This window comes from Ylistrum balloti, unplaced genomic scaffold (genome assembly GCF_031769215.1).
Source record: "Ylistrum balloti isolate Yb309-2 unplaced genomic scaffold, AGI_CSIRO_Ybal_v1 Utg369830, whole genome shotgun sequence".
Taxonomy (NCBI): domain Eukaryota; kingdom Metazoa; phylum Mollusca; class Bivalvia; order Pectinida; family Pectinidae; genus Ylistrum; species Ylistrum balloti.
The window spans coordinates 2,365,365-2,504,635 of record NW_026781993.1 but is presented as its reverse complement, the minus strand read 5'-3'; the positions used below and the strand labels follow the sequence as shown (position 1 = coordinate 2,504,635).

At 37.4% G+C, this 139,271-nt stretch overlaps 7 protein-coding genes across 8 annotated transcripts; all 7 read right to left on the bottom strand.

Annotated features, from left to right (window-relative positions):
- Positions 1 to 10: 10 nt before the first annotated feature.
- Positions 11 to 2,332, bottom strand: LOC132545211 (carboxylesterase 3-like; the record flags this gene model as incomplete). Its single annotated transcript, XM_060208886.1, is given in 3 exon segments — positions 11 to 165; positions 803 to 1,180; positions 1,182 to 2,332. Coding segments are annotated over 3 exon segments (1,684 nt in total), but the record flags the coding sequence as incomplete, so codon positions are not given.
- Positions 2,333 to 4,171: 1,839 nt separating this feature from the next.
- LOC132545210 (carboxylesterase 3-like) lies at positions 4,172 to 7,001 on the bottom strand. The gene is made up of 2 exons (XM_060208884.1): positions 5,470 to 7,001; positions 4,172 to 4,832 (listed from the first exon to the last, which is right to left on the bottom strand). The coding sequence occupies exons 1-2, from the start codon at positions 6,999 to 7,001 to the stop codon at positions 4,658 to 4,660; spliced, it is 1,707 nt and encodes a 568-aa protein (XP_060064867.1). The 3' UTR covers positions 4,172 to 4,657.
- A 1,957-nt stretch (positions 7,002 to 8,958) lies between these two features.
- LOC132545157 (carboxylesterase 3-like) lies at positions 8,959 to 13,980 on the bottom strand. Its single transcript, XM_060208833.1, has 3 exons — positions 13,862 to 13,980; positions 10,324 to 11,863; positions 8,959 to 9,677 (listed from the first exon to the last, which is right to left on the bottom strand). Exons 2-3 carry the CDS (start codon positions 11,853 to 11,855, stop codon positions 9,503 to 9,505), a joined length of 1,707 nt encoding a protein of 568 aa, XP_060064816.1. The 5' UTR covers positions 11,856 to 11,863; positions 13,862 to 13,980; the 3' UTR covers positions 8,959 to 9,502.
- A 4,161-nt stretch (positions 13,981 to 18,141) lies between these two features.
- Positions 18,142 to 52,901, bottom strand: LOC132545168 (la-related protein 1B-like). Its single transcript, XM_060208844.1, has 20 exons — positions 51,920 to 52,901; positions 43,715 to 43,791; positions 42,630 to 42,683; positions 42,218 to 42,398; positions 41,860 to 42,018; positions 34,704 to 34,877; positions 34,288 to 34,438; positions 33,750 to 33,894; positions 32,794 to 32,989; positions 29,561 to 29,763; positions 28,921 to 29,036; positions 27,916 to 28,120; positions 27,271 to 27,400; positions 26,457 to 26,641; positions 26,050 to 26,171; positions 25,313 to 25,464; positions 24,807 to 24,951; positions 24,095 to 24,204; positions 23,141 to 23,265; positions 18,142 to 22,522 (listed from the first exon to the last, which is right to left on the bottom strand). The coding sequence occupies exons 1-20, from the start codon at positions 52,308 to 52,310 to the stop codon at positions 22,235 to 22,237; spliced, it is 3,309 nt and encodes a 1,102-aa protein (XP_060064827.1). The 5' UTR covers positions 52,311 to 52,901; the 3' UTR covers positions 18,142 to 22,234.
- Positions 52,902 to 59,410: 6,509 nt separating this feature from the next.
- LOC132545132 (protein ABHD18-like) lies at positions 59,411 to 75,274 on the bottom strand. The gene is made up of 12 exons (XM_060208806.1): positions 75,190 to 75,274; positions 71,657 to 71,900; positions 70,999 to 71,086; positions 70,611 to 70,711; positions 70,241 to 70,322; positions 69,668 to 69,749; positions 69,400 to 69,427; positions 68,524 to 68,662; positions 67,433 to 67,522; positions 66,894 to 66,995; positions 65,696 to 66,216; positions 59,411 to 63,946 (listed from the first exon to the last, which is right to left on the bottom strand). Exons 2-12 carry the CDS (start codon positions 71,749 to 71,751, stop codon positions 63,895 to 63,897), a joined length of 1,380 nt encoding a protein of 459 aa, XP_060064789.1. The 5' UTR covers positions 71,752 to 71,900; positions 75,190 to 75,274; the 3' UTR covers positions 59,411 to 63,894.
- Positions 75,275 to 80,714: 5,440 nt separating this feature from the next.
- On the bottom strand, positions 80,715 to 137,274 carry LOC132545177 (fibrillin-1-like). The gene is made up of 24 exons (XM_060208852.1): positions 137,223 to 137,274; positions 135,250 to 135,423; positions 134,429 to 134,593; positions 133,923 to 134,258; positions 133,646 to 133,777; positions 132,196 to 132,312; positions 105,984 to 106,112; positions 105,606 to 105,734; positions 102,840 to 102,968; positions 102,521 to 102,646; positions 99,777 to 99,902; positions 98,345 to 98,509; positions 97,977 to 98,093; positions 95,828 to 95,953; positions 94,180 to 94,305; positions 92,967 to 93,095; positions 90,993 to 91,118; positions 90,111 to 90,233; positions 86,205 to 86,360; positions 84,620 to 84,751; positions 83,399 to 83,521; positions 82,931 to 83,056; positions 82,511 to 82,741; positions 80,715 to 81,817 (listed from the first exon to the last, which is right to left on the bottom strand). The coding sequence occupies exons 1-24, from the start codon at positions 137,242 to 137,244 to the stop codon at positions 81,300 to 81,302; spliced, it is 3,783 nt and encodes a 1,260-aa protein (XP_060064835.1). The 5' UTR covers positions 137,245 to 137,274; the 3' UTR covers positions 80,715 to 81,299.
- Positions 112,533 to 126,253, bottom strand: LOC132545178 (gastrula zinc finger protein xFG20-1-like). Of its 2 annotated transcripts, none has more exons than XM_060208853.1 (2): positions 126,102 to 126,253; positions 112,533 to 117,269 (listed from the first exon to the last, which is right to left on the bottom strand). In XM_060208853.1, exon 2 carries the CDS (start codon positions 117,260 to 117,262, stop codon positions 114,617 to 114,619), a length of 2,646 nt encoding a protein of 881 aa, XP_060064836.1. In that variant the 5' UTR covers positions 117,263 to 117,269; positions 126,102 to 126,253; the 3' UTR covers positions 112,533 to 114,616. The 2 variants fall into 2 exon arrangements, with proteins under 2 accessions (XP_060064836.1, XP_060064838.1); XM_060208855.1 differs by lacking the exon at positions 126,102 to 126,253 and adding an exon at positions 122,130 to 122,209.
- Positions 137,275 to 139,271: the final 1,997 nt, after the last annotated feature.

Genomic DNA, 139,271 nt, shown 5'->3' with positions numbered 1-139,271 from the left:
GTCTTGTGACTTTGTCGGATTCTATTTGGAATGTCTTCCCGTAGAAACTTGATGCGTTCTTGGTAAAGATCTTGACCTAGTTCTGGATCGACCTTCAAATCCATGTAGTAGCGCCCTCTATTACTGAATGTCTTCCACGGAATCAAACTGGGACCATTTGGGTTTCTGTAAATAATAACAATGAGTTAATAGGCATAATCTTGAAAAATCCGCTGCATTCAAGAACTTCGATAACTTCAATGAATGCAAATAAACACATGATGATATATCAAAGAGATGTGTAAACCATCTACGGGTAAAAGCATTACGTCAATAACATCTTAGTATCATAGTATTTGTCTCTACTGTAACTAAAGTGTTTTAACTTGTGTTCTCTGTGTAATTCATTGTAGTGTGTCACACCTGATAGTGTAACTGTAAACGTAAGTGTACCTAATTTTGTGCTGTCAAATTTTAGCGCTTTAGAATTTATCGGCAATTCGCAATGATAAATCCTATCAATAACCTAACCGCAATAATCGTTAAATGACTACAAATGAAATTTGTTCTTAAAATCAGATTACAGCCTAAATGTGTTCTTCACATTACATAAATATTGCATGTGATGATGTTTCTTTCTCGCGTGCAATCGTGATATTATTTGATTTTTATATATTTGAATGGGAAATTTGAAACATTAAAACTTTAATTTAATTTCCCTTGAAACTGATTATCTCTTTGGGAGGATTGTAATTTTCCCTCCACATGGATGGAGTTTTAAGGTTTTTACCAAACCTTCTTTCTTGACCGTAATAAAACTTACCCTGTTTTGGCGAAGTTAGTCCAATAGGATACGACCGTGTCTCTTAGTGATATCGCTGCCGTACTTTGTAAGGATTCGTCATCACTAATCCCTGATGGACCGAACATGAACAGACAATCCACGGCATGATCTGCACCCTTAGACCAGGGGAAACTTGGCGTAAGAAAGGAAAAGTGGATTTCTTGTGTGAACAAGTAATGGTAGGTGTTGGAATCCGTTTTCCCTTCTGAATGAAAGTCAAGAAGAGACACTGTTGGAGCGACAAATTGTAAGTCACCGTACAAAGCCGCGAGACTTCTAGACTGGTCCACTAAATTGTCCTCCTTATATCTTTCACATATCATGTCGGACACGACAGTATTGTCTTCATACTTGTCTGGCTATCGCTGGTGCGAATAGGTCACACAACACAGAGGTAGGTATACCTTCAGACAGTTGGAAGTTCATGGGCTCCTGCAAGTGGAAAAGTATAAACGGAAGCAGCGAAGCTTCATTGTCTGTAGTTCCTGCTATCAAATCCACAGATTGAAAGCGTTGGAATTCCTTGGAACTGGGATCTTTTAAGCTTTCCATAGGTCTCCTTACAATTAGATCATCATCTACGACTGGCCAGAGATGAACGGACATAGAGAAACCACCGGAGTGCAAAGTCGCGGGGTCTAATTGCGCTATGAGCAAATCTTCAGCAGATTTTGTCTTCAGACAACTTACAAGAGCCTCGTTGTCAATGGATGAGTTGGTGATACATCCAACATGACTACCAACTTTCTCCGTAATTTTCATTGGGTTCTCGCTTAAAAATAAAGGACCTGCTGTGCTTCCGCTCTGAGCGATAGCCCTCTGGAATAACCCTTCAGTCAATGGAATAAGAGACAAGAAAGAAACAGCAAAGCCTCCTGCCGACTCCCCAAAAATGGTAACCATGTTCGGATCACCTCCAAAGGATGCTATGCTTTTGTTCACCCATCTTAACGCTTCGATCATGTCCCAGAGTCCGTAGTTGCCTGGAAGTTTGGAATCTCCTGAACTTAAGAATCCAAACAGCCCAACACGGTACTGAATGGTCACTACTACTACATCTTTCAGAACAAAGTACGAAGAATCGTACAGAGCAGCAGAACCACCAACAAAAGCCCCGAAGTGAATCCAGACCATTACCGGTTTCTTAACTTTGGGCGAAGCAGATTCTGGAACATATACATTTAAATGTAAACAATCTTCTGATGTTTCCTTATTTTCTAGCTTATCCCACATCTCTGGCAAAACGTTGGTATCCTGGATACAGGACGGTCCAAATTTAGTGCCGTCTAGAGTGTCTGTCCACGGTTCTACGGGAACAGGCTTCTCAAATCGGAGTTTACCTACGGGAGGTTTGGCATACGGGATGTTACGGAATTGTAGGACGTCCTGTCCGAGGACCGGTACAACCACGCCTCTGACGGGACCTAAGGGAGTGTTGACTATTGGGACAGACTGGCCCATAGACGCCACAACAATGAAGGCCAACAACAATGTTAACATCGGGATCATGGTGGTTTCTGGAAAAAATATATACATACTTTTATCGCTAAACAGTCTTTACCCAAGTCAATGAGGTTATCTTTAGATATCAGTGACAGGGTGTTATTACATGTTATATCACAAGAGGCCTATAAAGATAGGTTGATACGTTAGGTTCAGGGACTAGGATATTCGGGTATGTATTTATTGGAAATTTGGATTGCTATGTCTAGGACTATATGCAATTATATTCAGTATACAATTAGCTGTGATGGTGCAAATCAGAATTTTATATGATTGTCATTCGCAATAGTTTCACTCTATTCTGGTTTGTTTCTGGTACGACTCAATGTTATACTGTAGATCGGCACTACAAAGTACGGTGTTTTCTCTATGATTTTCATTCTTTTTCCTTGTACAGAGTTTCAACTGTGTATATTAACATACTTTATTGATACAAATATTAAACGACCAATTCTGGTAGTACTCTTTGTTAAGCATACTATTGTGACGTATGTGTATACTGTGATAATGACGCAATAGTATTATCACATATTTATGTATAACGTCTGTAATACCGACTGCAATAATGGATGAAAAAAATACCAGAAATATTGTAGAAATATTGTCCTCGATACAATTGTGAAAAATCTCCAACACGTAGTACTGTCATGACAGTATAATGTTACTAGCTCGATACATCGGGAATGTTTCACTCACCACGTGCTTCCGAAGCTGGCAATCGACGCCGTATTTGTGTATGCCTGATGTATACCTTTCACGACGAACTCTCAGTGTGCCTGTGCGTGTTGTTGAGGCATCCTGTTGTAAATACACTGTATTCTAAATTTGATTGTTTGTATTTATCATACTTGTGTCTTTTAATCTTGTTCATACCGCTGTATCATTTCCGTGTTCGCGTAAGCGTTCGTGAACTTTCATTATGTCGCGTATACATGTACGTTATGTTTAGTTGGCCCTAAATGATTTAGTGTTGTTCTAAATGGCAGTTTACAACAGAGGATGTACCGTCCTTCTGTTCGGATGTCCTGAGAGTTTATAATAAAAAAATCTACCGTCCTGCGGTTTGGATGTCCTGAGTGACAGTTTATAACAGAAGATGTACAGTCATACTTTCTTAATGTCCTGACTAATGGTTTATAACAGAATATCCAATGTTCTCCTGTTTCGATGTCTTGACTAACAGTTCATAACAGAACATGTACTGTCGTCCTGTTTGGATGCCCTGACTGATGGTTAATAGTAAAAGATAAACCGTCCTCCTATTTGGATGTCCTGATTGACAGTTTATAGCAGAAGATGTAACGTCCTCTGGTTTGGATGTCCTTGCTTAGATGTTTTAAATTCATATCATAAATATCTTATTAAAAGAAATACGAAAGCTTGTAGTTGTTCATGTTGCTTTAATTATAGTATCTACTATCTAAAACAAAGTTTGTTTTTTTTTTAATTTTTCTATTTTCATACCAATCATCAAATTCATGTTTACATGACGAATGATAAAAAGAAATGATTCTGATGTAAAATCTATCCACTAACGATGACCAATATTGGTCGAAGCACCGAAAAGTGAATGGAAGGGCTCGTTGGATTTTTTCCCTTAAGGTAATACCACATGAGAAGCATTTATATCAGACTTTGCCTGAAAGACAACACCTATATCTTATCCCGGTCTGGCTTACGCACATCATGTCTCTGGTACCTAAATGATCACATTAGATGTCTAAGGGATGATCAGAATGCAAAAGTGTTTCTTTTCCAGCACCCAGCATCATTCAGTGATCCAAATTCACTGTTCAATTGACTTGTGGTACTACTTCCCGATTTTTTATCTGTTCCACATATTTTACTTGAACCCAGTATCATAACTTGTGGTTCAATCCTAATCACCTCCTGTAAACCTTTATCACATAACTCTTAGTGTTTAAACCCTGTGGTCCTTTCCCCTAACTGCGACACTATGTCACATGAATATAAGCTTTGTAGCCTGGTCGCTGGCTGGGACATTTTATTAATCAACTCCCAAATATTCCTGATCACTGATTCGGATCCTTTATCACAAGAACCCCAGCCTTGTAACTCTACGGTCCTAGTCCCTGATATTTGATTGGAACTCCATATCACATGACTTCCTGCCTTGTGACCCTACGGTCCTTGTCCCTGATAATTGATTGGGACCCTATATCACATAAATCTCAGTCTTGTGACCCTATGGTCCTAGTTCCTGATTACTGATTACAAAATAGTCTCCAAGATCTGCAATGCATACAGTCTAATAGATTACAAAATCATGTCTAACACTAGAATCACACCTCACTCAAACACCTTTGTGTACTACAATTCAGTTTTGTGACTTTGTCGGATTCTATTTGGAATGTCTTCCCGTAGAAACTTGATGCGCTCTTGGTATAGATCTTGACCTAGTTCTGGATCGACCTTCAAATCCATGTAGTAGCGCCCTCTATTACTGAATGTCTTCCATGGAATCAAACCGGGACCATTTGGGTTTCTGTAAATAATAACAATGAGTTAATAGGCATAATCTTGAAAAATCCGCTGCATTCAAGAACTTCGATAACTTCAATGAATGCAAATAAACACATGATGATATATCAAAGAGATGTGTAAACCATCTACGGGTAAAAGCATTACGTCAATAACATCTTAGTATCATAGTATTTGTCTCTACTGTAACTAAAGTGTTTTAACTTGTGTTCTCTGTGTAATTCATTGTAGTGTGTCACACCTGATAGTGTAACTGTAAACGTAAGTGTACCTAATTTTGTGCTGTCAAATTTTAGCGCTTTAGAATTTATCGGCAATTCGCAATGATAAATCCTATCAATAACCTAACCGCAATAATCGTTAAATGACTACAAATGAAATTTGTTCTTAAAATCAGATTACAGCCTAAATGTGCTCTTCACATTACATAAATATTGCATGTGATGATGTTTCTTTCTCGCGTGCAATCGTGATATTATTTGATTTTTATATATTTGTATGGGAAATTTAAAACATTAAAACTTAAATTTAATTTCTCTTGAGACTGATTACCTCTTTGGGGGGATTGTAATTTTCCCTCCACATCGATGGAGTTTTAAGGTTTTTACCAAACCTTCTTTCTTGACCGTAATAAAACTTACCCTGTTTTGGCGAAGTTAGTCCAGTAGGATACGACCGTGTCTCTTAGTGATATCGCTGCCGTACTTTGTAAGGATTCGTCATCACTAATCCCTGATGGACCGAACATGAACAGACAGTCTACGGCATGACCTGCACCCTTAGACCAGGGGAAACTTGGCGTAAGAAAGGAAAAGTGGATTTCTTGTGTGAACAAGTAATGGTAGGTGTTGGAATCCGTTTTCCCTTCTGAATGAAAGTCAAGAAGAGACACTGTTGGAGCGACAAATTGTAAGTCACCGTACAAAGCCGCGAGACTTCTAGACTGGTCCACTAAATTGTCCTCCTTATATCTTTCACATATCATGTCGGACACGACAGTATTGTCTTCATACTTGTCTCTGGCTATCGCTGGTGCGAATAGGTCACACAACACAGAGGTAGGTATACCTTCAGACAGTTGGAAGTTCATGGGCTCCTGCAAGTGGAAAAGTATAAACGGAAGCAGCGAAGCTTCATTGTCTGTAGTTCCTGCTATCAAATCCACAGACTGAAAGCGTTGGAATTCCTTGGAACTGGGATCTTTTAAGCTTTCCATAGGTCTCCTTACAATTAGATCATCATCAACGACTGGCCAGAGATGAACGGACATAGAGAAACCACTGGAGTGCAAAGTCGCGGGGTCTAATTGCGCTATAAGCAAATCTTCAGCAGATTTTGTCTTCAGACAACTTACCAGAGCCTCGTTGTCAATGGATGAGTTGGTGATACATCCAACATGACTACCAACTTTCTCCGTAATTTTCATTGGGTTCTCGCTTAAAAATAAAGGACCTGCTGTGCTTCCGCTCTGAGCGATAGCCCTCTGGAATAACCCTTCAGTCAATGGAATAAGAGACAAGAAAGAAACAGCAAAGCCTCCTGCCGACTCCCCAAAAATGGTAACCATGTTCGGATCACCTCCAAAGGATGCTATGCTTTTGTTCACCCATCTTAACGCTTCGATCATGTCCCAGAGTCCGTAGTTGCCTGGAAGTTTGGAATCTCCTGAACTTAAGAATCCAAACAGCCCAACACGGTACTGAATGGTCACTACTACTACATCTTTCAGAACAAAGTACGAAGAATCGAACAGAGCAGCAGAGCCACCAACAAAAGCCCCGAAGTGAATCCAGACCATCACCGGTTTCTTAACTTTGGGCGAAGCAGATTCTGGAACATATACATTTAAACGTAAACAATCTTCTGATGTTTCCTTATTTTCTAGCTTATCCCACATCTCTGGCAAAACGTTGGTATCCTGGATACAGGACGGTCCAAATTTAGTGCCGTCTAGAGTGTCTGTCCACGGTTCTACGGGAACAGGCTTCTCAAATCGGAGTTTACCTACGGGAGGTTTGGCATACGGGATGTTACGGAATTGTAGGACGTCCTGTCCGAGGACCGGTACAACCACGCCTCTGACGGGACCTAAGGGAGTGTTGACTATTGGGACAGATTGGCCCATAGACGCCACAACAACGAAGGCCAACCACAATGTTAACATCGGGATCATGGTGGTTTCTGGAAAAAATATATACATACTTTTATCGCTAAACAGTCTTTACCCAAGTCAATGAGGTTATCTTTAGATATCAGTGACAGGGTGTTATTACATGTTATATCACAAGAGGCCTATAAAGATAGGTTGATACGTTAGGTTCAGGGACTAGGATATTCGGGTATGTATTTATTGGAAATTTGGATTGCTATGTCTAGGACTATATGCAATCATATTCAGTATACAATTAGCTGTGATGGTGCAAATCAGAATTTTATATGATTGTCATTCGCAATAGTTTCACTCTATTCTGGTTTGTTTCTGGTACGACTCAATGTTATACTGTAGATCGGCACTACAAAGTACGGTGTTTTCTCTATGATTTTCATTCTTTTTCCTTGTACAGAGTTTCAACTGTGTATATTAACATACTTTATTGATACAAATATTAAACGACCAATTCTGGTAGTACTCTTTGTTAAGCATACTATTGTGACGTATGTGTATACTGTGATAATGACGCAATAGTATTATCACATATTTATGTATAACGTCTGTAATACCGACTGCAATAATGGATGAAAAAAATACCAGAAATATTGTAGAAATATTGTCCTCGATACAATTGTGAAAAATCTCCAACACGTAGTACTGTCATGACAGTATAATGTTACTAGCTCGATACATCGGGAATGTTTCACTCACCACGTGCTTCCGAAGCTGGCAATCGACGCCGTATTTGTGTATGCCTGATGTATACCTTTCACGACGAACTCTCAGTGTGCCTGTGCGTGTTGTTGAGGCATCCTGTTGTAAATACACTGTATTCTAAATTTGATTGTTTGTATTTATCATACTTGTGTCTTTTAATCTTGTTCATACCGCTGTATCATTTCCGTGTTCGCGTAAGCGTTCGTGAACTTTCATTATGTCGCGTATACATGTACGTTATGTTTAGTTGGCCCTAAATGGCAGTTTATAACAGAGGATGTACCGTCCTTCTGTTCAGATGTCCTGAGAGTTTATAATAAAAAAATCTACCGTCCTGCGGTTTGGATGTCCTGAGTGACAGTTTATAACAGAAGATGTACAGTCATACTTTCTTAATGTCCTGACTAATGGTTTATAACAGAATATCCAATGTTCTCCTGTTTCGATGTCTTGACTAACAGTTCATAACAGAAGATGTACTGTCGTCCTGTTTGGATGCCCTGACTGATGGTTAATAGTAAAAGATAAACCGTCCTCCTATTTGGATGTCCTGATTGACAGTTTATAGCAGAAGATGTAACGTCCTCTGGTTTGGATGTCCTTGCTTAGATGTTTTAAATTCATATCATAAATATCTTATTAAAAGAAATACGAAAGCTTGTAGTTGTTCATGTTACTTTAATTATAGTATCTACTATCTAAAACAAAGTTAATTTTTCTATTTTCATACCAATCATCAAATCCATGTTTACATGACGAATGATAAAAAGAAATGATTCTGATGTAAAATCTATCCATTAACGATGACCAATATTGGTCGAAGCACCGAAAAGTGAATGGAAGGGCTCGTTGGATTTTTTACCCTTAAGGTAATACCACATGAGAAGCATTTATATCAGACTTTGCCTGAAAGACAACACCTATATCTTATCCCGGTCTGGCATACGTACATCATGTCTCTGGTATCTAAATGATCACATTAGATGTCTGAGGGATGATCAGAATGCAAAAGTGTTTCTTTTCCAGCACCCAGCATCATTCAGTGATCCAAATTCACTGTTCAATTGACTTGTGGTACTACTTCCCGATTTTTTATCTGGTCCATATATTTTACTTGAACCCAGTATCATAACTTGTGGTTCAATCCTAATCATTTCCTGTAAACCTTTATCACATAACTCTTAGTATTTAAACCCTGTGGCCCTTTCCCCTAACTGCGACAATATAAGCTTTGTAGCCTATGTCACATGAATATAAGCTTTGTAGCCTGGTCGCTGGCTGGGACTTTTTATTACTCAACTCCCAAATATTCCTGATCACTGATTCGGATCCTTTATCACAAGAATCCCAGCCTTGTGACTCTACGGTCCTAGTCCCTGATATTTGATTGGGACCCTATATCACATGACTTCCTGCCTTGTGACCCTACGGTCCTTGTCCCTGATAATTGATTGGGACCCTATATCACGTAAATCTCAGTCTTGTGACCCTATGGTCCTAATTCCTGATCACTGATTCGGATCCTTTATCACAAGAACCCCTGCCTTGTAACTCTACGGTCCTAGTCCCTGATATTTGCTTGGACCCTATATCACATACCTCCCAGCCTTGTGACCCTACGGTCCTAGTCCCTGATATTTGATTGGAACCCTATATCACATGACTCCCTGCCTTGTGACCCTATGGTCCTTGTTCCTGATTACTGATTACACACTAGTCTCCAAGATCTGCAATGCATACAGTCTAATAGATTACAAAATCATGTCTATCACTAGAATCACACCTCACTGAAACACCTTTGTGTACTACAATTCAGTCTTGTGACTTTGTCGGATTCTATTTGGAATGTCTTCCCGTAGAAACTTGATGCGCTCTTGGTATAGATCTTGACCTAGTTCTGGATCGACCTTCAAATCCATGTAGTAGCGCCCTCTATTACTGAATGTCTTCCATGGAATCAAACCGGGACCATTTGGGTTTCTGTAAATAATAACAATGAGTTAATAGGCATAATCTTGAACAATTCGCTGCATTCAAGAACTTCGATAACTTCAATAACTTCAATGAATGCAAATAAACACGTGATGATATATCAAAGAGATGTGTAAACCATCTACGGGTAAAAGCATTACGTCAATAACATCTTAGTATCATAGTATTTGTCTCTACTGTAACTAAAGTGTTTTAACTTGTGTTCTCTGTGTAATTCATTGTAGTGTGTCACACCTGATAGTGTAACTGTAAACGTAAGTGTACCTAATTTTGTGCTGTCAAATTTTAGCGCTTTGGAATTTATCGGGAATTCGCAATGATAAATCCTATCAATAACCTAACCGCAATAATCGTTAAATGACTACAAATGAAATTTGTTCTTAAAATCAGATTACAGCCTAAATGTGCTCTTCACATTACATAAATATTGCATGTGATGATGTTTCTTTCTCGCGTGCAGTCGTGATATCATTTGATTTTTATATATTAGTATGGGAAATTTAAAACATTAAAACTTAAATTTAATTTCTCTTGAGACTGATTACCTCTTTGGGGGGATTGTAATTTTCCCTGCACATCGATGGAGTTTCAAGGTTTTTACCAAACCTTCTTTCTTGACCGTAATAAAACTTACCCTGTTTTGGCGAAGTTAGTCCAGTAGGATACGACCGTGTCTCTTAGTGATATCGCTGCCGTACTTTGTAAGGATTCGTCATCACTAATCCCTGATGGACCGAACATGAACAGACAGTCTACGGCATGACCTGCACCCTTAGACCAATGGAAACTTGGCGTAAGAAAGGAAAAGTGGATTTCTTGTGTGAACAAGTAATGGTAGGTGTTGGAATCCGTTTTCCCTTCTGAATGAAAGTCAAGAAGAGACACTGTTGGAGCGACAAATTGTAAGTCACCGTACAAAGCCGCGAGACTTCTAGACTGGTCCACTAAATTGTCCTCCTTATATCTTTCACATATCATGTCGGACACGACAGTATTGTCTTCATACTTGTCTCTGGCTATCGCTGGTGCGAATAGGTCACACAACACAGAGGTAGGTATACCTTCAGACAGTTGGAAGTTCATGGGCTCCTGCAAGTGGAAAAGTATAAACGGAAGCAGCGAAGCTTCATTGTCTGTAGTTCCTGCTATCAAATCCACAGATTGAAAGCGTTGGAATTCCTTGGAACTGGGATCTTTTAAGCTTTCCATAGGTCTCCTTACAATTAGATCATCATCTACGACTGGCCAGAGATGAACGGACATAGAGAAACCACCGGAGTGCAAAGTCGCGGGGTCTAATTGCGCTATGAGCAAATCTTCAGCAGATTTTGTCTTCAGACAACTTACCAGAGCCTCGTTGTCAATGGATGAGTTGGTGATACATCCAACATGACTACCAACTTTCTCCGTAATTTTCATTGGGTTCTCGCTTAAAAATAAAGGACCTGCTGTGCTTCCGCTCTGAGCGATAGCCCTCTGGAATAACCCTTCAGTCAATGGAATAAGAGACAAGAAAGAAACAGCAAAGCCTCCTGCCGACTCCCCAAAAATGGTAACCATGTTCGGATCACCTCCAAAGGATGCTATGCTTTTGTTCACCCATCTTAACGCTTCGATCATGTCCCAGAGTCCGTAGTTGCCTGGAAGTTTGGAATCTCCTGAACTTAAGAATCCAAACAGCCCAACACGGTACTGAATGGTCACTACTACTACATCTTTCAGAACAAAGTACGAAGAATCGTACAGAGCAGCAGAACCACCAACAAAAGCCCCGCCGTGAATCCAGACCATCACCGGTTTCTTAACTTTGAGCGAAGTAGATTCTGGAACATATACATTTAAATGTAAACAATCTTCTGATGTTTCCTTATTTTCTAGCTTATCCCACATCTCTGGCAAAAAGTTGGTATCCTGGATACAGGACGGTCCAAATTTAGTGCCGTCTAGAGTGTCTGTCCACGGTTCTACGGGAACAGGCTTTTCAAATCGGAGTTTACCTACGGGAGGTTTGGCATACGGGATGTTACGGAATTGTAGGACGTCCTGTCCGAGCACCGGAACAACCACGCCTCTGACGGGACCCAAGGGAGTGTTGACTTTTGGGACATACTGGCCCGTAGACGCCACAACAACGAAGGCCAACCACAATGTTATCATCGGAATCATGATGGTTTCTGGAAAAAATATATACATACTTTTATCGCTGTACAGTCTTTACCCAAGTCACTGAGGTTATCTTTACATATCAGTGACAAGGTATTATTACTTGTGTATTATCACACCAGGCCTATAAAAATGAGGCCATAAACCAGATGAAATATATAATCGTGGAAACTGCACACGCCAGCATATATTTCCGTCCACAGATATTTGCAATGGGTAAAACCTTATTGGAAAGGACCTGTTATTCGTAGTATTAATGAGGAAATAGATGTGACCCGGCCTCTACATCTAATAATGGATACAGAGAGAAAAAATAAAGAAAAATCTATTTTTCTAAAAACTTTAGTATGGGATAAATCACCTGTGCATTTTTCACTGCTCCGGTACTTTGATATTTTCTCAGAAAATAGAAGTAGGGGAGGTAACACGTCAAAATCACGCGTTAGTCATAGGGTTAGCTATGTGAAATTTTGGCATTTGTTTATAAACTTATTAAAGATGTTTTTAAATGTAAAAAAAGGTTTGTACTAAAAAAATATTATACTAAATAATTTTTGGCATAGGTCTAATAACAAATGGAGCTGTTTCTGTTTGAACTTGTTCTCGCATAAAAATGAAGTGTTTTCTGTAGTCGTTGCCTTCAAAGTGGTCAGCATCCTTGCTCAATTTTATTCTTTATTTGCTGCTATTTATGGGTAAATGAGAAAAGGTATTTTCAATGTCGTTAAGTTGTGAGAAATTAATCATATCTGATAAATAAATCATATCTGAAGAAAAACCGCTGTGGGCCAACCTAAAATACGTCGGAGCCTCAGGATACCTGCCTCATGATATCCGAACACTGTGGTAGTCTACTCGGAAATATCCGCATCATGAAATTTTACTTCTAGATGCCTTGTATACATGCTTACGTAAGGTTTTAATACATTTCTTAAGTGAATTTATTTGTTACAATGTATGTGACTTCTTCTCAAATTAAAATGTCAACGAGTATTCTTTACTACCCCGGTGCCGGTGATGAAACATCGTGAAATCGTGTCCTATGATCAGGGGCGTAGCTACTATAGAAAGAAAAAGCCCGGGCTTACACATAAAACATCCGTGCATAGAGTATGTCGGACAAAATTACAAAACTAAGGTTGAAAATAAATATCTAATATTTTTTGATGAATAAAAAGAATATAAACAGAAAACTGTTGAATAACTAGGCCTAGTGCATTGCTTTCCGGAACGTTATATACGTCATGCTATTCTACTTTTTACTATCATTTCAACGTTTCCGATTATAATGTTGTTAAAGTGCAAATTTTCAAAATGAAGAAGGCTTCTGGATTACAGACGTCGATCGACTAGTTTTTCAAACAAAATAGATCGACTAGTTTTTCAAACAAAATAAAGTCGAATTGAGTGACCACACTAAAAGTGACATATCAAAGACCGAAGGTACATATAATCAAGATACGGAAATTGTCATTGACATTTTCGCGAATCAAAAGAACAGAAAGTAAGCTTTTATTTAGTCGCGGGGGGGGCGGGTGTTGCTTCGCCCCCTGATCCCCCCACCAGGGCCCTGCTCTGGACCCCTAGGCAGGCCCCAGACCCCTCGCCTGGGCTTAAACATTTCTGCTGGGCTAGCTACACGCCCCTCATGATATACCGCTTACCACATTGCTTGTGAAAAAATGCTGATAATGCGAACGTAAAATTGCAGGTTAATCAATGAATGGTCGTGATATCGCATGCATAAGCACATGACTGTAAATATGGAAAACACGGTACCAGTTGTACAGTTTTACGTTAACAAAGCGCCTAGTCCTTGTAAAAAAATCAAAATGCAAAGGGAATATAGGCATCCACCAAGCTAAATGGTAATAATACCCCAAGCCTTAAAAAACTCACAAAAAATCAATTTCCTAATTTCTCGGCCACCAACAATACCCCAAGCCCGACATGTATCATTCCTCAAAAGTCTGCCCTTGAGGTAGATAGGGTACACCGACTAGTCTTACCTGTAGATATATTTCAGGAACATATGTCGAATGCGTTAGCAGGGATATTGATCATCTCTTTTCAGAGTCAATGTACTCTAACACGACGATAGATCTGTGTCTGATAGCTATTTTCAATGAATATGATGCGTTTGCTTTCGATGACCTAGATATTTTGTAACCCCGTGATTAAGGTTATCTCCCCTTAAGTTCACGTTTGTAACTCACTAGCCATGTTCGACGTTCACCAGGGACAGAAATTACATGGATTTTTTTTTTAATTTTTTCATTAGATATTGTTTTCATACCAAGGTGTGCACAAAAACTAGTTTCATTCCAGAGCTATTATTTTCTCTTGGTAAGCCACGCCATTTTATTAAAAACTGGAGACCAATAACTCTATTGAACATTGTATATAAAATAGCTTCAGGGGTAATTGCAAAAAGGATAAAATCCGTACTTGATAAACTCATAAATAAGGATCAGACGGGGTTTTTAGCGGGTCGATACATTGGTGAAAACACTAGGCTACTATATGATGTTATGAAATTCACAGAAGATAATGACATTCCTGGTATGATTCTTATGGTAGATTTTGAAAAGGCATTTGACTCGGTGTCCTGGAAATTCATAGAAAAGGTATTGATTTATTTTGGCTTTGGAAATAGTATACGTAACTGGATAAAACTTTTTCATAGAAATGTAGGGGCTTCAGTAAATCAAGGGGGTAATCTGTCATCATTCTTTTCTATTAAAAGAGGCTGTCGTCAGGGCGATCCGGTAGCACCATACATCTTTATTCTCTGTGCAGAAATTCTTGCAATTAGATTCAGAAACAATAAAAATATACATGGCATCCAAGTTGATGATACAGACATTCTAGTTTCTCAGTATGCAGATGATACTTATTTGACTTTAGATGGTACGGAACACTCCCTAAGAGAATCAATAAGTGAATTACAAACATTTGCAGATATCTCAGGCTTAAAAATGAATACCGATAAAACAGAAGTCATTTGGATCGGTAGCAAGAAACACAGTCAAGATAAATTTTTACCAGAATTAGACTTACAATGGGGAAAAGAAACATTTTGTTTATTGGGTATTGATTTCAGTGTTAATCTCCATGAAATGGTCAGAATGAACTTTGATAAGAAAATAGTAAAACTAAAAAGCCTTATAAATACTTGGAGTAGACGCAATTTAACTCCCATAGGAAAAATCCACTTAATTAAATCTTTGATGATTTCACAGTTTAATCATTTATTTATTTCCCTGCCCAATCCAGATGGTAAAACAATCCAGACAATTAACTCTATATTATTTGAATTTCTATGGCACAGTAAAGTTGATAAAGTTAAAAGAGAAACTATAGTTCAGGATTATACAGTTGGTGGGTTAAAAATGCTGCATGTTGCTAATTTTATCGATTCATTGAAATTGAGTTGGATCAAACGGTTATATCAGTCTTCTGGAAAATGGAAATGTATTCTGATAAAATCCGTAAACATTAATAGGCTTTTAGATATTGGAGGCACTTTTATTCAGGTAAGTACAGATATATGTGATAATTTGTTTTGGAAAGATGTATTAAAAGCTTGGGGGAGATTAGAAAATTCAGAAAATATGAAAACAATCAAAGGGAAATCACTCTTGTTAACACCTGTATGGTATAATTGTAATATTACCATTGGAGGTAAAACAATCTTCTACCCACACTGGTATGAAAAAGGTGTTTATCTAATTGGTGATTTTGTTAAGGATTTTAGTAATAACACTTTGTTTTCATATGAGGAATTTATTCAGAAATTTAACATAAACACTGATTTTTTGAAATATTATGCAATAATTTCAGCAATAAGGAAAAGCTTGCAGAATTATAATATTGTTGAGTATAAATTTATACGTCCTACTCTACCAGTCCACATATCTATTTTTTTAGATATCAATAAAGGTTCAAAGAGATTTTATGGAATACTTAACAATATTAAATCACTTGTGTCCAAGGGAAGGGAAAAGTGGGGGGAACATTTTGATTTCACAAATGATGACTGGCTAGCTATATATACATTACCTTTTCAAGTCACTAAAAGTTCCAAATTTCAATGGCTACAGTTTAGAATTTCCCACAACATCTTAACTACAAACTCATTTCTTTTTAAAGTAAGGATATTAGATAGTCCTTTATGTACTCTCTGTAATGCTGAGACAGAAACAATTGTACACCTGTTTTGGGAATGTGATGAAGTCCAGAATCTTTTGCAAAGTCTAGATAGATTACTAGATGCTTTATATATTCCTTTTACTGTTAACAAACAAACAATACTTTTTGGCAAGATAGATAATGGGACCAACCTAATATATAGTGTTGATAACCAAATTATTTTACTCATAAAACAATATATTTACAGAACTAGATGTTTACATAAGTCCCTCAGCATTAATGCTCTAACCTGTGCCATCCATGATTATTATAAGGTTCAAAAATATATCACGTATACTAAAGGGGAAAGGGTTAAAGACAAATTTGCACTAGGGTGGAAAAAATGTGAGAAATTTATATAAATCATGAACGACTAATATTACTACCACTCTGATACTATATCGATATATGATTTTTTTACTCAAACATAATTAAGATACTCAATACTTAATTTTGAATATGAATCAATAAACCTGATATGGTTACCAGTCCCTGACAATGGCCATCATCTGTACCAACAAATTTTCAGTTTGGTAAATTATTTAAAATCACCATCTGCTTTATATAGTTTTATTTAAGTCTTGAATTCCTTCCTGTTTCCTTCCCTATCTGCTTTCTTTCTCTCTTCCTCTCTCTAGCCATCTGCCTTCTTTCTCTCCTCTATCTAACCATTTTCTATCATAATCTGTCTCTTCTCTCCTTTTTTCTTATATGTATGTATGTATGTATGTAAGGGTGTGTGTGTGTGAACTTCTTTGTGTACATACAATGAAAAAATGCAAAAAATAAAATAAATATAAAAAAAGTTGATTATTTATGCTGTACATTAGATATATGATGAACACTCACAATTTGACAAATCCGTAGATGATGATGATGATAATGATGATGATGCATGTTAGTGATGATGTGTATGATGATGCATGCTAATGATGATATATATGTGTATTAGGATGATGCGTATGATAATACATGTTTAATGATGATGTGTATGAGGATGATGTGTATAATAATACATACATGTTTAATGATGATGTATATGATTACATATGCATGTTTAATGATGATGTGTATGAGGATGATATGTATGATGATACATGTTAATTGTGATGTGTATGGTGATGATGTGTATAATAATACATGCATGTTTAATGATGATGTGTACGGTGATGATGTGTATAATAATACATGCATGTTTAATGATGATGTGTATGATAATACATGTTTAATGATGATGTGTATGATAATACATGTTTAATGATGATGTGTATGAGGATGATGTGTATGATGATACATGTTAATGGTGATGTGTTGTATGATGATGATATGTATGATGATACACGTTAATTGTGATGTGTATGGTGATGATGTGTATGATAATACATGTTTAATGATGATGTGTATGATGATACATGTGTATGATGATGATGTGTATGAGAATATATGTTTAATGATGATGTGTATGATGATGATGTGTATGATGATACATGTTTAATGATGATGTGTGTGATGATAATGTGTATGATGATACATGTTGGACATATGTATGTATGTATGTAAGGGCGTGTGTGTGTGAACTTCTTTGTGTACATACAATGAAAAAATGCAAAAAATAAAATAAATATAAAAAAAATTTTCTCCTGTCCACGTTTTTATCGTCAGTGGCCTACACCAATACAGAGTTTAATAGTTGATAAATTATTTGGAAACCAAAGGTGTAGGATCTCCAAATACAATATGTGATTCGGGGTAGATAAATGGGTTTGCAATCAAACCTCAAAAATTAGTACCGTCTGGGGCTGGAGAAACTCAAACTCCGACAGGATAAGAGCAATCCTTGACTGTAGCAATCCAAATGTGTTGTATCCTTCCCCTGACCTTGTGTGTCCAGACTTACAGTTGATGACAAAAGATGCACTGTCCTTCTTTTAGGTCATCCTAAATGACAGTTTATCACAGAAGATGTTCCGTCCTCCTGTTTGAACATCCTAATTGACAGTTTATAAGAGAAGATGTATCGTCCTCCTGTTTGGCTCTCCTTGATAAGATGTTTTAAATCCATAAATATCTGATTGAAAGTCAAAACAAAAGCTTGTAATTGTTTATGTACAATTGTTTAATTATAGTATCTACTATCTAGAAATTAAAGTAATAACAAAGCATTTTTTTTCTATTTTCATACAACCCAATAAATCCATGTTAACATGACGAAAGATTAAAAGAAGTGATTTTGAGAAAGATAAATCTATGTCCGTTAACGATGACCAATACTGGTCGAAGCACCATGAGAATTGAGTGATGGCCTCCCCCCAAAAAGTGAATGTAAAGGGCCTAGTTGGATTCTAGACCCTTAAGGTCATACCACATGAGAAGCATTTATATATAAGAATTTGCCTATATCTTATTCCTGTCTGGCTTACCTACATCATGTCACTGGTTAAGGAATAACCACATTAGGAGTCCTAGTAGGAAATGAGAACAGGAGCAGAATTTCAAACTGCATCTTTACCCTGTACCGAGTTCTTTCAGTGATCCAAAACTACTGTTAAACTAAATAACTAGAGGTTCTACTTTCTGATTACTGATTGGATCCCTATGTTATGTCACTCTAAGATTTAATGCTGGCACTATGTCCCTTATCATTGATGGGATCCCTGTATCATGTGATTCTCAACGGAACTGGTGGTCCTCTGTCCCTTATCATTGACTGAATGCCTATATTATGTCACTCTCAGCTTTACTGATGGGTCTCTGTCTTTGATCACCCACTTGGACCCTATATCACATGACTCTAGTCTCTTGACCCCATTTTCCTAGTCCCTCATCACAGATTTCATTACTTCACTGTATATCATGTCACATCCACCACTGATTAGGACCCTATATCACACCACTCCAAGCCTTGTGACCATTGTCCTAGTACCTATCACAAATTGGGACACTGTGTTATCACATGACTCCCAGAATATTGACCCTTCAGTCCTATTCCCTGATCACTGATTGGGACCCTATATCACATGACTCCAAGAATAGTGACCCTTCGATCATAGTTTCTGTTCTCGGATTGGGACAGTGTATCATATGACTCCTTGTGGTTTGACTGGCTGTTGGCAACACAGACAGTATGAGATATAGAGCATGATGAATTATAAATTACACAAATCATCAAACTATATACATAATGTTTTCACTGATCATGTTTTTTCCTGAATAATTAGTGATAACACAATCACAAGGTTCCACAACAGTACATATACATTATTTGTAGCTAATAAAGATCCACAGTCTTATGTTGGTGTAGATAGCACACTCAGTAAATAACATTATAAACATTATAAATGTACAAATACGTTTTTTAAACAGTCTTTGTTTTTTTTACGTTTTAAATCCTTTTATTATTTTTTTTTTTCAATACTTTTGAAATCAATTTTATATCAGAATCAAGCACATTAAAATGTCTTCTTCATATAACACATGTTTCTGTTAAAAATAAAGAGTAAATTAGTGTTGTGAAGGAGAAGAATTTAAATGTGAAAACCATCAAATTTTATAAAGACAAAATATTCTATGATATATAAAATTTCAACTCATATACAAAAATAGTGGTGAGATCAAACGTATGACAAAACAACTGATAATTTTGAACGGTTTCAGTTATGGAAGGGATACTTTCAGAATAGAGCAAACAAAAGCAGAAGTTTGGTATATAGTTGGATGGTATTTATAAGGTAGGTTCAAACGTCAATCAAGAAGGTTCAAATGTTAGGCTGACATGATTGCTAGGTAAGGGTCAAAGGTCAGACATACATGGAAACTGGTAAGTAAAAAGGGTGCAACTAACAGTATCATGTGAATAACAGGTGCATAAAAGTATTTAACATGTGTAAAAATGTCCAAAATAACAGACAGTACTATAGATATGATTGGTTTTAACAGGTCTTTGTTAACTTTTGGTCAAAGAAATGAAAGTCTGTCCTTTTATCAAGGAAAAGCAATGACTTCGAGTGACTTCAACCTGTAGTATCTAATATCTCATCTGTTCACAAGTTAGTGATTTCTACATTTGTCTTGATAACATGGCTACCAAATGACTTGTAATTTGTAAAGATCACATGACTGCAAGGTGAATAATGATACTACAGGTCAATCACATGACTATCAGCTGACTCATGATACAATAGGTTAGACTGTCAAGTGACTTGATAACTAACAGGTTAGATGGTCACATGACTATCATATGACATGTGGTTTCTACAGGTCAATCACATGACTTCAAGGTAACTTGTGATGACTACCCTTATCATAATTTGATATGAACACAAGTTATGGTATATCAATAGTAACGTGATAAAAAACAAGCACTGGTTAATCTATTCCAAATCATGTGAATTGAGTTTTTGGACTGTCTTCTTACTTGCATTTTTTTTCTTCATTATCCTAGTGTGAAGTTATGACGGCTTTCAACCAGCTGTGCAGACTGTTCACCAACATAAATTGGTACATATCATATGACTAGTTTTTACACAAGCTGGCTTACAAGCCTCGGCTAGAAGACCAACAGATAAATGCAATTTCAAACTTGAACATAGATATGATATCTGTAGACCCTAGAGCATTGTTCTGTACTCAGGACTGCTATCCTCATAATGCTGGGTATGATAATAGTTATTGTACAACTGAGATAAATTTACCAATCAGATATGTAACATGACTATAATGTCATTGTAGAGACTTGTTAGCCATAATTCAGCAGCACTATTTTGAGACGTGGTCGTCTACAATTCCTTGGCACAGTCTTTTAAGTCAGTGTCTCCACAAATGAAATTCATTTCAAAATTTGGGCACAAAGACATGTGAAAATTTGTAAGAAAAAAAATCAGTAATCAATGGTAACAATAAATAAATAAATGTATACAAGGAATTCAGGGAAAACTGTTAGCTGGAACCGAATGCACTTGATTGTAAAAACATAAAAACTCTATTTACTGAAACAAGTGTATGATTAGCACTTGAATGCCCTAGAAACTGCGCATTTAGAATGTTGTTTCGGATTATGTAAAATATCAACAATTTCCTTCATTAACAAAGAAAACTTCAATAATTGGTAGGAAAAACAGAAATTTCATGAACTGTTAAAACAATAAAATCGGTATTGGTCTTTAAGATTCCACAGTTATATCAATAAAACGACTCTTGAAGGAACACCTATGTAAACCAATTAATATTTTTTCTCATCAATGAAATACAGATATTCCATTACATCTGAATTAATTAGGAAATTTAAGTATTAATTTAAACCTATATAAGTTCATGTGTTTGGTTAAAAGACCCAATCTAGCCAATATTTTTTTTCCCAGTTTTCCTCTAATTTGTATACTCTGAGTTGCTAAAAGATCTGGACTAATGATATTCCTTGGCCGATAAAACCAGTATGATTTTTTACACATGCTAACTATGACTACTAGGTATGATGTATGTGTATATATATTTATATAAGACTTTATACAAAACTTAATGGATACATCTTTACGCCAAATACCCAATGAATTAATGAGATAATCACAGATTGTTTGTTGGGAAACCATGTCACCACGTGATCATAAACATTTATTGTATGTCTGTGCCATCAAACACCAAATAAACGGCCTAAAACACCGGAAGATCTGCATCAGTCACCAGTTATCTAAGGTGATGTGTATCCTTGTAGAGGAAAAAGCTGGGTGAGGTTCAATGGGGGGTCAGCCGGATGATGCATGCAATCTCCAAAAATGTTGAGCATGACTCGACACTAATAGCATTAATAACAGCATCAGTTTTTCCCATTTAATCCAGCTATGTCTGCTTTGCTGCAATCAACTAAATATGCTGATGTAAGGACACGTTAAACACACTGATACTGTTTTGTGAGCCGACAGTAGTGCAATCACTGCCTTTTAAATCCAAAGTATGCCCTTGGGACACAATTGGATTAAGTCCATCAGATAATCCATCAAGGCAATTATCTTTTTGTTGTTTATGGTTATGAATATAACCTAAAGAGTTTTTCTTTACCCAGAAAATATCCAGATTTAAATAATTTTCTTTGAAGATAATGGATTCCAAATATTTCAAAGTTTCAATACCAGGCTTTCTCTGGTAATGTTATTCACTAAAAACGTGTCTGAAAGTCATATTGTCCAATTTTGTAGGTTTCATGCTTTCCCAGTTGACACAGCCTCTTTCACAATGCTATCAACTTTTTGTGTCACTTGTTGTGATTGGCTGTTATCTGATGAACTATGCTTTGATGTCTGTGATTGGCTATTTGAGTCTGTTTTCGCACTATGTGAATGGCTGGATTCGCGAGAAGTTTGTCGTGTGAGGCCATGCTTGCCACTGTGAGATTGGCCTTTGGACCCTTTGGAGCCTGATAAATGCCTTTCCCGAGGACCTGAAACGTGTCTCTGGCGTCCTCGAGCTCCTTTCTGCTCCTCAACATTCTGTAAATTAGAAACGCTAATGATAACAAATATCCTAAGTAAATAGATCAGGAACAGTAGCCAAAGGACCTAGACATGTGACCAAGAGTTAACCATCTCAGTACTTACCATTATAAATGCATGTGGGATTTCCCTATGACCTTGACCTTAGGTTAAAGTAATTGTAATTGAGGTTTCTGATAAGTCTTCCATTCATATTTCATAGTGACTTAATTGTTGGTCTTCCTTGATGTAGGAGTTAATCCTTGTAATGACAAACAACCCATTTAAAGTAAGTCAGGGCTCTCACACCCCATTTAAGGACTGGGGCCTGGGGCCCTTAGAATTGGGAAAAATAGTGGCATTTTCCTTAGAATTGGGAAAACTTGGAGTCTAAATTGGGAAAAAAAGATACTATTTTGCATGGGGAATTCGGCCCCAAATCTGGCAGATCGAGAGCCCTGTAAGTGAATGGTATTTCAGAGCAACTTTAAGGCTAGTTTGGCCTTTTTGTAAGGGTAAATCAGATCTTGAAATGGCATACAACCCATCTGAGACTAGCTACATCTGATAATATATTGAGCACTGTGGTAAATCAGACCTTGTAATCGGATATACTTTGCCTACATGACAACTTACATCTACTTTGAAATCCTCGAGGCGTTTGTACTTGGACAACCAGCCACGCAATTTGGGATCCACATCTACATGTTTGCGGGTATATTTCAGGTAGGCCCAGAATTTCTCAAGTCCATACAGCTGACCTACAATGGATCAAAGTTTAAATACCAGATTGAGCTGTGTTGTCATTGCTTTTACAGTGGTATGAACACAATGGAATACATATTCCATGTAGCTTGTTTAAATACTGATAAAATCGTCTTCTCAAAACCACATTGTACATTAGACTGTCTAAACCTTGTCAGATCTGGATCTGAACCAGCCATATAGAATTCCTGAACAGAAATTATGTGCTATTCAGTTTCGAGTCCAATGTATTAAGGATGTACTCCTCTGAGAACTCAAAAAAAAAATCCAGTAAATTTTTTTTCTGATGTTTTTTTTTGAAAGGTTTGATTTTATAAATAAGATTAAAAGCAAAAAAATCAATATGTTGCTGCACTACATTTCCAGTACAGACGTCAGAATATGTATAACAGGAAATAATTTATTTTCATATATTGTTCTTATTTTTATCTTGAATAACAGATGTTCGCCATTATTGTCAAGGCAACCATTTTTTAAAACCATTTTTTGTCTTCATTTACAAATTTTGTGGTGATAATTCATGCAAAATTACGTTGAAATCTACTGAAGAGTTATACTCAGGAGAAGTACCTTAGTATCTCAAAAACCTTCAAAATTTTTAGGCTATTAGTTGTCAAAAACATCTGAAAAATCAACGTTTTTAAGTTTGCAAGTACAACTCTAGATATCAAAGCGAAGTCCAAGATATCATGATGGAATTCATTTTATATTGAATTATGTCTTACTTCCGGTCAAAACATCAAAGGAATATATCCTTAAATTTGATTATAAATGATGGTCTTGCTATCATCAAATGATGATGGTCCAATGTCTTGCTATGCTCACCGCTTTCATAATCCCTTATTGTTTCCTCTTGGAAATCCTGGAAAAGGTCAGGTTTGAACCGCTTCTCTAACCCATAGCTGAAGAATCGGAACAAACACTCCAGCCCATACCTGCAACACATATTGTATAAATCATAAAATCCATTGTTGTTTTACTGGTATCATAAACGAATTTCCAAATGACCTGTGTGACAAAAAAAAAATTAGGAAACAGTCTCATTGCTTCACCTTACTTATATAATCACATCTTATCAATTTTTTATAATAATAATAAACTTGATTTATTTTACAACAATTGTGAAACAAGTTATTTCAACTTATACTAATCACTCTTGTTGGCCCAGATGTAAGTGCGTGAGGGGTCTCATTGTTGGAGGAAACCCCTTCAAATGCAAACTCTTTAACCATTTTTAATTACAGTACTATTTCATCTTATCCTGTTTATTTGTTAGTAACAGTATTACACTAGTATGAGAAAATTTTTACCGAGATTCAGACCAGATCAATGTGGCAACAGTGTTATAGTGCACCAGGGATTTAACCTGTAATCAGACTTGACCGATGACTAGATCACCATGGTAACAGTATTACACTGCACCTGAGATTTTACCTGTAGTTAGACTTTGCTTACAACTAAATCACCATGGTAGCAGTATTATGTTGCACCAGAATTTTACCCATAGTCAAATTTGGCCGACAACCATGGATTTTACCTGTAGTCAGACTTGGCATCCTCTACTGCCAGAGCTTTAAATTCCTGGTACATTTTCTTGTTAAAATGCTGTCGCAAGAAGAAAGACCAGAATCGAAACAAAGTGTTCATCTCTTGTGAAAGGCCAATACCAACTTTCTTGCGTTCTGAAATATAGAAATTATCATATTCTATGAAAATTTCAATACTTAAAAATTGAGCATTGTAGCCTAAAGAACACAGCAAAACTTGTTATAATATAAATCAGTTGTCTGTCATTGTGATACTGGAATTCTACAAGCAAAACTTACAAACAAACAAAAATTCAAATAAAGTTCTAACTTCTAAGATAATTTTTCAGTCACATGACACCTACCCTTAAGTCACTTGACACATACCCTCAAGTCACTTGACACATACTGTTCAGTCACATGACACCTACCCTTAAGTCACTTGACACATAACGTTCAGTCACATGACACCTATCATTGAGTAACAACACCTACCCTTTGGTCACACAACACCTACCCTTCAGACACTTTGCGTGGTATTTATGGTAGACATGCCAGACAAAGTTGTTCTCTTTCAGCAGTTCATGTGATGGATGCTGGAAATTGGGGAATGCATGAGTAGTTGAACTGTAGCTGCCATAACTTGTTGACAGTGCACTGTCTGTTGGACTGTTAAAAGAAAACAACAACAATGTCAACAATGAATCGGATGAAACTATCATAAAGTCATGTTTCTTGTTACTAATACTGTAACTCTAAACTGTAAGAACAATGTGTAAACAAGGAACAAAGCAGATGAAGCTATCATAAAGTCATGTTTCTTGTTACTATTACTGTAACTCTAAACTGTAAGAACAATGTGTAAACTAAGCTCTCACACACTAAATTGTGTAATGCTAACAATTCCACCAAGGATATTTAGATAGTAAGGTTCTGTGTTGTCAGATTTAGACTGTGAGGTTCTTTGTTTTGAAAATTAGACTGTGAGGGTCTGTGTTATGAAAATTAAACTGTGAGGGTCTGTGTTGTCAGATTTAGACTTTGAGGTTCTTTGTTTTGAAAATTAGACTGTGAGGGTCTGTGTTATGAAAATTAAACTGTGAGGGTCTGCGTTATGAAAATTAGACTGTGAAGTTCTGTGTTGTGAGCTTTGAACTATGAGGTGAAGTTCGGTGTTGTGAGCTTTGAACTATGAGGTTCTGTGTTTGGAGATTTAGATTTAGACTGCAAGGTTCTGTTTTGTTTGGAACATACCTCTGAGACATTGAATTGTTGTGTGATCGTGGTGGTCTGTGCTCGGTGGCATCCATGACCCAGCCAACATGGCTTTCCACCGGGGGATTACTAGAGTGTTTCGTCTTCCATTTACGTGGCGTCTGTTAATCAAAGACAGGAAAATGTTTACAAAATTCATTATAAATGTAGATTTACATTCAGAATTATTGTCCAGACAAAGCCCTTTAAGAGAGAGAGACCAGTCAACTAAGAATTTGAGAAACCTGGCCCCATCTCCATTATACCTCCAAACCATAAATTGTTGTTTTTACAAAGTTCTATGTGGTATAGATACATATCATGTTCTTATTTCTTGACTTTGTCAACATAATATAATTACTTAACCAGCCCATATGTCCATTTATGTAAGTGACCTGTCATCATACCTGAGGATCTGGTGGTCTTGTGGAGTCCTTCATCACTGGGTAGAAACGTGGTGCTGTGTCCTCTTTCCGACTACGAGGTGTACGACTACCGGCGCCTGGTGTGTTGGGGACATATGCAGGCAGTGAGCGGGCAATGTCAGGATGACTAGGTTGAGAGACTGGTGGTTGTGGCACTTTTTTATGTTCTGTAAAACATTGATTTTCATCCAAATAAAAATTATATATTTGCCAACAAGAATTTCATACAATTATGTCTCAGCAAGCAACTTTGACATCAAATCTAAATTTTTGTTATTTCTTCATTAAACTGCTTAGAATATGACTAAATCCATTTGTCAGGGCAATTTCACTGTACTTTGTAACACTGGTACTCGAAACTTTACGATGCTGCCAACACGAAGGTTTTGGCACAAAGCCCAACTGCAGGAAAATCAATTCTTGCATTTATATATGAAGGTGTGCTCTAGGAACCTGCAGGCAAATACTTTTTATCCCATATTTTATTTCTAACAGAGAAAGCCTGCAATATCTACCCTTTGTTTAGTTAGTGGCTGAGGTATAAATGGACGGAAATTGTTTCACTGGTACCTTCATTGAAACATTTCAGGTATAACTTGGGAAAGAATAGCAAATATTAATACAAGCCTCAAAAGAGTAAGTCAGGGCCTGACAGAAAACAAGATCATCCTTATTTCATGAACAAAATCTTGGTCCAGATAGTCCAATTGATAAACACAAACGGCCCAGATATCAGCAACTAATGCATCTCTTCCATGATGACAGAATGCTGTAAGGGGAAATAACTGCAGCCTACCTGACTGAATAGAGACTGGGGGAGGTGGAGGTGGAGGAGTCTGTTTGGATGTTGTCACATGTGAAGGTGTCATACTGTCAAACTCTTCTTTACTTATCATGTTCACCGTCTTGAAACTCTTGAAGTCATCCTGTAATAATATAACAATGACTGAAGCTATCCTTTTTTTCAAATAACTTACACAGAACGTGAAATCTTTCTTTAAATCTTAGATAATGTAAATCATTTATTTTAACTTGCATGCTGTCTTCTCATATCAATTACTACAGGCATAGGTCAGAATCAAGAATAATATAGAGAATTATTCACAAATAATCAAGTTCAGCATGAATTATAGACCTTGTCTCTATAGATTACCTCCCCTTATAGATTTGGGACATAATAAGCCTAAAAATATATGAAATAGCTATTGATATAATACAACATCTGCTTTTTCATCTTATGAATACAAAGATTATTACAACACAGAAACAAATTTATGAATGGATGAAATAATCATTTTAATGTTTTTGTTCCTAAAATTAATACAATGATATACTATCATCTCCTTTAATGAACAAGACATCAGGTTCACTAGGAAACTACAATATACCTTATATTTCAGGTAAAAATCACTACATAGCCTTTGTGTCTGATGTAACATACCTCCGTATCAATAAGGTCCTTTTCGTAGTAGAAGAGACCATCGTTGATCACTTTTGTCATTTCACTAGTGATTTTAGAGCGAGGTGTGTAGTCTCCTGTACGGTCACCCTGGGGGTGGCGCCGTAGGGATGGCGGTGTCTGGGTCACTATCAAGATCTTGTTAACTTCACTGTCGGAGATCTCATAATCAGACTCGTCATCAGACCTGAACATAAGCCAAATGCCTTGTGATGCAGTCATATCATAATAACATCGTTACAAAATAAGAGATGTACAAGAAATTTAAACTTCTACTTCTGGTTCCTTTTTTACCAAATAATCCTATATAACACTTCAGCAAACCAGATCTTACTCTACACTTTCAACAAGCATACAAACATATTTCCAAAGTGATGTTACAAGATGAATGATAATGATATTGAGAAGTGCTTTTTACAAATCTCAATTATGACTGTTCACTGGAGGGATGGAATAAGCCTATCTATAGAAAGTGTGGATTGCAGGATAATCCATTCTAAGGATATGCATTGGTGCCAGGATAATCCATTTTACAGATCAAATGTGTGGACCAGAATGATCCATTCTAAAGAAATGCTTGGGTGAGAGGATAATCCATTCTACAAATGTGTGGGTGGACCAGAATGATCCATTCTATACAGATGTGTAAGTAGACCAGAATGATCCATTTTACAGATGTGAGGGTAAACCAGAATGATCCATTTTACAGATGTGTGGGTAAACCAGAATGATCCATTATACAGATGTGTGGGTAGACCAGAATGATCCATTTTACAGGTGTGAGGGTAAACCAGAATGATCCATTTTACAGATGTGTGGGTAGACCAGAATGATCCATTTTACAGGTGTGTAGGTAAACCAGAATGATCCATTACACAGATGTGTAGGTAAACCAGAATGATCCATTATACAGATGTGTGGGTAGACCAGAATGATCCATTTTACAGGTGTGTGGGTAGCAGGATTGCTTTTTTGTTGAATACTGACCATTCTGTGAAGTTGTTTCGCCGTGGTCCAATATTTAGTTCCTCCATTTCCTCATCAAACATGAAGTCCAGTTCCTCTTTTTCGTCTTTGTCAACAGATGTGTCCATTTCACTCCTCTACAAGATATAATTCACAATAATGAGCAATGCTATTTACATCACATTAACTTATAACATGTATCCATAATCATCCAAGTAGGACAAAGAGTGATACACTATCAGATCTTTAATATGGGGGAAGGGGGAAGCAAACAAGGGTCAAATTAAAAAGGGACCAAAGTAAACAGGGATCACATCGAACAGGGGTCACAGTAAACAGGGACCACAGCAATCGGGTCACAAAGAACTGGGGTCACACTTAATAGGGGTCACATTAAACAGTGGTCTTAGTGAACAGAGGCCATAGTGATCAAAAAAAGTTTAATGACTGGTAACCTGAAAACATGTTATAGTGACTACAAAATATTACTATGATTTTTGCATGTAGAGCATGTTATTATTATTGTTTGTTATCTTGTCAAAAGCCATTTAGTAGACACCATTTAGTCTAGAGTGGGAGAACCACATCACTTATGAGAGTACTGAAATAGTACCCATTTTCTTGACCCTTCTTGACTTTTAAAACATTACACATCACTAACCTTGTCATCTGACTTTTTAGGTGGTCTCGTTTTCCGTTTGACCTCCCGCCAGTCACCTTGAAGTTGAGGAGCGCTGGAGGAGAGCAGGCCTGTGCTGAGTCCAAGAGCCATGAAGCTGAAATCATCATCCCGAGTTGTCGAATCGGTGACGTTACTGTCATACATCTTATGGTCATCACTCTCCTCAGATTTAGTGGCACTAGCTGTGTATATCAAAGTAAAATTAACATAAATCAACAGTTTGACTCATACCAAAACCTTCATTTTACAGGTCAGCTTGTCGAAGTCTTCTAATGTCAGCTGGTCAAGTCTTCTAATGTCAGCTGGTCAAGTCTTCTATTGCCAGCTGGTCAAGTCTCTAATGTCAGCTGATAAAGTCTTCTATTGCCAGCTGGTCAAGTCTCTAATGTCATCTAGTCCTCACTTCTTATAAGAGCTAGTCAAGTCTATAACATCAGCTAGTTTTTTTATGTAAGCCATTCAAGTCTATTGTCAGCTGTTCAAGTCTCTACAGATAACTAAGTCTTCTAATGTCATCTGATCCACACTTCTAATGTCTCCTAGTGAATTCTTCCAATTTCAATGTGAGCTAGTCAAGTTTTCCAATGTCAGTTTGTCCAATCTTCTAATGTCAGCTAATCAAGCCTTCTAATGTAAGCAATTCAAGTCTTCTGATGTCAGCTAGTCAAGTCTTAAACATCAGCGAGTCAAAACTTCTAATGTAAGCCATTCAAATCTGATGTCAGCTAGTCAAGTCTTTTGATGCCAGCTTTTCAAGTCTAGACATGAAAGGTAGTTTGATCTTAGAATGACTGATCTGGACTAGCCTAACTATACTCAAGGGATAGAGAATCGCAGGGTAAACTTTGAAGATGATTCTAGGCAAGACTTCCAGTATAATGTTCAATATTTTAAGTAAGAATGAAGATTAATCCATACAGAACAAACTGCAAAATCAACGATTTGTAACCGGTAAATAATTTAGGAGTAATTGAAGGGAATTGAAAGAGAACTCTGTAATCTGCAATCAAAATAAGACTGATTGTGGGAGCTGGCTAGTCCATACTGGGTATGTCCCCCTAACACTCTCTCCACAGTCCTGATTTTCTTAGACATGGAGTTCATGAGTGAGTTTATCCTCCTCATTGGGATGTTGGCCCGTTCTTCCAAGAGGGCTGCTCTCAGTTGGGCCAGAGTAACAGTAGGAGGTTGGCATTGTCGAACCTGTCTATCCAGATGGTCCCACAAGTGCTCAATAGGGGATAGGCCAGGGCTGTATGGTGGCCGGTCTGTGGGTGCAGTCTACGCGAAATACATTGGACCGTCGGACCTGACCGGCTGAATATACTTCGGACCGACTAGAAATAGCGCGAAACCGGTCCGGATGTCCGATATCGGTTTCGGTTTTACAATCACTCCGAATCTCGTAAATGTTTGAAGAAAGTATCAATAAAGGAAAGTGCTAGCGAGACTTTGAGTGTTTTGTTATGACCTGATGACTTTGCATCTTTGGCGACTGGAAACATGTTCGCTAAGTTAAAATACGTTGAGAAGGCGACCCCCGGAAAGCCGTTAAAACGTAAGTCATCAGACAAACAAGAAAAGGCGAAAGAATATGAATCTAGGCGCCCGGAGCGGAAGTTCAATGTTAAATGGCAAATAAATCGACCATGGCTACAACACGACCCCGATAAAAATAGAAGGAGAGCTTACTGATGCTATTAACTCTATCTATGGAGAGAAGGATGATGATGCATGTGATGACTTCATATCTGAAGAACTAAATTGGAGATTAGTTGACGAGTTTTCAAGAGATTAAGTGGAATAAATAAGATATTGTTTATCACTGTTTTCTTATTTCATGGTACATGCTCTTAGCTGAAAAACGCTGAGGGATTAATGGGTCCTTCATCTGTCTGTCTGCATGTCAGTTGTCTGTCCATCAGTCAAAAAATCTTGCATTTTTTTTTCGGTCAGACGAAATCTGGTTCGGTCCTATGTAGCATACAATTTTGCCTGACCGAATGTCCTATGGGCACCAAACACTTTTCGCGTACACTGGGGTGGATATTGTTGTTAGGAAGAAAGTCGGGACAGATCCTCACTACATGGGGCAGAGCATTATCCTGCTGGAATGTGAGGTTGTTTTGCTGCAATAATGGGACAACATGGGGTCGGAGATCTCATCTATATACCTAGCTGCAGTTAAATTACCCTCTACCACAACCAGTGGTGATTTAACTCCACATGAGATTCCTCCCCACACCATAACTATTCCACCCTAAAACATACCCGTCTCTACCATGCAGCAGTCAACAAAACATTCTCCACGACATTGGTAAACACCATGTCCAACGTCTGCTCGAAACACAGTGAACCTTGACTTGTCAGTAAACAAGACCTGCCTCCACTGCTTCAATGGGAATATTCTGGGGACATCTGCCACCAACCAAGCCATACAACGCTGGCAATAAGCAGCAGTAAGGGGCAGACCTACAAACAGGTGACATGCCCACAGATAAATTTCCTGCAATCGTTACCCTACAGTTTTAGGACGGTTATGGGCACCAATGGTATGAAGGGCAGATTCAATGGTAGTAAGGTGCTGATTGCAGAAATGCGCGAGACAAATAAACCTGTCATGACGTTGTGACGTCAGGCGCATACGCCCAAACCTAGGTCTGTCAGCAACCTGCCAAGTTTCCCTAAGACGTCAAACAAGATGTTTTATAGTGCAAATATGGACACCAAAATGTCTGGCAACCTGAATTTGCCTTTGACCTTGCGTAATCATTACAATGGCCTGACCCCTCTTAACTTCCATCAGCTGTGCCATTGTTTAATGCTTTCAGAAATTAATCAAAATATCCTAAAACGATGTGTCTCTATGAAGGCTACCTAATGGTATGTTAAGCAGTGTAACTTAATGTCACAACACTGCTGAGCATGAGATTTTCCCGTTTCATGCTTTCCCCTGAATACATTGTCACACAATACAATAATGCAACATTCGATACAGAACAACATGCACTGTAACCTAGAGTGTTGCTTGACCGATTTTCACGCATTCACAAGATACTGCTAATAATGTCACCCTGTGTTTCTTTATCCCGTGAGTATAGATATATTTTTCTCTGTGAACATCTGGTATAAAGATTTCATTCTAAATATCTCAATACCCTGATTCTCTTCACCATTAGGATGTCATTTCTTAAAAATGGATCTAAACCTACTATTATATAGACTAGGTAGATTTGAGGGTACAGTGTAGGCCTGGCCAGGGACAAATTCTGGCACATCTGCATGCAGAGTCGAGGATACACTTAGATCAAGTGGTGGCCCTTCCAGAGGCCATTTTTCAGGGTTTACACGACATCGCATCTTTAAACTATCCTCTGAAATCTCCACAGCAGTACTGTCAGCAACAGACTGAAACAGACAAATACATACATCACTCTCCAACAGCCAGTATGTATGTATGAAATTTAACATTTCCTCTCCCTTGCCCGTAATATCAGAATTGGGACAAAATTTATATTTCTGATACAACACAGACAAATAAAATTCCTTTAGTGAAGCTAGATGTATGAACAGGCTATTAAATTTGGCAATATTTAAACACTTTACAGAGAGCGTGAAATATATAAAATACACATCATACCACATAGAATTAAATCTCTTTTACAGATAGCTAGGCTTATTTTCATTTATAGAAATGCATACAGGTAGACAAACAATTTTTTACAGGTAGAAATTATCACTAACCAAAGCAGAGCTTGGCATTATAATAATATGAAGTAAACATTTATTTGGAACGGAATGTGATATGAACAAAGGACAGATTCAAGTGACCCTCATATACCCCACTCCTCTTCCCCCTTAAAATGATGGAGACATGAAAAGCTGAATTAACAATGTCATAGGGTTATCACAATCACATCAGACACATAACAATGTCACACATATTCAAAAATTGTTTTTTGCAACCTTTCAAAATGTGTTTCCTTTACCAAGATAAATTATCAAAGAGTTTAAATGACCCGAGTCTTGATGACAGACCATTTTACATCCAATAGATAAAAGTATTCAAAAGTTTAAGTGACAACTTTAATCCAATCACCTACTTGCAGTTTTCAATCACTGTTTGTGCTGAAGATAAACATATTTTTAAATCATTTGACACACTTACATCAATTATGACCTGAATATCTCGGGTCAGATTCTGCACTCGATGAAAACCTGCTATGAGGCTGATAGGGAGCCATCCTTCTGTAGACATTCGTCGTCGCAAGAAGAAATCCTTCTGTAAATTTTCTTCACTGAAGTAATACTCTCTGAAACAAGACATGATAACTGATTACATTAAGTCAAGAACATTTCAAAACACACAACTTTCTGTGGTCAAGAACAAAGCAAAAACATCATTGCTTAAGTAGTGATGCAAGACATGATGACTTACTGTATATCCATGCCATAATCAACAAAAAACACATTTTGTTCATGAGAGCAATAATTTTCGTAATTTCGAGCAAAGTCTTGAGGTTGAGGAATGTGTGATAGTTGAAGCAACTGAGGTTAAATAACAAGGAATATGTAAGGACAAAGACAGAACCAAACTTTGACATAAAGGGAGTATTCCAGTAATAATGGTTCCAGGAAGTTGGAATTTCCTGTTTATCTATCATTACTTGATTATGCTGTGATAATCTTAAAACCATTACACTTACATCTGTTTCTTTATGAAATCCTTGAGAGTGCTGTCATCGACATAAGGAGTGTTGAAATAGACTGTGCCAAAACCTGCAGCTGGGCTCACAACACTGGGCTGTGGTTGATCTACATAATACTGTTCATCGTAGAAGTATTTAAAGTCCTGACCTGTAACACACAACAAATATTTCTATTAGCTAGACAAAATCCCTGGTGATATTTACACTTCCTGGTGTGTTACCACTAGTGATATGTACACTTCCTGGTGTGTTACCACTGGTGATATGTACACTACCTGGTGTGTTACCACTGGTGATATGTACACTACCTGGTGTGTTACCACTGGTGATATGTACACTACCTGGTGTGTTACCACTGGTGATATGTACACTACCCGGTATGTTACCACTGGTGATATATACAGATTTCATACCTGTGAAGTTTTCCACATTAGGCTCTACACCCCTACTCCTGCCTCCTCCACGCCCTCTGCCTCTACCCCTTCCTCCTCGTCCTCCCCTCCGGTTAAAGTTCCCGTAGCCCCCTCGACTATCACGTGGACTCAGGGGCCTCATGTCATCCCGCCAGTTTTTAGAATGATCAGCTCCTGTAAACCAAAAAGTTGACTGTTTACATTCAAAGTGCCACTGACATCTTTAAATTTGGGTTCATGTCTGATGGTATACATACCCATGTAAAATTACGCCAATATTGCAATGACAACAACCTTACAACACTACACTGACAGTGACCTTACAACATTACACTGACAGAGACATTACAACACTATACTGACAGTGACCTTACAACATTACACTAACAGTGACCTTACAACATTACACTGACAGAGACATTACAACACTATACTGACAGTGACCTTACAACATTACACTGACAGTGACCTTACAACATTACACTAACAGTGACCTTATAGCATAACAGTGACTGATCTTGTGGCATTACACTAACAGTGACCATATCAAATTACACTTAGTGACTTTACCTCATTATATACTTACAGAGGCCTCAATATTACACTGACAGTGACCTTACAATTACACTGAAACAGACCTTTCAACCTTACACTGATGTGAAAAAAAAGTTTCATTTGACACACAGTCTAAAAAAAAACACACAAAGGTAGCAAAGTTAGGAAAATGATGTTACACTCTATCTACCAAAGAATCTAAAGTGAGCAGTTCCTTTCCAGAAAACTCACCAGGTCTACAGATACTAGTTTAATTACTTTTAACTGAAAAGCAAGATAATCTGAAACTAGTTAACAAACCTAAAACATATAATAGACACTAATTAGACTACCTGTACAGAACACCTTGATGATTTAGAGAAACCAGTTTAAAGTACTTATACAGAAATCTTTGTTCATCTAGAGAAACCAGTAAAATTTTCTGACATTGAGAATGTTACAATATTTAATGAAAAAAACAAAGCCACACTCATATGTGAAGCATCAATAACATCTGATGTCAGCCAATTAAGAGCCATTAGAAACGCTTGCCCTTACATTCTCTATGGTGTAGGTGAGCAGTGGTGATTTATCACTGCCTGTGAAATGCATGTATTGATTTTTGTTATCCCTAAGGCTCTCACTACAGCTGACAGTACATACTTCAGTATACAACTGCTCTTATCATATCTAAATTGAACAGAACATGCAGATATTCTTGTACTGTTTACTATACAATAAATTTTAAGACTTCACAGGAATACAAGAAACAGTTTTGTAGCATGTAATATGTAGATTGTTCCATCCTATTAGGAGCAACACATCCAATACAGATACCCTTAATTTACATCTTAAGACAAGTGTAATCATTCTCTATGCCAACACAAATGTCTGAAAGGGTTTGTGCCTGTCTCCTATGTATGATATCAAAAAGGGTCGGTTTGTGCACCTCTCCGATGTGTGACGTCAGAAAACATCTGCGTGTCCCTTTCCTTTGTGTGATGTCAGAAGGGCCTGTATGTGGCTATTTCATGTGTCAATTTCAGAAAGGGCTTGTATGAACCCTTCTTTTGTGTGTGAAGTCAGAAAAGGTCTGTATGTGAAGATTTCCTGTGTAATATCCAAAAAAGACCTGTATGTGTTGTCCCCTTCTGTGTGTTATGTTGTAATGTAAGGTGTTTTTTTTAACAGCGATTAGATAATGACATAAAGCACATGTCAACTCCTAACCCAAGTGCACATTGGGCTTGTTTCCTTAAAGTGTGTATATATTATATATATATACACACACCCTGTATATGACACTATTATATTTAAACTTAATTATTACAAATGAATGCAGAATACCAATATATTGAATAAATGGTTATATTAATGCACTTGACAGTTAAAAGTGAACTGTGAAGCTTGTAGAAATTATTTGTAAACATTGACCACTGAGAAATATATTGTTCCAGTATTCCCATCTGTCATCATATCTCATTATCTCTCAGAGAAATCTCTGATTTCTCAATAATTTGAAATCAATCACTCAGTACCTCTCTTAGTAATCTATCATTTTATTCTGTTCACCAGATAACTCTTATTCTCCCTTTCAGAAATCTCTTGTTTTCACTCCAAGATATTTCTTATTATCTCCTCCCTTGATATCTTAAGTCTCTTTCAGAAATCTCTTATTCTCTCTCCAATGGATACCTTAAGTCTCTTTCAGAACTCCTCTCTCTCTTCCTGATTTCTCTTATTATGTCCCTAAGAAATCTCTTATTCTTACTCTCAAATAGTTTAAGACTTGCAGATATGTGTTACTCTCTCCTACATATCTCTTATTCTCTCAAAGAAATATCCTCTCTTCTATAAATATCAGATCTCCAAAAATTTTTTTCTTTTAGAAATATCTTCTCTGTCCTAGATATATCCTATCTCCAAAACAATACCTTCTTTCTTTTAGAAATATCTTATTCTCTCCTAGAAATATATCTCCAAAAAAATTTTCTTTTAGAAATATCTTCTCTGTCCTAGATATATCCTATCTCCAAAACAATATCTTCTTTCTGTAAGAAATATCTTATTCTTTCCTAGAAATGTCCCCTTTGCACTAAATATCTTGTTCCCATACTCTGAATCTCTAATTCCATTCACCAGATATTTCTTTATCTCCCCGAGATATCTGCCTTTGACTATCATTGTCTAGTTCAGAAATCTCATTACCTTTGTAGAAAATAAAGGATCATGATGTGTATAGTCAATTTTATGTACACAAATCACAACCTGGAAGTCTGTTTAACACTTATTAACTTTAGTATATAAATGTGAAGGTGTATATGCATTATGACCTATCCTGAGGTCAAGTCAAGTTAGGACAGCCGAGAGTGGGTCGTTGTCACGGACACTGTTCACTAATAAAACCTGCTATCTGCAGGCAAATGAACACCACAGGTATCACTACTTCCCTGTACAGTTGACATTCAAGTGTGATGCCTGCATTAGCCTAACACACCAAAAGTCCTTATGGCAAGTTATTCCTAATTTGTTCATCTGAAGAATATCAGAAGAGTACCTACTAACCATAGTGGTACTTCATCGATATATCACTAGGTCCTTCAAACGGTTGACCAGGTCTCTATCCTTATAAACATCTTACACAAAGATTTACCATGATAATGTATAGGCACAGTTAAAGTAAGGCATTAACTCTATCATCAGTTTAAATGCCCCATCACTTTTACAACCAATGCATGTGTCTGATGTCTGTATAACCTTTTCACTCTGACCTTTGTATATTAATAATTAGGTAAAAGGAGATGATAAGCCACCTTAGATATACATCTCATCTATAACACACAACATTGAGGAATCTCTGATGGAAGCTTGATCATGAGATGCTGACAATGTCTTTGACCAGCTGTGACATTAACACTATGTGTGACCTTATATGTAGATTTAACCTTCACTCTAGCTCTAAATCTGACCTTCACACTTGCTGGGTCATTATAGGTAGATTTGGCTCTAGCTGCAACCTAATAACAGGTATGACTTCAGATTGCCTGTGACCTATATATATATATATATATATATACACTATATATTTCATATCTATTGCCGATTGACCTTTACTCTAGTTGTGACTTAACATGTATCAGGTATGACCTGTACAATAGCTATGACTTTCAATATAAATAAATTTGACCTTCACTCTTATTGTGACCTTAAATGTAAATAGATTTGGCTACCATGAAATAAGAAAATATTGCATTGTTTTTTGCTATATAATCTTTTTCCCTACCAGATCATTTTATTTACAACCTTTGTGTGAAGGAATCATCGGCTGGACCACTGTCACTTCTATCCACATATTCACCACTGGACATTGGATAGTGACCTGACCAAGGTCGTCCAGCTCTTGTCCTGGTAACCACGCCAGCTCACTGGTTCGTGAATTTAAACAGTAAACACCAGTTCTCTGTCACCACACAAGCTCACTAAGCATAGAATGTCAGCAAATAAAAACTTCTAACCACGCCAGCTCACAAGTCAGATGGTTTAAAACACTGCTTACTAGTTTGGATTTGAATCACCACAAGAGCTTGTTAATAATCGATATGGATATTGTTAGAGTTCAGTCATTTTGATGGTGCTGGCACTTAAGTCCATGAATATCAACTAACAACATCAGTTCACTATCCTGTCAATTTCAATATTATGTGCTGCTAGTAACCAATCATGTCAGCTCACTAGTGCTTTTCAGTCAACAGCAATCTGCTTGCCTTCATAACAAGACCAGTTTACTATATGGTGGATTTTTATAAACAGATATCTGGCATCTGTTGAACAGTTCACTAGTCTGTGATTTTTAACTAAATCTCCAATTTTGAAACATGTTCCGGTTCACTGGTGCATAAACCAACAGAAATTCCAAGTCCTTGGTAACCATGCACCTCAGCCAATAGAAATACTGCAAGGATTTTGTTGCGGTTGCTAATCACAAAAAGATAAAAACATTTTCCATCCAGTAACATATGGGATGTATGACGTGTAATCCTTTCCTAAATAACCACAGATCCTGAACACTTGTAAGCTACTAGTTAAGCAGTTTCCTGAATGATTGCGGCATGGAGCTGTCATTCATAAACAAATGTACATGGTAGGTTCCATCACTGGTCACACCTGAATGCCTCTCACCTGGGCCCCAAGGTAACTACCAGAGTTGTGGCCTGGGGCACCAAGGCTTCCATCACGACCTAAATCTTACCAGACTAATGGTGTACTGCCTTTCATGCTAAAATAGCAAACAGGGCTGATACATGTATACTTAGCCCACATATTGTAATGAACATCAAATGTGTATGAAACACTACATCCAATATAAATACACATAAAGACAACACATATGGAAATGAGCTTAAAATTACCTATCTTTAGCAGACTTAGGGAGTATAAAAACCTTAAAAGGCAGAATCTCATTACCGCATAGCTTCTTATCATACGGGCTTCTAAACACGTGTTCCAGCATTGTCACAGCATACATTACGTAAGCTGGACAAGATACTATGTACAGTGACATATATTAATACCATGGTGATGAAAAAGAAATGGAAAATAGGCCTAATAAGTTCATTTGTTATAAATACAAAATGTGAATGAGAAGTGAACTGTTTCCAAACAGAGATTGAAAAGTATTAAATTTTGACAAATCATCTGAAACTGGTAATACTGACCTTGAGACACAAGTCATTTAAGGAATTCTCAATGTTTACTGATCCTTTCAATAATAATGACACTCTAATAATATCACTGCATTAGTTGCCATAGCCTATAAAGAGTAATGGTGACCTTGACCTTGGAATAAGAATCCTAAAACACAATGAGATCCAAGGTAATATCATGGTTGACCTCTGTGTAAAGTTTGTCACTAAAGTGATGTCAATGACTTAGTTGATGACTATAAAAATGTAATGGTGACTTTGACCTTGCCACCATGAAACTAGGTTAAGGGTTGTCAACAGTAAACCAAATGCTCTTTGGAATTTAATAATTCAGATTTACAACTTTTCTGTGGGGAACAAATCTATCTTAAGACTGATCTAACCAGTAGCAGGTAAACAATAATGCTATATAATTCAGTAAAAGTCAATGTTGTAATGTGTTGAAATCCATTCAGATCAATGAACAGGTGCTGCCAGCATATTCAATGGACATCATCCTTGCAGATATATTTCTCTACTCAGTGTTGTCTACCTAACCTTATAAGTTCAAAATTTAAATGTAAATTTCAGCAAACAAATCACCTGTATTGTTTCAATGTCTTAAGTGAAGTATGAATCATAGTTCAAATGATTAATTCAACAGAGCTAGAAAAGGGCGTGGATTTCTTCACCAGTGGAGTATGATTATTTTTAGAACATGCTGGAAGATCTAAAGGAATAAAAGGTATTGATTCAGTACATTTCAGAGAATCACAATCTCCTTTTTTAAGTGTTATCACCATAGCAACGCCTGGTATAAAAACATTCCTCACTACATTTTTTAAAACTAAGGATTAGGACTTGTAAAGAAAATAGCGTTAATAAATATCAGCCACTTTTACTTCAAAGGTTGCATCATAAATGGAAAGTACATTTATAAGATGACAAAAAGTTAGAAGACTGAAAATAACTTGATAAACACTGACATCTTTTTTCCCATCAAATTCACAGCTGTCAGCTTTTCATTGAAAAAGAAAAGGAAATCCTGCTTTGAGATGAAAGTTCTGTACACCACAATAGTGTCAAATCAAGCACAATAAAGAGTCTGACTTGCGTGTCCATAATAAATATTTGTAACACTCTGAAATCAAGACCAAGTCTTATTGATCTTTCCGAACAATCAAAAGAGAAATCAGATCAATATATGAACATTGCTAAATGTCTTCCATTTTGAAAAATAATATTTACAGAACTTTACCATCACTTCCAATTCAGAGGTTGTTTGTTACCTTCCTCCAAACTTGTACCCTAGCATGAACAATTCCATTAATAGGTTATTTTTATTAAATCCTCTCTAAACTCTGATATTCTTTTACCTCATGTACAATACCAAATGTTTCTCCTGAACCTGAGTTATGAAATTCCTCTAGAAAATCACCTGAATCCTGTTAAGTTAGATGGAAACAAAAGTCATGTTTCTCACATAACAAAGGTTTGTAGATGTGTGTCTAATGCTGACTTGATATATGATTATTGTACCTAACCTTTGTAGGTTGATACACGTCCCCCGACAATAAATATTAGATGTCCCTGTAACAGTGTGTGCTCTGGTGAGCATGCCCTCGATTCAGGACATCCCCAGGTCAACAAACTGTTAGATGAACCTGCAACCAAATGTGTAGTAGAAATTCTAAGTTGTGGATGAAATGTATAAAATAGTTATCCTTCCACGTATATTTGTGCTGAAGTGTGCTACTTACATGTATCTTAAGGTAAGGGAGATAGATTTTCACTTATATTACAGGTTAAAGGTCACATCAAAAAAATCATGAAGTAAACAAACTCATGTAAAGGGAGATAACTCCAACAGAGTTAAGTTTTTACACATGGTATGCAAGTTTTTCATGGTACTCATTGTGTTAAGGGTAAGACATGCTTACTGTTTTCTCCTCTGACTTCTTCCCTCTTGTCGCCTCCTTTGGCTGTCCTCTCCTGGGCTTTGCCGGATTCCCGACGTGGGGGTAGCCTCCCCTGACTTCGACTTCGTCTTCCAGATTTTGGAGGCTCTATGTCCAAAGGAACCCACTTCTGTTTTGACTCTGCAACAAAAATGTAACATTCTGTACAATATCTTGTAAGCTACTAAGCTGTACAACCAATTTTGAAAGACATACTGTAAAGGTAGAGGTGTTCTGAATAGACTGCCGATACTTCAGATTCATAAAGGACTTTTACAACAAAGATTTCAATATTAGTGAAAACTTGGCCATGAATATCAAACATGCAGCAACTGCTCACCTTTCTTTCCTTTCCTGTTCTTTGTTTTCTGTCCCTCTGCATTTTCTTTATTTTCTTTAGCAGAGTCATCTCCCCCTGAATCTACTTGTGTGGGTGGTGCCTGCTGGGTAGGAGGGGGCTGTTGTGCCTGTGGTAGGCCTGGCAGTGATTTCATTGGTACAGGTTTTTTTGTGCCAGGAGACTACAAAAATATTAAACATCATCAGTTATATGCATCTGTAAAATTGACATATTGTGACTTAATTTTCTTCTCAATTTCCATTGGTAATTCAATTCCTTTCAAAACAGTCCATTAAAGGTTGCATATTTATCTTACATATTATTTTTACAATAGTTATAAAACAGCCCGAGTCTTTATATCAACCGAGCGCTATCGTTTGTACAGAACATGAGGAGCAGTTGTCTTCCTAACCTCTGTGGTTTCATGGAGAGCTGGCCAGTTTTCATCACTTAATGGCAATGATTTCTGAAATGACAAGGACAGCATACCATTTATTACCAATCTTAATAACCCATTTAAATCTAAAATTTGACTTCTATCTTATATACTAGATGAAAACATGGTATTAAGCAGTAGTGTTCAGCTTCAATTACTTTCTGGCTTGTTATAGACTATGGATTGTAAAAGTAAATTATCCAAACACTATTAAGCAGAATGGGACCTACCTATATCAATCATAAAAGCCTAAAATTAGACCTGAATTATCAACATTGTTTTTTCCTTTTTACTTTACAACCTTTTACTGGTGTTTTAAATATATGGAGGAAAACCTCTTTGTGTTTAATTTCTCTTTTTATTGAATATGTATAAATATGTATATATGTAACTGCTAATGGTGCCATGTAAAGATGAAAATAATGAACATGAATCACAATGACATTTCAGTGATTTATAGTGAAAAGATGAAAAAAAAGGGGGGGGGGATTTTCTTTAAAATTTTGCTTATCTGTTGGGGAAAATGGCTTCCTCAAAGTCCATTACAACTTCCAATGTCTTCAGTTGTTGGGAAAAAATTTAAGAAATTGATAACACATATTGCAGACTGTAGGCATATGTGTCATGCTGCATCATAATTATACAATCCTTTTCTTCTCAGTAATACCCAAACAATACTTGTCTGTACACTGAATTTCTGCCGCCATCATGCATTCTTGTTTTCACAAAATGAACTGCATCATTTTCAAATAATCTTTATTATGTAATGTTATATTATCTGCCCTAAAATTTGAGAGGGCTTTCCCGAACCAAAAAGGTGGTCAACTTGGACATTGGAAATTGACTGTGAATATTGTGATAGCATAGAAATATAAATGGAAGTATAACAGTATAAATAATAACAAAATTCCTGTTCTTCTGTGATGTCCCTTTTGTGTTTCTGGGTTAATGGGCCTTACTAGTTGTGTAACACTACAGGTAAAATTTCCATTTCAATTTAAGGTTAACAAGGCTTACATGTGTTAATGATGCTTAACTGTATCCAGGTTACTGGGACTTACCTGTGTGGTTACTCGTGGTTTAATAGTCTCAGTAGGTTCTGCTGTTACATTGACAGATTTGGACTCCAAGGACACAACTGGAAATATAAATACAGTTAGGATTTTAGTGATTAAAACTCTGTATAAAATCTTTACCTACCTCTACTTAATTGTGAAATGTACATATACATGTATATTCTTTTTCTTTTTTGAAGAACTAAATAGGTACCTCATTATATTTATGTAATCTTCATAAGTTACTCACAACTTACATCATAAACGACACATTAAAATATGTAGAGCTTGTGTTGTGGACAACAAAATTTAACTTGCAGAGCTCATATTGTAGATAGCACATTTTAACTTGCAGAGCTTACATTGAAGACAACACATTTTCATATGTAGAGCTTATATTGTAAAACATTAAAATATGTAGAGCTTATGTTGTGGACAACAAATTTTAACTTGCAGAGCTTATAATGTAGATAGCACATTTAAACTTGCAGAGCTTATATTGTAGACAGCACATTTCAATATGTAGAGCTTATATTGTAAATAGCACATTTTAACTTGCAGAGCTTATATTGTAGACAGCACATTAAAATATGTAGAGCTTATATTGTAGACAGCACATTTCAATATGTAGAGCTTATATTGTAAATAGCACATTTTAACTTGCAGAGCTCATATTGTAGATAGCACATTAGAATATGTAGAGCTCATATTGTAGACAAACATTTTAATATGTGGAACTCATATTGTAGACAAACATTTTAATATGTGGAGCTCATATTGTAAATAGCACATTTTAACTTGCAGAGCTTATATCGTAGACAACACATTAAAATATGTAGAGCTTATGGTGAAAATAGAACATTTTAATATGTAGAGCTTATATTGCAGACAACACCTTATTTTAAGGTTAAACAATAAACATCCTATAGCGATACCAGGGATGAAATCAGTTATAGCTGATCCTTGTGCTAAACAAGGTTCAAGTATTTTGATGATCACTTGTTCTTAATGCCCTGTTGTAATTAGATCATCAGTATTATGTTTGTAAAAAGATAATTAATTTTTCCTCGTAGCGTTTGACAACATCAATATTATTGTTTGCTAAAGATGTCACAATGACATGGTAATGTCGCACAACATCAGTGGTGACAAATAAACAGTCCACCTGAAGATGCCAAAGATGGCAAAAACTCCTTATGGACAATACTGTATTTGTGTTATTCTATCATACATGAACAAACATCAAAACAAGAAATATCAAGACAAATAATTGGTTTCACTAAAGTTTCTGCGTCTCAGACAATTACTTGATTACTTTCTTACTTAAAATATATATACATAAATTGTAACGAGTGATGAAAGGGGAGATGATAAATGTAATGTAAAAAGGTTGCCCCTCTTGACTCTTAAGCTTCTTCTCAAGGTTGCCAGAATTTTTCTTAAACAATCTTTAATCACAAAAGTATAACTGATCTCACTATTATGATATTAAAAATTAGGTCAATGTCATTTGATCGACCACAGCATTCTTATAACAGCCAGGTAACTACTAACATAATGTAAATACCCTTAGGCAACTCCTAAACTGAGCTATAGGAGCATGCGGTCAAAAATAGTGAATATAATATGAGTGCTGTTTAGCCCGCGGTAAAAAAATTGAACATTATATTTTAATAAATTATTTTCCGTTTAATGGGTGATCATGAGCTGTTAAAAGTACTTAAACTGGAATACAAGTGTCAACATATGTACTGTCTAAATGTATTCATGATACTAAATTATATACAGAAACACATGAAAATGTGCAGCACATCTATATTTATAACATCTGCTCACGATATTTCTAAATTACATCTTTATGTATATAACATGTACTGTTAGAATGCAGTCATTTAAAATGCTCAATGACAATTGACTGTAGACATGACATTCCAAAACTTGAACTTAACAAAGGATGATTAAGTATGATATCTCTAATTACTATTGTATTTGTAGGAATGACATATGACTTTCCTTAAACTGACTGACTTGTCATGAAGGATTCCTACAACAATACACCTGAGTCTACCTGGTACAGGTATACAATCATACACATGTCCTGTAATTTACAAGGTCACACAATCGCATAACAAATTATCAGTATATGTAACAAACTGACCTTTGTAAAAACCAGCAGTTCTGGGAGCATTATCAAGCCAACTAAATTGCATCACAACGTAACAGAAACTTGACAGAAAGTGTTCTATAGCAACCTGTAACATCTGTATGTCTCGTGCAAGTTTCCTTCGCCATATGTGTACCTGTCAATTTTATCCATCACCACTACTGACTTGTCATCATTGACCCAAAGAGCAAGTAGAACACCTGTCACAGCATTTTACCGATACATGACATGCCCACACAACATTTTACATCAACTCACCATCCGACACAACAGATGTATAAGTACACAGTGATGCTTATATCACTTATAAACATGCAAGTCTAGTCCTAAAGATACGAAACTAACAAAATCAAAAAGGAATGCTAGCTTTATGGGCTCATTTCCTGTCCTGTTTTTGACAGGCGGTCCAAAAATTACATAAAAACCAACTAAGGCATTTAATGTCCGTTAATCAGTCACAAACATGGTACAACTGTTTTTCCTGACAAGCAAAAACAAGAGATCACACAGCGATCTTTGTGCCAATCATCATTTGATCTTTATTTATCTTTTGAATGTGGGATCTTTTCTTTTCTTTACACTTCTCTCCTCTGTCTTCGATCTGTGAAATTTGGAAATCTCTCTTAAGAAATGTTTGACAGCCAAATCCAAAATGGTCATCTGTCGGCTATTTTGTTCTGTCTCAACTTAAAGGGGCCCAACCAGGGACCAAGGTAAATTCTGTAGGAAATTCCAGAGGTATCCAGTACTTCACAAGAAAGAGCGATAACAATCTTTCAATGTCAAAATCCAAGATGACCTCCTATTAGCAATTTTGATTTTAGGGTTATCAAAAAAATGGAACAATGCACCACAAGGGACCAATGCAAACCTATGAAATTTAAGAAGATCAATCCACTCCTTCTCCAGAAGTAGCAATAACAAACTATTACTGTCAAAATCCAAAATGGTTATCCGTCAGCCATCTTGTTTTTCTATAACTAGGGACCAAGGCAAACCCACATATTAAATTTGAAAATCCATCTAGTGTTTCCACAGATAAGGCTATAACAAAAATTGTTTAAGGGTGAAAAATAGACGATTTGATTAGCTCACCATCAACAAATGAAAAAAAAAAAAAAAGACTGAGATGCCTCATTACACGTAAGAAAGTGATCACACAAAATTTTGACTATGCAAGTCAATTTATATAATGTTGTTAGGCTTTTCATAAAATTTACCACTAGCTTGTGGCCCAACATCAGTGTCTGTTACATTGTTTTAGTGGTGAAGGTTCAAGGTACATGGTTCCATGGTCCCTTCCAATGTGTCTCTAAGGAAGCTGAGAGACAGACTCCTACAGACCCGTCTGTGTCGACATGGCACTTTAGCCTTGTTAGTTTGGGTGATTTGTTAAGGGCCTCCTGTATGTTATTCACTGAGGTAGCAAACAGCTACAAGAAGGCACTGCCTCAAAATGACCTTGGCTGTTCACAGGACAATACACTCAGCATAAAGAGCAAACTGTTTACTGAAGCAATGAATAATAATCCTCAATGAAGCTTTATTTATAAAAAGTTGGTTTGATCACCTGCCTTAAGTTATCAGCCTGATCCAACTGAATTGTGTCATGTTGGGGTGACAAATATGTCAAGTATCGGAATAGATGTACTGGTGACTGACCTAACATTTATATGGCACTCCCTTTTCTGACTTGTATTATTCAACGGACAATTTACATGTTCAGACAGAAGACATTTGTACATTAAGCTCTCATATAATATTGACTATGCATAGATACAGTGGTCCCTCCATGATATGACCATCCAAGGAACTGACATCAACAGGCCTCGAATTTAACGTGTTTTACTCGCGATTTGTGAGTGGAAATCCAAGAATTGCAAGTAAGAAAAATATGCACTTGCTTCTTTAACGAGTGGATTTATCAGATGCAAACTGTAAAAATTACATAACAAAAAAATAAAGATGTGCAATTTGTGGAAAAATTTACCTCAACTGAAGCCTGTGTTCATCATAAAATTGTAACATGCCAAAGCTGAAAATGAAAGTCACACACACCATTCCGAGCACCCCTTGTACATGCACGAAAAAGTTTGAAACCTGGATGACCCAGATTGATGTTACAAGCGTGTCTGAGTTAGATTGGTGTTGTTAACCATGGCAGAAAATTTGTCCACTTCAAAAATTACATCTTTTTTCAAAAGAAAAAATAGTAGTTCTGCCGATGAAGTGATTACTGACAAAAAAAGCAAGAATGATACATCACTGGTACAGCCCAAATGCAATTCTGTGAAGGCATTGGCCAAAACAGTTGCTAAATGGGAAAAAGAACTCAACATAAACCTAGGTAAACACATGACCACCGACAATTCACAAAATTAACTTGTTGAGTTTCATTTTTCAAAGTGTTTAGTAGTCAGCATTTTCAGTTGACTTTGAGTTAAAATCATTTTCAGAAATTGTCAATTGGTTATTGATTCATCATCAATGTCCACTGGGACTGTCATATCATTGTTGAATATTTCTTGAAATATTGACATTTAATTTGAACTTACATGTATTTGTACATGACTCAAATTTACTGACTGAAAGTTGCTTGTTTCTTGTTGTCAATAAATTTAATAATTTAATAATACACATGATCAATCGCCAAAAAAACATTATTTGAAGATTTACTGTAATAACAAGTAAAAAGTCATTTTAGCAAGTAAGAATTTAAGGCACTTGCTGTTTTTAGCAAGTGAAAAAAAAAAGGATAAATTCGAGGCCTGATCAAGGCGTCTCATGAAAGTGGTGGTCTTTCATATACATGAATAGCCTTGCCAAAAATGCATTTGGATGAATATTACCAAAATGCACAATGCAAAGTTTTATTTGAATGTTTCATAAAAGTGTCTTTGAGATTTAAGAATGAAGTGCAGTTGTCAAACAGCATGTTGACAGGTTGAATATACAATTTTTTTTTCCAGGGACACTCATTCCCGTTTCCTAGCAAAACTTTTCCCTGTGACATAAAGCCAAACAAACTTAAACCTCTGTACTTCCTGAGATATGATCAACGGACTTGGCACAAATTCCTAATATTACGGTGTCAAGGGCAACAACTCTTCAGGAAAAAAAAATAAACAAAATCCATTAAAATTATATCTTTATACATTACAGGCTGTAAATCTTACCTTCCTTTCATCATCATAAAGGAAAATGTTTAGTGAAACTGGCCTAGTATTGGGCAATGTTATCAACTTAGAATGAAGAAATCTATGACAAAACAAACAGACACTGTCTAGGTTGATCTGAGGATTTGCTTCCCTTGATATTAACATAAAATGTGTCTTTTTTTTCATTTGGTTTTTTAATCTCCACTCACAGCTTTTAGATTGCAATGGAAGCTTAAACACCTTACTTAGACATCAATGAAACCATGCCCATTTTCAAAGAGTATATTTAAGACCATCATGTGTTTTAATGAACAGAGGACAAGGAGAAACTCAGTAGTAGATAAGAGGCAGAATTCAATGTCATAAAATATTGGTCTGGGACAACCAGTTTTGAAAATTTAAAAGAAGGTGAAACACTATGATGCAGTAGATTTCACTTCATAAAATGATGTTGCATCCAGACCAATAAAGGAGCAGATAGTTCTGCTTTGAAAGATGGAGAAAATACAGCTGTTTATGTGGAGTTCCTGGATACAACAGAACACACAAGGCTGTTCATTTGGGAGTATATTTTCTTCTCAAGTACATCTTATTGTCAAATTCATGAGAAATTAATATCTATTTGAATAATATTTTGCCATGAATATTTGTAACTTAAATTTTAGTCCATCACATTAGTTTTATGCACAAAAATAATAAGCCAACATAACAGGACACCAATTTTGCAATGGACAAATTGTTTGGGTACTAATAGATGAAGATGTATTTTTTCTATATTGAAATTGAAGAAATAATGTTTATAAAAATTTAATCTCTTGACAATGAATTTATCCACAATTTGCAATTACGGTGTTTTGTGTTACATCCAATTCAGAATATGAGTCCATGTTACATCCAAGACAAATTTTGAAAAAACTTTCATATACCAGAAAATTTAAATGTTACACGTAACATCATGCAACGTTGTTTTAAATGGAGTATTGTCTGTGCACATTTTATCATCATAATAGTATATCTATTGGAAAGACGTATACAAAGATCTTAAATTGTGTTTGGAGTCCTGTGCGTCCTAGGAACATTTAGCGATTTATATGCAACATGCTTCTCATCTGTCATGGGTTAAATATATCAAAGTCTTTCTTGCATATTTTGGTTTTCTTGTGTTATATGAGGCTAAGAATGAAACATATCTGTCACATTTGAGAGTAATTCATCAGGACGTAATGATGGATGCTAAACCACAAATCTTGGCTAAAATTGGTCATATTAAAACACAATCATTTGTCGGTGGTCAATCTTCAACTGTCATTTTGAGGTAAAATATATCAAATATTCAATAACTTGTAATAACAGATTTGTTCCTGCTAAATTTTGTCATTTCAAACAACATTTTCAATGATTGACCTACAAATTCATCTAATGTCATGGACGTAACATTGGAATTGCATCATCGTCACTCCAGTATATAGGTCATCTTTTGCTTCATGGTAGTGCATATATAAAAATACACTTGTAATAAGAGATAAATCTTTTTTAGTCTCAATTGCAGGGATGTAACATTATGACATGATTTATTCAAGTGCTAAATGATTGAATTTCTTTACAACATGTTCAGAGGTTACATTTCTGAAAAAGTAATTACATCCATTGATCTGTTCAACCTTAATCCATTCACTCTGTCTCATAGCATTGAACAAAACAGTTAACATTTATTTATGCTTGTGAAAGCACTTCCCCTAGACTCAAGACACCACAAAATGGTGTGGTATTCATACCAAATAAGTCTTAAAACAGAAATAGTGATGTAAATATTTCGTAATATTACAAATTTTTTCCAGAGTTAAATCCTTGTTTGAGAAACTTTCAATCAATTGATGTTTCATTAAGCAAACAAGATTTGGAGAAGATGACGCTGAATTTCTCCTCATTAAAGAGATCATGCCAATACAAAATAAGATGAAGGGTAAAAGATCAGTATGAATTTGGTAAAAGGGGGATAACTATACTAAGACATTGGAAAAAAAATCTTATACAAGTTTCAGGATTTCTTCCGATATTTCACACCAGTTAGAATTGGGTAAAGTGACCAAATCTCCAATTTTAGTTTCCACATTTTCAGTTTATTAATTCATAATGACTCATGAAAGATTTTTAGCTAGTCTAGTCTGTTGAATGACTTGATCCTGTAATTCTACATTTCACAAGTAACACAATATTTTTCATTTTTTTTTTTCTCTTTTTTTTCAAACAGTTACTGGAAAAATGAAACATCTATTTGACATGATAAAGGTAACACCACTATTAAAATATGTACAAGACAATAAAAGACACACTACAAGTATATTCTTGGTATCATTGGTGAGTTTTTTGTCTGCAGTGCAAGATCACCAAAAATACAAACACATCACTAAATAGTTATTTATTAGAAGTAAGTTCCCTTTATTCCAGCAATCTTGCTGTATTATGTTAACGCTGGAGATTTTATTTCAACATATAAACATATACAAGTTGCCCTGGATATTGTCCAAATGGAATAGTTTTTGTTTCTTGATGTTTTGTCAACAGGAATTATATATGGTTCACCTATTTAAAGGCATATCATATCTTTCAGTTCATTCACAAATGATTATGACAGACTTTTTCAGGCTATACTTATCCTACAAATTTTAACTATCAACTGAACACTAATAAAAATAAACCCATGTGCTATAGTACATGATATCACTTAATATAGGTATAAAACATACTTACATAAATGTACAAACTACCTGTTTTTGTTTGATCAAAAAAGACCTGCAAGTCACCAAATGTCCTGTTGTCTTACCTGATCTTCTTGACACGGCAGGCAGGTGTTACATTTCACATACTGTGATAAATACATGTACTTACTTTCTTTCTTAATGGCTGGGGCTTGTACAGGTGCGACTGACACTGGAACTGGTGCTTTCACTACCGGTGCTACAGGCACTGGTTTGGGTGTTGGAACTGCCTGACTCTTTCCTTTGTTCCATGGATTGGTTTTTGGAATTGGTGCCTCAACGAAATTCTTCTTGTCAAATTTCTTGACCTTTGACTGAGATTTATCATCAGAGTCTTTTTTCCCCTCATTTGATTCTGGTGCCCCAGGATCTGAACAGTCTGGCGTGGGCGGCTGGGGTTGGGAAACATTTTTATCTGGGTTTTCTTCAGAAGACTTTCTTGTACTCTCCGTATTCTGCATTTCTGTAGAGTCTGATTGAAAATGTTCACTCCTCGTCGTGGTCCCAACGGCCGCAGCCATTGTTGAACAGCTGTTTATTACTCACGACCTCAATATACACGTCGTGACGTTCAAACACGTGCACAAATATATCTCAGCAATAACAGTTATAACTAATAATCTGACATCAGTGTCAGAAAAACAAGTTATCGAAAATGATGCAAATTTATTGGTAAACAACACCTCTAATAAATTGTCACGCCAGGCTGCAGCCTCGATTTAGATCATGACCATATGCAATAAGTCTGGTCCATTAGAACTAGAAAATTAGCACTGGCTTGTGTCAATTAACTTGGCAACCTACGAAAGGTTTCCTATATATACGGATTTATGACTGGCATATTGCATACACTACCTTCAAAACAATTAAATTGTTATCAATTGATCCACAGGTCAAACTGGCTCTTTCGTGACCCAGGCCACGTTGTCTGATACAGTCGATGTTTACGTGTGTTATGCCACCTCTTAACAATGTCGTCCGAAAATTAAGGTACTGCAAAAGTCTGCTGCACAACTGCAGACACTTAATGGAGGTAGTCTTGTGTTAGATATCAACGTTACCCTCTGGCTAACATGGCATGAGAAATCAGGCAATTTCTCAAAGAGCACATGTCGCCATTACCATAGAGGAAAGGACTGCGCATGTGTAACACTTGATCAACGTCATTTCAGAGCTCAATCTGTCTCACTTTATTCTTGCATCACATACTGTCACAAGATTTTGCTATTATAAGAACCAACGTATAAGCGTATCATTTGTGTCCCAAAAATTAATATTACAAGTTGTCGTATACTTTTAATATAAGCATTTCTCTCTTCATATGCAATAAGTTATGAAAATTATTTATAATACAAACAATTAAATGAAAGACTTGATAGGTAGAGATTTGAGTGCAGACGTACTGAGTATTTACATAATTTTAGTAGCAAATACAACATAAACAAGAATTCTGACCAGTTATGAGGCTAATATAGAAAGAAATGAGTAAAATAACTAACATACAATTTGTCTTCAAATACATTTTATTGCCAATATTAATTCGAAGGGATTAGGTAAAAATTATTCCAACTTATCAAAGCGGCATTTTCTGTCATACAATTTAGTATAACTACATGATATCGTGGATGAAATAGGTAATAACTTGAAGTAGACACATTTGTTGTATAAAAATGTAAACAGACACGAGTTAACATCATAAAGAAATGTTCCAAAATATACAACTACATTTGATGAAACTTTGTACCTTAATTGAACTCTAATTCATTCAAGTTGAATTTTAAGAAAGACCCACCCTTCATAGCCGGACACTAAAAAAATGAAGAAAAATAATGGTAACCTCCCATGGATGTCCACATGTGAAACTTGGATCTTTGACAAGATCCAATACATTTGTTCATCTACAGGTAATCAGTGTGTATTGAAACAGTTCTTTCTCCAAAACTGGTTTAAGGTAAGATGTTTAGTAGATAAACAATTAAAATGCAACGATTGTACCAATAGATCTAACGAGTTCCAGCTACCAACAGGTCTATGTAGTTCCAGCTACCAATAGATCTAACGAGTTCCAGCTACCAACAGGTCTATGTAGTTCCAGCTACCAACAGATCTAACGAGTTCCAGCTACCAATATATCTCACTAGTTCCAGCTACAAACAGATCTAATGAGTTCCAGCAACCAATAGATCCAATTAGTTCCAACTACCAATAGATCGCACTAGTTCCAGCTACCAACAGGTCTATCCAGTTTCAGCTACAAACAGACCTGACGAGTTCCAGCTACCAACAGATCTGACTAGTTCCCGCTACCAACAGGTCTATTTAGTTCCAGCTACCAATAAATCTATTTAGTTTCAGCTACCAATAGATCCTGACTAGACCCAAGTACCAACAGATCTAACTAGTTCCAGCTACCAACATATCTATATAGTTCCAGCTACCAATAGATCTGACTAGTTCCAGTTACCAATAGATCTAACGAGTTCCAGTTACCAATAGATCTAACGAGTTCCAGTTACCAATAGACCTAACTAGTTCCAGTTACCAATAGATCTAACTAGTTCCAGTTACCAATAGACCTAACTAGTTCCAGTTACCAATAGATCTAACGAGTTCCAGTTACCAATAGATCTATCTAGTTCCAGTTACCAATAGACCTAACTAGTTCCAGTTACCAGCAGATCTAACTAGTTCCAGCTACCAACAGGTCTATTTAGTTCCAGCTACCAATATGTCTAACTAGTTCCAGCTACCAACAGGTCTATTTAGTTCCAGCTACCAATATGTCTAACGAGTTCCAGCTACTAAAAGATGTAATAAGTTCCAGCTACTAAATGACCTAACGAGTTATATCTGCGAGTAGATCTGACGAGTTCTGGCTATGAACATGTATAATTCACGGTAAGATTTTTAATTCATCATCAAACCTTGTCAATGATCGAAAACCTTTGAAATATCACAGAATATCACATAGACGTTTTCTTTCCGAGAACAATATTAATGTGATAAATTGATATTGGCTGATGATTGTAGAATAAGCAAGCATAAAACAGTGTTTATAAAACAATAAGTTTTCTACGAAATAATTTTGTAGATACATGAAAATAATCCACTCAAAAACTTTTCAAACAGTGGATATAAACAGAAGTTGGTGGCATTACTTTGGCTATTTTGCAAGTGGTTGGAAATTACCTGTCGATAAAGAGGTTAAAATGATCTTAAGTAAGAAACTGTTTATGAGATATTTATTGACATATGATGACTGATGCCATCCTCACCCGAGGCCTCACGAACTCCAGTAAATGCAGACCATCTCCAATAACATTACTATCTACTCTAATAGAACTAAAAGTCTTTTCAATCTCTAGCTCAATAATAGGAATCATAGTATTACTGTACTCGTTCGCCATTAGTGGCAGAGGAGGCAAAAATTGTGAAGTAGATTTCAACAAGTACGCAGGTAAGTATCAAGTAAAATTTTGAACCAGGGCGCAGAGAGAGAGAAAAAAAGAGAGAGAAAAGAGAGAGAGAGAGAGAGAGAGAGGGGGGGGGGGGGGGGGTTGGGGGTTGGCTAATATTCTTTTTAATTATACCAGGGAGATTTTTCTCATTAAATATTAAAAGCGCATGCTTTTCCAACTAACTGATTATTTCATTTTACGAGCCTACTACTATTTGTGCAGTGACTTAGTTAAAGCACATTGTATCATTTCGACTATTATTTGATCTACGTGTATCGCATTCAATAAGTGTTGTCTCTTTAACTTCAACGTAATTATATACGCGTTGGGCAAGTTAAAAAAACAACTTCTCTTCCCGTTCAACCTATCAATGGTTGTCTCAGTTAAGTACACTTGGATCAGATTATCCTGCCTCCATCTGTAATATCATCTTCATAATTAATAGAAGTCGGCCCTTGAGTTCGTGTCGGATAATGAAATCAACTTTTTCTCTCATAGTCAATTACTATTGAAGACCAATGACCAGTTGTTGGCCGAGACTTATACAATTTTATAGATACGCTTGCATATTTTTCAGTGTCATATGAAATCACCAACTTACAAGATCGAACATTTCAAACCAACAATATGAACAAATCTTTAATTTAGTACGTGTGCGTATCTGTTGTAAGAAAACGAAGTTGCTAATTGGTGATTATTACATTGAGATCGAAATATGGAAATATCGGATAGATTCGTAGGTTGTCATTCCGACCCCCCCTCCTAATTTTTTTTTACATGACTGTATACTTATAAATACAAGTATATGTTTATTTGGTTGTTAGCTTCCGCTAGCTAGGCTTTATCTCGCCGACAAACGCCAGTTACATCCCCTTTAGGGGCCGGTGAAGAACCCTCTGTACTTATGTCTGGCTGTTGAATAATTCTCTGTACGACTTCAGAGAGGAGGGCAAAGATGTTAGATGATGTTATGAACATCTTATTACCTTACAAAGATTGAACAAAATACACAAATGTGAAAAGCACACTTTAGCACAATTTTAGTCAGATATAGCAGAAATAAATGATAAACTGCTTCTCCCCTCTTTGACTATTGGCCTAAATTTTGAAGCCTAGGAGGTGACTGAGGAAAATCCAAAACGATCGAAAAAGTACTAAATATAGACTGAGAAGGAGTCGTGCACTAGCCCAACAATTCAATGGTTATTTTCAAAATCTAACGCTTATACCAGAGGGGCGGCATTATCCTGTCTACTCTTTATCCACAGAGATCTCGTTATCGTACCACCCTTTAGAGCCCCATCCACCAGACCATAGCTATTGCAAGTATTTAGAAGTTATGAGTTGAGGTTTGAGGTCAATCACATTGTAATGATCAGCCCAGACTTGCGTTTTCGTAATATGAACTCAAATAAACAATAAAGATCAAATTTTAAAGCTACATACATATTCACGTTTGTTGGTATCGATATTTACAGTTTATATTTATTAATTGACTGCACATCGTTAATCTGGAAGTAGCGATATCTCTTAATCATAAAATATCTTTATCGTAAAAAAAAAACCCGGCTGCTTATATTCCGTAAAGACCCGCTATACGCAGCTTTCACGAAATAGCGAGGAGAAAATATGATCTATTCATAATGATATAGTAAAAACTGACTTATCCGATAAATACTCAAGACGCTATCATGGCTGCCTCCATTTACGATCTTTGCCGAACCGAAATCGGAAAATCTTTCAGACATTCCCGCGAGAGATCGATATTTACCATAACCTCGGTTTGTGGCGTAAGAGGGACCCACTTTTATCAATCTTTATTTGTTTCAATGTCCCTACAAACTGTTTCTAAATATATAATTATGTTTTAATCTTTAGGTAATTACCATGTGAAAGTTTTCGCACATTTTTTTCTGAATCTCGTAAATTTGCCTTATGATGCATATATTGAGGCTTAATTGTTACTTGTCCTTTCAAACCATATTTTCAATAGTTTAACTTGAAAGGAAAAACCGGAAGAAATACAGTAAAGACCACTATTGTCTTAAAACCAGTAGTCCGTGATCCTTAACGTTCACGTGCGGAAAAAACGAGGCGCAATGGGCCTGAATCGCTCATCCATTCTGCAGTTTACAAATAAGAAACTTGAACCCCATTCCCAAAGCATGCAAGTAAATAAATACAATGACATTTGACATTCAAAGTGAGTCAAGGTCATTCACTAGAACACAGTTGGTGGCTCATCATCCCAGTCTTATACAGGCCCAATATCAGTACCTTTTGGTTATTGAGCAGTGGATTTGAGAATTTAAGATATTTGACCTATGTAATCTTGAAACCAAGTCAAGGTCATTCATTGACCACACTTGGTAGCCCATCATTCCTGCATGCTACTGGCCAAGTATCAGTATCCTGGGCCTCTTAGTCACGGAGAAAATATTCAGATATTAGACCCATTTGACTTTAAAAAAAGTGTGTTAAGATCATCTATTTGTACGATGTTGGTAGTTCTTCATTCATACATACTACCAGCCCACTATCAGGTTTTCTGACTTTTTGAATATTGACCAGAAGCTGTTTACAGGGAAAAATGATGCCAGACAATGGACAACATGCCTTAGTATAAGCTACTTCCCCCATCCACCTTCCAAAGGTAGAAAAATAATAATTCTGAAGTATAATAAGTAACATACACCTTTTGTATAAAATGTCTTCATAAAGCCTAATATTGCCAAAATAAAAAAAAGAAACAAAAGCCCAAAGATGTTCTTGATGTATTTCAAGGTCCCAAGGTCAAAGGTCATGTCTACAGATTGTTTTGTTTTAAATGGCACTTATTTTGTTGATATTCTGAAACAGTTTTTAAATACCTAATGTCATGTAGTTACAGGCAAGTATAGATGTGATAAAATAATAAGGTAAAGTTTAGATTTAAACAAGAACTAATGTAACTATTAAATGGCAAAATCAGAGAGGACTAAACATCTGGTCAGTATTTCACCTTCTGTTCCAGATGTTTGGAATTCTTATATTAAGAACTAGCTTTAAAATTAATTTAAAGTCATGGTAAATCTGTCTGTCAGCTCCATTTACTATGTTATGTTTTAAAAGCCTTTTCATTTAGATTTGATACATGTAACAAACCAGTACTACAGAAGTATTTGGCCATTATATAAACAGGGTATCTGCACAACTGATGAATGCTCTCCCAAAAGGACGTTAATGAACACAGAATTTCAACAAAAGGCAATAATTCTGGAGATACAGGCCCTGAATTTATTGTACTGCCCACTCTCCCAGTATGATCAATGCAACCACCAAGTTTCGCTTTTCTAGTTTAAATGAAGGGAATGTTATGCTATGGACATGAAATTTCAATAAAGATGGCTGATTCTGTATTTACAGGACTGCAGGCCCTAAATTTGATACACTGCACATCCTCTTAGCAAGACCAATGTATACACCAACTCTCATTGTCGTTGCTTAACAAAAGTTATTAAGTCATACTCTAGACAAAAAATGTTTAACAAAGGGCAATAACTCTGTAAATATGGAGTTGCAGTTTCTGTATTTTGTACACTGCACATGGCCTTAGTATGATCAATGTATCAAGACAGTTTCAATATCCTACTTTGAATACAAGCAAAGTAATGTTCCAGACAAAAAATAACAAAGGGCAATAACTTGCCTTAGAATTATAAGTGTATACACAAAGTTTCATCATGCTTTCTGCGGGCAAAGTTATGCTCCAGACACAAAAGGACATGGAAGGAGGGTTTGACAGACAAAGTGGACTATGTGCTTCCTTGAAAATTTTCTGGGAGCATAAACATATTACCAATATCAAAGAGATATCTATTAACTAGTGCATATATTTCAACCTAGAGTTGTTTGTTGATTGATGTTGGTTTTGCAAACTAAAATAGTGGTAGGTTCAGACAGTGGGCAACAGCATGCTTATTATCCTGGTACTCATTCTTTTAATTCCCTTTTGCTAGTAAAAAGTTTCAAGTTTTTCTGATAAAAGATATCTATGTTAAAATATTTCAAAGAGCTAAAGGTCATACCAATACTCTCTTGTGCTGTGTAACTGAAATGTCATCAAGTGTTTGACTGATAGCACAATACTAGTAGACAACAGAAGACAAAGACATTCCTTTCTTCATATTTTATAGTATCTCTCATCATCAAAACATAACAAATTTCCAAGTATGTAAACACATGTACATGTAAATACCTGTAAACATGTGTACAAGTAAACATTTGTATACAAATGTATGTACATGTGTACAAAGTGATAGTTGTATACACATGTACTTGTAAACATTTGTATGCACATGTATAAATAAATCTTTGTGTAAATGTGTACAAGTAAACATTTGTATACATTTGTACCAGTAAACATTGTATACATGTGTACCAGTAAACATTGTATACATGGGTACAAATAAACATTGTATACATGTGTACCAGTAAACATTGTATACATGAGTACCAGTAAACATTGTATACATATGTATTTGTAAACAGTGTATACATGTTTACCTGTAAACATTGCATACATGTGTATCAATAAATAGTGTATACATGTGTACCAGTAAACATTTATATACATGCGTACAAATGAACATTGTATATATATGTACCAGTAAACATTGTATACATGTGTACCAGTTAACATTTAAATACCCATGTAGGTGTGAACATTTGTATACATGTGTACATATAATCATTTGTATATATAGGTACATTTAATCAATTTTATACATGAATACAAGTAAAGATTTCTATACACACGGTTTGTGTACAAATAATATGAACAATGTGTTGATTATCTTTAGAAACAACCAATACACATACAAGTGCCAAAACTTAAATTTTCACAATGAAGTCCAGTTGGTTTAAAGAGTACCATTCATAACTGCAATATCAGCTATCTATGATGGTCCTGTCCTTGTTGAGAACATCTCTGTTACAGCACTATTAGGATCAGTTGGAAGACTTCATTGTTACTGTATAAACATACACAATATTAACAAGCTAGCTAAGTCTTGTTAAGATGCACCAATTCATACCAATATAACAAACTTTTTCTAAATTTCTCAGAAATAAGATTTTCTCTGTGTTATCTTATCTAATGAACCACAATTTTTACAGAGACGCCTTTACCAGAGGTTTGTGAAATTTTGTAATTACTTACAGGATGTTGTTGAAAAATGAGATGCATTTCTCTTGTCTTATTTACAGACATACTGTCAATTTTAATGTCTACATTAAGAGATCTTGCTTTACAGGTAGTCAACACATCTAATACCAAGAAATAGTTCCTATAATAAATACTGGAAATCAATCAATAAGAGGTCCAATTATTTATGAAGATTACTGATACCTTTATACACAATAAAGCATCGCCATACACTTCACTATGACTAAACATTAAGTGGAGATTTCTGTACTGTACTTTTAACTCCAACTACAAAATACTAGTACAATACAGCAAATCCACATGTTTAGCTTATATTTTGGCACTTATTATATGATATGTAGCATGCTTATTCAAAACATTGATTTGTAAAAATAAATACAGAAAACTTCATGATTATACACAAAATGTGTATTATGGGTAATCTCCCTGCTGCAAACATATCTCTACTTGTAGCTACCCACAGCCATTTCATTCAAATACTTTATCTAACTTTGATTTTTAAATGTAGACTTGAACACAATGAAATTATACCAGTAAATGACTACAAAATACTGGTAAAAACAAACATGTATGACAGTTTCTCAATAGTTTCTCAATATAAGAGGACCAATTGCTGTTTGACTAATTCATGTACAGCTGTTTCTCTTTATCAGAGCAGGACCACATTCTATTGAATAATTTGTGTATGACATCCCCTTTTTGTAAGAGTGAGGTCACTTCCTGTTTGACATATGTTTTATGTATTACCATTTCCTGTTTGACTAATTCATGTATAACAGACCTCTATGTAAAAGTGACTTATGTTTGAAAGCTTCTCTAACTAAAAGTTGGGCCATTTCCTGTTCGACCATTTTGTGTATGATAACCTGTCTATATAAGGTCGGAGTGGTTCCTGTTGGATTTATTTGTGTATGACAGTTTCTCTTGCATAAAACAATAGTTGGATCAGTATCTGTTTGAGTAGTTGATGGGCTACTGTAAGCAACTGAGGGGAAAAAAACAAAAACAAAAACAAAGGTGTGGGGTGGAGAATTCCAATGTCTGTTAGAGAAAAAGAAAATGGACAAGACTGCAGTCAGAATAGTTAAAATAGAATACAAAATGAATATCACCTGTATTAATGAATAAATAACAACAATAGTTACAACACACTAACCTGATTGTAGTAAATCTAAAAACCAATTCACCCATAACCAAACTAGAAGTCGTGACAGCTGAGGTTGAAGATGATAAAACCCGTACAGGTAACTAGGTGACCAACAACTCCATGAATTAATTTACAATATGGAACTGATTAGTGATTACACAGAAACATCAACATGATACAGTAATGTTGTTTGGCAACACTTTCATCATTCCTATATCTTCCTGATTATAACCTGGTGCCAACTGTACACTGTCGTTTGGATTATGATACAAATGGGAAAAAAATCAGGTATCTTGTGATAATGAATACTTATCAATGATAGTTACATTTCAATGTAAAAATACCTGAAAGAACATGATATTTAGTTATCACTCAAAAGGGAACCTTGACTTTAGATGTGAGTTCATTAAGAGTACAAGCATCAAGTATTATCTATGTTTACTTTTCATGTTACATAAGTATAATATTAGCACTAATTCAACACTCAACACACAGCAGTCAGCATGAGGAAATCCACACTAGTGGACATCAGTAGTGGACAACGCGTCTCCTGACCTGGTTTATAAAGCAGGCAAGATGAAATAATCACATTAAAAAGAATTAATCAAAATAATGCCTGGGTTGTGTCTGGGTTACACGTGAGGTATATTGAAACACATCAGGTCAAATTTTGGGTGTTAAATAATTCAATGTCTGAGGTATATCTTAGTGTAGAGTTCTCATATCTAATATTCAAACAGTGCAGATTCTGCAGCAATAATCCTGACTAACACGTAAAACTCTGCAATGCTTTACAGTTTAATACTCTGGACTAGACTCAGCATATATACTATCAGTGTACTAAAGCAACATTTATAGACTAAACACACATACATACTCTATAATATCAATACAGATACATTTATACACTTAACACACATTACCTATTTTAATACAGCAATACTTCAGTGATACTTATACCTGTAATACACTGTAGAAGTGTTACATTGCCAGTGGACAGTTATTCTAAACTGTAGAGGCAATCTCAGAATGACACACTAAAATTGATCACCATTAAGAAAAAAACAGTTTACAAAACCAGAAAATATCCATCAGACATGAATGCTCCACTCCTTTAAAGTAAATTTATAGAATGGTTTGACAAAAATGAAATGATGTTAACCTCGACCTTGGAACCCTCAAACATTAACATATGACAGGTATTTTGATACATGACCTGTGCTTATAGTTTGACTAAAATTCCTTTGGAAATTAAGTCACTTGTCAATGAGCGATGCCACAGCATTAGTTGACAATTTCTCTGAATGGTGACCTTGGAACCCAGAGCTTACCTTTATATTCATCTTTTTTTTTTTCCATATAATTCCAAAAAACACTGTTTTTAGAATGATACATTAGTTACATGATAAAACAGACAAGGCTAACACATGTATGTGCTCTCCCTGATCTCAGTAGTGAGGTGTAGTAATATCATTGGAACATGATAAACCTAAATCCAGTCTGGACAGTTCAACAATATTTTCACATCATCATCTACACAACTTAGATATTTGCTTAACCTGCAACCTGTTTATCACAAAAACTGATTGCAATACATTAAAAATAGCTGTCAGATTCCCTGAGAAAGTAAAACAAACAGTACTGGTTTTGTCAGAAATAACATCATCAACATTTGTATTGTGTTTCGTAATGAAATAGTTCAGTATACATACAGAGAACAGCAGTGCCATCTACAAGTCAAGGAGATATCTACAGAAACATGTAGAAATCTGGATGAATGTGTGGATATTTTTCAAAAGTCTTGCATTTCTTTACAAGGTTATATGGAGATGATGATAAATGCAAGAAGTGATTTATATAAAACCAGTCATTTCATATAAGAGTTCAAGGAAGATGTTTTCTGTTTCAGTGATCCAAAAACAGGTTTTGTCTTTTACAGGCTTTGTTAATCTACATTTTTTGCATAATTACAACAGAAAATATTTTACATCATAATTCAACATTATGTACATAGACATTCAACAACTAGGGGTAGTCAACAACTTAATCATAAAAAATCCATTATAAAAAAATTCCAAAAGCATCAAAGTTTTCATGGCATTCGCCATCTACAAAACCATTAAAAAACACTTGTTTTTTTAAAATAAATATAAAATTGATGATTTCAGTACTATCAATTATACTGGCAAGGTATCAAATGCACTTATAGTTTAATGTACAAAGTCCTGACCCCATCCATTCCCAGCTGGCTGATAACAGTCTCTTGCTGTCACCTGCGGACACGGACCAAATCATCAACTGTGATATTTCTCCTTACTTCTCTCAAAGGCATCTGTGATTGCTTGTCTGAAAGGTAGAGAACTCTGAATTAGAAACTTTACAAAGTGTGTACAATTTCAATATTTTAAGCATTCTGATTATCTGACTCTGTCTGAGACATGACAACAGAAGTTTGTTTTCACAGTAAAAGCACCAACATTTTCACTAAGTATTTCATAGATGATACTCTTGTGTGTGGTGTCATCAATCACTTATATACTTCAACACAGAACGTGACACGTGTCATTAGAACTCACAATCTACATTTAACAGTCTACTTTACTGGGAAACGATCGCATAATGATTACTCTATACAAATGAACACTATGAAACCTGGTAATTAACTTATCAATTTATCATATATCATAACATCAAGAATTTTTTTTTCTCATTCTGCAGGCAATATATCCATGCAGGCTATCAATTTTTTTTTCTTTCTTTTTTTTGTTTTTTGTTCTTTTTTTTTTTTTTTCATTTTTCACCTTGTGAGCTATCTATTGCAGCAGGCAGTAAGGAAGAAATTTGGGTAAAAAACAAGATGCCACGGGTCTGAATGGTCACCGCAGCCTTAACATAATCATAGCTATTTTTACTGTTATGACCTTGTGGGGATTACAATGTTAACATAGAACAATTTTTAATTCCAATGTTTATAAATGATGCTAATACATAGCAAAATTACTAACAAGCTCATTTTTTAAACAAATCTGAGCCACCCACTTCAGGCCCTATGAACTGGGGTAGGGAGTCAGTATCTGAATTCTCATACCACCGAACAGCTATTTGATAACAATACCAATTAAGTAAGATTTATTTCTTACTGAAATTAATCACAGCACAAGTATATCCAAAAATGTTAATTTTCTACTTAAACTACGGTGAACTTCATCCCCTCCCTCGAGGCGAATTAGGGAATCAGGGGTTACAATTTCAGCAAAGCACCTAGGAGCCTTTCAAACCATTGAGAAGAGTTTTTGATTCTGCAGTACCTTGTTCTGGAGAAGTAGATTTTTAAATATAAGCAAATTTCCCCAAGGGATCAGATCTGCATTTTCCTTTTTCATACTATCAAACTGTTATCTAGTTACATGTACAATAATTCTAACTAATAAACACTGATTGGATTACCATTACTGAAAATAAACCAAATATATCCAAATGTGTTACTTTCCTACAAATAAACAAATGATGGTGATATTTTTTTCTCTTCAGGGAGGGAAATTTGGGAACAGGAGGGTTATAAAATTTACAATTTGGACAAGGTACCTTAGGATCTTTTCATCCATTGAATTTATTATTCTACTGTATCTCTGTCTAGGAAACAAGATTTATCAAATATTAGGCCAATGTAGGGGTGGGGTTAGAATCAAAATATCTTATAACTTTGTTTGTCATTTACCATGAAACTTTTTCATAAAATTTTATTGAAATCACTGGAGAAGTTTTCAAGAAGTCCAAAAAGTGAAAATGTTAATGACTACAGACGATAGGCAGCAGACAATGTATGACAATGGACGAAGATGGATCAGAAATGTTCACTGAGCCTCACTCTCAAGTGACCAAAAACTAGGATTCAAAAAGGTTTTGCACTCAATTGAGCACATTGGTAAGTAGTTGTATCAATACAAAATATACGATCTGCATTTTCTCTTTTTGCTTTCAGAAATTTCAAACAGACCAGTACTTTTTATCAACAAATGACCACAATCAATCATGGGAATTTCATAGGTTGGTACAAAAATCTGACACCATAGAAAGACCATTCCATTCACTTACATGAATACTGGTTTGTGGCGAACATAGGCCTCAACATGCCCACCGTTTACATAGCGAACCTCAGCACCAGGCCAGATCTTATCCAAGCCTAACACTTCATCACGGGGAATGTAACCATCATGTTTTGCTGTCACTATTATAATAAGGTTCTGGTCCACCGGTGTTGTATAATGTCCAAGATGTGTGCACTCGTCCATGACACCAATCATAAAGGCAAGTGATGCTTCGTCTCTTTTGCCAATTTCCATCCATTTTTCATTTATGACTTGGTAAAATGGCTCCAGGTTGATATCAGGAGTTTTGATGGAGGACACAGCAGGTAGAATTTTTCTCTTCCAGATACTTAGATCTTCACCATTAACTGTCTGGTCCTCTATACTCAACGGTTTACTTTCTTGTCCTTGTGCAGAGTGATTATTTAACACATAATTTGCTGCCAATTCGTAACCCCGTTTAAGATCCTCAGGATTCTCTAAATCAAACACAGCTCTGCGACCTTCTGAGTAAGCTGATGCATCCCACTACAAATGAAAAATATCATGATTTCAGGAATTTCTTTGCTGCGCTACAAATATCTTCTCAAATTATAAAGACCAGACATTATGTGATGACCATGTGATCTGAAAAGTAGTCCATAGTTATTTGCATATTTTCTGAATACATAGCACATCACTAAAGCAAGATCTGTCCCACAACAACGACCATAGTAAAGGTTGAAAAAATGCTGTGTCATGTGACCTTGGAAGTGACTCTAGGTCATTTGACATAAAAATATCAGCAGCCTTTTAATATGTCCTGTGACATTTAAACAGATAACATTAGTACACTGCACATCTCCAGACAAGAATTTTTTGGCAAAAGGCAAGAACTCTGAGGGGTCAAGGGCCCTGAAATTGATACACTGCACATTGTCTAAGTATGATCAATGTATCCTCCAAGTTTCATTCACCTAGTATAAATGCAAGCAAAGTTATGCTCCAGACATGAAATTTTAACAAAGGGCTGTAACTGTAATGGATCCAGGGCCTTGAATTTGGTACATTGCACATCTCATTGGTATGATCAATGTAAACTATAAGTTTCATAATCCTTGCTTCACTGTGCTCCAGTCACAAAAGGATGGATAGACAAATGGAAAAGGTTGCGACTATATGCTCCCTCAAAAAATTTCCAGGGAGCATTATAAAAAATATCCTACCTTGTCTGGAGTACAAAGGAGGTCAACCATTTCTTTATACTCTGATTCATCTTTGTACTGGGATTCAAGCTTCTTCCAACTGATACCATTCCTCAGAACTCCCTGTTTGTATTAATATTAATATTACAACATTATACATAGATAACTAGAATTGTCTTCTCAAAGATAACTACTTCCCTCAACAATTAAGCACTCATACATTACATATGACTGGTAGAATCTTGTAGATTTCATTGGTCAAGAAAAAAAAATCAGACATCACAGTTTTTGTAACCATGACTACAACTGGTAAAAATTATGCAAAATGTCAGGGGTTAGTTATAACTCATGTAAAGCTTCACTGATATCAGACTCAAAGTCCTGACAGTTTGCGTTGAATATGAGATTTCGGTTTCCCAACAAAGGGGCATAACGCAGGCAAATAAAATGTCTGCACTTCCTCAGATATGATGGCTTTATTGTCTCAAGGGATATCTCAGAAGCATTCTGAAAACTTTAATCTCACCTTAAGCTTTAATTCTATATAAGATAATAGTTACCCTGGTGTAGACTGAAGAAGCTGTAGTCCAGGACAAACAAGGGACCAACACTAACGGCTTGTGCCAGTTAGTGGCCGCTAAACATGCCATCTGTAGAAAGATTAAACACATCATGCAGTGTGATAAACACTTCAACTGTATGAAGAGATTGTAGAGGGAAACTGCTGATCTTGATTATCATCTGTAGAGCAATTTTCTTGTAATAATTGGATATATAGGACAATTTTAAACTTCATCAGTAAAATTACCAGTGAGAGTACATTACACAGTGATGAGATCACTGATAAATTAACCGATCAATTCCACTACTATAAATGTATTTACAGCAGGTCAATTCATATACATGTATATTAAAATCCCAAATATATATAAATATTCACCAAAAGAATTTTAATTATCTATTTATTTTGATACAATACAAATTATATTATCTGATAAAAACACCAGATGGCATTTCTTGTTTTTATCAATATCAAAGCTTTTGAAACACATTTTTTGTAAACATGCCTCCATTTAAAAAGGTTCCTGAACCAAAGTCAAAATTTCATTTAGACATTTCTGTGAGAGGTCATGTTTACTAAAATCATATATGTCGTATTCAGACTATGAAGCAGCCCTTGAATGACTATGCGCCTGCATTCTACCTGTGACATGGCGTTACGAAAAGCATGCAGCTTAATCACATGATTTTCAGGCAGCCTTTAGATATTTACATAACATCGGTTTGTATTTTTGTGGGACCCACTTTTATTCATCTTTTTTTGTTTTGCTATTCCCACTAAGTGTTTCTTAATAGATACTACTCAGCTGAAGTATGTTTTAATCCCATCTGTACATAATTACTATGTGAAAGTAAAAAAAAGTTTTGAACCTTGAGAATTTGCCAAATGATATATATATTGGGGCTTTCAACCTTATGAAAACTTATATGTTAAATATGTGTTCCAGTAATATGACTGTTAAAATGACAAATTGATTTGATTTGATCCCAATGTTTAGTGGTAACTTTCTCTGGTTACTAATACTACAAATGGATTTAACTTATGGCTGCTTCCTCAACAGTGGTTACAAATACACAGTGTTCTACCTACATGTCCTCCCATGGAGATCCCTGTGATACCTAGAGGTCCATACCCTCTACTCTCACACCAGTGGAGGAGAACAAGAGACTCAAGGGTGAGGCCAGCACCCATCACGAATAGATCATTGACATGTAACAGGAACGATCGGCTGTAACAAACCAAACATCATAAGGCATGGTGTATAACTAATCTTTTTTTTTCCTCTAAAAAAATCAACAGATGGAACAGCTTCTGTCTTGGAGGGAATTCCCTGGAGGGAAATCTGTGGGAATTCTCTGAACGGAGTTCTCTGGAGGGAATTCTCTGCTGTAGTAATGGACAACTGACATAACACAAAGAGTACTAGTAAACTAAATACGTGTAGTTTCATAGACAAAAATATGTTATTTATTTATTTATTCTACAGACTTAAGACCTACTTACATAGTAATTATTTGTTGATCATTTTTATATGAATAATCTTCATGAAATTACTTCATCAAATATGTTGTTTCCATTTGTCTTTCCATTTCCTGTGTCTTGACACCTCTAAATGGTCAGACAAGAAAAGTAATGAGTTGACTTTTCCACAAATTGACATGTAACATTATAAATTAACTACTCCCTAGTAAATTGTACCTGGATACAATAACCAGCTGTCAAAAGAGACAAATGATCATTGCTCCCCTGATTTGTCCTTATACACAGGTAACACAGTAAAGAAACTCTGATATAATGTACCTGTATACAATGATCACCTGTCTAAATAGACAGATAATTATTGCTCCCCTAAGCTGTCGCTATCCACAAGTTTTTCTGTACTTGTAAGATAATGCTATAATTTAAAATTTGTCAAGAACGAAGCTCTATCAGAAACTTGATGGTCTAATCACCAGATTAACTTACGTTTGTTTCTTTGGTTTCCTTGTACCATCTGTCAGCTTGTTAAGGAATCATGTACTGAACGTTGACAAGACAAGGAACAGATACTAGAACTGTAAACCCAGGATCACTTCTTTGTCAAAACAGATCAAGTCAAAAGTTACACATATATACCGAAGATACTTAACTCTGTGAACCAAATGTCTTATCCACAAAGAGGATGAATAATAGTGCTATCAACAAGTCAGAAAAGAGGCAAAACAACATTACAAGGACAGTCAAAAAAGGATACAAAAAGGGTTTTCCAACAGGATGGAGGCAATCCCTTTCTGTAGCAGTGGCATTGCCATCTTGTCTTCTCTGGTTCTGAAGCCCTAAAGTGAAAAAAAAACATGATCAGTATCAGATACCTATGCCTGATCACCTTTATCTGTACATGTACTTTTGTACACTTTAATTCTGTTACCAATGAAAACCAGAAAATGTCTACCAGACAAGAAAGTGTTACTGCTATAGATATGATAATGTAGGGTAAAGATAAGCCAAATCTGATTCTCAACATACGACATTGATTCAGAACAGAATGAGACTCTCACCTTGACAGACGGATATGGATATCACAAACATTCTATAAAATAGTGGGGAATCAAAATATTGTTAATTCAATGTTGTGTGTAATATCATGTGATGAATAAGCGGTTCAACTGTATTGGAAACACATTCTCCACCAACTTGTTACAAATGAATTTTTATCACATGTAAAAATCATTTACTATTGGATATAGAAATAAATAGATTAGAACTGAACTGAGACCTGAGCAAACTTACATGATCACCTGTATTGTCCAGGTATACCCATACTTACATGATCACCTGTACCAGCAAGGTGTAAACATACAGGCTTGTATTGTCCTGTTTGCCATTTCTTAGGGAGAATCATTTTGAATCTGGGGGAAAAAAGTAAAAATTTTAAAAATATGGTTTTAATTTAGAGGTTTGGTTCAAATTGACATACCAAACACTTAATTCATAAATGTTATATATGTATATAGAAAAAACACCAATTGGTCATTAAATCCCAAGAGGCTCATATGTCTGAATGCTTACCTGACAGTTTATTGTTGGGGTTATGTAGCAAAATATGGCCATCATGCTTTACATTGGTTATCTGTCTACAACAACATCAACCCTTACCTATGTAGATTAAAACCTAGGCAAAACATTCACACACTCACCTGGCTGTTTGGACTTCTTCAGGCATAACTCCAGGCAAGTGCCTTTGAAATGGAGAGGTAAAGTGGCCTTCAATGGTTTTCCAGCTTTTTTTCTCTTCCTCCTTTAAAATATATTTCCTTTTTAGAAAAGATCATCATCTTGAATGAATTAAGCATTCTCTACTTCACCACCCTTTCCTTATAAATGCTGATACCATCATGTTACAACTTAGACATGCAAAATATTAACTGAATTAAGTTAATGAACACTATAAGTCATTAGAATGCTTCCATCTTTAGTGAAAATTCTTTAAAAATATACAAACATTATCTTAAACTTTTGCATCATCACATGGTAGGAAATATACATTTTTTATTCTGAGCCTTTTAATAGACTGTGCACACCTACCTTGTCAATGGTGACCTGGTCCAGCGACATGTTCACCATGTATTTACAAGTTTCTCTGTTTGAAATTTTCTTGCGAAAATCAAATATCCTGAAAATGCACAATTCATATGTCAATTTTTATATCATAAACATACAACATTAATAGGGGATACAGAATTTTTTTATTCATCTACATTTGCTATCAATTCAGCAAACGTCTACACTACTACAAATTAACACATATTCGTGAGGACGAAGTATGTTTGCATGACTGTTATCATTTCCAATGAAAAGAAATACACTATGGTCATTGTATTCAATTTTTTTTCATCATCACAAAAGTGACTGTTTATGGATATGGGCATTTCAGTGGTATAGTCCAATAGTCCTTTTTTGTGCCAGTACCGTTGTGTGGCGGGTCTATGTAGCCAAATTAGGCATGATGTTGAGTGTGGTCAGCACCTGGATGGGAGACCACTTGGTCATACACTCAGTGCATGTTGCATCAACATGTTCAATCTCAGGTCAATAGTATCTCAATCTCAAAGAACATATTATGCATCCACTCTGAAACATTTAAAGTGTACCTATGAAGTGTACCTACATACTGGTAACAAATGACAGATGAACACTCTACTTCTATTTGTAATTTGTATACATGTATGTTTTTAAAACTTACTTTTTGAGATTCTCTGGTGTTCCCCATCCATTTTTAAAGAACTTTAGGACAATAACACTACGGAAAGCAGAATCCACTTTACTCAGCTGACTCATAGTCAATACTCGTATTTGGTGTACCAATTACCAGGACCTTCAGTGTAGTTCCAACTCAATAAGTGAGGAGATATGTTTCTATATAAATTTTGTAAGGCAGCCGACAATATTTTTCTTTCCAACTCTCAACCTTTTTATGTGTTTGAAGTCTGAAACAGATGAGAAATAAATGATGGTTTCATTATATGTGCAAATTACTGGCTGAGTGGTAAGTTAATTTGCAATTGTCCGTTGATAACCTCAAGCAAATAGAAAATTTATCATTATTTTTACAGTTTTTCTTCATCAAAATACAGGTACATTTTTATCAATTCCAAAGTTTGCAGCCACAAAAATAAGAAAAAACGCAGTATGCCGTCTTTCTGATAGGTATACCATAGCAACAACATGAACGTTTTTTTTCAATAGTTCACATATCTTTATACATTGTAAAACATTTGCTAAATACAAAACTCAAATGTTAATTCCCCTGGGTTAATCCAGAATATGGGGAATACTACTCTTTTTGGAAAATTCCTATTTGGAGAAATGGAGAAATTTTGGAAAGCCTCTTGGTCAGAATGCAAAAGAGGGATAACAAATATATCACAATACATTAAAATACATGAATAAAATATGACAATGTTGAGATTAGATTTATATTTCTTTTCATGATGTCAATATTTGAAAAGCTAAACATGACACATGACATTAGGGAATATTCACTTTACTTTAATTTCATTAAAACATGTATGATCATCTGGTTGTGTACATTATATATTACTGTCATGTGCCAGGGCTCTCGATCTGACAGATATGGGGCCGATATTCGGCCCCATTCCCAATGCAAAATAGTATCTTTTTTCCCCAATTTAGACCCCAAGTTTTCCCAATTCTAAGGAAAACACCATTATTTTTTCCAATTCTAACGGCCCCGGGCCCCAGTGCGAAAATGGGGTGTGAGAGCCCTGTTTGCCCATGTCCTTTGAAAAAAATGAATGAAATATGAGTTAAAAAAAAAAAAATTTGAAAAGATGTTCAGTAAAATATACTAATTAGCTCTGTTTTAGTGAAAATTTATCCTAATTTAGGAAAATTTCCCAATGTTTTCAATATGTATGGAAGTCCGTCATTCATGATGGTGTAGATCACTACTTACCATCGGCAGAAGGATTGCAAAAAATGTTGGATTCATTATTACAATATCCTAATACATGGAATTTAACTGTAAATGTTGACAAAACTAAAGTGATGGTTTTCAGAAATGGTGGTAAGTTGAAGGAGACAGATAAATGGTTTTATAATGGTAGTTTGTAAGAAAATGTTGATAGTTTTAATTATCTTGGAATAATGATGGAATTTTATGGTAAATTCAATTTGACGCAACAGAAAATAGCTGAGCAAGGAAGGAAGGCATTATTTGGTATAACAAACATTTGTAAGAAAAATTATTTCAATATTGAAATTCAACTTAGCGTTTTTGACACTTTCATTTGTAGCATACTGAACTATGGATCTGAAGTTTGGGGTTTCCATAAGGCATCAGATATAGAAAAGTTACATGTAAATTTTTGTAAGAGAATCTTAGGGGTTAAGAAAAGTACACCAAATGTAATGATATATCAAGAATTGGGCAGGTTACCTTTAAGTATAATTTGAAAATTTAGAATTTTTAAATATTGGATTAAACTAAGAAATTCAGAAAATTGTATTCTTCAGTCTTGTTTTAAAGAAATGCTTGATAGGGGGAGTGAATGAACAAATAGTGTAAAGGACGAGTTATCTAAAATGGGTTTAGGATATTTGTGGGACAGTAATTATTTTAGTAATGAAGCTTTTATTCTGAATGTAATTAGATGTAGGATGTGTGATGTTCTTCAGCAAGAATGTATGTGTTTGATTGAGTTGTCTTCAAAGTGTTCATTGTATAAATTTATTAGTGAAAAATTTTGTCTTAAAACAGTATTTAACAAAATCTCTTCGTTCAAAAACAAAATCTATTGGTTTACAAAATATCAAAGAAATTGCAAAAATTAGATTATCATTGCACAAATTGTATATTGAAACCGGTAGATACAATAACGTTAAAAGAGTTGATAGAGTTTGCAACTTTTGTACGAGTGGCGATATTGAAGATGAGTATCACTTTATTTTAAAATGCTAACATTATAAAGATATAAGGAAACGTTTTATTAAAAAGTATTACTATATGAAAGCAAGTATGGCAAAATTTATACAACTTTTGGAAACAGAAAATACTAAAGATCTGTCTAATTTAGGAAAATTTATAAGTATTAGTAACAAAAGGAGAATAAATACTGTTTAAGACATTAAGTTAATTTATATGTGTAGAGATGGATATATGGACTTATTCTCTACACTTTGATCCTGTGTAAGTGGTCTGTGTGCTATGTATTTTCTAGGTTTGTTGTGTTTGTACTTGCACTGTAAATATATGCACTGTACTGATAAACCGTAAGGTTTAAAGTAAATAAACTGACTGACCAAGAGGTCATTATCGATATGTTATTTTAATACCTCCACAAGGACTCAAACCTGAATCCGCGAGTTATTGGAATGAGAGTTATTCCCGAGTCCCTACATGGTTGGCAATGTAGCAGAGTTCATTATGCTATTTTAATGTCTCCACTAATGTATATTTAAGCCTGTGTCACTAAAGAGTCAGTAATTGTAAATGTAGTACCGACAATGATGTATCTTTTATTTTTAAAATGTCTCTATTGAAATAGCCACAGTGTATATAAACAATGCTTTTTGGCTTGAACTGACAAAGTTTAAAAGTTCGATACAGTTCATCAATATTACATTATAAATTCAAAAAGAAACATTATGAACACCACAGTGTACAATATAATCAGATATTAGACTTGAAGCTTAAGGTGGCCATGGAACCACTGACACACAAAAACTTGAAATTTATACCTTATTGTCTCAGCTTATTTATATGTAAACTGATAAGAATGATATATTGTGACAATTTTTCATTTTCTAGTGCATGGAGTTGTAATACATGATGATATTTCACCAAAAAAATGTTTTAATTCATCTTAATGGAAAAATATACTGATTATATGATAATATTGAACATTTATAGGTGTTACAGATATATCTGATCTTACATGGTGTTTTGAAGATTTCAAAGCCACTCAATTGTTTACAAATATAAACCAATTAAATATCGGTCAATGGGACAGGTCACTTCGCCCTAGTTAAGGTACAGGTCAACCACTGCTAGGACCGGCTATTGTGGACATATCACGACTAGAATGTACAATTTGTGTTGACTATTTTTGTAGTTGTCATTTTTACTTCAAACTTTGCTTAACTTATATTCCTAGTCAAGTTAATCACTGTTAGTATCTTCACTAGTGTCAACAGGACGAATCGTTACAATATCGTAAACAGAATATGGGTCAACAAATAGAAAATCGCCATTACCTTAATAGAATATCTCAGTGTTGATGTATCCTTCGTTGGATAGTTGAGTGCTGAAATTATGGTATAAATATCACATTTAGCCACTAGTCAACATTCATGAATCATCCGATTTCGAATATGATCATCCGATGTTTTCGTCAGTCGTGCTCCCGTTCGATACTAACGTCACCTGACCGTGTCAAAGTCACTTCGATGTTTGAATGGTAACCGAAATACGCAAAACATCGCGATGATTTCATGGAGTTACTGTAATTGCTTAGGCAGAAGTCGGAGCCGGTCAAAAGTTACGGATAGTTCTGATAGGCATTATTTTATAGCTCGGGCTTCAGAAATGAATATCTTATTTACAGCTAACATTGATAACAATATTTTATACGGAATATCTCGAAATTTCGAGATAAAATCAAAGATAACGTGGCCGGAATACGCTTCCGTAATTTTACCTCTTTTTCTGACGAAATCACATCTTCTCATTAAGGACTACATTTACATTGTATGTACGGTAATATTGAAGCCTGATTAATGTAAACAATTATATATGTAGGTCAAAGTTGCAATTTTGATTTAAAACACAAGGGAAATGTATATTTATTTGTTTGTCTTCTCATTATATGGCACTGTGCATATGCAGCTATTGAGGATATCGTTGCGGTATTTTTAGATGAAAAATAGTTGCGTAAATTTTTAGCTGAAACTTATCCATGAATCCTCTTCGCAGTCTTATCACATTTTAAACAAAACGATTATTTTGACAACTTCAGTGTGAAATAAAGCATTATTATGTTTGAATCTCCAAATGTATGTCTCTGACTATCAAGTATAGTAACTTTCTAATACATTGTTATAACTTTGACGAACTTGAATTAGAAATTAGTTGTTTAATTTTTAAGGTGAAAATGGCACATAATTTCAGTTCACAGAAATGTTCGTCCCGTCGCTGTACAGGTAAACACAGCATCAATGTTACGTGTATCAATAAGTTATCAAAGCGAGCTGCTTTTTATATAAGGTTAATAGTTATGTTGTCTTCTGGTCCAAGTACATTTGGTAACTTTTACATAAACTAATGAAATGAATAACACAATTAAACGACATTTTCACATAGCGGCAAAGTTATAACCAAAACATAGTTCACAGTATGTGAATATCAACAATCACTGGAGTTTATTTGAATTCCTCGGATATTAAAAAAATCTCCATTTTGATAATTTATAAGCTTATCACTCTATATATTTCGTTCGTCTATATACCATGAAATGTCTTAGGCATGTATACATTTTACGACTGACATTTGTATCCATTGGTGTGAATATATACTGACCGATTCACTTACAGTAAATAAAACAATAATGACGAATTATGCAGGCATTATTGAGGAAGTGTATAATGTATATACTATGTTGACGTTGATATTTATATGTACACTCATTTTTAAAGAGATGTGTACTATCAGACATGATTATAACAGTTGGTTATATCTGGGTTCAGATTGCTTTCTGATACTTTCGGGAAATTCAAAGAAGTAGGACGAGACAAAAATAGATATAAGGGCTATTCGATTAGATTTTCAGGGGGGAAAAGTGCACGGAAGTGATTACGTACAAACTTTTGTTTGTCAATTGTTTCTTAGACAATATCCATGTTTCTATAACTAATTTGTTTGATCAGTTCCGTGTCAATAACTCGTTTGTACGTATACCTATATAAATATATTACATACCAAAACAGAAATTATTTTCTCACAATATTGCCATCCTCTGTGCACAGCTCATATTTCAGACGTTTGTAAACACCACCCCAAAATGGCCTATGTACCACGTGGCTCGTTGTCATTAAACTTTACCTGTGTCCTGGACAAACTTACATAATACAGATGCCGTCGATGGTAGTTAACACTGCCGATCCGCTGGAGTCGTCAGCCGAGTCCGGCCTTCCCTGAATGCTTCAACCTCTAACTCGGAACATTCTCTGGATGGTGGGTCCACAGTGTTGATCACTGTGCTCCAACGGTTGGCTTACGGGTAGTTTCCTTTCTTTTCATCCACAACCAACTCGAGGCATGGTCAGCTGCTTGGTCAAACCTTTGTACTGCTCCTTTCCTCTCCTTGCCAATTACTCCTAGTGCGCTGAACATTCTCCACACTGATTGTGCTGGGAAGCCCCTACACTCAACTTCCACAGGGAGGTTCCATGTCTGCCACCCCTGCTCCCAACACTGTCAACAGGTCCACGTACTTGGTACGTTTCCTCGACAACAGGCCTTTTTCATTCTCCGCTCCCCATGGTTAAAACACTATCTATTTGATGTTGCTAATGCACAAGTATGAGTAGATTTTCTGCAAAATGGTAGTGGTGTACACTATTTGGTTCAAGACGGATTCAAGTATTCAGTTAAGACTAGACGTAATGATAGATGTTATTGGAGATTTATAGATCGCCAATTTCCAATCTGAATGACAGAAATTTTGATGCTGATGTTGAGGAGATGATACAGAAAATCCCAACCTTCAACATTTGTAAAATCACCCCTATACAGGAGCCGGTCAAAGGTCACCTCAAAGCTACCAGCAACCAACCTATGATGGCGATATCGATCTACAGAGAAGACGGAAGGAGACACAAATTGGGGATCGTTTTCTTCTTTGTGACGAAGAAAAAAGATGACATCACACACTCCAATGATGATAACACGGGCCTTTGGTTGGGCTTTGCCTAAGGCCTAAGAAGATATTTCAAAATGATTATTGAATTTTTGTTCAAAGCATCAATCAGTCGTCGTTTAATGTTGAGTGTAACTGACGTTTAAAACAAACATTCTGGTGAAACCAAACATATCCAAAACCTTGAGACATTAATAATGTTTTTACATTACTGAGCCAATTTCTCTCTGGATGAGATGAGATAACGAGGCTTTTTTGATACCATTCTCCGTCTGCAATGATTTCGGCCAGTACTTCATAATTCTCGTTTTACGAATTACTGAAAGTGGTGATCTATCAAGGGGTGTTACATATGGTTAATTCCAAATTTCATTATTGCTACATTGTTTATATAAGTAAACCATGAATAATCAAGCGGTACCCTTTCCATCCCAAACAACATGATCAAACAATTAAGTCTCCGATGCAAAATCATAAAAAGGCATTTTGCACAAGGACATATATATTACAGAGGGATAATGGATGTTTTTTCTGGTATTAGCTTTCGTGTTTGTTCGTTGAGTCGTGCAGACCTTCCATTTGTTACTTACCTGTGTCCCATTCACTACAAAATATATGCGGTCTTTGTACTGACCGGTCTGACCAGGGCCAATTTGTCGAACAGTGAAAAGGGAATCTCATTTTCGAAACAAAAATAATACTAATAAATTAAAACGGCGAATCATAAAAATGACATTGGTCAAACGGAAAATTATTGAACTTTAAATGTCACGGAATTACAAATTACTTTCTTCAATAAACATTTTGTTTTTAAAAAATCCAAAGTAAACGGAAAGAATTGTCACGAAAGTCAGCGCGATCAATTTGAAAATTGAGATTTCTACTATAATGTTGGTCTTGAAAGATTAGTAAGGAACTCGTGGAGAAAAGTGGTATATAAACACAGCAAGGCTAATTACCTCTAATTGGTATAGTGTTTCAATTCAGTATATTTCAGCATACAGAAAATATCAATTTATACGTTATTATTAGCACGTTTCGAGATAATCATAATAATCAGATATCAAAATTTATTATAGATACAAACATGCATTTTCTAGCATTTGGTTGAACTAGAAAAAAGTAGAAAAACACAGTCTTAAATCCCTCTATACGTTCTGATTTTACCTGAGATGGTTGACTTTCAAGATTTGGTTAAAAGAATATTAAATTATGTAACATCTAGTATATAATACATCATTACATTGGATTTATTGATGTTTTAGGACACAGTGCAGTCTTCATGGTCTTGTTGTAGTGTGAAGGGGGTTTAACTTCTAAGTGTTACCTATGTATGGTTTAGTATATACATATCAAATTCCTATGATATTAACCAGTAGTATTACTATTACAATCTAAACGGCCTGTCAACACATTAAAGGTCATTAGGTTAACCGATGTAAGCCACAGCGATCAAACTTACCCAGTATCTAAAATGAATTAATTACATAGTTAGTTGCACTTCCGCTGATCTTTACCACACATTTGGTCCTTGGAATCATTAAAGAGTTCTAGAATGATGATATAGTTAAATGTTGACGTTCTTCTTATTTTAAACATACGGTTGTTGAACGGCTGGTTAGAGATAATGGGAACATCCAGAACTGATTCTGTGGCATCCGTTATTCCTCCGCCTTGCGCCAACTTACCGATTTCTTCACAACCGCAAAATATGTAATGATATTTGGCAAACAGCTCGACTCCTTTTAAAGTAACATGGACCAAATCACCAAACGACATTTCTGAGGAAAGGACTTCCAAGCTTAATGACCTAGAGCCTGTTTCAAGGTCAGAGGGGTCAGAACTTACGAACAACTTCTCTATTACCAATAAAAGCAATGTAACATTATGTTGCTTTAACATATAGAAAGATAAAACACAGAAATGAATGTTGCTTTACTTGGTCAGTACTTCAAGAAATGAGAATTTGGCGATCTACTGCTAATGATCGATAGCGAAGTTAATGTGACGTTGACGTTTTGTGTTTATATGTTGTGACGTCATGATATTGGTTGGCGTTATACGCTGGATACTTGGAAGAAAAAGAAATTTTAATTCAGACCAATTTCATTTGTTTAAAATCATATTTATGTTGAGTAAAAATGAAAAGTATGTACAACAAATCAAGGAAAGCGAACATTTTGTCATAGTGCTTAGGGTTAGGGTAAAGTGCGGAGTACCTATGCTCCATGCCTTTCGCTTTCGGCTGGAACAAGTCCTGGGATCCCCTCCTGGGCGTGCAAGAATTGTTGTATTGACCACATTTTTAATAATACGAATTATGGCAAAATCATTTGGAAAGAACGAAGTATTATCACTGATGTATTTCATTGTGGTAAAATGAACGTGATAAAATGTTTGGCGACAATTTTTATTTTACCTAAATTTTAAGGAACCTTCCCTTCCTTGAATATTGTGGGACTAACTAGTTCATCCTTTCGGACAATCTCTGCACTATTGTGGTCTGCACAAGTGGAGAAGCGTCATGGCGAACGAGACTTTTTGTTGCTTTGTCCGCCAAGTTGCTACTCGCCATTGGGCGAAACGTTACTGGAAATTTCCCGTCAGTTTCACAACTTCATGACTGACAGCTTGTGTAATTTTTCACTTTTTTCGCATTTTTAAAACACAGTATATGGCCAATTGGCCATTTTTTCGTAATCTTGCCCTGCCCCCTTTAAAAAAGGCAAGGGCATTAATATGAAGATATTCTTCAGTCTAAAATATATTGCAATTGTTTGTGGGCCTATTTTCAATGACAATACCCAACACCGAAAAATATAACTCATAGATGAACTAGGAAATTGACAAAGACATAGCGATGTATGGATTGTTCAATGTGTATTTACAAACAAACAATACGATATATCATATCACAAAGTCAACAGCAGTGGTAAATAGGAAGTGGGTAAACATGTGACAACTATTACAAATATAAAACAAGTGGATATAGTCAGTAGAGAGATGAGTAAGGTATCTCCGGCGTCTACACTGACTTAAAATTCTCATATATACTAAGTAATGATAAATGACAATATTACGATACGACTGAGGAATAAAAATACTAAGAATCCTTGGCATGTGCCTTTGCCCGATACAGGTTCAATACCGGAAGTAATTTCATCATTAACAGCAATAATACCGGAAGTAACTTCATCATTAACAGCAATAATACTGGAAGTAATGTCATCATTAACAGCAATAATACCGGAAGTAATGTCAATATTGATACCAAACTACCGGACTTACTCTCTCGATTTTGTTATGTCGGGTAAAAGTCAAATAACATTTATGTAAAATGTTATGTAAAACTTCACTCGTGTCTCTTGATAAAATTGTTATGACGTCATCACACAGCACAAAAATGCAGTAAACTGACATGATGTACATTGTATTACATGAAAAGTATCGTCACCGTCTCGGCTCCAACTCTGTTACCATGGTATCATTCGATCTCTGACACTGTTTCACCATGACGACATTAGCCATATATGGAACAAGATCTTCTGGACAGAGTTTGCACATGTCCTTTCCCATCTGCAGCTGGTAGTAGCCTATATCGCACTCTTGACATTCTGTTTGTCCTACCTGGTCTTGGTAGGTCCCCACTGGACAGTACTTGCACGACGTCTGGGAGGTTAGGTGATTGTACTGTCCGGTGCGACATGGCTTGCAAGCCACGCCTCCACTCTCGTCCATGTACGTGCCTGGCGGACACGGGACACACAGGGTTTGTTTGAGACGGTCTTGGTACGTACCGACCCTGCAGTACTTACACTGAAGTTGTCCAAATTGGTCCTGATAGGTACCTGGTAGGCAATGCTTACAGCCTCTCTGATTTTGTTCGTTCTGGAAACTTCCTGGGGAACACTGCATGCACCCAGCGTACACGTCATCCGATGAACGGAAGGTCCCCCTTGCACACGACACTTTGGTGTATAAAAAGAATATTAAAATAACATGCGTTGTCTTATAATTAGTCCTATAAAACTAGCTTTATGATACTTCCGGTGAAGGGCTAGTTATCCACACTACCAGAGTAATCGGATTGTACTTTTTACACAGGAAACAAAATAACATGACTACTTTTGATTAATATTGGGGGGAGGGTGGGGATGTTACGACTAATATGTTTTCTATCTCTGACATTTGAGAGCAATAGGAAACAATTGGCGAGGTTTTGAATTGATATTTGAAATATACATAAAATTATGAAATATACAAAAGCTACCTAAATCGTAAACTACTAACATTGAGTCAAGATGGACAAGAGAAATGCAAAAGAGAATCAAACAATTCAACAAGAGAGTGTTCCTTACTTATAACGAAATTATTACCTGATAAAGAAGAATATTCAAGAAGAAATACATGCCGAAATCTTCGCCGTCACAAAAGCATTTACATCCTATTTGGCCATGTATGATATCCATTGATTTCTACTTAATATACATATTCATGAGACAGACAATGATGATAGATATCCGATGTCGGGTGTTTTATTTTCTGCTAGTATTCTCGATCTGGGATATATCGACAAAATGCCTTCGTTCCGTAATGTTATTATATTCTAATTATAAAGCACAAGTAATATATATGAGAAATGTCAGAGAGACTCCGCTCACCTGTTACAACAACGTAGAAGGTGCAGCTAACCTCTCCCGACTCCGTGTTGTAGCTGATTACCCGGATGCTACTGTTGCCTACTGGGAAGAGTACACCTGAAGACTCTGCAACCCACGATGGCTCAATGCGCCACTGTCCACTGTACACCATTTCCGGGAGTGCCACCTGTACCAGAGGGACACCATCTGGGACCTCAACGCGTATTTCATCTGGACATGTGGGTACGAGCGCTGACAAAGATGCAGACAATATTGTACAGTGCCACAACCGAAGTTCGTGCCATTACAAGGTCATCAACGACCTCATCGTTAATTCCAAATTCAGATCCTAGTGATACATATTGTAAAACACCTCTCGTGAAAGCCACCAATGGTAATTCACTGGGTCACTAACATATAGTACCTGAGCAGTCTACTCACCAATACATGTATGACGGTCGGCTGTGAGTCGTGTTCCTGGCTGAGTACATCCACAGATGTAGGATCCCCACGTGTTCTCACACTGGTCTTCACACTGGTGGGCTCCCGTATAGCATTCATTAATGTCTGATATCATATATTGTAACAATACGTTAGTCTCGGGACGAATTGAAAACACCAAACATGGAGCTAAACTTGAGATCACAGTATTAAGTGTTAGATACGTTTAACGAAATAAAAAACAACATATTAATAGCTTTTATTTATATGTAATTGATATATAATTTTTCAATATCATGTTTACAAGTTTTGTATATTATAGTTATAATTCTGGAACTAATTTCAACAAAGATCATGAAACATTTATTACACATTCAAAAGGTTGGTATATAATTTAAAAATGAATACTAATAACAATTAAAATTAAAAATTAAAAATTACTTAGATAGTACAGAGAAGTATACATACCTGTACAGTACTTGTTGTCCCAGTGAAGTTTAAATCCATCTCTACAGGCACATTTATAAGATCCTTCGAGGTTGATGCATATCTCGGCACAGTAGTGATTGCTGTACAGGCATTCGTCAATATCTGTCCAATGAGAACTTGAATAACATCATACTGTACATACACCCAGTAATATCAGTCTAATTAGACACCTTAATACGTCATACAAACACGTGTCACAGGACCAGAAACATATCACCAAACAAGACAAGAAACATATCGTCAGACAAGACAAGACACGTATCGACAAACAGGACAAGAAACGTATCGTCAAACAGGACAAGACACGTATCATCAAACAGGAGAAGAAACGTATCGTCAAACAGGACAAGAAACGTATCGTCAAACAGGACAAGACACGTATCGTCAAACAGGACAAGAAACGTATCGTCAAACAGGAGAAGAAATTATCACCAAACAGGACAAGAAACGTATCGTCAGACAAGACAAGACACGTATCGTCAAACAGGACAAGACACGTATCGTCAAACAGGAGAAGAAACGTATCGTCAAACAGGACAAGAAACGTATCGTCAAACAGGACAAGAAACGTATCACCAAACAGGACAAGAAACGTATCGTCAGACAAGACAAGACACGTATCGACAAACAGGACAAGAAACGTATCACCAAACAGGACAAGAAACGTATCGTCAAACAGGAGAAGAAACGTATCGTCAAACAGGACAAGAAACGTATCGTCAAACAGGACAAGACACGTATCGTCAAACAGGACAAGAAACGTATCACCAAACAGGACAAGAAACGTATCGTCAAACAGGAGAAGAAACGTATCGTCAAACAGGACAAGACAAGAAACGTATCGTCAAACAGGACAAGACACGTATCGTCAAACAGGACAAGAAACGTATCACCAAACAGGACAAGAAACGTATCGTCAAACAGGACAAGAAACGTATCGTCAAACAGGACAAGAAACGTATCGTCAAACAGGACAAGACACGTATCGTCAAACAGGACAAGAAACGTATCACCAAACAGGACAAGAAACGTATCGTCAAACAGGACAAGAAACGTATCGTCAAACAGGACAAGAAACGTATCGTCAAACAGGACAAGAAACGTATCGTCAAACAGGAGAAGAAACAGAAAGCAGGAAATTAAAAAAATTGATGACACCATTCCATTCATACACTATGATATTGCTATATACTGTTTCACCTGTACAATTCTTCCTGTCTTTGTGCAGATTAAAGCCTTTATGACATGCGCAGTAGGCCGATCCTTTTGTATTTACACAGATCTGGTTACAGCCAAAGTTGTCTTCCTCATCTTCGTCACATTCGTTAATATCTGCAAACCATGAAAAGGTAAAGGTAAACTGTAAAGAGTCAAAACGATCGAAAAATCACGCACAACAAAGACACAGAACCACCTAATTTTAATCAATACTGTCGACTGAGATCCTACATAGTGTTCAATGTTTCAGTGCTATATTGTATATAATTGTTACATGTATGTTTCTATTGTGTTGGTTACATAGTTAGTGTTATTGATACCATACTACAGAAGTAACATTGTATCGTTTCAGTATATGTTAGGTATGGTTTGGATTCCCACACTTTTGATCCTAGCTTCATCACAGTGGTAGGATACAGTTCTACTACTTAATTTTCAAGCACTTTACCTACTATTTATGAAGACATCAGAAACGCGTCAATATTTTGATAGTGTTACAATAATGACTGCATCAAACGTTGACACTGAGACTGCTGGGAGTTTGACTGTGCTGGGAGACATTTCAGTTACTGGGGTTTGTAGTAACCCTGTATGATACCTAAATTCTTATAAACGATGACACCAGGGACGAATGAAATACTGCCAATTAGTCGATCAAGTTCAATTTGCTAAAAACGGATACTGGGTGACATTTTAGTCTTCGAATACTTGTTCTTTACAACCTACAAGTCGAACGGACAAAAATGTGAGTCATAAAAGTCTATGAGTATATCTTCATACAAGTTTAGACGCTGTATTCCAACAGAAAGATGCCTCATATTCACCATTACAAAGTATGTTTCTTGTGCAATCTTTTATCAGATACATTAATATCTCTACAAAACCACTTCCGGTTGTATCTTCAGAATAACACATGACTAGCTTCACGTGACACACAAATATATATACTGAAGTATACATCTAATTATACAAAAAATACAGGCCCATCATTAGAAAATTTTGGAAAGTAAAGACGTAGTGATCAGCATCTTCGCCACCACCTGGATAAATCACAGTCAACCACTATGGTAATGTACGGCCCAATTTTGAAGTATTGTCTAGATTATTCCATAAACTGATGGAGGACGGAAAAAACATATTTTTCATATATCAATGTACAGACACATACCAAAACAACCACTTTCTGTTACATCTTCTTTAAAAATAGCATTTACATTGTATATAGAAACGTACCTCTCAAATAATCGGTTGTACCAGCTTATATTAAGAATTGAAGGGAAAACTTTCCTCTATAATTACCACTTCCGGTCGTATTTTAGTATAATACGTTATACAGTTACCTACATCAACGATAACCACTTCCGGTCGTATTTTATTATAACACGTTATACAGTAACCTATATCAACAATAACCACTTCCGGTCTTGTTTTAGTACAGTCTACAGATACCTACCTCATTAATGACCGTTTCCGGTTGTAATTTAGTACAGTACAGTCTACAGATACTTACCTCATCAATGACCATTTTCGGTTGTAATTTAGTACAGCACAGTCTACAGATACCTACCTCTGCAAAAGCCACTGCCCGTTGAATCTTCAGTATAACCTTCTATACAGATACAGTCGGCGCGGTCTGCTTTGCCCGTGCCATTGGTGGTGGACATCTCCGGACAATCCACACATTGGTCAGTCTCATTATCGTGGTACTGACCAATATCACATCCTGTACAAAGACAATCAATCACTAACGCAAACATGTTGAAATACAGTATAAGATTCTAGAATGTAAATTGCAAGATAATTACATACGATGTAAGTCATAATATTTTTGTATTGCGATTGTATTGCATTCACACTGAGTTGAAGGCTAGGAGATAATGGCCATCTGTGCCAGAAGCTGTAGTGATACTAGATTTAAGACTGGATACTGATTCAATACCTATGCAACAGCTTACAAGTATATACGAGAGCTGATTGATAAATAGTGAGCCTTGCATTGAAGAAGTTAAGCAGGGATGTCCTTTTACAGCTCTACTATTTCCTGATTTTTAAGACTGTGTGCCCAAAGACTTGTGTCATTTGGTCAGTTTATGTCGAAAAAGTAACAAGTAAACAAGGCAAGTGACTTTTGCAAAATTGACAAGAAATATCAGTGATTAAATGACTGCATAAGAAAGGTCTAGCAACTAAGGATATTCATACTGATATAATGCCCCTTCATATACTACAGTGAAAATGTGAGAGACTGAATTTAAGCTTCGCAGGCAGAGCCTTGGGGATGACGTCCGTCCTGGTAGAGATGTCGCTGTCGCAACCCCGGATGGGTCAATGCATTCTATTGCTATGGCTGACAGGCGAGTTACAGATAAATATATAGCCATTACAGTTGAGGTTTCATAGGAAAGAGTACATTCCATACTCACGGAAGATCTCTCTATGAGAAAGCTTTCAGCACGTTGGGTATCAAGAGTTCTGACAGTAGATCAGAAGAACGCCATGTGGATTTTGTCGCGAAATAATCTTAACCTTTTAGAGGCACATCCCGCTAATTTTCTACAGAAGATTGTGACTATGGATGAAATGTTGGTTCATCATTTCACCCCATAGGCCAAACAACTGTTTAAACTATGGAAGCACCCTGATTCACCCCTCTAAAAAGGCAAAGACTATTCCATCTGTTGGAAAGGTTATGGTCTTTATTTTCAGGGATGCTGATGGTATTCTGGTGGTAGATTATCTGCAAAAGGGACAAATAATCAATGGGACATATTATGCATCACTTCTTAGGCAGTAGAGAGAACTCAAGCGCGGCGAAAAACTCAGTAAAGGCGTGTTGTTCCACCAGGACAATGCCCATGTTCACAGGTCTGTCATTGCTAAGGCTGCCATTAACGATTGTGGCTTTGAATTAATTGAGCATCCAACTTATTCGCCTTATCTCGCTCCTTTAGAATTCCTAAATAGAAAATAGGTAATTTCCGGTACCCACTGAACGGTCAAGAAAATTACTTTAAAAGTGGCATTGAGGCCCTTAAACATCGGTGGCAAAAGTGTATAGATACTGAAGGGGATTATGTTGAAAAATAATGCAATATGTCTGCCAAAAGTAAAAAAAAATCTTAAATATGAGGCTCATAACTTATCAATCAGCCCTCGTATCTTCAACTATAAATGAATAACACCAATACCAACGCCGGGATTACCTCCCTTTCATCAATGGCTGTTTATCAATGTAACATGTGATAACTCGTTATATTGAATTATCTTCTGTAAATATTCCTATGCTTCTACTTGTTCTATATATCTAACTTAAATTCATCTATTTACAACCAAAGAAGATTTCTATAACCTGTTATCTGATCCGTATGTTTGAATTTGTATCATAGAATTTTGATGAAATGAAGATGTATTTCTCTACGTATACCCATCATCTATTTCAAGGGGCAGACGTTGGAATAGTACACAAATCAATATTATCACTCTTAATTTGTTCAAAACAAATAGCAAGCAATGTTAACGTATATAGAATAACAGTTTATCCATAACAATAAGAAAATACCAACATGTCAACATAATCATTATCAAAACTCAGATTTAACAAAACCAGGGGAAAATATGGACAAAAGAATTTTAGTGAAGTGAAAACATTAAGCAAACAGAACAATGGCATTTGATATTTACAATAATTTTGAAAGAAGTTGAAAGGTGCTATTCACTTTTGTGTCTTTTGAACAATCTGAAATTTGATACAGACCTTCCTTTACGTAACCCTGTCCATACTTACCCCGACATCCATACAGACCTTCCTTTACGTAACACTCTCCATACTTACCCTGACATCCATGCAGACCTTCCTTTACCTAACCCTGTCCAAACTTACCCCGGCATCCATACAGACCTTCCTTTACGTAACCCTGTCCATACTTACCCTGATATCCATACAGACCTTCCTTTACGTAACCCTGTCCATACTTACCCTGACATCCATACAGACCTTCCTTTACCTAACCCTGTCCATACTTACCCCGACATCCATACAGACCTTCCTTTACGTAACCCTGTCCATACTTACCCCGACATCCATACAGACCTTCCTTTACATAACCCTGTCCATACTTACCCCGACATCCATACAGACCTTCCTTTACCTAACCCTGTCCATACTTACCTCGACATCCATACAGACCTTCCTTTACCTAACCCTGTCCATACTTACCCCGGCATCCATACAGACTTTCCTTTACCTTACCCTTCCTTTATGTAACCCTGTCCATACTTACCCCGACATCCACACAGACCTTCCTTTACCTAACCCTGTCCATACTTACCCTGACATCCATACAGACTTTCCTTTACCTTACCCTGTCCATACTTACCCTGACATCCATACAGACCTTCCTTTACCTAACCCTGTCCATACTTACCCTGACATCCATACAGACCTTCCTTTACGTAACCCTGTCCATACTTACCCCGACATCCATACAGACCTTCCTTTACGTTAGCCTGTCCATACTTACCCCGACATCCATACAGACCTTCCTTTACGTAACCCTGTCCATACTTACCCCGACATCCATACAGACCTTCCTTTACGTAACCCTGTCCATACTTACCCTGACATCTATACAGACCTTCCTTTAGCTAACCCTGTCCATACTTACCCCGACATCCACACAGACCTTCCTTTACCTAACCCTGTCCATACTTACCCTGACATCCATACAGACTTTCCTTTACCTAACCCTGTCCATACAGACCTTACCCTGACATCCATTACCTAACCCTGTCCACATCCATACAGACCTTCCTTTACGTAACCCTGTCCATACTGACATCCATACAAACCATCCTTTACGTAACCCTGTCCATACTTACCCCGACATCCATACAGACCTTCCTTTACGTAACCCTGTCCATACTTACCCCGACATCCATACAGACCTTCCTTTACGTAACCCTGTCCATACTTACCCCGGCATCCATACAGACTTTCCTTTACCTTACCCTGTCCATACTTACCCTGACATCCATACAGACCTTCCTTTACCTAACCCTGTCCATACTTACCCCGACATCCATACAGACCTTCCTTTACGTAACCCTGTCCATACTTACCCCGACATCCATACAGACCTTCCTTTACGTAACCTGTCCATACTTACCCCGACATCCATACAGACCTTCCTTTACGTAACCCTGTCCATACTTACGTAACCCTGTCCATACTTACCCCGACATCCATACAGACCTTCCTTTACCTAATCCTGTCCATACTTACTCCGACATCCATACAGACCTTCCTTTATGTAACCCTGTCCATACTTTCTCCGACATCCATACAGACCTTCCTTTACGTAACACTCTCCATACTTACCCCGATATCCATACAGACCTTCCCTTATGTAACCCTGTCCATATTTACCCCGACATCCATACAGACCTTCCTTTACTTAACCCTGTCCATACTTACCCCGACATCCATACAGACCTTCCTTTACGTAACCCTGGTTACAGAGACAGTCGTACCCCTGCTGACGGTTGACACATATTTGGTCACATTCATGAGTGGTGTTGGATAAACACTCGTCTAAGTCTGAAACACATCAACTCACAAAAATTACTTTGTTTACTGAGAATGTCCGCCCTTCTTGTTTACAAACAAATTTTTAAAAACATAGAAAAATATTTAAATGATCAACGTCATTTCAGCACAAATCAATCTACTTTTATTTAAATAGAAGGGTCGAACATCAGATAAATATATATGATTGTATAGGGTTATAAACAAGAAACCAAAGAAGAATATTGGTGCCCACCACTGTTTGGTCTCTTATATGTTCCTTAAAAGTGAGATATTTACAATTCTTTTCTCTTTGTCTGTCTTAATCATATGAAATTCTAAAATTCGTCTTAAGAAATGGTTAAAATGATATTTAATTGCATAATCAAAGATGGCCGCCTGTCGTTTCTCTAGTCAGTTCCAAAATCAAACGGGCACAACTAGACCAGGGAGCCCTATATATGAAATTTGAGAAAGCATTACGCAGCACTTCTCAAGATATATGGATAATAAACTTTCATATGCAGAATACAAGATGGCCGCCTGTCAGTCATTTTGCTTTTCAGATTAGTCCCAAATTCACGCGAGCGCTTATGGGAACCAAGGAAAACCTAGATTTGAAATTTGAGGACTATCCATAGGGTATTTCTCAAGAAATAGCGATGACAAGAAGTGTGAACGGACGAACGGACGGATCATGGACCACGAACGCAGGGCGATTTAAATAGCCCACCATTTGATGATCATGAGGTTAGATTTGGATAATGAAAAGCAAGAAAATAAATAGCTCACCTTCACAAGTCCTCTGATCTGGCGCCAGAACGAACCCCGTGGTGTTACAGTGACAGTGATAGGAACCGTGTGTGTTCACGCACAAATCTTCACAGTGGTTCACTCCCTCCATGCATTCGTTAATATCTGTCAACAGCCAATCAAATTAATATTCACTACCTCCATACAATCGTTAATATCTGTCAACAGCCAATCACATTAATTTCACTCCCTCCATACACTCGTTGACATTTGTCAACAGCCAATCAGATCAATGTTCACTTCCTCCGTACACTCGTTAATATGTCAACAGCCAATCAAATCAATGTTCACTCCCTCCATACACTGTCAACAGCTTGTTAAACATTGTGTACCCTTTCCAAACAATTGTTGTCATCTGTTAAGAACCACTGTAAACCTGGACACGATCTCAGGCACTACGAGAGGTGATATCTAACTGGGCACGATCTCAGGCAATACGAGAGTTGATATCTACCTGGAAACAATCTCAGGCAATACGAGAGTTGATATCTACCTGGACACGATCTCAGGTAATACGAGAGTTGATATCTACCTGGACACGATCTCAGGCAATACGAGAGTTGGTACCTACCTGGGTACGATCTCGGGCAATACGAGAGTTGACATATACATGGACACGATGTCAGGCACTTCGAGAGGTGATATCTACCTGGGCACGATCTCGGGCAATACGAATGTTGATATCTACATGGACACGATCTCAGGAACTACGAGAGTTGATATCTACCTGGACACGATCTCAGGCACTACGAGAGGTGATATCTACCTGGGTACGATTTCAGGCAATACGAGAGTTGATATCTACCTGGATACGATCTCAGGCAATACGAGAGTTGATATCTACCTGGACACGATCTCAGGCACTACGTGAGTTGATACCTACCTGGGCACGATCTCAGGCAATACGAGAGTTGATATCTACCTGGACACGATCTCAGGCACTACGAGAGTTGATACCTACCTATGTACGATCTCGGGCAATACGAGAATTGATACCTACCTGGGCACGATCACGGGCAATACGAGAGTTGATATCTACATGGACACGATCTCAGACACTACGAGAGTTGATATCTACCTGGACACGATCTCAGACACTACGAGAGTTGATATCTACCTGGACACGATCTCAGGCACTACGAGAGGTGATATCTACCTGGGCACGATTTCAAGTAATACGAGTGTTGATATCTACCTGGATACGATCTCAGGCAATACGAGAGTTGATATCTACTTGGACACAATCTCGTGCAATACGAGAGTTGATATCTACCTGGACACGATATCAGGCACTACGAGAGGTGATATCTACCTGGGCACGATCTCGGGCAATTCGAGAGTTGATATCTACCTGGACACGATCTCAGGCACTACGATAGGTGATATCTACCTGGGCAAGATCTCTGCGGGGAATAACTCGAAATATTAAGCTTATTACGCAGGAATTGATGCCAGTACTGTTGAAGGACGAGGGACGATTTTGTCGTAGTTAGTCATTTGTTGATATATTGTGTGTTTTTCCTCCAAAACGCAGGGGTCAAAGTGTGTAAATCGTAACATAAATAGATGTGTATTTCTGATATATGGCTGATAATGTATCTGTTTGTCATAGATACACCTTAAACGTCCATTTTCAGGTTATACAGTCACATGGAAGAAAAACGTGGAAGCGCGTTGTCACTTCATTAGATACGTTGACCGGAAGTTATTGTAGGTGTCATTTCCGAAGCATTTGGGAAACGGAAACGTTTTTAATCTCAAAATTATTTATTTTTAACCTGCGTTGACAGCTTTAACGAACACGATGTCCATTCCCCCAAAAATGTTGATACCTACCTGAGCACGATCTCTGGTGCCACGTGAGTCCATACCTACCTGATAACGATCTCTGGTGCTTGGAAAGTTCATACCTACCTGAACAAGATACCTGGTGGCGGGTGAGTTGATGCCTACCTGAGCACGATCTCTTGTCCCAAGAAAGCTTCAGTGCTTGCCCTCCACAGTCGCAGTAAAATGATCCATTTGTGTTGATACACATATCCTCACATAAAGTAAGGGACGAGTTTGCACACTCGTCAATATCTGATAAAGAAGAAGCCGTGTTACAAATAGAGCGAGAGCTGAACTTTAAAAAAAAATTATCCCAGAGATTCATTACTCAGTGAGGATTGATTATTTCTATTTTCGATCGTCTAAAATGCAAAATATTGAGGTGAGTTGAATACAAATGTAAATGATACGTGAATCAATTATAACAAAGTTATGACGCACAAAGTGTTTACGAATTCGACGCGTTTAAACTCAAGGCTAACACTTTCCCTAGCACCTTGGAAGTAAAAATAAAGACAAAAAAGGTTAGTCTCTGAAATGAGGGCAAAATTTAGACAGTAACACCCGGAAGTGTCCCATGATGCCCTGCTGGATAAAGAGCCGCCATTACTCTATTTTATATCTAAAGAGCCCATCACATGGCATAATTTGTTTATGGTCGCGTGACGTCAAAGAAACCATTCGCCAATCATTCATTAATGCCACTGTTTTTTTATATTGATTATGTTTTAACTCCTGAAAAACATTCGGGACTGTTAGAGTATGATCACGTTCATCGGATATCCCACACGTGCTAACATACCTCTCATATTCATTTAATTAAACCCTAATTATATAAGCGATTCCCACGCCTTGTTAAATGTTGTTTGGGAAGTGTGCGTTTATGTTTTGCTAGTGCTTATTAGATGTGGTTGAAAACAGAACCCAACAAAAACTAAAAACCCGCGCATGTTTTCAACAGCTGCCTCACTGAAACTTCCTATAGATCAGACTGACAACTTCCTAGTAATCGGTTGGTTAAAAAATATCTTACCAAGTCTCCCTTCAAGAATTAGTGAAATAAAAACTTACTAAAAGTTAAAAAAAAAAATGCAAACAAATTAGACGAACATATACATTAGAATTCGAAAGTTGTAATGTTGAAAATGCCAGGAGCAGATTTTCGCCATTCGGGATCAATGAACATTTGATATCTAGTTTATCTAATTTCCTGTTAAAGTTACAAAGTAAACAAAAATGTCCTACATGTTTATTTTTGTTTTAGCTTTGAATGATAACATAACGTAATATATATTCGCTGACAAAACGTTTACTCATTTTGCGGTGATGTCCATACCTTCACAAGTATGGTTGTCAGTAGCGAGGACGTAGCCTGGGTAGCATCGACATTCAGCTCCACCTTCCGTGTTGTAACACAACTGACTACAGTTGTTGTTGTCATCCAACAGACACTCGTCAACGTCTTAGACATCACAGGAATTTAGAGAACAGACATACTTATGTTGTTGTAATAGAGATCATTCCCAGAGAGGACACCCCTACATAAGACATCCCCAGATAAGAAATTACTAGGAAAGACATCCCAAGAAAGGAAATTCCGTGAGAGGTCAATCCCGAAGGATACATCCCCAGATAAGATATTCCCTGAAAGGTCATCCCAAGAAAGGAAATTCCCAAAAATGACATCCCCAGAGGAGACATCACCACAGAAGACACTCCCAGAAAGGACATCCCAGAGAGGGAAATCCCTGAGAGGTTGTCTCTGGAGAAGATATCCCATGATCAGACACAGAGACTTTTCCGAGACAGGACATTCCTAGAGAACAATTTCAGAGAGGCCCTTCTCAAAGAGGATATCCCCAGGAAGACATTCCCAGAAAGACATTCCCAGAGAGGACATTCCGAAAAAGGACATCCATTGGGAAGATATTATCAGAGAGGACAATCCCAGACAGCATACATCCCCCGAGCAGCCATTCCAAAAGATTACATTCCCGAGAGGACCTTCCAAGAGAGTACATCTCCGAGAGGACCTTCCAAGAGAGTACATCCCCGAGAAGCCATCCCAAGAGAGCACATCCGCGAGAGGACCTTCCAAGAGAGTACATCCCCGAGAGGACCTCCCAAGAGAGTACATCCCCGAGAGGACCTTCCAAGAGAGTACATCCCGGAGAGGACCTTCCAAGAGAGTACATCCCCGAGAGGACCTTCCAAGAGAGTACATCCCCGAGAGGACCTTCCAAGAGAGTACATCCCCGAGAGGACCTTCCAAGAGAGTACATCCCCGAGAGGACCTCCCAAGAGAGTACATCCCGGAGAGGACCTTCCAAGAAAGTACATCCCCGAGAGGACCTTCCAAGAGAGTACATCTCCGAGAGGACCTTCCAAGAGAGTACATCTCCGAGAGGACCTTCCAAGAGAGTACATCCCCGAGAAGCCATCCCAAGAGAGTATATCCCGGAGAGGACCTTCCAAGAGAGTACATCCCCGAGAGGACCTTCCAAGAGAATTTCATTCCAGAGAGGACATGCTCAGAAGGACATCGGAGAGGACCTTCCAAGAGAGTACATCCCCGAGAGGACCTTCCAAGAGAGTACATCCCCGAGAGGACCTTCCAAGAGAGTACATCTCCGAGAGGACCTTCCAAGAGAGTACATCCTCGAGAGGACCTTCCAAGAGAATTTCTTTCCAGAGAGGACATGCTCAGAAGGACATCCCCACTGATGTCCTTCCCATCTAGTGGTTATTATGACTGAATTAATTGGCGTGTACTTCCTTAATCTGACAAATTAAAACTAATGGATGAATGTTGGAGTGTTTGTTATTTACTATTCTATCTACATATGTTTATTTTTCCGTACATCAACATGAATATCACATACCCATCTTTTAACTTGGAGTATATATATATATATTTCGTTTATCATATACATGGTTTGGAATATATTAACAATACGGAACTTCGCAGAGTTAGCTAATTTTACCATCGCAAGATATGCTGTCGTTGCTCAGCAGGAAACCTGGGGAGGGACATGCGCAGTGGAAAGATCCCAGTGTGTTTACACACGTGACATTACAGCCACCATTGTCATTTCCGCACTCGTCAACATCTGTGAACAGTTGATGAACATATTTTATACCACGATAGGTGGGTGTTATTAAATTTCTACGGTATCGATTAATACTTGCAGTTGTTGCATAAACAAAATATAAGTAATACTTGGAATAAACTGTCAAAGTGTTTTGATTGGTTGACACAGCGAACTTTGACCAGACAGGCGCTTTACACATAGAAATTAAAACGTACAGTAAGTAGGTCGCAACTGTTTTTGTGATATTTTCAAAATTTTCCTGTTTATGGATTTTTATCAAATCATTGCTTTGGAGATAATGGACCCTTTAATTGGTTAGTTATAGATACAGATATTCCAAATATTTTGAACTGCTATTTTTTGCAAATTGTGATATTTCACTAAAATTAAAGCATGTGTTTACACCATAAAAATACCATACACAACAAACACTTGTAGTGTAAACTCTGTTTTGTTATATCTTACACCCCCGAATTTTATCTTACAGTCATATGATATATGAACTCTTGAGAAGAGGGCATAGGATGTGATGAGCCTTTCACCGTTTAACATTTTTTATTGGACTGTATTGATCTTCTGTATACTCGAGAGTGTTTTATCGTAACGTTATAAGTCTAAAGACCCTTTTGGAAATGGTTAAGATTTGTAAAATTCTACATTACCTGAAAGATGCTGGTCTATATAATAGACTATGACATACCATTTTAATCTTTTGTGTTAATATACCCATTTAAGATTTTTAACATTTGACTTACCTTTTGGTTTGTTTAATGTTATTTCGTTTTGGATCGCTGTGTGTTTTACCGTTTGATGGCCCTAATGACCTTTTATGTGTTGACGGGCCGTTAAGAATGTAATGATAATAATAATAATAATAATAATATAACGACGTATTTTTGTGACAGCATTCCATCTCTGTTCGTTAGTGATCACCCCTGCCAACAGCTGTCCGTTTTGTTACAATTATAACATTTTTAGAGAATTGAGAAGTGAAAAAACGTCAATATTTGTGTAACAGGAGAAAATTATTTTTAAAATATAATTCTTATATTTTCCCTTACTAACAGACATTCTCTGTTCACACTAACGCTTTTAGAATAAATGTTCGCCTTTTATTACAACGTAGGGGTATTGTACTTGGATATCAAGAAAAAACGTAATGTGACAATGCTAAGTTTTCATTTGATTTAAGGTTTAAACTGCATAGCAACAAAAAATTTAAAATGTTCCAAAATTACTTCATTTGTTTATTTGACCATCCTCGAGTATAAACTTTTGGATGTTAGGATAGAAAAAAAATCGAGGATACTTTTCATGATTGAAAACGATGGAGTCTCCATGTTTCGGCTTTAACGATTGTCATCTAAATAGACAGTGTTTCTAAGAAACAAGCTAAAATATTTGTTTTCGGGTCGTAAAAATACGGGAAAGTGATTCACAAAATCAGAATTCACGAAAGTGAAATCCGTGATTTGTGGTGATAATTCATGGAAAATTAACTTGGAGTCTACTCAAGACTTAAAAAGTTTTACTCAACAGAATAACCTTAGCAATCAGAAAACGTTGAAATTGTTAAGCTGTCGACCGAATCACGCCGTCAACTACACAGTCAAAACAGTAATCCACAAGCATTTTTTTTCTAAACGTCATAAAAATCGCCCTTTTTTGAGTTAAGTGCAACTCACAAAGTGTATAAGGACACAAAAATCCGCGATATTACGTAAGAATTAATTTTCTTTTAAATTGAATTATGCCTTTCTTCCGGTCAAACGTCAAAGGAGTCTGGCTAAAGGATGGTAATATCCATTGACATCTAACTGAGTTAACACACGGAAACCACTCGGCAAACCATCAGTTGAATTATGAATCGATATTAACGAATAGGCTGAAGATATATACAAGATACAAATGCAAACTTAATTTGATCAAAATTGATACGCATTTAGCGAATTATCGCATGAAAACTAAAGCGGAACGGAAAGGCGGGCAGAGAACGACGTTGAATCCATGAACAGTTTTCAGCTTTTATCAGTTATCTTACCTGTACAGTTTCGTCCGTCCTCCATCAGAAAGTACCCAATAGGACAAACACATGTAAAGCTGCCCACTTCGTTTTGACACTTATATTCACAATTAGCCGTCAAACACTCGTCCACATCTAGAATGAAAACCACGTGGTATCAAAGCGATGTAGGACGACACATCATAAAACATGTGATTGGATGTTGATCGGTTAAGTACCAAACGAGGTATATATTGTAACTGTTTTTTGTTTGTTTTGTTTTTTGTTTTTTTTTGTCTTTAAAGTATCTCTGAAAATTACAAATGTTGTAACTTGTTAAATCACAAAGTATTTTCTCAACAGGATACATTACCTTGTCGAGGTACTTTATGATTAGGATAAATTACCTTGACAAGGAATTTTCTCAGCAGGGCTACCGTCGTATCCAGGTAGACACTGACAGTCCTCCAAGGAGTTTGCTGCCCCAGGTAAGGTCCGCACGACGTGGGAGTTGTTGGGACAGTTCACGCACAGCTTTTCCTGTTCAATGATGTACTGATCGTCTCTGCATTCTAATGGAAGAAACACAAGGCTCTTGCAATCACTAAACCGAATATTCAGTCTCTAAAACAACATTTTACTGCGTCATATTCGGTTTAACAAGTCATAAATATACTAATATTTATCGTGGAACTAAAAAAAAGTAATATGTGTACTTACTCCAATAGATCAAATATTAGTTACAATTCTTTCTTTCAGAATACACAATTGTATATCTTAACCGAAATTGAACTGCTTTCAAGAATGAATGCATTCTTATGTTAAAATCCTCAAGAATGTTGGCATTACTGTTACCATGGGTTAAGAAACTATTTCTCAAAGAATATCAATATGTAAATATCAAAATATCAAGTTATTACCGGCCAAGCGTACGAATACATTATTTATATGTACTCGTACAGTTCCAGTATTTATCGTGAACCACGCACGTGTATATGTGCTCGTACAGTTCCAGTACTGATCGTGAACCATGCACGTGTATATGTGCTCGTACAGTTCCAGTACTTTTGTGAACCATGCACGTGTAAATGTCCAGTATTTATCGTGAACCATGCACGTGTATATGTACACGTACAGTTCCAGTACTTATCGTGAACCATGCACGTATAAATGTCCAGTACTTATCGTGAACCATGCACGTGTATATGTACTCGTACAGTTCCAGTATTTATCGTGAACCATGCACGTGTAAATGTCCAGTATTTCTCGTGAACCATGCACGTGTATATGTACTCGTACAGTTCCAGTACTTATCGTGAACCATGCACGTATAAATGTCCAGTACTTATCGTGAACCATGCACGTGTATATGTACTCGTACAGTTCCAGTACTGATCGTGAACCATGCACGTGTATATGTACTCGTACAGTTCCAGTACTGATCGTGAACCATGCACGTGTATATGTGCTCGTACAGTTCCAGTACTTTTGTGAACCATGCACGTGTAAATGTCAGTTATTTATCGTGAACCATGCACGTGTAAATGTCCAGTACTTATCGTGAACCATGCACGTGTATATGTACTCGTACAGTTCCAGTATTTATCGTGAACCATGCACGTGTAAATGTCCAGTATTTCTCGTGAACCATGCACGTGTATATGTACTCGTACAGTTCCAGTACTTATCGTGAACCATGCACGTATAAATGTCCAGTACTTATCGTGAACCATGCACGTGTATATGTACTCGTACAGTTCCAGTACTGATCGTGAACCATGCACGTGTATATGTACTCATACAGTTCCAGTACTTATCGTGATTTACGTGCATACTTACTCGTACAGTTCCGTTCGTTATCGTGGACCACGAATCCGTGCCAATGACACCAGCAGTAGAAGGATCCTATGGTATTCACACAGTCGTTCTCACACTTTGGGGCGTTGTCAATACACTCGTCAACGTCTACAAACAAAATATACAGTTTCAATAGCAGATATACAAGGATGTCATTCCCTCCTTTACCCGGTGCATCATATGTCCTTAGTGGCGCTCCTTTGTCATGGAGACGTTACCCCTAACCTAACCGCTTTCTGTATTAAATCTACATCATATAACTACTAAGTGTCCAGAAAACATATCGAAGCCAGTATAGATTCTCCCTATATTACATATTTTATATAAAATATCAAGTACATCGGAACCTGTACATCATCATCATTACATGTACATCATCATCGGTACCTGTACATCATCTCCGGTACCTGTACATCATAACCGGTGCCTGTACATCATCACCGGTACTTGTATATCATCACCAGTACCTGTACATCATCACCGGTACCTGTACATCATCTCCGGTACCTGTGCATCATCATTACCTGTACATCATTTCCGGTACCTGTACATCATCATCGGTACATGTACATCATCTCCGGTACCTGTACATCATAACCAGTACAGGTACATCATCACCGGTACCTGTACATCATCATCGGTACCTGTACATCGTCACCGGTACCAGTACATCATCTCCGGTACCTGTACTTCATCATCGATACCTGTACATCATCCCTAGTAACTGTACATCGTCATTACCTGTGCATCATCATCGGTACCTGTACATTATTTCCGGTACCTGTACATCATCGGTACATGTACATCATCTCCGGTACCTGTACATCATAACCAGTACAGGTACATCATCACCGGTACCTGTACATCATCATCGGTACCTGTACATCGTCACCGGTACCAGTACATCATCTCCGGTACCTGTACTTCATCATCGATACCTGTACATCATCCCTAGTAACTGTACATCATCATTACCTGTACATCATCATCGGTACCTGTACATCACCCTCGATACCTGTACATCATAACCGGTACCTGTACATTATCACCGGTACCTGTGCATCATCACCGGTACCTGTACATCATCATCGGTACCTGTACATCATTTCCGGTACCTGTACATCATCATCGGAACCTGTACATCATATCCGGTACCTGTACATCATCTCCGGTACCTGTACATCATCACCGGTACCTGTACATCATCTCCGGTACCTGTACATCATCATTACCTGTACATCATCATCGGTACCTGTACATTATCATCGGTACCTGTACATTATCATCGGTACCTGTACATCATAACCGGTACCTGTACATCATCACCGGTACCTGTATATCATCACCGGTACCTGTACATCATCACCGGTACCTGTACATCATCTCCGGTACCTGTACATCATCATCATTACCTGTACATCATCTCCGGTACCTGTACATTGTCACCATTACCTGTACATCATCATTACCTGTTAATCATCACCGGTACCTGTACATTGTCACCATAACCTGTACATCATCACCGGTACCTGTACATCATCCTCGGTAACTGAACATCATCACCGGTACCTGTACATCATCATTACCTGTACATCATAAAGGGTACCTGTACACTGTCACCATTACCTTTACATCATCATTACCTGTTAATCATCACCGGTACCTGTACATTGTCACCATTACCTGTACATCATCATTACCTGTTAATCATTACCGGTACCTGTACATTGGCACCATTACCTGTACATCATCATCGGTACCTGTACATCATCTCCGGTACATGTACATCATCTACGGTAACTATACAATATCTCCGGTACCTGTACATTGTCACCATAACCTGTACATCATCACCGGTACCTGTACATCATCCTCGGTAACTGAACATCATCACCGGTACATGTACATCATCACCGGTACCTGTACATCATCATTACCTGTACATCATAAACGGTAGCTGTACACTGTCACCATTACCTGTACATCATCATTACCTGTTAATCATCACCGGTACCTGTACATTGTCACCATTACCTGTACATCATCACCGGTACCTGTACATTATCACCGGTACATGTACATCATCTCCGGTAACTATACAATATCTCCGGTACCTGTACATTGTCACCATTACCTGTACATCATCACCGGTACCTGTACATCATCCTCGGTAACTGAACATCATCACCGGTACATGTACATCATCACCGGTACCTGTACATCATCATTACCTGTACATCATAAACGGTACCTGTACACTGTCACCATTACCTGTACATCATCATTACCTGTTAATCATCACCGGTACCTGTGCATTGTCACCATTACCTGTACATCATCATTACCTGTTAATCATTACCGGTACCTGTACATTGTCACCATTACCTGTACATCATCATTACCTGTTAATCATCACCGGTACCTGTACATTGTCACCATTACCTGTACATCATCACCGGTACCTGTACACTGTCACCATTACCTGTACATCATCACCGGTACCTGTACACTGTCACCATTACCTGTACATCATCATTACCTGTTAATCATCACCGGTACCTGTACATTGTCACCATTACCTGTACATCATCACCGGTACCTGTACATCATCCTCGGTAACTGAACATCATCACCGGTACATGTACATCATCACCGGTACATGTAAATCATCCTCGGTAAATGTACATCATCACCGGTACATGTACACCCCTACAAGTCCGACTTACCTGTACAGTTATGACCATCAATGTCGATCTCAAATCCGGATTCCTGACACTCACAGTAGAATGATCCCACGGTGTTTACACACAGGTCCTCACAGTCTCCGTTTCCAATTTTACATTCATCTATGTCTGAAATGGACAATCAATTTTTATTTTATGGTCAATAGTACAAGGACCCGGAGAGTGTCGGTTAAAGACCCAACAAAGACTTCTGATATAATCAATATCATATCATTTATGTGACGGGTACTTCTATATATACATATACAAAATGTATAAAGGATGGAAAATTATTTTTTCATATTTAGTGCGGGGTAGTCACCTTCACATTTTGTGCGATCCTTGCTCGGAAGGAAGCCATCATCACACTCACACATGTAGGCGCCTACGGTGTTCACACATCGACCGTTACCACAGATCTTCTTGCCGTATAAAGCACACTCATCTACATCTGTAACAAAGTATCACAGGAAAATCCTAACAAGATATTTTTATTAAAAGTATCTACAATACTCAATTAACCAATCTTATAGGCTCGCATCAAAATATGTCCCATTCAACAGCGGTACTGATTGGAATTTTTTCGCATTTGATATGTTATTAACCATAAAAGGAAATAAATTTTGAAATATCGACATATATGTATAGGATCTTAACTGAAATTTTCATTTCATAAAAAAATTTCCCGAATCTAAGAAGAAGTTCTTATTTTTGCGCGCCTTGACGAGTTTCGTGAAATTGCATATGGAATAAAAACAAATTTTTGATGCTGTCTGTGACATAACTCAGCAGGAGGCACCTTTTTGTTGTACCGTTTTCATTTCACGACGTAACCTCATTGTCCATATTTCTTGACATCACAGTCGATGCCTGTCTGGCACAGCCAATGAAAAACGCTTTAGGGTATATTACACACTAGTGACATATACGCGAAAGATTATTATATATTCGCGCATTATGTGAACAACTGGCTGATTATGTAATAAAGATAGGGTTTTATATGAGTTTGCATTTGATATGTGAAGTTATGAAACCAGTCTCAGCAGTTCGTGACGAGTAGTATCAAATAGGAACGAATCTGAGATCCCTTTTATCACATGGTCGATTTATCGAGCAACTTTGGTAGAAAAAGGACATTTCTACGTCAAACTTAAAAGTTCTGTATCTATGGTCTCAATTGCTGTCACACTGACATCTGCGGATGTGTGACGTCATTTCATTATCTAAAGTATCTACAATATGTGACAAATAAATGAACCCCGTTCGAGTTATCTCCCTTCAACTATGTGTTAACGTCTATGATAAGTACGCTCCCACGTCACGCATGTACAGTGAAATCGTGAAGGGCATCAAGAGCTTGGCTGTCTTAACTGTTTATGGGGACTGGTGAAACTTAAAAGTGTTATGATCTATACCGAAAATGAATCAAATACGTAATGTACATTGCATATTTCAATTTGAATGTTATGTGGATATGTACATGTAAGTTTTTTGAAATGTCGGAGTGGTGTGGCCGGCACTTCGGTATAGATTTGTCGCTAAATCCGTGATTGATCTTGTAAGTAATTACGTATACTTGATTCACGAACGACAACAACTGTGCATTCTAGCATTGACATACAGTTACACAATATATCACCATGCGTTTTAAAACAGAATGGACGATAGCTACAGGTCTGACCAAGGCCCCAGTGAACTTTACATCTCTATGTTCATCGTATATGTATTTTTTTGTGCGTATATTTTTAACTGACGTATTTCATTGGACAAGGATATAGGAGACTGTGCCCTGACAGCTGATTATCCTTCTAGGATGTCTATATTTGCATACGGTCTGATTATCGTAAGTTGAAGTAGACCGACTTCCGGAGGCGAGACGCCTAATGAATGCCAGTCCTTCCCACAATTAATAAGCAGTGATACATCCGGGAAACTCCACAACTTAGCCGTGTCACTATTTATATACCAATCCAGTCACGAGGGCTACATGTGTCGAGGTCCATCACGATACACCCGGGAAACTCTACAAGTTAACCGTGTCACTTTTTATTGACCGATCCAGTCACGAGGGCTACGTGTGTCAAGGTACATCACGATAAACCCGGGAAACTCCACAAGTTAGCCGTGTCACTTTTTATATACCAATCCAGTCACGAAGTCCACATGTCACGAGGAAAAAAGCATGTCAAGAACAATTTTATTCTGAGGTTATGTTGCTCATTAGGCCTACCTGTACAGATGTGACCATCACCAAATCTACCTGTACAGTTGTGACCATCACTAGATCTACCTGTACAGTTGTGACCATCACCAGACCTACCTGTACAGATGTGACCGTCACCAGACGTGCCTGTACACATGTGACCATCATCAGACTTACCTGTACAGATGTGACCATCACCAGACCCACCTGTACAGATGTGACCATCACCAGACCTACCTGTACAGTTGTGACCATCACCACACCTACCTGTACAGATGTGACCATCACTAGACCTACCTGTACAGATGTGACCATCACCAGACCTACCTGTACAGACGTGACCATCACCAGACCTACCTGTACAAATGTGTCCATCACCAGACCTACCTGTATATATGTGTCCATCACCAGACCCACCTGTACATTTGTGACCATCACCAGACCTACCTGTACATATGTGTCCATCACCAGACCCACCTGTACATATGTGTCAATCACCAGATCTACCTGTACAGTTGTGACCATCACCAGACCTACCTGTACAGATGTGACCGTCACCAGACGTGCCTGTACAGATGTGACCATCACCAGACCTACCTGTACAGACGTGACCATCACCAGACCTACCTGTACAGATGTAACCATCACCAGACCTACCTGTACAGTTGTGACCATCACCAGACCTACCTGTACAGTTGTGACCATCACCAGACCTACCTGTACAGTTGTGACCATCACCAGACCTACCTGTACAGATGTGACCATCACCAGACGTGCCTGTACAGATGTGACCATCACCAGACCTACCTGTACAGACGTGACCATCACCAGACCTACCTGTTTGACCATAACCAGACCTACCTGTTTGACCATCACTAAACTTACCTGTACAGTTGTGTCCATCACTTGACAGCTGGTACCCCGGATTAGTGGTACACTTGCAGAAGTAGGAACCGACTACGTTGATACAAATATCCTCACAGCCGCCGTAATTCAATGTACACTCATTATCATCTGAGTATAAAGACAAAATATAGAAAAAACATTATCGGTCAGCTGGCAACATTTTTATATACATATATATATCCCACATTATTATACCGATATGCAACACTGCTCGCCTCGCTAATCATGATAATGAGGATATCTTAAAGTGGTCGTTTCATCCATACATATCCAAATATACCTTACTGGTAACCTACTGTAGACAAAAACTAGAGTAAATTATTTTGTGATCCCTAAAGATCCGCCTAGATGACTTACCGTAACACGACCGTCCGTCCCAGCTGTCCATGAATCCAGGTATACTACAGTTACACTTGTATGAACCATCTGTGTTTTCACAATTCCCTGGACACTTGTTCAGACTGTCGTCAACACATTCGTCCACATCTGAAGTAAAACACAATACTTCCCGTGAACGACCGATGGATGCAACTCTTCCATTTTCTGCTATATTTGGTGTCGCAGACCACTCCAAGTGCAAGCTAAGAGGAGACAGTGAGGCCTCGTTGGGCAACAGAACTTGGGTTGATGTGGTGGTCGGGGGCGAATGCACTAGAAGTGAGGAGTAGTCATACTGTAATCGTCTAGTACTGCTCTAGGGTGAATTTCCCTTTATATCGATCGGTAAATCTAAGAACCGGTAAACCAGGGGTCGTGGGTTCGATTACTGACGGAGGCAAACTACTCCTTTCCTGTTACAATGCCAACTTTCCTCGTTTCAATCAGATTCGATTCTGGATCTTAATCAAAACTATTGACAATTGACGAATTTCGTCATTACCGAGTCATCAGTCTGGACTTAAGAGAAATCATAAACACACTCGTTAGTATATAGTATACGACGTTTGAATATTAGTATGACACAGCTTATCATCATTTTCTTCTCCGAATGATATAAAAAAAGAGTTTTACGGACATCAATGGCCATCTGAATGTAAACACACATTAGTTCAGTATTGTTGGATTTGTTTCTGGTAAATTTCCATTAATTTCTTTCAATAAAATAATAACATAAGCAACAACTATACAAATGAGTTCACCTGACCTTTAACCTCAAGTTATAACTCAATGCAACCAACGGAACAGGAAAAATTCAGGATTGTTTATAAAGATCTTGAATTCTGACTGACACATGATAAATACCATCTATCTCAAAAGTATTTCAAGTAAGTTTCAGCTAAAGTTACAATAAACAAGTGTGAATTGTGTTTTGAAACCTTTTTACAAGTCGCCGTAGCTACCTCGGATAATAGGCTGTATAAACACAGCACTCTGTCGACCTCAAGTTATCCGTGAAATATGAAAGAGGGTTTGAAATGTGGTTTTTAAATATGACAATCCTATGGAATTTCATAACTATCAGAGAAAAGTGTGAGATCAACCTCATTGGCGTAGATAAAAACAACAAGTAAATACCAACATGTTAACACAATTCATGGGAAAAATATAAACAAAAGCAAGATTTACAAGGAGACTCATGAAAAAGTTAAAGGAGAATAAGACCCAGGTGTTTCGGAAGATAAAGTGCCATCTGCTTTATGGACAACACAAGCGATGTAACTCTTGGTCAATCCAAGAAAGTAATGTAAAAAGATATAAAATAATGTCAGGAAATAAAGACGAAGTGAGGGATATTGACACTAACCCTTGTTATAGCTTTGTTTGTTTTAACTTGGTTCATCTTTCTCTTTCTGTCATCTCGTGTTTTTATAGGTTTTTTCCCTATTCTTGTATTGACATAAACTTAAATCGTCTAATTATATAACTTAAAGAGCAGACACATACATGACAATCAATCCAGTACTTTCCTAACAAATAACAGACTTCAAAAACTGAAATATTAGATCAAAGTTTGTCCTGGAATAATAATTTAAAGTCAATATTCACATATATTAGGTATTTATCAATACTTACATTTTGCCTATTTTAGAGACAGAACGAAAGCGTCCATACATATGATAGAATTAAACAAATTTTTGAGTTCATTTGCCTCAAAAACGTTCTCAGACCTTACGGTTCGCTGTGTCATAGTCGTTTCAGTGTGTTATCTCTCTCCGTTCGACTTCAATATGGCCGTCATAATATCAATTACAGCCGGGCACCGCCCGGTAGAGCCCGGTCGGGCGGCATGAGCCTGTATCAGGTAGTACTGGAAAGTACATGGCATATGTAGTGTCCACGGAAGTTGTGATTTATATATAGCTCAGGACCTATATGATAAACTTGTCACGGGACCTCTATATATACATGGCTCAGGACCTCTATGATAAACAGGGCTTAGGACATCTATGATAAACACGGCTCAGGAACGCTATGATAAACATGGCTGGGACCTCTACGATAAACAGGGCTCGGGACCTCTACGATAAACAGGGCTTGGGACCTCTATGATAAACAGGGCTCGGGACCTCTATGATAAACATGGCTCGGGACCTCTGTGATAAACAGGGCTCGGGACCTCTATGATAAACATGGCTCGGGACCAGTATGATTAACACGGCTCGGGACCTCTATGATAAACAGGGCTCGGGACCTCTATGATTAACACGGCTCGGGACCTCTATGATAAACATGGCTCGGGACCTTTATGATAATCATGGCTCGGGACCTCTATGATAAACAGGGCTCGGGACCTCTATGATTAACACGGCTCGGGACCTCTATGATAAACATGGCTCGGGACCTCTATGATAAACAGGGCCCAGGACCTCTATGATATACAGAGCTCGGGACCTCTTTGATAAACAGGACTCGGGACCTCTATGATAAACATGGCTCGGGACCAGTATGATTAACACGGCTCGGGACCTCTATGATAAACAGGGCTCGGGACCTCTATGATAAACATGGCTCGGGACCTCTATGATTAACACGGCTCGGGACCTCTATGATAAACATGGCTCGGGACCTCTATGATAAACAGGGCTCGGGACCTCTATGATTAACACGGCTCGGGACCTCTATGATAAACATGGCTCGGGACCTCTATGATAAACAGGGCCCAGGACCTCTATGATATACAGAGCTCGGGACCTCTATGATAAACAGGGCTCGGGACCTCTATGATAAACAGGGCTCGGGACCTCTATGATAAACATGGCTCGGGACCTCTATGATATACATGGCTCGGGACCTCTGTGATAAACATGGCTCGGGACCTCTCTGTGATAAACAGGGCTCGGGACCTCTATGATAAACATGACTCGGAACTTCTATGATAAACAGGGCCCAGGACCTCTATGATAAACAGGGCTCGGGACCTCTGTGATAAACATGGCTCGGGACCTCTGTGATAAACATGGCTCGGGACCTCTATGATAAACAGGGCTCGGGACTTCTATGATTAACACGGCTCGGGACCTCTATGATAAACATGGCTCGGGACCTCTATGATAAACATGGCTCGGGACCTCTGTGATAAACATGGCTCGGGGCCTCTGTGATAAACAGGGCTCGGGACCTCTGTGATAAACATGGCTCGGGACCTCTGTGATAAACAGGGCTCGGGACCTCTGTGATAAACATGACTCGGGACCTCTATGATAAACAGGGCCCAGGACCTCTATGATAAACAGGGCTCGGGACCTCTGTGATAAACAGGGCTCGGGACCTCTGTGATAAACATGGCTCGGGACCTCTGTGATAAACAGGGCTTGGGACCTCTCTGATAAACATGACTCGGGACCTTTATGATAAACAGGGCCCAGGACCTCTATGATAAACATGGCTCGGGACCTTTATGATAAACATGGCTCGGGACCTCTATGATAAACAGGGCCCAGGACCTCTATGATATACAGAGCCCAGGACCTCTATGATAAACATGGCTCGGGACCTCTATGATAAACATGGCTCGGGACCTCTATGATAAACAGGGCTCGGGACCTCTATGATAAACAGGGCTCGGGACCTCTATGATAAACATGGCTCGGGACCTCTATGATAAACAGGGCTCGGGACCTCTATGATAAACATGGCTCGGGACCTCTGTGATAAACATGGCTCGGGACCTCTGTGATAAACAGGGCTCGGGACCTCTGTGATAAACATGACTCGGGACCTCTATGATAAACAGGGCCCAGGACCTCTATGATAAACATGGCTCGGGACCTTTATGATAAACATGGCTCGGGACCTCTATGATAAACAGGGCCCAGGACCTCTATGATATACAGAGCCCAGGACCTCTATGATAAACATGGCTCGGGACCTCTATGATAAACAGGGCTCGGGACCTCTATGATAAACATGGCTCGGGTCCTCTATGATAAACAGGGCTCGGGACCTCTATGATAAACATGGCTCGGGACCTCTATGATAAACAGGGCCCAGGACCTCTATGATAAACAGGGCTCGGGACCTCTGTGATAAACATGGCTCGGGACCTCTGTGATAAACATGGCTCGGGACCTCTATGATAAACATGGCTCGGGTCCTCTATGATAAACAGGGCTCGGGACCTCTATGATAAACATGGCTCGGAACCTCTATGATAAACAGGGCCCAGGACCTCTATGATATACAGAGCCCAGGACCTCTATGATAAACATGGCTCGGGACCCTTATGATAAACAGGACTCGGGACCTCTATGATAAACGTGGCTCGGGTCCTCTATGATAAACAGGGCTCGGGACCTCTATGATTAACACGGCTCGGGACCTCTGTGATAAACAGGGCTCGGGACCTCTGTGATAAACATGACTCGGGACCTCTATGATAAACAGGGCCCAGGACCTCTATGATAAACATGGCACGGGACCTTTATGATAAACAGGGCCCAGGACCTCTATGATATACAGAGCCCAGGACCTCTATGATAAACATGGCTCGGGACCTCTATGATAAACAGGGCTCGGGACCTCTATGATAAACATGGCTCGGGTCCTCTATGATAAACAGGGCTCGGGATCTCTATGATAAACATGGCTCGGGACCTTTATGATATACATGGCTCGGGACCTCTGTGATAAACAGGGCTCGGGTCCTCTATGATAAACAGGGCTCGGGACCTCTGTGATAAACATGGCTCGGGACCTCTATGATAAACAGGGCTCGGGACCTCTATGATAAACATGGCTCGGGTCCTCTATGATAAACAGGGCTCGGGATCTCTATGATAAACATGGCTCGGGACCTCTATGATAAACATGGCTCGGGTCCTCTATGATAAACAGGGCTCGGGATCTCTATGATAAACATGGCTCAGGACCTCTATGATAAACATGGCTCGGGACCTCTGTGATTAACAGGGCTCGGGACCTCTATGATAAACATGGCTCTGGACCACCAGTTTATGTTCAGTAAGACATGTCATATATTAAAGACTGATATCCCGACATGACAGAAGATAACGTGATGTCGGATAGTTTCTACATCATACCAGAATTTACCAATGTAATACCGGAAATAAATGTCCTGACGGTGATCAGTAATGCCAAGTCGGTAATTAATGTCATTTAATGTGAAATAATTTATTCCAAACCAGAATTAAATGTCCTAAAGGAATGACATATCGAAAGTCATAACTCTGATGAAAATCCCCTATAATTCAATGCCTTAAACCACCAACGCTGTGCGGGAAGTTAACATCTGAAAGGAAATGCCATACTTTAATGACAGTGTTTATCTATATCTACTTCAGGTGAGCAGCGGTCGATAATCATGATGTGATTAATTGATTCTATAATTATCTACAATATAATTTCCTTGTTTGCAGTAATTCTCCACCACATCGACACTAACTACATCAATAGTTTTGACATATTGTGGTTGACTGTTCCGAATGATTACAAAGGTTCTTTCCTCGACAAGATCACGATATTTCTTCACACAAGTTTCCCGAGAAAGAAAATATTTCCTTTTGAAATGGCAAGTTATGTGCAAATTGATCACTATTTCCCTGAGTAATGGTGAGAATCTATACTTGGCAAGAATAGGTAGACGACCAGTTCATCAACTTGGTATCGTAATTTTGAGTCTGGTATACAAACAGACTGTTTTTAAGAGAAGGCACAAATAACGTAAAATATCACCGTCAGCTGCCAAATTAATAACGGAAGTAACCAATTTCATAACGGAAGTTACCAAAACAATAACGGAAATAACAAAAGTCAACAAGGAAATAACCAAAGTCATAACGGAAGTTACCAATTTCATAACGGAAGTTACCAAAACAATAACGGAAATAACAAGAGTCAACAAGGAAATAACCAAAGTCATAACGGAAGTTACCAATTTCATAGCGGAAGTTACCAAAACAATAACGGAAGTAACCAAAGTCAGCACGGAAATAATGGAAGGAACAAAATTTTATTTTATCGAGTTATCGAAGTCTTAGCGGAAGCAACTTAAGTCGTACCTGGGCCCGTATTCACGAAACCATTCTCATGCTCAAGCATAGATTTTGTGCTCAAGCAAACTTTTTTTATAATTCTCCTAAATCATATAAAATAATACAAATGTCAGATATAAGCATGGAACATAACTTTGACTTGAAATCCTTTCAAAATTGTTTATAAATCTTTGGTAAAATCAGCCTTATTTATCAATTTTTAACTTAAACAAGACATAAGGCTTGAGCACAAAAAGAAGGGTTTCATGAATACGGGCCCTGCAGATGTAGACTGGCTACCAGCACTTTTAAGTTTCGTAGAGAGTTATCTAGCCATATCTGGTTAATAGGTTTTCTTCCTTTTGTCTAAAACGTAAGTCTCCTTTTTATTTATATAATTAAGTTTCAAGTGACTGGGCTATTTTAAACGGGTGTACGATCCATTGATCCAGAATCACAACAAATGTGACTAGCATCGGGTGAACTGCTCTTTAATATAAACTTCAACAAGCCATGGAAAACATATACATACATTGATTGCCTGACTGAAAACACAAATCAAATTGGTGACACTCAAATCACAGCACTCTGCTTATTAATCGTCGTATACACGTAACTCTGGGTGTCTATATACTCACGGTGGTTCGTTGTATTTCTTCCGATTTTAGATTTAATGGAAATGTGAAAAGAAGATATAGCTGAAATCCTCAAACAGGAAAAACATGGCTGAATACAAAATCACTTGACAAATATAGAAATATAAAAATACAGTTCATTAATCTCTCAGTAAGGCACACTTGCTCGGAAATAGGTCTACACGTAAATATGTCACATGCCTTGTACCACAATCAACCAGTCAACAAAACATTTATAATATATACTAATGGCAGACAATAATTGTAAGTCTCCTGATTATACAGCATATTGGGAACTAAGACGGATAAGACGGACGTGGAAGACTAAACAGCGTGAATCAAATTTACAAGGCGTGAATATCGTCATAATTGAATTGTGAAACTCAGAAAATATCGAGTGAATGATGGTAACGCCAGTAAACCCTAAACATCGCAATGGAACTAAAGTAAATCTTATCACTTCTGTTAACAAGACAATGAGAGTACTGTACACCTTAGTCATAGCGAGTACTGTACACCTTAGTCATAGCGAGTACTGTACACCTTAGTCATAGCGAGTACTGTACACCTTAGTCATAGCGAGTACTGTACACCTTAGTCATAGCGAGTACTGTACACCTTAGTCATAGCGAGTACTGTACACCTTAGTCATAGCGAGTTCTGTACACCTTAGTCATAGCGAGTACTGTACACCCTAGTCATAGCGAGTACTGTACACCATAGTCATAGCGAGTACTGTACACCTTAGTCATAGCGAGTACTGTACACCTTAGACATAGCGAGTACTGTGCACCTTTGTCATAGCGAATACTGTACACCTTAGTCATAGCGAGTACTGTACACCTTAGTCATAGCGAGTACTGTACACCTCAGTCATAACGAGTACTGTACACCTTAGACATAGCGAGTACTGTACACTTTAGTCATAGCGAGTACTGCAAACCTTAGTCACAGCGTGTACTGTACACCTTAGACATAGCGAGGACTGTACACCTTAGATATAGCGAGTACGGTACACCTCAGTCATAGCGAGTACTGTACAACTTAGTCATAGCAAGTACTGCAAAACTTAGTGATAGCGTGTACTGTACACCTTAGTCATAGCGAGTACTGTACACCTTAGACATAGCGAGTACTGTACACCTTAGACATAGCGAGTACTGTACACCTTCGACATAGCCTCTACTGGTACTGTATCTTTTAGACATTATGAATACTTTCATTTTAGAAAAAGCGAGTACTATACACCTTAGGCAGAGCGAGTACTGTACACCTTAGACATAGCGAGTACTGTACACCTTAGTCATAGCGAGTACTATACACCTTAGTCATAGCGCGTACTGTACACCTTAGACATAGCGAGTACTGTACACCTTAGGCATAGCGAGTACTGCACACCTTAGTCATAGCGAGTACTGCACACCTTAGTCATAGCGAGTACTGTACACCTTAGACATAGCGAGTACTGTACACCTTAGTCATAGCGAGTACTGTACACCTTAGACATAGCGAGTACTGCACACCTTAGTCATAGCGAGTACTGTACACCTTATACGACAAAGTGAATGCTGTATGTATACCTTAAGAGTTAGCGAGTGCTGCAAAGCTTAAACATAGAGAGAAACGCTAAAATTCTCAAATGAATTACGAAAAATCTTGACTTGCGAGTAAACCAAGTAAATTAATTGACCATCGCAATCAGATAAATTACACACACGGGTGTTAAATATATTTTATGATCAATTATCTAATAAAATTGCGTGAAAAAAAGCTTGTAGCATAGATAAATAGCAAAAACGATTTCGTTAATAAAACCAACAAAGTCCCACAGGCACATGCATAATATAACACTAACGGAAAACAAGGAAAAGGTGAACACAGTTTAAACGAAGAAACGACCACGTCAGCGCACTCAAGTTCTTCCTTATTTTCTGTGCGTCTTCAGGTGGCGCTCAAGGTCGTTGTGCCAAGCGAATGTCATGGCGCACTTTGTACACGAGAAAGGCTTCACTTCGGCATGCCTAGTGGTACGGTGGTATTTCAGATCGTCACCCCGGAAGAAAGACTTTGTGCACAGTTCACACTTGAATGGGCGTTCCCCTGTGTGATAGCGCACATGCCGATCTCTGTTAGGTTTGGACGTAAATGTTTTGCCACAGTACTCACACAAGAAGCGCCGATGCATCGCGTTATTATGTTTATCATAGGATTCAAAATCGGTAGACACGTCACCACAGACGTCACATGTAAATGATTCCTCGTTTTTAAACAGAGAAACAGGCGTTACGACTCGTTCAAATCCAGGAGAACGCACATTCAGCTTTATAGAGGGCGACGGTTGTATGACCAACTTTTTCTCGAGGTCCCCATTCTGTGGAAAAACGGGACCATTGTCAACCTGTTCCGGTTGTGAAGTCACTGATGAGTGAGGTGATGCAGTACCAACTCTGGAAATAAAGTTCTCTGGCGACTGAGAGTTGTCAACGGTCATCTCGTCCGAGTCCGAGTCTCGCTCCTGCTTGACGACAACGCTACGGTAGGTACTATCCCCAAGTTTGATCCTGACCGTCGTTTTACGAGATGATTTCGTCACAGTAGTCAACAAAGATGTCTGGTCAGTAGTTGGCCCAGGGCTACCAGTGTGGCATGTTGTTGCTGGCGTATCAGTGGTGGTAGTTTTGGGCGCAGTAGATTCGTCAGACGTTCCAACCTTTGTGTGTTCTTTAGTATCTCCGTCGTCCGAGTAGGGCGACGAGTCATCTGTCGACATCTCGTGTGTTCTCGTTATGTGTTCCGTTAGTATGTCCTCGGTCTCAAATCCCTGTTGACATTCTGTACACCAGTATTGGCTTGAACTATCAGAAGCAAGAGTTTCCTCCCCTTTGATAAAATCTGACGTGTATTCGACATCCGTCTGATCAATGCACATCGCGGCTACTTCCTGTTTCGATACTGAATTTGGTTCTTCCGATGAATGACTGTGAACGCTGATGGGGGCATTCTCCTCCTTCACTCCATGCATGAAGTAGTTGCTATGTGTGACCATATGTTCGCGAAGATTTGAAGGGTATCGAAACTGCTTCAAACAAATTGTGCACGTGTGTCGCTTAGCTTGAGCGTGCGTATGCTCGTGTTTTATGAACTGGTCGTACGTGGAACAAACTTGGCGGCAGAAGCAGCAATGGTACGACGTAAAGTCGGTCTCGTAGCGATGTCTCTTCACGTGGTTGGTGTACTTGAATGGGTCGTTAAAATCAATGTCACATGCTTTGCACGCGAAGGTCCTGGCTGGGTCGTGAGTGAGAAGGTGCTTGTTGTACATAAGGGAGTTGGATCCCGTAAAGTGACACACTGAACATTGGAAAACCTTCAATTCTGGGTGGTCCTTCTTGTGGATCTGAAATTTCTGATCGTCGTCAAAACTCTCACCGCATGTTGGACAAACATGGACGAGTTTCCTTAAGTGTTCTTTTCGCATGTGCGTTTTGATTGTCTTGCGGTCCATGTATCCCTTCCCACACAAGTTACATCGGAAAGGTTTGCTGTAGTTGTGACGTATAAGGTGCCGCTTGATGTCATCCTTTCGGGTGAAACTTTCGGAACAAAGAGAACATTGGTAAGGCTTGTAGCCTGTGTGCAAGCGGATATGGCGCTTCATGTTATTTCTGCAGGTAAAGGTGTTGTAACAAATTTGGCACGTGAAAACATTATGTACGTTGAGGTTGTGATGAACGAACGCCGGTCCATCAGAAGCGACCTCTCCGCATCGTTTACAGCGAATATTTTTTGCAGGAAGAGACGCCACAGACGTAACACTAGTTGTAGTGTTCACATTTACAACTTTAGGATTGTCACTTGTCAGCGGCCGCGAGCTTGTATTCATCTTGGGATTTTTTCTTGCATTGGCTACAAGTTTTTGAGCCATGAGTCGATGCACAATGGGCTTTCTCAATGGAACACTGTGTCCAGAAATTAAAGATCTACTCGCCGATTGTTGTCGAGGATCAAACTTCTTCTCATCCTCGTCATAATCGTCGTCCATCTCTTCTAGTTCTGAATCAACGGGCGCGCTACCAAACTCATTGCTGGACGACATGCTAGAAGGTGTTTCTTGGGGTGACATGTCGCCATCTCCTGGTGGCGCAAGTTCTGAGTCGGCGACAGCAGGATAACCATCAGGCCATGCTTTCTGCACCGTCTTTGTGAACTTGCCTGAGTTAGGACTACGTAACCTGTTACTAGAGTCACCAGAGGGCAGTTGCTGGGACCGGAAGTTTTCAGAATAGCCCTTGCGTTGTATGATATTGGTGACGCGGGGTTGTTTCTCAAAACGCTCAATTGAACCATCCTCGTCACACAAACTGTCATTGTTCGGTACGGCCGACTCGTCCCGAATCTTTTGAAAGAACTCATGTACTTTGATGACGATCTGTTGGGATTCGTTCTCTAGTGTGATGCTGATGATACCATCAACCTCGAGGTTGTGGCGGAAGGACACCGTCTCCTTACATAGGGTCAATATAGACTGCTTCAGCAGGCGGGCTACAAGGTCCTTCTCCTTATTCGACATCTTGAACCTAGAAAAGAAAATGACACACGTTATTTGTCGACCTAAATCTGGGTCATAGGGATATTCTTAAAAAGCACTTTTTATTTACGACAATTGCAAACAAGGTCTACGTGCAATATGAATGACTCTTGTTGGACCGGACGGAAGCGCACAAAGCGTCTAACTGTTGGAGGAATTCTGGGGAATCCATGTTGTCATGTACCTTACCTAATAACCTTTTCGCGTGCGACTGAGAAATCTTACCTAAGTCGTCTACAGTGTAGGTGAAATACGAATGTATTCTCACTGGTGCCTACTGACCACAAGAACCAGGGACCCTGTCGTTTATGCAGCAGTGACGGACAAACCGGTCGAACCAATGAACGAAGTACACGGTTCGTTTTAGTTCTGGACTGTTTTCAGGGGCTATTCCTTAACGCTTTGACTGAGGGGCCCAGGCGGTACCAAGATGGCGGATTGGGTTGGAAAGTAAACAAATGCAGTTGGAACTTTGCAGAATTCGATGATAATCCTATTTCTACATATGTTAACATCGGTACAAAGAAATTATAAATTCAAACATTGTTATATATGATAAATAACTGCCGAAACTGACGCTATTTATCTATATCATACATTATATTGCTAATATGAATCACAACCTCATACTTGCAACACCAACTTTATACGGAGCTCCGTGCTTCAAGTCGATAATTTGATAAGAATGGACGCATTATCCCTATTGCGTTCGTCTTGCATATTAAATCATTAAAATAAGATAATGCTATGTTGTTGAGTAGTGTGTTGTATTCAAATGATTTAATGATAATGATATTCTTGTTCAATATCATATAGAGCTTCGAAAAGAAATGACAGGGCCTGCATAATCTTGTTTTAAAAAGTAACTTCATGATCAATTCAGTCATACTTAAAAAATTGGTTGATGTATAACTTCTTTTATTTAATTTTATGTTGTTAATTGAAAAAAGTAGGATTTCAATTACCTTTTAAGAGTAAATTGAGATGAAGGAAATGGAAACTTGTACTAGAGACATAAGTCTGATAAATAAAGTATACACAGTTGTGTAGGGTACACTCTTCAAACTTATTTCACGCATGGATGACGTTGATTTACTACAATAAAATCAATCAACAAAATAAATAGAAATTACAGCATTTACTCATAATACACATACTGATTATATGCCATTTAATAAGAAAATTTTCTTATAAAACTGAATTGAATTTTTTATTTCTCATTAGTGATGTCTTCCATCAACCACAGGTCTAAAGACATACTATTATGGTACTCTGTCAAGAAAATAGAAAAAGAGTTTCTGATATGTAACTGTCTTATATATTAGAAAAAAAACGAAACAAACTACAAGCACACCAATACCAAAGAAATCCCTTGATGTGTAGTGATAACGGAGGCAGCGAGTAACATTATTCCAGGTGTGTACATATGGTTACAAATGGTATCGAGGCTTCTGAACTGGCACTACAATATACTGAAGGAAATACACCCCAGATAGAGATTAACCAGACTAGTCGCTTTACGTAGTGACCCCGGACATTTGAGGCCAGGTGAAGCCAAGGTTTCACACCTATAAGGAAACAGGCAAGCGGATACTGTTTACACCACCAAAATGGGCAAGTTATTGTTCAATACATATGTCGCTTGAGCTTCAAGCACCTGGGTGTCAAATGAAGTTCTGTTCAGTAACACACAGATATTACCCTTTGTCTCATTGTCTTAAAATAATTATGTAAAATTAAAAAACAAACAAACAAAACAAAACTGCGGGTCGATAATGCGTAGTTATACATTGGAAAATTGATAAATCTTCATCTTTTTATGCTATTGACAAAACATGATGATATTAAGCCAATTAAAGATGAAGAGACCGGTTACACGATGGCTTCAGTAAATCTATGTATACTAGTGAAATAATTCACATGATTCCACTCTATAACCTTCAGTGTGGGTAAATATTATATACACATTTTAACAGACTTTGTATTGATAAGAACCAGAACAGTAGAATCAAATATCTATATTGCTAGCAAGATAGCAACACCTACATATTTCACTATCCTATCACCGGAAACAGTTTAAATATACACAAATTGATCATGATTTCAAAATCACAAAGTGTACTGCCAATCTTCCTTGTTTCGGATCATTCATGTATGACATATACAACTCTCCAACACATTTCAGTAATATATGACATATGATCTCCCACACGTTTATCTATAACATATAACACCATTTTACGTAGATCGGCATCTCCCTAACGTGTATCTATACATATAACATTATTGTACGTAGATCGTTATCTCCCTCACGTGTATCTATAACATTATTGTACGTAGATCGTTATCTCCCTCACGTGTATCTATAACATATAACATTATTGTACGTAGATCGGCATCTCCCTCACGTGTATCTATAACATATAACATTATTGTACGTAGATCGGCATCTCCCTCACGTGTATCTATAACATATAACATTATTGTACGTAGATCGTTATCTCCCTCACGTGTATCTATAACATATAACATTATTGTACGTAGATCGTTATCTCCCTCACGTTTATCTATAACATATAACACCATTTTACGTAGATCGGCATCTCCCTAACGTGTATCTATACATATAACATTATTTTACGTAGATCGGCATCTCCCTCACGTGTATCTATAACATATAACATTATTGTACGTAGATCGTTATCCCCCTCACGTGTATCTATAACATTATTGTACGTAGATCGTTATCTCCCTCACGTGTATCTATAACATTATTGTACGTAGATCGTTATCTCCCTCACGTGTATCTATAACATTATTGTACGTAGATCGTTATCTCCCTCACGTGTATCTATAACATATAACATTATTGTACGTAGATCGTTATCTCCCTCACGTGTATCTATAACATATAACATTATTGTACGTAGATCGTTATCTCCCTCACGTGTATCTATAACATTATTGTACGTAGATCGTTATCTCCCTCACGTGTATCTATAACATATAACATTATTGTACGTAGATCGTTATCTCCCTAACGTGTATCTATAACATATAACATTATTGTACGTAGATCGTTATCTCCCTCACGTGTATCTATAACATATAACATCATTGTACGTAGATCGGCATCTCCCTAACGTGTATCTATACATATAATATTATTGTATGTAGATCGGCATCTCCCTCACATGTATCTATAACATATAACATTATTGTACGTATATCGTTATCTCTCTCACGTGTATCTATAACATATAACATTATTGTGTATCTATAACATTATTGTACGTAGATCGTCATCTCCCTCACGTGTATCTATAACATATAACATCATTGCTCGAAGATCGGCATCTCCCTAACGTGTATCTATAACATTATTGTACGTAGATCGTCATCTCCCTCACGTGTATCTATAACATTATTGTACGTAGATCGGCATCTCCCTAACGTATATCTATAACATATAGCATTATTGTACGTAGATCGGCATCTCCCTAACGTGTATCTATAACATTATTGTACGTAGATCGGCATCTCCCTAACATGTATCTATAGCATTATTGTACGTAGATCGGCATCTCCCTCACGTGTATCTATAACATTATTGTACGTAGATCGGCATCTCCCTCACGTGTATCTATAACATTATTGTACGTAGATCGGCATCTCCCTAACATGTATCTATAGCATTATTGTACGTAGATCGGCATCTCCCTCACGTGTATCTATAACATTATTGTACGTAGATCGACATCTCCCTAACGTGTATCTATAACATATAACATTATTGTACGTATATCGTTATCTCTCTCACGTGTATCTATAACATAGTATACAGCTCTATTCCCACGCGGGTGTCTCCCACACCATTGATAAATCTACATGCGAGTCCCGCGTCCTGTCCTCATAGAATTTGTATAAATACTTGATTTTTACATTGTGGGACCCATTGTATTAGGAATAAAGTTGAAAAGGACGCATGGAAATTTAATTGTAAATTGATCACTGCACACGTGAATCACATAACGTAGATCTCCCTCTCCCCTACGTAATCAATTTTATATTTTATAATAAAACAGATCTGAAGTATCAGAAACTCGTATATTTTAACCAAAAAGAAAGGGTTTGCTTGGGCGATACCTACATCATGACGAGAAATTTGACACGGATTACTTGTTCAGACAGTGACCTCTGTGGTGAAACATGTTTCTCGGGAAACTGATAAACAGACTGGTTTCGTGGTTGTGACCGTGGCATGACATTTCACTTCACATGATCGGAATGGTGTGTGACGGGTTCCCTGCATGTTGTTCATTGGGGTAACAACAAATTACAACAAAGAGTGTCTGTCATAAAAGGAACCAGGCTGTTCACGGGACCCGGCAAACAAACGAGTAAACTGTGTCTCCACTCACACCCTCTTCCCCGCCTAAACAAGAACCAAAGTCCGCGAGTTTCGAATATGCACCCCCCCCCCCAAAAAAAAAAAACATGACACAAACGGTCACGTGTTACGACAGTGTCCCCAAAGACATGACACAAACGGTCACGTGTTACGACAGTGCCCCCCAAAGACATGACACAAACGGTCACGTGTTACGACAGTGCCCCCCCAAAGACATGACACAAACGGTCACGTGTTACGACAGTGTGCCCCAAAGACATGGCACAAACGGTCACGTGTTACGACAGTGCCCCCCAAAGACATGACACAAACGGTCATGCTTTACAATTACGTATCGTACAAATAACTTTCGTCTTCTAGTAATAGATTTAAACTGCAATTAAGGTTTCTTTTGGTTTTGAAATAAAAGTATTAATAATCGGCAAAAACAGACATTACCTGATACTTCACAGAAGCCCTGGGTTACAGTTCAGACACACCCTAATTATAGAAACACTGGCTGATAATCCGAGGTCCGTTTGGACTTGTGTCGTCCAAGTGTTCCGTGGGAAGTGAAAGACGTACCCGTACATACATGTAGCACTCATTATATAAACCTCCACTTAAAACACAGGAACATGGAGTGTAGCTTCCTGCTGACTACAGAATAATGACATCTATATATATATAAAACTACTCTCGTGTGTGTCGACTGGATCTATTTAAAAAACGGATCTCGAGACATAATCTGCTTCCTGTTGACACTTGACAGTATCTTTTTAATTAATATCAACTGGAAGTTAAGAGGTTAAAATATTTATTACATATTGTTACTCCTATTTTTATATATTTCACGAACAAACCATGTCGGAACATGTGTTTTGATGATTTTTATACCAAGAAGTAGCTACACAGTTTCATAGTAATTGCCAAGAGCGGTTCTGTAGACGAATGGAAAACCCAGACCAGGACATAATGACGACGGGTTAAACCGGCCTGACTAAACAGGTGACAAATAACCTGGTCCGGGTGACTAAACACAGTCGATAAAGTTCGAGCTTTGTCGGAAGTGCAAACAAGCACCTTTCCCGGTAAAGACACGACCGACTAGCCAAGGATAGAGTACGCGGAAGGTTACACCCAAGTTACATAATATTTAATTCAAAACTGATTGAAATGCAAATCATTATCTGTACAATAAGATTTAATTTAAATGAATCCATGAACCAAGATATCCATAACACCACAAGTCATATATACACAAGTACGACACGTAATGTAACAGGACCACATGTCACATATACAACAGTACAACACGTTATGTAACAGGACCACAGGTCACATATACAAGTACGACACGTAATGTAACAGGACCACATGTCACATATACAAGTACGACACGTAATGTAACAGGACCACAAGTCATATATACAGAAGTACGACACGTAATGTAACAGGACCACATGTCACATATACAACAGTACAACACGTTATGTAACAGGACCACAGGTCACATATACAACAGTACAACACGTTATGTAACAGGACCACAAGTCATATATACACAAGTACGACACGTAATGTAACAGGACCACATGTCACATATACAACAGTACAACACGTTATGTAACAGGACCACAGGTCACATATACAACAGTCCGACACATAATGTAACAGGACCACAGGTCACATATACAACAGTACAACACGTTATGTAACAGGACCACAAGTCATATATACACAAGTACGACACGTAATGTAACAGGACCACATGTCACATATACAACAGTACAACACGTTATGTAACAGGACCACAGGTCACATATACAACAGTACAACACGTTATGTAACAGGACCACAGGTCACATATACAACAGTACAACACGTTATGTAACAGGACCACAGGTCACATATACAACAGTCCGACACATAATGTAACAGGACCACAGGTCACATATACAACAGTCCGACACATAATGTAACAGGACCACAGGTCACATATACAACAGTCCGACACATTATGTAACAGGACCACATGTCACTTATACAACAGTACAACACGTTATGTAACAGGACCACAGGTCACATATACAACAGTACAACACGTTATGTAACAGGACCACAGGTCACATATACAACAGTCCGACACATTATGTAACAGGACCACAGGTCACATATACAACAGTCCGACACATTATGTAACAGGACCACAGGTCACATATACAACAGTCAACAGTACACATTATGTAACAGGACCACAGGTCACATATACAACAGTCCGACACATTATGTAACAGGACCACAGGTCACATATACAACAGTCCGACACATTATGTAACAGGACCACAGGTCACATATACAACAGTCCGACACATTATGTAACAGGACCACATGTCACTTATACAACAGTAGGATATGTTATGTAACAGGACCACAGGTCACATATACAACAGTACAACACGTTATGTAACAGGACCACATGTCACTTATACAACAGTAGGATATGTTATGTAACAGGACCACAGGTCACATATACAACAGTACAACACGTTATGTAACAGGACCACAGGTCACATATACAACAGTACAACACGTTATGTAACAGGACCACAGGTCATATATACAACAGTCCGACACATAATGTAACAGGACCACAGGTCACATATACAACAGTCCGACACATTATGTAACAGGACCACAGGTCACATATACAACAGTACAACAAGTTATATAACATGACCACAGGTCACATATACAACAGTCCGACACGTTATATAACAGGACCACAGGTCGCATATACACAACTACGACACGTAATGTAACAGGACCACAGGTCACATATACAACAGTCCGACACGTTATGTAACAGGACCACAGGTCACATATACAACAGTCCGACACGTTATGTAACAGGACCACAGGTCGCATATACAACAGTCCGACACGTTGTGTAACAGGACCACAGGTCACGTATACAATAGTACGACACGTTATGTAACAGGACCACAGTCACATATATACAACAGTCCGACACGTAATGTAACAAGATCACAGGTCACTTATACAACAGAACGACACGTTATGTTACAGGATCACAGGTCTTGTACTAGTATAAAGTATTCCGATACGTTAATGAGTACCGATTCCTTAGCTGCATCTTGCTCGATATCAAAGTGTAAAAAGAAAGAAAATGATGTCACGCGCCGTCCCAGCTGGGACTCGGTCAAGGAACCCCTCACTCCCCAGTCCTGGACACCTTTATCGCCAGACTATAGGGAAATGCTTATCTTTATAATTTTTAAGACCGGGGATTGTAGGCAATACGTGTGCATGAATACGGAAAAATCTTGATGAACACAGAACATTTACCGGGGACAATTGGAACTTGAACCACGTACAGCCGACTTTGCCAGAGAGCGCATCTGTATCGGTAGATAGAGAGCATGGTTATACGGACTCGTGTGTCATCTTACTACCTTTAAAGTTATACTATCCAACGGTCACACTACACCCCTTCCCTCCCAACTGTACCTCCCCTAACGTGACGGACAAGCTGTACATCGACTGGCACTCGATAATCCCACTAATTACCAGGCGTGTTTACCAGGCCAGGAATGTTCCACGGGTCCTGTGGCGTGTGTATCCTGCTCGTGTGTACACATATGTATATATACGGACAACACGTGGCCAGGTCCAACATCTGGAGATTAATCAACTACACAAGCTAGCCTCCGCTGCCGTGTAAAAATTCCAGGATCCCCTCCCTTCCTATCCGGAGAGCGGAACCGGTTCTAACGGTTTTTTAAATTGCCCATATTGAAATCGTTTTTTAAACTCTTTGTAAATATACCCACGTACAACACAGGAAAGTGTACAAAGTGTCGTCTGTAAATATGAGCCCGGCAGCCGATATCCTGTACGGCGAGCTACTCACCCAACCACGGATATATGGGACAAAGAGGCCTCCCAGCGGGGTCTATCAGCCCTTCTGCCAAATGTCGGTTCGGCCGTTAATAAAATCTTCATATTATTCCACGACATGTTATTTCAAGAATCGTCTTAAGTAGTGTCCACCATGAGTCTGGACCCAACACATACATTATTCACCTGGGGCAATAACTTGTAAACTACTCTCACTTTCTCTTAACAGTCTGACAGCATTGTGGTCACTCGGTAATGTCTAGTGACACAGTAATAAAATAAACACTCTTTTTACAATCAACATGATAATCCAGAAGTCAATACAGTATTATCTTATAACCATAATGTAAACAAAGTATAAATCGACACGATAAAACGAATACCCCGTGACGGACCCCCGAACCTCGGATTATCCTCGCCTGTGTATAGTTATCTGATCCAATAGGAATGCCAACAAGTAAAAACTCTCCCAAACTTCTCAAAACTTACACCAACATATGTTTTACTTACTTTAAAGTGACGGAAGATCCTCCAGTAAACTTTGGTTCTAGTTGTCAACTTTCAACTCCGGTAAGAACTCCAGAACTCGCGCTCGGAAGCTTTGGAGCAGACGTCAGCCCACCAGCCGACCGACAAACACCGTGTCCTTTTCCGACCCGGACGCATGGCACGTATGGTTCCTATAAATTACCGCGTATGTGTGGGGTAAAAAACGGAACGAAACCGTGAGGCAGAATAAACAGGGACACACATGTGTCAAGTTATCGGGAGTTTATGCGGGACTCAGACCGACCTGTTAGGCGGAGATGAGACGGCAAAGGGAAATGTATAATCTTTATCTGTATATAGAGGAAACGTGAGTCAAACCTTACGGTGTCAACTTTTTCATAATGTAACATCGTGAAAACTTAGTCAGATTACTAACATATACATCAAATATCGTTTAGCATATTTGAATGTAGTTCCAACAAAGACGCACGCCGTATATTTATAAATATAAAAGTAAAAACCTACAGAGCATATCTAGGTTTCCTTAGCACTTAGTGGTAGGCCCCTGTAGTTACCAAATTATGCCTCGAATGGATACTGGTTACTCGAAGTAATTATAGTTTAAACAAACGAAATAATACATGTATAGATAAAAGCTCGCCTATCTAGGGATCAATTTAAAGTTCAAACAAAAGCTGTTATTACTAATTACTAGCATTTTACGACAGAGATAAAAAAAAAAAAAAAAAACTCAGGACAGACTTCACACAAACACCAAGAAAAACTTCACACAAACACTCATTAATGATAAGAACCTACCAAAAAGTTTATACAGCACTCCGTAACAGGTAAAAGTAACACTCATTAACAAGTAAAAGTTTATACAGCACTCATTAACAGGTAAATGTTTATACAACACTCATTAACAGGTAAAAGTAACACTCATTAACAGGTAAAAGTTTATACAACACTCATTAACAGGTAAAAGTTTATACAGCACCCATTAACATGTAAAAGTTTATACAGCACCCGTTCCCATGTAAAAGTTTATACAGCACCCATTAACAGGTAAAAGTTTATACAGCACCCATTGACATGTAAAAGTTTATACAGCACCCATTAACATGTAAAAGTTTATACAGCACCCGTTCCCATGTAAAAGTTTATACAGCACCCTTTAACAGGTAAAAGTTTATACAGCACCCATTGACATGTAAAAGTTTATACAGCACCCATTAACATGTAAAAGTTTATCCAACTCTCCTTAATGGATAAAAGTTAACACAAACATTTAGAAACGGGCAAAAACTCACAAAACAGTCATTAACTGGTAAAAGTTCACACTAAATATTCATTATCGAGTAAACGTTCTCGTTAAAATATTAATTAATAAGGATAAATTTGCGTTAAACAGGTCATTCATGACTAGAAGTTCACATAAACATTCATTCATGAGTAAAAGTTCACATACACATTCGTTAACAGGTAAAAGTTCACATAAAATTTCATTAACAGGTAAAAGTTCACATAAACATTGATTAACAGGTAAAAGTTCACATAAACATTCATTAACAGGTAAACGTTCATTAACAGGTAAAAGTTCATACAAACATTGATTAACAGGTAAAAGTTCACATCAACATTCATTAACAGGTAAAAGTTCACATCAACATTCATTAACAGGTAAACGTTCATTAACAGGTAAAAGTTCATACAAACATTGATTAACAGGTAAAAGTTCACATCAACATTCATTAACAGGTAAAAGTTCACATCAACATTCATTAACAGGTAAAAGTTCACATAAACATTCGTTAACAGGTAAAAGTTCACATAAACATTGATTAACAGGTAAAAGTTCACATCAACATTCATTAACAGGTAAACGTTCACATAAACATTCATTAACAGGTAAAAGTTCACATACACATTCGTTAACAGGTAAAAGTTCACATAAAATTTCATTAACAGGTAAAAGTTCACATAAACATTGATTGACAGGTAAAAGTTCACATAAACATTCATTAACAGGTAAACGTTCATTAACAGGTAAAAGTTCATACAAACATTGATTAACAGGTAAAAGTTCACATCAACATTCATTAACAGGTAAAAGTTCACATCAACATTCATTAACAGGTAAACGTTCATTAACAGGTAAAAGTTCATACAAACATTGATTAACAGGTAAAAGTTCACATCAACATTCATTAACAGGTAAAAGTTCACATCAACATTCATTAACAGGTAAAAGTTCACATAAACATTCGTTAACAGGTAAAAGTTCACATCAACATTCATTAACAGGTAAAAGTTCACATCAACATTCATTAACAGGTAAACGTTCATTAACAGGTAAAAGTTCATACAAACATTGATTAACAGGTAAAAGTTCACATCAACATTCATTAACAGGTAAAAGTTCACATCAACATTCATTAACAGGTAAAAGTTCACATAAACATTCGTTAACAGGTAAAAGTTCACATAAACATTGATTAACAGGTAAAAGTTCACATAAGCATTCATTAACAGGTAAAAGTTCACATAAACACTCCCATCAACGATTTCTTGGTTGATAAAATCAGACATTCATTGAGGTTGTTTTCTATTCCGTGTGTGTAAATCACAAAAATTACAAACATGCCACCAACATGTATATTCGCTATATAACACCTGTCTGGTTTTGTCAAGTGAAGCTTAACCATTAAGCATATGTACGTTTAAATATCCACAAAGACTTTCAACGAAAAAAATCGACAGGAGACATGCAAATTAATCTCATTATGTAAACTTTACTAAAAACACATCATGAGTTTTGTCAGCTTCATTTCCAACTTCGTCGTCACGGTCATTGTTATCTTTGTCTCTAACTTAGTCATAGCCAATGGTCTTCCTTACTGATAATGTTAATGGACTTTGTCTCTAGCTTAGTCACAGATAATGGACTTTGTCTCTAACTTAGTCACAGATAATGGACTTTGTCTCTAACTTAGTCACAGATAATGGACTTTGTCTCTAACTTAGTCAAAGATAAAGGACTTTGTCTCTAACTTAGTCATAGATAAATGACTTTGTCTCTACCTTAGTCACAGATAAAGGACTTTGTCTCTAACTGAGTCACAGATAATGATCTTCCTCACAGATAATGTTAGTGTACTTTGTCTCTAACTTTGCAACAGATAATGTAAATAGATTTTGTCTCTAATCTTAGTCATAGCCAATGGTCTTCTTCACAGATAATGTTTGTGTACTTTGTCTTTAACTTAATCACAGATAATGGACTTTGTCTCTAACTTAGTCACAGATGATGGACTTTGTCTCTAACTTAGTCACAGATAATGGACTTTGTCTCTAACTTAGTCACAGATAATTGACTTTGTCTCTAACTTAGTCACAGATAATGGACTTTGTCTCTAACTTAGTCACAGATAATGGACTTTGTCTCTAACTTAGTCACAGATAAAGGACTTTGTCTCTAACTTAGTCACAGACAAAGGACTTTGTTTCTAACTTAGTCATAGATGATGGACTTTTTCTCTAACTTAGTCATAGATAAAGGACTTTGTCTCTAACTGAGTCACAGATAATGGACTTTGTCTCTAACTTAGTCATAGATAATGGACTTTGTCTCTAACTTAGTCACAGATAATGGACTTTGTCTCTAACTTAGTCACAGATAATGGACTTTGTCTCTAACTTAGTCACAGATAATGGACTTTGTCTCTAACTTAGTCACAGATAATGGACTTTGTCTCTAACTTAGTCATAGATAATGGACTTTGTCTCTAACTTAGTCATAGATAATGGACTTTGTCTCTGAGTCATAGCTAATGATCTTCCTCACTGATAATGTTAGTGTACTTTATCTTTATCTTAATCATAGCCAATGGTCTTCCTTATTGATAATGTTAATGGACTTAGTCTCTAGCTCAGTCTCAGTTAATGGCAATGGATTTTGTGTCTAGCTTATTCACATTTAATTATTTTCCTCAAGTGTTGTGCGCTATCTCTATACATTTACTATCAGTTTCAATAGAGTTACCTCCCTTACGTCCCGACAACCATACTGGGCTGAACTAATAAATTATTGAGTCGGAATGTGTGTTATGCTTCACATGTAAATAAGACTTTCACTCTGCCTTCTCAATGTCTTTTTACAGCCTCAATGTGATTCATTTTTCAAATATCAGAGTCAGAGTGATAATGTATCTTGCTGCGCGTCTCTATATGTACTGTTGCACGTCTCTATATGTTTTCCTACAGGTCATAATGTGTCTTGATACACATCTCAATGTGTCTTGCCGCATGTCCCAACATGTCTTACTGCTTGTCTCAATGTGTCTTACTGCACGTCCCAATGTGTCTTGTCGCACGTCCTAATTTGTCTATATCCAGTGGAGTAAGGTATACATGAATCAGTCAGTCTGTCTGTTGGTCTGTCTGTGTGTCTGTCTGTTTGTTTGAAGAAAAAAGGAAAACGCCACCTAAACTTGTGAACTAATGAAAACTACGCGAGTGTGTTTGGGCCCACCTGTGGATGTGCATGCATTTTTAGCAGTAATTTTTGTTTGGTTGCAACGATAAACAGGTCACTGTATACTTTTTGTTTTAAAGAAATGACCAATAGGTCATCAGTCGTTATATCAATTCTATAATTTGACACATCAGGTGTTTCCAGAACCATTACTATGGAGGCATATTGGAGTCTTCTGATTGGTCAAAATTGAGATATTGCCCGCTTGTTCTGCATATTTCTATAAAAGGGTTTTGAAGAATAGTAATTACAGTAGAGATATTTTCCAAAACATCTGATGTCATTTGGTTGCTATGGTGCACTTTCTCTGATCGTTGGAATTTACGTCATTGTTAATATACAGAAATATTTCTGGCCATATGACGATGTGCATGCCAGTGTTATTGTCATTATTATTGTGAGAAAAGTTTGGTCGCCTAGGTAACCCGGCCACTATATATGTATGATATTGTGTAGTGGCCCACAGCTTCTATAACATGTGGTAAGGAGTTAGGGCATGACAAGATAATGGTTAATATCTAGGAAATAAAGGTCATACATAAAAAGTGGAGGTTATGGGGACTGAAAATTAAAAAAAAAATTACAAACTCTGGAGGTATTATTATCTCCAGGAAGGCAGTTTATTACAGTGACCTCGGTGATCATTTTCTGTTACCTTATATGTAGCCCAAGTTACCCCTGTGCCCTACACCCGAAGTTGGACATATTGATATATGTCTGATGTAGAGCTGCAACATGCCCTGTTGTAGTTCTTATTATAATAACAACGTTTAATGTAATAATTATTACCCCTTCATCAATATATGGATTAATATGTTATGTGCCGTTAACTCTCGGGGTATAGACGAAATAACCCGGCCGTGACAAAACTTGACCAACTTACATACTTCGAATAACGAGAAATTGATCTATCTAAAAACTGCTCATTTTTTCACTCACCGTTCTATTCCGTCTTTGCAAACAACGACGTTCTTCCGTTCAAAATTTCCGACGGGACGAAAATAGTTGTACTGATTAGGAATATATATTATATATTTAGATATGACCAGGTCGGGGTTGAGATGTAAGAAGAGATATATGACATCCTACTTATGTTATATTTGATAAGCAGTGATATTTACAGAAGATTCCTTCAGTAACTAATTGACATTTACACTCCCCAAATCTCGCGATTATCCCAACTCTCAAGACAACTCCAAATCTCACAATAACTACAAATCTCGCGATACCGATTTCAGAAGCACATGTAAGCAAATAACTAAATACATTAAGCAGATACTAAATATGAGCAAAGTAACCTCTAATTGACCTTTGGCCTTGATGTCAAGCACAGATTTTTTTTGGTGTTATATGTCATCTCTTTGCAACAGCCATAGTGATGTATACATGTATTCTATGCCAAAATGAACAGGCGAGCGCCGAGGAATACTTTTTATTAAATTTAATTTTTTTACCAATTAAATGTTTTTTGTTTTGTTTTGTTCGTTTTTGTTTTGTTTGTTGTCTTTATCTTTTACGGGACAGTATGTCGTAATAAGGTTCTTATCAACCATTTACATTAAATCCATTCCTACTTACCTTTACAGCGTGTCCCCACTCTCTGATACCCCTCACGGCAAGTACAAATCCGCGAACCGTACGTGTTATGACACGTGTGTTCGCATCCACCATTGTCAAAAAGACACTCATTATGATCTGAAAAGGGTATACATGTCAGTTTGATAACTCGGATAAAAGACGAAACAAAATCAAGGGAATCAGAGTCTCAAAACGGGGGATATTAATATGTTATTGTTCACAACAAGCTGTCAGTTATAAGGCTCAGAATTTGTTCATATTGATTCAAGTTCACAAGGCTTAACATCAAATCTGAGGGCCATAATACTGTACTTAGCATCAAATCTGAGTGTCACAACTCTGTACTAAACATCAAATCTAAGGGCCATAACTCTGTACTTAACATCAAATCTGAGGGCCATAACTCTGTACTTAACATCAAATCTGAGGGCCATAACTCTGTACTAAACATCAAATCTAAGGGCCATAACTCTGTACTGAACATCAAATCTGAGGGCCATAACTCTGTACTTAACATCAAATCTAAGGGCCATAACTCTGTACTTAACATCAAATCTGAGGGCCATAACTCTGTACTTAACATCAGATCTGAGGGCAATAACTCTGTACTTAACATCAAATCTAAGGGCCACAACTCTGTACTTAACATCAAATCTAAGGGCCATAACTCTGTACTTAACATCAAATCTGAGGGCCATAATTCTGTACTTACTATCAAATCTAAGGGCCATAACTCTGTACTTAACATCAAATCTGAGGGTCATAATCCTGTACTTAATATCAAATCTAAGGGCCACAACTCTGTACTTAACACCAGATCTGTCCTATTGTTGAACTTATTCAAGCTCTTACCAAGTTGCATCCATTAAAAATCCTTTTATATTTACTCAAGGTATCGTGTTCAAAAGGTCCATGGTATTAAAACTTCAAAAATCGACATTTCTGTTAATAATGTCATCAAAATGTGTTCATATTTACTCACGTTATCGTGTTATAAAAAGTCAAATTGACATACTTCTACTAAGGGCGATAATTTTTGTAAATAAAGATCTAATCAGTCCCATTTTCTAAACCAGGAAACATCATGTAAATATAAGTCTGCATACATAGTTTCATCAAACTCCGTTTATATTTACTCAAGTTATTGTGTTCACAAGAAAAAGCTAACATAGGACGCACGATGCACAATGAAAAACGAAGAACGATCGCAACAAGTCACCATGGTCAATGATCAGGTGACCTTAAACTCAAAAGACTGGAGACAAAAAGGACAAATAGAAAAGACAGATCTGGAACAAAGGATAAAAGCAACTTGTAGACAAGTAGGGAAAGTAATACTATTTAAAAACAACTCAACAAGAGATAAGATATAAGATTGTGGAGGATGTCAAGTTTATTCAACAGTCTTGGTAAAATGGACGACGATCCACAAGTTGTGCAGTTTCCTTACCGAAACAGTCCCTCCCATTACTGTGGAGGAGGAATCCCCGATAACAATCACATGCGAATCTGTTCCTGATTCCTGGTACACATATCTGATGACACAGACGCCGACTTCCCTGGCACGCTGTCGACTCCAGAGCTACATAAACATATATGGTCAATAATGGATAACATTCATACATTAGTAATGTACTATAGTGAATCTAGTGAAGTACTTACACGTCACGTGTTCGCTTATGGATATGTTTTACATATATGCTGTAGCTCTGTAGAATTATACTTACGTTTTATACATTTTGGTGGAACAGTAGCAACCCACTGATAGTTCTTACAAAAGTAGTAGCGCGTGAGGTTATTTTCGATGACGTAACCTGGGTCACAAGTGTAGTTTGTGACGAGGACGTAGCTTCGCCTCCGTTGGTTATACAGGTAACGGGGGGAAGCCGTCCCGTGTTCTATTTCCGGTGGAGCTTTGTAGCGGTACCGGAAACACGTGTTGTCGCTAACACGAAGGTTTGATTCAAAGTCAATAACGGAAATGTTCAGTGCAAGTGGATCATGCACGTGTCTGCCGGGGAGGTTTCGGTTCTGAGGATCAGCTCGCGTCCTGACAGAGGACCCTGGAAATATTATAGAATGTATAGATAAACCACTTAAGTAGAAATGTGTCATTTCCCGTTATCTTCGCTCGTGTTGCAGTTATTCATTAATCTTTCCAAACAAAATGTTAAGTGTTGATACAGGTCAAATGTCAACCGATAACTAATTACTCTGACACGATAACACTTACCTACACATGCCGGAAATGGCATCGTCCAATTCTGACCGTTACAGTAAGCTTGTGTCTGTCCGATCAAATAGTGACCACGCCCACACGAGAAGTGTGCCACCGCACCATCCATCTCCAGACGCACGTGCATGTTACGGGCTACCTTCGGCGGATCACATCCAGTAGCTTAAAGCACATAAAATCTCTCACCTTGTATACACTATCTTCGTATCATAAATGGTTTCCTTTGGTTAAAATATAATTTACTTAACACTGCCGGCTACACTGGATTGATCCTTTTAGTAAAGAGGGTTAATTACTCAAAGGAGTAACACAGTTTCAAAAGAAGTCACGATTTTGATAGCTTTTTACAAAAAATGTATATGGTTTTGGTGAATAAGAAAGATACTGCATAAATAGAATGATTATAAAATGATTGGTTTATCCAATGATTCGACCCAGGATAGTTGTATTTGGGTCAATTTTTCGATACATTTTGAGTATTCAATACCAGCGAATATATCGTGTCATATCGGAATTGTAAACCAATTGAGTTTGAATATGTAATTTTCCCCTGACATTGAGTTTCATGCTTGGAAGCTACAGACCAAATATTACATCTCTGTACTAAATGAATAATAACCGTTAAATTGATGGACCTGGTCGCAATTGAAAAGATACTATATTGTTTGGTAACACAAAACAGAGATGTCCGGGGACATTTACGATACTGCAAATAATACAAATGCATTAGTATTATAGGTGTTTTAATTTCACATAAAAAAACGTAAATAATTTCTTTTTATTTATTTGAGTCATATATATTCAGAATATGAGATTACCTACGCATTTTGGTTTCTCAATTGTCCACCTGCCTTCATCTGTAATACACGCGCCGAATGTTTCGCCGTTGGCTAAGAATCCCTCGTCACAAATGTACTCGATGAGAAGGTTGGGGCCCCATACAACAACCTGTCCGTACTCCAGACTTGAAGGGGGCGTACACACAGCCATTTCTACAGAGAACAAGAATATAGACGTTTCCATACCGACACTTACACACGAAACAATGGACACCAGGTTGTTGGTTTATATTCAGGAATTTAAAACGTGTTAATTATTGTACCGCCCAGCACACAGAGAGGAAAAAAAGGTTATCCTTAGTGGGATTTATAGAATATTTCAATCCCTGGGAAGTAAGATAGGTAGACATCAACCAGATTAAGCTGGTTAACACGAAGCTTGCCGAGTGTTTGCGACTTCAACATATTTTTCCGAGGGTTGAAATCACCTTATCTAACCAACAAAGGGGTGAATGATTTTCCTGTTACCCTGCTGGTTTTATTTGGTACTCATATGTGTTGTTGTCTCTATGCTTGGCATCGTTAACATGACGTTAGCGAATTATTACCGTGCCGTCATATCATCCTCTTGACAGTGGAATCCCCCTGTATTTGCTAATTTAATCGTCTTTCCCCTTGGGCTGAAATCCATCTATCTCGGCTGCAAGGGGTATATATACTGTGCGAGGTAAGTGAATTTTTTCTCTAAATTACATATTTGGAAACATGCAATATACAAGATGACGTCATAGTGTGTATTACGTCATAAGACAGTTTATGCCAAATGTTCAACGTTCTTCTTTAAACACAATTAATGTAGAAAAGGTAATAGAACTAACACATGAGACACCGAACTTCACTTTGATATATTCAAATGTTATCCCTTTGATAATGAGTGCCTACTTTCTGTCGGACAAACTGTCTTTCATACCTACTCTGACATTTAAGTTCGTAACAAAGAATCTAATGTTTGACCTTAAGCTTTTCGACCGGCTCAGAGAAGTCTGTGGTTACGACATGGAACTCAAATCATCACTTAAATCAATGTTAACTGACCTAGCTATGAGAAATACTTCTAAGGCGTGACTAGACAGGATAGGAGATATTATTCAAGTCTGCGTGGTTCGTGATTTGTCGACTGCTGTGCGTTATCGTAATTTTCCGCAAATACAGCTATTGGTTTTTGATATTCTAGGTAGCATCAAAATCCTTATTCGAACACAAGAGAAAAAAGTCGGTAGATCAATAGACAGAGGACAAAATCCTGTCTGACATTTTTTTCAATCTGACCAAAACACGTGCAGATTTGTCTACCGATAACCTCGAGTTCAAAAGACATAATAAGACGTTTACGGATCTAAACTTTGGGGACCATATTGTGTGTCGGTATATCAGCTTACAAATTAACACAATTGTGTTTCTACATCCTGGTATATATTTATGTATTTGTTACAAATGACAGATTTATGTATACATCTCGTTATACACATATGTAATTGTTTGCTCGCATACATCCGGTTACAAAGTGTTACGGCAACTGCACACGTGGTAATAACACAGTGATATGCGAGAGAATACATTTGTTTTTGCATCCATACAAATGTAGGAGATTGAGAAAAATGATGAGTTGAAACTCCGTTAACTACGAACACTCAAAACACTTAATACCCTTTAAAACAGATTATCACTCAAACTAACAGTTTGAAAAAGCAAAATAAAATAATCACGAATTGATTTTACTGCACGATAACTTCTGGTTTCTACCTCTCTCGATCGCTCTACACAACATTCTGGGTTTTCTTCCCCCATACTACCGTTTTATACACCATTCTGGGTTTTCCACCCCTCCTTATCTTTTTATACAGCGTTCTGGTTTTTTCGATCTATCTCTGCCCTCCTCCGCCCACCCGATATTTCAATACAAAGTTTTGGTTTTTCCAATCCCTCCTTTCGCTCTAGACCCCGTTGCTTACCTGCAGCCTCTTGAGCTGTCATAAGAAGTGTGGATAGCACAATTTCTAGCAACGTGGAGATCGCCATTTTGAATCAAGACACTTATAAAAAATTGTCCTCGTTGTAGTGGTGGTGAGAGTTACAGAAGCGGTTGGGGGAGAGTTCAATGGGAACCAAGTGGTCCACTTCCGGTTACAAGTCGGCAGTATTGAGGACATAGTCATATGTGTTTTACTTTTGTCAGTTTGATGTGTACAGCTTACACTGCATTTCATATTACTTATTCACTCGACAACTGAAACTTTTTGTCTTGCAGCTTCTTCAAATACATGATGTCCAATTGTTTGGTGTGAAATATGAAGACACCGCCGTAGTCATGTTGATGTGATGCAGAATGCTGTACTTTCTAGTCAACGTGTAAAGCTAGAGTACCACTTTCTGGTCAGTGACCTATTGTTTTATAGGGTCGCCCTTCTTGAGACGACAATGAACACTCATGAGTCATCAGTAGGGAAAACTAACATATATATGTAAATATCTTTTTTCTGAAGAACCACGAGAACCTGAATATTCTCTATGATTGAATAACGTCGTGTATGCGCTCTTTATTTGTACCCTATATGTAAATATGTTCACTAAATTATTTACATTATATCTAAATACATTATCAATTCCGTGCCCGTTTTATGCCAATTTGTTATTCTGATAGATAGAGTGTTTACGACGGTAGTGTTATATAGAAATGACCTTAGTCAATACCCACAGTTCAATATTTGATTATAAATTACAGTGCTCAAGGATCTTACGCAATAGCACCGTTCTATCTCCCGAGACTCTTCGATCATATATGATCCCACGAATTCTCAATATTTTAGCAGTCAACAAAGTAAACGAAAAAGGCCCAGAGGATGTAACTGTGTTCACAGAATTCATGAGCAAATGATGCCTTATTAACGTCTTCTTAACATTTATTATAATTTACAATCATATACCATGCTAGTGGGATCATCAAATTTCTATTCACAAATTACTGCGCATCGCTCGGATCCCCAGTCCCCAAACACATTAATGGAAATTATTGCTACATTGGTCATGTTCCATCGCGGTACTCTCCAGTGATACAACGATCGTCTTTCAAAGATGATGATGTCGACATGCACACGCGCCATTTTGGTTCTTTTGTCTGTAAATAAAAACATCAAAATTGGTAGAGCTTTATGAGAACGAGTGGTGGATCAAGCTTCACTTCCGATGTTCCGATACTGGTGAATTACAACAGCATTGATAGTGTGTGAAATATACATAGTAAATTTCTTTTCCAAAGATTTTAACAAATAATTAAAAGTTATTTGCTCCTATCCACTCTCTGCCCCCCATCCCTATGTTACGTTTATTCAGTATGGTATGGTATAATTAAAAGTAATTTTCTCCTAACCCCTCTTTGCCCCCCATCCCTACGTTACGTTTATTCAGTATGGTATGGTATAATTAAAAGTAATTTTCTCCTAACCCCTCTTTGCCCCCCATCCCTATGTTACGTTTATTCAGTATGGTATGGTATAATTAAAGGGATTTTCTCCTATCCCCTGTCTGCCACCCCCACCTATGTTACATTCCCCCACCTATGTTACGTTTATTTAGTATGGTATGGTATAATTAAGAGTTATTTTCTTTTATCCCCTCTCTGCCCCCGCCATCCCTATGTTACGTTTATTCAGTATGGTATGGTATAATTAAAGTGATTTTATCCTATCCCCTCTCTGACCCCCATCCCTATGTTACGTTTATTCAGTATGGTATGGTATAATTAAAAGTTATTTTCTCCTATCCCCTCTCTGCCCCCACCTATCCAGTTAACCGAAGCTTTGCCCAGTTCAAGTAGCACTCTATTGTAGAGATATATGTAATGTTTTCATACGGTGCTTGACACACACACAGATTTCTGCCAGATATAAATTCACAATTTCAGACGTAAATTATTGCCGTTGAGGAATGAAGATTCCATTTAAACTACCATTCACTCATACGTAATTGTTGTTCTTTTAATAAAATCTTGTCCAAACTAACTT

Excerpts from the sequence above, each read along its gene's own strand:
- LOC132545210 (XM_060208884.1), bottom strand. The coding sequence starts at position 7,001 with ATGATCCCGATGTTAACATTGTGGTTGGCCTTCGTTGTTGTGGCGTCT. Across the intron at positions 4,833-5,469 it reads ACTAACTTCGCCAAAACAGG|AAACCCAAATGGTCCCGGTT; the intron begins GTAAGTTTTATT and ends TATTATTTACAG.
- LOC132545157 (XM_060208833.1), bottom strand. The coding sequence starts at position 11,855 with ATGATTCCGATGATAACATTGTGGTTGGCCTTCGTTGTTGTGGCGTCT. Across the intron at positions 9,678-10,323 it reads ACTAACTTCGCCAAAACAGG|AAACCCAAATGGTCCCGGTT; the intron begins GTAAGTTTTATT and ends TATTATTTACAG.
- LOC132545168 (XM_060208844.1), bottom strand. The coding sequence starts at position 52,310 with ATGGCTGCGGCCGTTGGGACCACGACGAGGAGTGAACATTTTCAATCA. Across the intron at positions 26,642-27,270 it reads CCCAGTCTCTATTCAGTCAG|AACATAAAAAAGTGCCACAA; the intron begins GTAGGCTGCAGT and ends AATGTTTTACAG. Across the intron at positions 22,523-23,140 it reads TCGAGGATTTCAAAGTAGAT|AATGTTGAGGAGCAGAAAGG; the intron begins GTAAGTTGTCAT and ends TCTAATTTACAG.
- LOC132545132 (XM_060208806.1), bottom strand. The coding sequence starts at position 71,751 with ATGAGTCAGCTGAGTAAAGTGGATTCTGCTTTCCGTAGTGTTATTGTC. Across the intron at positions 71,087-71,656 it reads ACACCAGAGAATCTCAAAAA|GATATTTGATTTTCGCAAGA; the intron begins GTAAGTTTTAAA and ends GTGCATTTTCAG. Across the intron at positions 63,947-65,695 it reads CGCCACAAACCAGTATTCAT|ACAAGCAATCACAGATGCCT; the intron begins GTAAGTGAATGG and ends TCTACCTTTCAG.
- LOC132545178 (XM_060208853.1), bottom strand. The coding sequence starts at position 117,262 with ATGTCGAATAAGGAGAAGGACCTTGTAGCCCGCCTGCTGAAGCAGTCT.
- LOC132545177 (XM_060208852.1), bottom strand. The coding sequence starts at position 137,244 with ATGACAGCTCAAGAGGCTGCAG. Across the intron at positions 134,259-134,428 it reads GCCATTTCCGGCATGTGTAG|GGTCCTCTGTCAGGACGCGA; the intron begins GTAAGTGTTATC and ends TAATATTTCCAG. Across the intron at positions 102,647-102,839 it reads GGATCGCACAAAATGTGAAG|ACATAGATGAATGTAAAATT; the intron begins GTGACTACCCCG and ends TGTCCATTTCAG.